Source organism: Bubalus kerabau, chromosome 1, assembly GCF_029407905.1.
Source record: "Bubalus kerabau isolate K-KA32 ecotype Philippines breed swamp buffalo chromosome 1, PCC_UOA_SB_1v2, whole genome shotgun sequence".
Lineage (NCBI taxonomy): Eukaryota > Metazoa > Chordata > Mammalia > Artiodactyla > Bovidae > Bubalus > Bubalus kerabau.
Genome location: NC_073624.1, coordinates 44,650,204 through 44,788,075, shown reverse-complemented (window position 1 = coordinate 44,788,075; position 137,872 = coordinate 44,650,204). Strand labels below are relative to the sequence as shown.

At 38.5% G+C, this 137,872-nt stretch overlaps 3 protein-coding genes and 2 pseudogenes across 14 annotated transcripts; 4 read left to right on the top strand and 1 right to left on the bottom strand.

The window, feature by feature from the left end:
• The first annotated feature begins 4,913 nt into the window (after positions 1-4,913).
• Positions 4,914-5,845, top strand: LOC129641454 (protein archease-like). The gene has a single exon (XM_055566172.1). It carries the CDS (start codon positions 4,940-4,942, stop codon positions 5,441-5,443), a length of 504 nt encoding a protein of 167 aa, XP_055422147.1. The 5' UTR covers positions 4,914-4,939; the 3' UTR covers positions 5,444-5,845.
• Positions 5,846-7,190: 1,345 nt separating this feature from the next.
• LOC129642647 (protein SET-like) lies at positions 7,191-14,969 on the top strand (annotated as a pseudogene).
• Positions 14,970-50,416: 35,447 nt separating this feature from the next.
• YARS2 (tyrosyl-tRNA synthetase 2) lies at positions 50,417-62,780 on the top strand. Its single transcript, XM_055573828.1, has 5 exons — positions 50,417-51,296; positions 52,302-52,469; positions 59,403-59,558; positions 59,871-60,041; positions 60,647-62,780. Exons 1-5 carry the CDS (start codon positions 50,515-50,517, stop codon positions 60,804-60,806), a joined length of 1,437 nt encoding a protein of 478 aa, XP_055429803.1. The 5' UTR covers positions 50,417-50,514; the 3' UTR covers positions 60,807-62,780.
• Positions 62,781-63,105: 325 nt separating this feature from the next.
• DNM1L (dynamin 1 like) lies at positions 63,106-127,753 on the bottom strand. 12 transcript variants are annotated; one of them, XM_055573809.1, is made up of 22 exons: positions 127,516-127,753; positions 98,483-98,630; positions 94,849-94,887; positions 94,125-94,163; positions 93,093-93,139; positions 92,602-92,673; positions 91,268-91,354; positions 82,844-83,006; positions 82,331-82,451; positions 79,673-79,804; positions 78,274-78,480; positions 74,837-74,957; positions 74,459-74,614; positions 74,138-74,227; positions 70,968-71,060; positions 67,920-67,976; positions 67,190-67,267; positions 66,842-66,874; positions 64,650-64,826; positions 64,372-64,481; positions 64,083-64,242; positions 63,106-63,821 (listed from the first exon to the last, which is right to left on the bottom strand). In XM_055573809.1, the coding sequence occupies exons 1-22, from the start codon at positions 127,615-127,617 to the stop codon at positions 63,765-63,767; spliced, it is 2,289 nt and encodes a 762-aa protein (XP_055429784.1). In that variant the 5' UTR covers positions 127,618-127,753; the 3' UTR covers positions 63,106-63,764. The 12 variants fall into 12 exon arrangements, with proteins under 12 accessions (XP_055429784.1, XP_055429698.1, XP_055429729.1 ...); XM_055573723.1 differs by lacking the exon at positions 66,842-66,874 and having other exon boundaries at positions 127,516-127,742; XM_055573754.1 differs by lacking the exon at positions 67,190-67,267 and having other exon boundaries at positions 127,516-127,742.
• Positions 108,832-109,375, top strand: LOC129646916 (ADP-ribosylation factor 1-like; annotated as a pseudogene).
• Positions 127,754-137,872: the final 10,119 nt, after the last annotated feature.

Genomic DNA, 137,872 nt, shown 5'->3' with positions numbered 1-137,872 from the left:
TGTCAGGTTTAGGCTCAGATTTGGTTATTTAGTGATTCATTGCAGTCATCAAGAACTCAGATTCCTTCCATCTGCCTGCTGGGTCATTGTCACTGTATTAGATTTTGTCTCTAGGTTGATTTCTTCATTTTGACAAAATGGTTTCAGCAATTCCAAACACCTCATCTTCACAGAACCATGTTTAAAGGCCAGAAAAGCAAACATTCCTTTCTTGCATTCTTTTTTTTTAAATAAAGAAAAATTTCCCAGAAGTTTCCATCAGACATCACTCATACTGTCCAGTGTTAGATCACACATCCATTCCTAACTCAATTCATGGTAAGAAAAATGAAACTACAATTCGTTTACTAAACCAATCATATTTCACCAAAGGCAGGGGCTACCTTCCATAAGACTCATGAATGGTGACTACTTGAACAAAATCAGTGTTTTATTGAGCAAGGAAAAAGGGGGCTGCAGAATAGTCAACCAACATTGCCTGCCCTATGTAGAGACACTCAAAAAGAATTCAACAATTTTAGCAAACTGATTTCATCTGACTTTCAAGATAACTGTTCTTTCAAATGCTACAGATTATCAACTATGGCTGTTCATTGTATTCAGAACAAAGTTCATGAAAATTTATGGTTAAAGAAGGATAGGTGAGCTAAGAACTGCAGTTAAACCAATAATCATGATTTCAAGGAGAACAAGAAAAGATGATGTGTAATTAAACTACAGGGATGGAATAAAGTCATTTCAGAAACTACTGCGCCTCTTTTTTCATTCCTTACTTTTCTTGACAGCTGCCATTCCTCACCTTTAACTGCTAATTATGAAACACAAGTTGTACCTTAATTGAGCAGATTACCTTGGAAGAAAGTTGGCTTGAGCATCAGCTGTTTGGATCATCTCCAGTTACTTCAATGAGACATTAGTTTAGCTGAGTAGAGAATTGGGTTTCGATTCTGACTTCTCAATGACTGTGACTCTGGAGAGTTACTTTAACTTTCTGAATGTCAATTTTAACCTCATTGATAAAATGGAGTTGAAACTTACTGATTGTAAGATTGTTGAGGAAATAAACTAACATGATGTTTCCAAATGTCTGGCTCCTACTTAATAAAACAGTGATTGTTGTTGTTCAGTTACTAAGTTGTGTCTAACTCTTTGCAACCCCATGGACTGTAGCACGCCAGGCTCCTCTGTCCTCCATGATCTCCCAGAGTTTGCTTAAATTCATGTCTATTGATTCAGTGATACTATCTAAACATCTCATCCTCTGTCGCCCTCTTCTCCTGCCTTTAGTCTTTCTCAGCATAAAGGTCTTTTCTAATGAGTTGGCTCTTTGCATCCAGTGGCCAAAGTATTGGAGCTTCAGCATCAGTCCTTGCAATGAGTATTCAGGGTTGAATTCCTTTAGGATTGACTGGTTTGACCTCCTTGGAGTCCAAGCAACTCTCAAGAGTCTTCTCTAGCACCACAATTCCAAAGCATCAGTTCTTCAGCACTCAACCTTCTTTATGGTCCAGCTCTCACATTCTTACAGGACTACTGGAAAAAACATAGCTTTGACTATATGGATCTTTGATGGCAAAGTGATGTCTCTGCTTTTTAATATGCTGACAAAATAGGTTTGTCATAGCTTTCCTTCCAAGGAGCAAGTGACTTTTAATTTCATGGCTCCATTCACTATCCAGAGTGATTTTAGAGCCCAAGAAATAAAATCTGTCATTGCTTCTACTTTTTCCCCTTCTTTCTATCCATGCCATGAAGTGATGGGACCAGATGCCATGATCTTAGTTTTTTGAATGTTGAGTTTTAAGCCAGCTTTTTCACTCTTCTTTCATCTTCATCAAGAGGCTCTTTAGTTCCTCTTCACTTTCTGCCATTAGAGTGGTATCATCTGCATATTTGAGGTTGTTAATGTTTCAGCAGTCTTCTGATTCCAGCTTGTGATTCATCCAGCCCAGCATTTCGCATGAGGTACTCTGCATAGAAGTTAAATAAGCAGGGTGACAGTATACAGCCTTGTTGTTCACCTATCCCAATTTGGAACCAGTTTGTTGTTCCATGTCCAATTCTAACTGTTGCTTCTTGACTCGCGTACAGTTTGCTCAGGAGACGTATAAGATGGCCTAGTATTCCTATCTCTTTAAGAATTTTCCAGTTTTTTGTGATCCACACAGTCAAATACTTTAGCAAAATCAATGAGCAGAAGTAGATGTTTTTCTGAAATTCCCTTGCTTTCTCCATGTATGATCCAGCAAATGTTGGCAGTTTGATCTCTGGTTCCTTTGCCTTTTCTAAACCTATCTTGTACATATGGAAGTTCTCAGTTCACGTACTGTTGAAGCCTAAGTTGAAGGATTTTGAGCATTACCTTACTAGCACAAATGAGCTACCTTACTAGTTGAAATGAGCACAACTGCGCAGTAGTTTGAATATTCTTTCTCATTGCCCTTCTTTGAGACTGGAGTGAAAACTGACCTTTTCTAGTTCTGTACAGTATTTATGTATTTGGGAATACCAGACCACCTTTCATGTCTCCTAAGAAACATGTATATTTTTATACATATATAAAACATATATATTTATATGTCTGCTTAGTCGCTCAGTTGTGTCGGACTCTTTACAACCCCATGGACTGTAGCCCACCAGCCTCCTTTGACCATGGAATTCTCCAGGCAAGAATACAGGAGTGGGTTGCCATGCCTTTCTCCAGGGGATCTTCCCAACCCAGGGATTGAACCCAGGTCTCCATCATTGCAGGCAGATTCTTTACCCTCTGAGCCACTAGAGAAGCCCATATTTAAATATATTTAGTTATAAATATTTATAATTATAATATAAATTTTGTATTATAAAATTATAATGTAAATAATTATTATAAATTATTTTATAATAAATAATTATTATTTAAATAATAATGAATAATTTTTAAAATAAGAGGTACAAACTTCCAGTTTTAAAGAAAATAAGGCATGGGCATAAAATGCACAGTGTGGGAAATATTGGCAATAGCTATTTAATATCTTCAGTGACACTGTAACTAGACTTATTTTGGTGATCATTTTGAAATGCTTTCCTGGTGCTCAGATGGTAAAACGTCTGCCTGCAATGCAGGCGACCCAGGTTCGATCCCTGGCTTGGGAAGATCCCCTGGAGAAGGAAATGACAACCCACTCCTGTATTCTTGCCTGGAAAATTCCATGGACAGAGGAGCCTTGTAGGCTACAGTCCATGGGGTCGCAAAGAGTCAGACATGACTGAGTGACTTCACTTCACTTTACTTGAAATGTATAGAAATACCGAATCATTATATTGTGTATTAAGAACTAACATAATATTGTAAGTCAATTATATTTCAAAAACAAACATAGAAAAAGAGATCAGATTTGTGATTACCAGAGGCAGGGGTGGGAGAAAGGGGAATTGAATGAAGGCAGTCAAAGGTACAAACTTCCAGATACAAGATAAATAAGTACTAAGGTTGGTGCCTGCAGCCATGAAATTAAAAGATGCTTACTCCTTGGAAGGAAAGTTACGACTGACCTAGACAGCATATTGAAAAGCAGAGACATTACTTTGCCAACAGAAGTCTGTCTAGACAAGGCTATGGTTTTTCCAGTGGTCATGTATGGATGTGAGAGTTGGACTGTGAAGAAAGCTAAGCACCGAAGAATTGATGCTTTTGAACTGTAGTGTTGGAGAAGACTCTTGAGAGTCCCTTGGACTGCAAGGAGATCCAACCAGTCCATTCTGAAGGAGGTCAGCCCTGGGATTTCTTTGGAAGGAATGATGCTAAAGCTGAAACTCCAGTACTTTGGCCACCTGATGCGAAGAGTTGACTCATTGGAAAAGACTCTGATGCTGGGAGGGATTGGGGGCAGGAGGAGAAGGGGACGACAGAGGACAAGATGGCTGGATGGCATCACTGACTTGATGGACGTGAGTCTGAGTGAACTTCGGGAGTTAGTGATGGACAGGGAGGCCTGGCGCGCTGCGATTCATGGGGTCGCAAAGAGACACAACTGAGCGACTAAACTGAAACTGAAGGTTATAATTTATAACATAAATAGAGTTAACATTGCCAAATGTCATATATTAAAATTGCTAAGAGAATAAGCCCTAGTTCTCATCACAATAAATTTTTTTTCTATTTTTCTATTTTATTCTATTTTGTACCTCTATGGGATGATGGATGTTCACTAAACTTATGTATAAAACTTATGTATAAAATTATGTATATCACTTCATGATATACATAAATCAAATTAGTATACCTTAACTTCGGAGAAGGCAATGGCACCCCACTCCAGTATTCTTGCCTGGAAAACCCCATGGATGAAGGAGCCTGGTAGGCTGCAGTCCATGGGATCACTGAGGGTCGAACACAACTGAGCGACTTCACTTTCACTTTTCACTTTCATGCATTGGAGAAGGAAATGGCAACCCACTCCAGTGTTCTTGCCTGGAGAATCCCAGGGATGGGGGAGCCTGGTGGGCTGCCGCCTATGGGGTAGCACAAAGTCGGACACGACTGAAGTGACTTAGCAGTCAGCAGTTAGCATACCTTAACTTATACTGTATGTCAATTATATTTCAATAAAACTGGAAAAATAAGAAACCACTATGCAATGTCACCTCATGGCTGTTAGAATGGCTGTGAGTACTAAGTCACTTTAGTTGTGTCTGACTCTGTGCAACCTATGGACTGTAGGCCACCAGGCTTCTCTGTCCATGGGATTCTCCAGGCAAGAATACTGGAGTGGGTTGCCATGCCCTTCTCCAGTTAAAATGGCCATCACCAAATGTGTGAATGTGGAGAAAAGGGAACCCGGTACACTGTCGATGAGAATGTAAATTGATACAGCTCATATATAAAACAGTATTGGGGATCCTCAAGACATTAAAAATAGAACTACTGGAAGTTGAGTTTGGGTCCAAACCCGCAATCATGGTGCAGGAAGCGGAAGATGTAAGAGATTACAATTTGACTGAGGAGCAGAAGGCTATCAAGGCCAAGTATCCTCCAGTCAGTCGGAAGTACGAGTATTTGGATCATACAGCCGATGTCCAGTTACATGCTTGGGGAGACACTCTGGAGGAAGCTTTTGAACAATGTGCAATGGCCATGTTTGGTTACATGACAGATACTGGGACTGTGGAGCCCCTGCAAACAATAGAAGTAGAAACCCAAGGCGATGACTTACAATCTCTTCTGTTTCACTTTCTGGATGAGTGGCTTTATAAATTCAGTGCTGATGAATTCTTCATACCCCAGGAAGTCAAAGTACTTAATATCGACCAAAGAAATTTCAAAATACGGTCAATTGGGTGGGGAGAAGAATTCTCATTGTCCAAGCACCCTCAGGGAACTGAAGTCAAAGCAATAACCTACTCAGCAATGCAGGTCTATAATGAAGAGAAGCCAGAAGTTTTTGTGATCATTGACATTTAAGATACCAAAAAAAAAAAAAAAAGATTACTATGAAGAACTGTTTTTTTCTCTTCCTTTTGACAATATACCATGATATAAACTCTACATGGAGAATTTATATATGGAGTTTTGCAGAACAGAAATTTTTGACTTAAAGTGTGACTTTCAGAAATGGAAAATCAAGGTACAGCCTTGGTCTTTGTTACCCAAACAGTCAAATTTTAAATAAGTCTCTAAGTGGCAAGCATGGCTCCTCCTTCATTGATTCCCCTTTGTAGCAGCAGGTGCTTTACACCTTTCCAACGGAATGCAAGTCCTCCAGCCTGGTCCCAAGAATGATCATTGACATAAGAGCAGCCCGAGAGACTCTGAAGCCCCTGTACTCTTACTGACTGCACCTTGGAGAAAACGTAATTTGAGAAATCCTACAACCAGTATTTTGCTTTTCTTCCAAAGTGGTTAACACATATATTTCCTATATGTACATTAAAAGAGGTTGTGTTTTGGATTGCTATGGGACAGAGCCCAAAAAAAAAAAAAAAAAAATAGAACTACTGTATGCCAGCAATTCTACTTCTGAGAATATATCCAAAGAAAATGAAAATACTAGCTCAAAAAGTTATCTGCTGCCCCATATTCATGGCAGCATTATTTACAATAACCAAGACAGATAAGCAACCTAATTCATCATTGGATGAATTGATAAGCCATGATACATATAGATACTATACACATATACTATGAAATATTATTCATCCATGAAAATGAGGAAATCCTATCATTTGCAACAACATGGATAGATGGTAAAGGTATTATACTGAGTGAAATAAGTCAGACAAAGAAAAAAAGTGCATGATCTCATTTGTGTGTGGAATCTTTTTTAAAAACAAGCAAACTCATAGAAAAAGAAACCAGAATTATGGTTACCTTAGGTAGAGGTTCAAGGGACAGAAAGTGTAGGAAGGTGGTAGAAAGGTATAAACTTTCAGTTATAAATAAATATTGTGGATATAATGTATAACATGATGACTATAGTTAACACTTCTGTGTGATATATAGAAAAGTTAAGAGTATATTCTATGAGTTTTCACCAAAAAAATAAATTTTTTCCTTTCTTTTTTTTCTTTTCTTTGTATTGTATGCTTATGAGAAAATGGATATTTGCTGAATATATTTCACAATATATTTCACAATATATGTAAATCAAACCATGATTCTGTATGTCTAAAACTTAAATAGTGATCAATTATTTCTCAATAAAACTGGAGAAAAGTAGAATCATTATAAGAAATGGCAGAAGGTAGCCTTAATAATGGTCCTCAGACTTGAAAGGTTTTTGCCAGAAACAGTAACAAATGATCTAGTATTTTTCTTGGGTTCAGAAAAAGAAAACTCCCCTTGTGAATGCTCAGTGTTAGCAAATAAACCCATTACATTTCCTTATGACCCTTTGTACAACATATTCTGATGTCATCGGTAGTTTTCTTGGTCTGTACATTAACTGATGTTTATTGGCCTTCTCAATGTAAAAATTTCACAATGAAAAGATGATTTATAATTTGCTTCCCTCTTCATACTGCATTATGAAATACAAAGATAATGATAAGGAACATGCGTATGTGAGCTCCATGCTGAAAGTTTGCATTTTCTTAGCCAGGAAGACCCCTATTAAAGGCCATTTCTAGGACTAAAAAGAGAATTCAGGCTGAGACCTCCCCTAGGATATCTCTCTTAATTTATGACAGGATTGACTGAGCCACACCCCGACATGGCACTTGAGAAAACTTTTAATCATTTTAATCAGGATCAATTATTCAGTGTAAGTAGGGAATAGATTTAAGGGACTAGATCTGATAGACAGAGTATGTGATGAACTGTGGACGGAGGTTCGTGACATTATACAGGAGACAGGGGATCAAGACCATTCCCCAAAAAAAGAAATGCAAAAAAGCAAAATGGCTCTCTGAGGAGGCCTTAAAAATAGCTATGAAAAGAAGAGAAGTGTAAAGAAAAGGAGAAAAGGAAAGATATACCCATTGGAATGCAGAGTTCCAAAGAATAGCAAGGAGAGATAAGAAAGCCTTCCTCAGCGATCAGTGCAAAGAAATAGAGGAAAACAATAGAATGGAAAAGACTAGAGATCTCTCCAAGAAAATTAGAGATACCAAGGGAACATTTCATGCAAAGATGGGCTCAATAAAGGACAGAAATGGTATGGACCTAACCGAAGCAGAAGATATTAAGAAGAGGTGGCAAGAATACACAGAAGAACTGTACAAAAAAGATCTTCACAACCCAGATGATCATGATGGTGTGATCACACACCTAGAGCCAGACATCCTGGAATGTGAAGTCAAGTGGGCCCTAGGAAGCATCACAACAAAGAAAGCTAGTGGAGGTGATGGAATTCCAGTTGAGCTATTTCAAATCCTGAAAAATGATGCTGAGAAAGTGCTGCATTCAATATGCCAGCAAATTTGGAAAACTGGAAAAGGTCAGTTTTCATTGCAACCCTAAAGAAGGCAAGACACTGGTGTATAGAACAGTCTTATGGACTCTGTGGGAGAGGGAGAGGGTGGGAAGATTTGGGAGAATGGCATTGAAACATGTAAAATATCATGTATGAAACGAGTTGCCAGTCCAGGTTCAATGCACGATACTGGATGCTTGGGGCTAGTGCACTGGGACGACCCAGAGGGATGGTATGGGGAGGGAGGAGGGAGGAGGGTTCAGGATGGGGAACACATGTATACCTGTGGCGGATTCATTTTGATATTTGGCAAAACTAATACAAATTTGTAAAGTTTAAAAAAAAAAAAAAGAAAGCTATGGTACATATAAAAAAAAGAAAGAAAGAAAGAAAGGCAATGCCAAAGAATGTTCAAACTACTGCACAATTGCACTCACCTCACATGCCAGTAAAGTGATACTCAAAATTCTCCAAGCCAGGCTTCAACAATACATGAACCATGAACTTCCAGATGTTCAAGCTGGTTTTAGAAAGGGCAGAGGAACCAGAGATCAAATTGCCAATATCCGCTGGATCATTGAAAAAGCATTAAGTGAAGTCGCTCAGTCGTGTCCGACTCTGCTACCCCGTGGAGTATAGTCCACCAGGCTCCTCTGTCCATGGGATTTTCCAGGCAAGAATACTGGAGTGGGTTGCCATTTCCTTCTCCAGGAGATCTTCCCAAGCCAGTGATCAAATCCAGGTCTCCCGCATTGCAGGCAGATGCTTTAACCTCTGAGCCACCAGGGAAGCCCTGGGGAAAAGCAAGAGAGTTACAGAAAAACATCTACTTCTGCTTTATTGATTATGCCAAAGTCTTTGACTCTGGATCATCACGAACTGTGGAAAATTCTGAAAGAGATGGGAATACCAGACCACATGACCTGCCTCTTGAGAAACCTGTATGCAGGTCAAGAAACAACAGTTAGAACTGGACATGGAACAGACTGGTTCCAAATAAGAAAAGGAGTATGTCAAGGCTGTATATTGTCACCCTGCTTATTTAACTTATATGCAGAGTACATCATGAGAAATGTTGGGTGGGAGGAAGTACAAGCTGAAATCAAGATTGCTGGGAGACATATCAATAACCTGAGATATGCAGATGACACCACCCTTATGGCAGAAAGTGAAGAGGAACTAAAAAGCCTCTTGATGAAAGTGAAAGAGGAGAGTGAAAAAGTTGGCTTAATGCTCAACATTCAGAAAACGAAGATCATGGCATCTGGTCCCATCACTTCATGGGAAATAGATGGGCAACAGTGGAAACAGTGTCAGACTTTATTTTGGGGGGCTCCAAAATCACTGCAGATGGTGACTGCAGCCATGAAATTAAAAGACGCTTACTCCTTGGAAGGAAAGTTATGGCCAACCAAGATAGCATATTCAAAAGTAAAGATATTACTTTGCCAACAACGGTCCATCTAGTCAAGGCTATGGTTTTTCCAGTGGTCATGTATGGATGTGAGAGTTGGACTGTGAAGAAAGCTTAGTGCCAAAGAATTGATGCTTTTGAACTGTGGTATTGGAGAAGACTCTTGAGAGTCCCTTGGACTGCAAGGAGATCCAACCAGCCTATCCTAAAGGAGATCAGTCCTGAGTGTTCATTGGAAGAACTGATGTTGAATCTGAAACTCCAATACTTTGGCCACCTGATGTGAAGAGCTGACTCATTTGAAAAGACCCTGATTCTGGGAAACATTGAAGGTGGGTGAGAAGGTGATGACAGAGGATGAGATGGTTGGATGGCATCATCGACTCAATGGACATGAGTTTGGGTTAACTACGGGAGTTGGTGATAGACAGGGAGGCCTGGCATGCTGTAGTCCATGGGGTTGCAAACAGTCAGACACTACTGAGCAACTGAACCGAACTGAACTGATGAAGAGAAAGAGTCATATTAGAAGAGAAGAAAAAGGAATGCTTCCTCTTCATCTCCTTAGAGGCATATAAGTTATCAAGACTGTCACAGCCCTCACTGATTGGAAGGAGAAAGCAGGCTCTGGTCAAAAGTGGCTGCATAAACTAATAAAGTGCATAAAATAATAGCCTGTATTTTACCAAAAGTGTATTGCATATTACTGCTTCCAGTCTTGTCAATAAAACCTCAGAAAGTAGACTCTATTCTCACTTTATTACAGATAAGAAAGGCAAAACTCAAAATGGCTAAGTAACTTGCTCAAAGTCACAGCCAGAAAGAATTTAAGCTGAGATTCAAGACCATGTTTGTCTTCTTACCTGCACTATATAGCTCCCCTGATTCAAAAGAACTCTAATTAGAACTCTGCCAGGAAAGCTGCTAGAACAGGATGCAGGCTGCCGAGGTCAGCATGCACCAGCTCTTCTGGAAAAGAAGCACATGGTTACCTTGACTTCCAACAGCAAAAGCAGAGATTCAAAAGCAAGTGTTAAGCTACTCCTCATCTGAGGCCCCTGCAAAATTCAAACCCTGGGTAAGTAGGTCAGAGTGAAGAATTAAAGCCCCTAAGACTAGGATCATAGATAAGAGGTCAGCAGGAAGCAGCCTATTGTGGAGTGCAAGATGCAGGCTGACACAAGGCTTAAGCCAACTCTGAAAAAACAGGAGTAGAAGTGAGTTTAGACCTGTTTGGATCAGCATCACAGACTCTTTAAAAAAAGTAGAGGGTACCCACTGAGAAGTAACATTCATCAGGGTTGACTCATTATCCCAAGAACAGGGTCTTTCTATCCTCTGCTGTCACTTTAAATTGCTATTATATGTGGGTGAATACAGCTAAGTCCGTGTGTTCAGCAACAAATCAAGGTTCTCTGTATGCCCTTTAGAGAAGACTTGGTCTTCTGCAGAGCCATCTTAGTTCTAATAGAACTAATGTAATCATAAAAGAGATGACATTTATAATAATCTTCACCATTTGGGTAAAGGTACAAATACTGCAAACCCCATTGTAAGAGCACCAACTTTCTTGCCCCGTAATTGCAACTACAATCTATTCCTTAGTCTTCCTATATTTTCAATTCAGAGCTCTGGACATATTGTTGCCATCTTCTCTGCCAATAGGACTTCATTTACACCCTAAATGCTTTCAACTTGAGACAATGCTGAACTGTATGTTTGCTAAGTACATTGACTTCATTTGAGGCATTAACAAGAATATGTTTTTATCCAAAGATGCACACCTGGAAGAACAAAGTTTTGTTTCTCATCTGAACAAACAAGTCCAGTGAAAATGACTTATTTTTGCTTTTGGGGTTGTAAAACCTAACATTACCCTTCTATCTTAAAGTGAATGTTACTTTGAAGCCAGAGCCATTGCAGTTTAGGGTGGAGTTTAGATGGATAGCTTATCTCTGTTATCTCACTGTGCCCACATCAGGACAAGGAAGCAATAAACCCAGAAACTTATTTGTCAAACATGAGCTGATTTAATTTATTATTGAAAATAGTCATAATGCTTTAGTCTTAAAGATTGTATATTTCACATTTCCATCACATATACTGCTTTATGTGATTTTACAAAGGTAAATTGGATCAACAAATGAATATATGTGTTCTCAAACAACTATAAAGCACTGTACGCAGTATTGTAAAGGACACATTATTCACTCTCACATTCCTGGAAAAAATTGCCAATACCTATAAAAGTTAAAATTACATATCCCCTGATTAGCAATTGAATTTCTAGGAATTCATACTACAGATGCATTTGTGCTATGTAAAATAGCATGTGTAAGATGATTCATGCAGCAGAATTTATACTGTCTAAAGATTAATGCTATTGATCATCAGCAAGTATTGGTTAAACAAATTAAACAACAGACAAGCCATGAAAGCAACCTAATTGTCCATCAATATGATACAATATTATTCAGCCATTTTTTAAAAAGGGACTTCCCTAATGGTCCAGTGGTTAAGACTCTGAGCTTCCACTTCAAGGGGCACAGGTTTGATTCCTGGTTGGGAAAGTAAGATCCCACATGCTTTGTGGCATGATCAAATAAATTAATAAAATTATGCTAAAAAAATGAATAAAATCTTGATATTTGTGGTAACAGCAACATGGGTGAACCTAGAGGGCATTACACTAAGTAAAATGAGTCAGAGAAAGATGAATTCCATATCATCTCACTTATATGTTGAATTAAAAACAAAACCAAGCTCATAGATACAGAGAGCAGGTTGGTAGTTGCCAGAGGCACACTTGAGGGTGGGCAAAATGGATGAAGTGGGTTAAAAAGTACAAACTTCCAGTTATAAAATAAATGTCAGGACTTCTTGGCTGTCCAGTGGTTAAGACCCCATGCTTCCACTGAAGAGGAATCATGGTTCAATCACCAGGTTCAATCCCTGGTCAGGGAACTAAGATCCGGCATGACACACAGCACAGCCAAATAAAAAATAATAATAATAAATAAGTCATGAGAATGTAATGTTCCTCGTGTGGCTGCAGTTAGTAATACTGTAATGGATGTGTTACAGTTGCTAAGAAAGTAGATCATAAGAGCTCTCATCACACAAAAAAAGACCTTTGTAACTATGGTGTGTCCTTAGTCACTCAGTCATGTCCAACTCTTTGCAACTCCATGGGCTGTAGCCTGCGAGGCTCCTCTGTCCATGGAGATTCTCCAGGCAAGAATACTAGCATGGATTGCCATAGCCTCCTTCAGGGTTCTTCCCAACTCAGGGATTAAACCCAGGTCTCCCGCATTGCAGGATTCTTTACCATCTGAACCACCAGGGAAACCCTGTAACTATGGTGATGGATGCTAACTTATTGTGGTAATCATTCCACAAGTTATACAAATATAAAAACATCATGTTGTACACCTGAAACTAATATAAAGTTATATATCAATTATATTTCAACTAAAAAAGAAAACAAATTAGGTTACAGCTTTTCCTTAGACTATGAAAAAAGAATAATGGTGTTGCTCTTTCTGTACTGACTAGCAACTTTGCCAAGATACAATGTTAAATGAAAAAAGAAAGATGAAGAACAGTCATTATCAGTGTTATATACAGTATATTTGAAAAGATGTGAAAGAAACTGATAACAATGGTTGTCTTTTGGAAGAAAACTGGACCTATCTAAATGCCTCAAATTTGACTATTAGGTTTTTACATTGATCCTAAGAAATAATGGCCACGTGGGTGAGATCACAGGCCTCATTATGCAGTGAAGAGTTACCCTTCTAGTTCTTAGAGCTCCTCATATGTGTCTCTTCGCTTGGGTGGATTCTTGGCTTTTCTTGTCGCACAGACCCCGAACACCATTCTTCACTTCCACCCCAAGTGAAAAAACTGAAGAAATTGAGACTGACTCCTGCCTCCAAGCCAAAGGAAACATCTGCTTTTCTGAACTTGCCTAAGGAAGGAAAAGAACAGCAAGAAGCAATTGAACATACTGATGAAGAAAATAAAACAGACCTTATGAACAAGCCAGTGAGGAGATTTTCAAAGCAGAACAGAAATATAACAACTTCTGCCAAACATTTTTTCAGAAGAGGTCAAAATTGATTGCCAAAATACAAAATTTTAGGGTGACAACATTTTTAACCATCCACAAGTATCTGTACTGTTTGGGGAGGAGGACAAAGAGACACTGTGCTATTTGACAAGAGCTGAAGTGGCAGAATTTGAAGATATTACATCAGGTTATGGAATAGATTTTTATTTTGATGAAAACCCTTACCTTGAAAATAAAGTTCTATTCAAAGAATTTCATCTGAATGAGAGTGGTGATCCATCTTCAAAGTCCACTGAAACCAAACAGCAATCCAGAAAGAATCTGATGAAATGTTCAAGTCAAACGCAGAAAAAAGCCAGCAGGAAGAGACAGCATGAGAAACCAGGGAGTTTCTTCACCTGATTTACTGTTCATTCTGATGTAGGTGCAGATGAGTTAGGAGAGGTCACCAAAGATGATATTTGGCCAATCTCCATTACAGTAATACTTGATTCCTGACAAGGATGATGAAAAGGGGAAAGGAGAAGAAAAAGGAGATGATAACGAAGAGGAAGGATTGGAAGATATTGTTGAAGTGGATGAGGATAAACATGAAGATGAAGATGATGGTGAGTGGGAGGAAGGAAAGGAAGCGGAAGGAGAAGACAAATGGAATTCCAGTAGTAGTAGTCACTCAGTCATGTCCAACTCCTTGTGACCCCACAGATTGCAGCCCGCCAGGTTCCTCTGTCCATGGAGTTCTCCAGGCAAGAATACTAGAGTGGATTGCCATTCCCTTCTCCAGGGGATCTTCTGACCCAGAGGTCAAACCCAGGTCTCCTGCACTGCAAGCAGATTCTTTAATGTCTGAGCTGCAAGGAAGCCCTTCCTTATTTAATTTTCTTCAGTCTGTGGAAGCAAGTTGCAACCTTTTTTTTTTTCCCTCCTCTTGTGCTTGGTTGCTCTGTTTTTAAGGTCTCTTTTCTCCTTTATACCATGGTTCACAACTTATTTTGGGGAGTAGATATCTTGAGCAGAACTCAGTTGAAAGAAACTTTTTACCCTCTTTCTGTTCCAAATTCATTTTAATCCCTTCCAGTCTCAATAAAAACTTTATGTGATCAACACCACCATGTTCTGTGAGAAAACAGAAAAATCTTCTGCTCCCTCAGTTCTGTTGGAAGCTGGAGGGTGCTAGCTCCTATGTAGTAGTGTACAGAGTTCTAGCTTTTTTACTCCTTTCTCTGAATATTGGACTCAGAGATTACACTGTGTATCTATGTGAATATGGACAGTTAGCATTTACCAACATGTATCTATTTTTCTCTTGTTTAAAACAAAAAATATTTTTTAAATGGGGTTATAGAGGTCAGCAAAGTATGGTTTTGAAATGATTGGGTGAGTTAAGTAGACATTTTCATTACATGGCTTCTTCTCTGGCATGTTTAATTATAAGGTTTAATGGACATCTTTGCAGTGTAAGATAACACTTTTTATTTTTTTATTTTTTTATTTTTTTTTTTTTACCCAGCCTCACCGAGGCGTTGAGAGGCGCGGGGACCGGACCGGACCGGGTCTGACTACCTCAGGCCAGGCGGGAAACTCAAGATAACACTTTTTAAATAAAATTTTATCTTAATGAAAAAATATAAAAATAGCTACCTTTCTAGGGTAAAGTAATAAATGTCTTATTTCTATTCATGTCTCTTTTATATAAATATTTTACATGTGGGAAATACCAAGTTATTTTCCAATATTCCAGCCAATTAGCAATTATCCAAGACTTTGAGTGGCTTCCAGCTCCTTTCCATCTTGGGCTGAATTCAGGTGATGTCTAAAAGAAATCATTCTTGCTTGCATGTATATCTTGTCAATTTTTCCAGGAACAATATTTTGTAAAATTAGTGTAAGTGTGGGAATTTTCTGGCTGTTCAGTGGTTAAAACTCTGTGCTTTTACTGCTGAGGGTCCAGGTCCAATCCCTGGTTGGGGAACAAAGATCCTGTAAGCCATGTAGCACAGCCAAAAGAAAAAAGAAAAAAATCAATGTAAATGCATGTCTTTAAATAAATATTAAAAGGTGATGGAAAATAGATTCCCTGAGAGAAAACAAGACTGAGAATAAGAAGAGTGAGCAAAAGAACAAAAGTCAAAGGAAAAAAAAAGAAATCAAGGATTAAGTTAGTTAAGGCTTGAAGTAAGAAGGGTTACATGTATGCAGTGAGAAACTAAAAAGTCATTTTTTTTTTTTAATCTTAAGAAACAGTGTCATTCTGAGGGTGATTTGGGATCCAGCAGCTGCAGAGAAAAGATCAAAAGGACAAGAATCTCTTAACATTTTATCCCCAAAGGAAGAGCCATCTTCAATACCTGAGAGACCACAAAAGAAATTAGGTAGAAAATCATAGATTATATTCTAATAGTTCCTCTCAAATTACATGATTCATTCAATCAAGAATATTTATGGAGGCATTTCTAATCCTACAAAGATGGAATAACTGTTAGCAGACTTGTCCTTTCACTGTAAACAACTGGAAAATTAAACAAAAATATGTGAAACACCTGGTTTTAGACCTGAGACAATAGACATTCCAGAACTTTGATCACCGAGAGAAAGAATAAAATGAGTGATCGCTATGATCACCTCAACTTTCTGCCTGGAGGCATTTTCCAATCCATAGCATAGGGAGGAAGGATCCAACCAGAGAGAGCAGTTGCCAACAAGTAAAGGGAGAAAATTATTCAGAAAGTTTGAAAATGTCATCATCAGTCAAGCAGTGAGAAAATAGAAATGTATAAAATTTTGTGAATCATTTTGCTGTTATTTAACAAGTTATAGCATAAACAAATACATATATACATAGATGTATTGCAATAACAATATCATTTTTACTCATGTGAATTCTAAGATGCTTTCTGGAATGCAAGGTAAAAGCATAGATTATACCCTCAGGTCATGTGGTTTTCATGCATGCAAATGTCAATCATTATGCATGTTGTGAAAAATTGTTCTAAAAGATTATTTTAATGAATACAGAATATATCATCTTATCATATATAGTAACAGTGATGTCTAAGAACAGGGCTTTGATTAGGTCATGAGGACCGGTCACCTGCTTTGAGAATCCAAAGAAAGAGTGTGAAAGTCAGACACAGTAGTAATAGCAACAATGATAACAATAGGAATAACATAACTGTCATTTATCAACTTTCATTATGTATACAGCACTTACACAAGGTGGCATTTAATCTCCATGACAGTCCTGTGAGGCATATTATCATCACTATTAATATTTTACAGTAAGGAAACTAAGACTCCTAAAGGTTAAATGACTTTCCTATGGTAATTGAAGAAAATTTGATGCCAAACCTGATTCCAGAGATTATATTCTTATCCATTACACAGACTGTCTATCAAGTCATGATAGGATGGCTGCCTAGGGAGTGTGAAACTAGAACCATGAGAGTGAAATAAATCAAATGAGAATTGAGTTGTCAGTCAAGACTCAGTGCAGGAAACAAATAACTCCAGAAAATTTATGGCAAGGGATTCAATAAGGAATCATTACTGTTGGAAGGAACAAAGGAGTAGGAGTGTAGGGGCTGCCACTGGAATTTCTGTGGTCTGGTAATAAGGAAGATCAGAAAGCTAGAGCCAGAAAACCATAGCTGCTTCTACTATTTCTATAATTCCCTCATAACACCCATGAAGCTGGACACTAGACGCCAGAACACAGTCTGGCTCCTTATAGTCACCCTTTCAAACTCTTGACACATTTCCATGACTTGCTTGCCAGGAGAAATAGCATCAGAAAGACATGTTCAAAGACTATGCAATAGGGAAAGGATAATCTCTTTAAAAAATGGTATTGGGAAAACCAGACAGCCACATGCAAGAGCTAAAATGGAGGGGGTGAAGTCAAAATGGTGGAGTGTTACGGTGTGAAGTTCATGTCTCCTCACAACTAGGGCACCTACTTGACATTGGTGGGGGATAGATATGGACACCTAAGAGAATGAGAGGAATGCCCAAGCTACTATGTAGAATGTGGGGGTGGGGGCGAGCAGGGAGTAGGGAGAGATGGAGGCAGGAAGGAACAGGTACCCTTGAGAGGGAACTAGGAGAGAGAAGGGGGGTCCCACTACTGGAGGAGTCCACTCACCATGAGGAGAGCAACAGGGACAGGAAGGGACCCTCAGGGCATTGGGGGATGGAAGGGGAATGTGGCCAACATTTCTCCTGTCCACTTGAGCCCCAGAGAGCCTACTGGGTTCCAAGCCTGGTCCTCCACCCTCTGATGCTCCCTCCAATGCCCCCTTCAGGTCCTGGGAGCATGGGAGGGAGGAGGAGGAGAGGAAAAGTAGAGGTAAATGGGGTGACAGGGAGGGACCCTTAGGGATAGGAGGATCAAAGGGGAACACAGCCAGTGTTTCCCCAATCCACTTGGGTCCCAGCAAGCCTGCAGCGGTCCTGGTCCTGATCCTCCACACTTGGAGATGCGAGGCTGCACCCTGCCCCCCACCCCTAGGGCCCTTTCCAGACCCCTGGGTCCAGAACCTAGGCCCCACCCCCACCAAACATGAGCCCCACCTAATCCATACCCACACCTAAACTCCAGCCCCACCACCACCAAGGCCTTTTCCAGAGTTTTGGGGGGTTTTATTTTTTGCCATTGTGGTTCTGTTTTATCTTGATGTTATTTTGTTTCATTTCTATTTTTATTTTTTCTAATATATCTGCTATTTTTCTAATTTTATTTTTTATTCTTTGTTATTATTCTCCATTTTTTTTTCCTTTGTGGTGTCATACAGTTTGCAGGATCTTGGTTCAAAGGCCAAGGGTCAGGCCTGAGCTCCTGTAGTGGGAGCATCAACCTGAAACCACTAGACTAACAAAGAACCTCAGACCCCCAAAAATGTTTATCAGAGTGAGGTCTCCCAGAGATCCTCATCTCCGCACCAACACCTGGCTCTGCCCAACTGTCTGCAAAGTCTAGTGCTGAAAGCCTCAGGCCATATAACCAGTAAGACAGGAACATGGTCCCACCCATCAAAAGAATGAAACAACAACAAAAATATGTTACACATGAAGAAGGAAAGTAAAAATGTACAAGACTAAATAAATGGAAAGGAAATACACAATCTACCTGAAAGTGAATTCAGGATAATTATAATAAAGATGATCCAAAATCTCAGAAATAGAATGGAGTAACAGATCAAAAAAATATATGAAATATTTAACAAAGACCTAGAAGGACTAAAGAACAAACAGATGAACAACACAAAAATTGAAATAAAAAAGAAAAATACACTAGAAGGAATCAATAACAGAATAGCTGAGGCAAAAGAATGAATAAGTGAGCTGGAAGATAGAATGATGGAAATAACTGCCAAGGAGCAGAATAAGGGGGAAAATTTTGAAAAGAATTGAGGACAGTCTCAGATACTCTGGGACAACATTAAATGCACCAATATTTGAATTATATGGGTCCCAGAAGAAGAAGAGAAAGAAAAAGGGTGTAATAAAATATTTAAGAGATTATAGTTGAAAACTTCCCTAACATGGGAAAGGAACATTCACACAAGTTCAAGAAGGACAGAGAGTTCCATACAAGATAAACCCTAGGAGAAAAACACACATATTAATCAAACAAACAAAACTTAAATTCAAAGAAAAAATATTAAGAGCAGCAAGGGAAAGCATACAAGGGAATCCCCATCAAGTTATCAATTGATTTTTCAGCAGAAACTCTGCAGGCCAGAAGGCAGTGGCATGATGTATTTAAAGTGATGAAAGGGAAAAAAAAAAAAAACTACAATCAAGATTATTCTATAAAGCAAGGATCTCTTCCAGATTTGGCAGAGAAATCAAAAGTTTTACAGAATAAGTGAGCTGGAAACTAAGAGAATTCAGCACTACCAAAACAGCTTAACAACAATGCTAGGGACACTTACAGACTGAATATGAGGATAGGGAAAAAGAAACTACAACAGTCTCCTGAAATCTCACCTCAGGAAACAATAAAAATCTCAAATAAACTGTCTAGCCTTACACCTAAAGCAACTAGAGAAACAAGACTAAAGACAACTGAAAATCAGTAGAAGGAAAGAAATCATAAAGATCTGAAGAGAAAGAAATGAAGAAAACAATAGCAAAGATCAATAAAATTAAAAGTTGGTTGTTTGAGAAGATAAAACTGATAAGTCTCATCAATTTTGGTGAGCCAGACTCATCAAGAGAAAAAAAGGAGAACTCATATCAATAAAATTGATTTGGAGAAATTACAACTGATGCTGCAGAAATACAAAGGATCATAAAAGACTACTACAGACAACTATGAGTATTACGCTGGTGGCTCAGATGGTAAAGAAGCTGCCTGCAATGCAGGAGACCTAGGTTCAATCCCTGGGTCATTTCCTGGAGAAGGAAATGGCAACCCACTCCAGTATTCTTGCCTGGAAAATTCCACAGACAGAGGAGCCTGGTGGGGTACAGTCCACAGGGTTGCAAAGAGTAGGACACGACTGAACAACTGTCACTTTCATTTTCACAAGCAACTACATGCTAACAAAATGGACAACTTGGAGGGATGGAAAAATTCTTAGAAACATACAACTTTCCAAGACTGAATCAGGAAGAGTTAGAAAATATAAACAGGCCAATCACAAGTAATGAAGTTGAAACTGTAATTAAAAATCTTTCAACAAGCAAAAGTCCAGGACTACACAGATTCACAGGCAAATTCTATCAAGTAGTTAGAAAAGAGCTAACATCCATCCTTCTTAAACTCTTATAAAAAATTGCAGAGGGAAAAACACTCCCAAATTCATTCTACAAGGCTACCTGATATGAAAACCAGACAAACATCACACATACACACAAAAGACAACTACAGGCCAATATCACTCAAACACAGATGCAACAATTGTCAACAAAGTACAAACAAACAGAATCCAACAACACGTTAAAAGGATCATATATGATGATTAAGTGGGATTTATCTCAGGGATGCAAGGATTCTTCAATACATGAAAATCAACCAATGTGATACACCATATTAACAAACTGAAGAATAAAAACCATGTGATCATCTCAATAGATGCTGAAAAAAGTTTTGACAAAATTCAACACCTGTTTATGATTAAAAGCTCACCAGAAATTGGGCATAGAGGGAACCTATCTCAACATAATAAAGGACAAATATGACAAACCCACAACATCATTATCAATAGTGAAAAACTATAAGCATATCCTCTAAGATCGGGAATAAGACAAGGGTGTCCACTCTTGCCACTATTATTCAACATAGTTTTGGAAGTCCTAGCATGGCAATCAGGGAAGAAAAAGAAATAAAAAGAATGCAAATTGGAAAAGAAGTAAAACTGTCTGTGTGCATTTATGATACTATACATAGAAAATCCTAAAGATGACACGAGAAAACTGCTAGAGTTAATCAATGAATTTGGTAAAGTTGCAGGATACAAAATTAATGCACAGAAGGTTCTTGCATTCCTATACACTAACAATGAAAAATTAGAAAGAGAAATTAAGAAAGCAACCCCATATACCATCACAACTAAAAGAATGAAATATCTAGGAATAAACCTACCTAAGAGGGCAAAAGACCTGTACTCAGAAAATTACAAAATATTGATGAAAGAAATCAATGATGACACAAATAGATGGAGAAATATACCATATTCTTGGATTGGAAGAACCAATACTGTGAAAATGACTATGCCACCCAAAACAATCTACAAATTCAGTGCAATCTTTATCAAATTACCAATGGCATGCTTCACAGAATTAAAACAAAAAATTTTACAATTGGTATGGAAACAAAAGACCCCAAATAGGCAGAGCAATCTCGAGAAAGAAAAATTGAGCTAGAGGAATCAGGCTCCCCAGGTTCAGCCTATACTACAATGCTACAGTAATCATGACAGAGTGGCACTGTCACAAAAAACAGAAATATCGATCAATGGTACAGGATAGAAAGCCCAAAGATAAACCCACACACACCGATGGTCACCTAATCTATGACAAAGGAGGCAAGAATATACCATGGAGAAAATTCAGTTTCTTCAGTAAGAGGTGCTGGGGAAACTGCACAGCTATATGTAAAAGAATGAAATTAGAACACACCCTAACACCATACAGAAAAATAAATTCAAAATGGATTACAGACCTAAATGTAAGACTGAACACTACAGTACTCTTAGAGAAAACACACAGAATACTCTTTGACATAAATCATAGCAAGATCTTTTTAGATCCAACTCCTAAAGAAAATAAAAATAAACAAGTGGGGCCTAATTAAACTTAAAAGAATTTGCACAGCAAAGGAAAGCATAAAGAAGATGAAAAAACAATCCTCAGAATAGAAGAAAATATTTGCAAACAAAACAACTGACAAAAGATTAATCTCCAAAATATACAAACAGCACATGAGGCTCAATATAAAAAAACCAAAAAACCCAATCAAAAAATGGGTGAAAGATCTAAATAGACATCTCTCCAAAGAAGATGTAAAGATGGCCAAAAGACACAGGGAGAGATATTGATCATTCATTATTAGAGAAATGCCAATCTAAACTACAATGAGTTATCACCCCACATCAATTAGAATGGCCATAACTGAAAAATCTACGAACAATGAATGCTGGAGAGGATGTGGAGAAAAAGGAACATTCTTGCACTGTTGCTGGGAATGTAAATTGATACAGCCACTGGAGAGAACAGTATGGAAGTTCCTTAAAAAACTAAAAATTATCATATAACCCACCAATCCCATTTCTGGCCAAATCCCCTTAGAAAACCATAATTCTAAATGACACATGTACCCCAATGTTCATTGCAGTACTCTTTACAGTAGCCAGGACATGGAAACAATCTAAACATCCAATGATAGATGCATGGATAAAGAAAATGTGGTACATATATACAACAGAGTATTACTCAGCCATATAAAGGAATGAATTTGAGTCACTTGTAGAGATGTGGTGGGACCTAGAGCCTGTCATACAAAGTGAAGTAAGTCAGAAAGAGAAAAACAAATGTTAACGCATATGAGGAATTTAGAAAAACGGTACAGATGAACCTATTTCCAGGACACAAATAAAGATTCAGATGTCAAAAATGGACATGTGGGCACAGGGCAGAAGAGGAGCATGGGACAAACTAGGAGATTAGGATTGATATATATATATACCTTGTGTAAAATAGATGGCTAATGAGAACCTGCTCTAAAGCACAAGGAGCTCAGCTTGGTGCTGGGATGACCTAGAGGAGTCTGATGAGGGGGTGGGGTGAGAGGGAGGTCCAAGAGGAAGATATATACATACAGCTGATTCAGTTCGTTGTACAACAGAAACTAACACAACATTATAAAGCAATTATGTCCCAGTTTTTTTTTAAAAAAAGAACTAAAGTGGACACTCTCTTATACCATACAGAAAATCAACTTTAAATGGATTAAAACGCTATAAGAATAAGAGTCACATGTCCTCCTATCTGTTAAATTCTCATAACCTATTACAGGGTTTAATACATATTTCTTGAAGGAAAAACTACTTAAAAATGTTTTTTGTTGTCAGAAAAATCTGCATTCAAGTACTGGTGTCTCATCGTCTCTCAACTAAAAACAAAAATGAAATTTCTCTCAAAAATGTTGGTGAGAATTAAATAATATAGATAAAGCACTTACCACAAGACCTAACACACAGCATTCAATAATGTTTGAATAGAATTCTCCAGGCCAGAATACTGGAGTGGAGTGGGTAACCACTCCCTTTTCCAGAGGATCTTCCTGACCCTGTGGCTAAGTGAGAATTACTAAAGTTCTCTGCTTTTTCTGTTTTTGTTTTTAGATGCTAAGTCATGTCTGACTCATTGCAACCCCATGGACTGTAGCCCACCAGTCTCCTCTGTCCGTGGGATTTTCCAGGCAAGAATACTGGAGTAGGTTGCCATTTCCTCCTCCAGGGGAGGAGCTATCTCTTGTTTTGTTGGAAAGGGGTGTTTTCTATGACCAGGGTATTGTCTTGACAAATCTCTGTTAGCTTCATTTTGTATTCCAAGGCCAAACTAGGCTGTTATCCTGGGTATCTTTTGACTTCCTACTGTTGCATTCCAATCCCCTACAATGAAAAGGACATCTCTTTTTTTCTTCTTTTTTTTCTTTTTTTTTTTTTTTTTTTTGGTGTTAGTTCTAGAACTTACTGCAGGTCTTCATAGAACTGGTCAACTTCAGCTTCTTCAACATCAGTAGTTGGACAACAGACTTGAACTACTGTGATGTTGAATTGTTTGCTTGGAAACAAACTGAGACCACTCTGTCATTTTTGAGATTGCACCCAAGCACTGCATTGTGGACTCTTTTGTTGACTATGAGGGATTCTTGCCCACAGTAGTAGATATGACAGATTCCATAAATATACACACATTTATACACTCACACACTCTTAGAAGAATGATTTTTCTCCACACAATACTAATTAATTTTTTAGAAGAGTAGCTTCTGATTCCTCTATTTTGTTTTTAGTTGCAGGGCATCTCTGTGTTAAACACATTATATAAAGAGCAATCTAGCACCAATGATTGGAAAGCTGTCTGATTTTCATTTTTGAATGATTTAACTGAGCCATGAAGGAAACCCTTAACATTTAGTTAGAATTTCTTAATATATATTGTGGAGGATTTTTAGATATTAATTTATTCTCTTTATCCTTTTCATAGATCACAGCCTTGTTGTAGTGAAATGGCTTCCATAATTCAATGAAGATATGAGCCATGCAGAGTCACTCAAGACAAATGGGTCATAGTGAAGAGTTCTCACAAAACATGGTACACTGCAGGGGGAAATTGCAACCCAATCCAGTATTCTTGCCTGGAGAACCTCATGAATAGCAGGAAAAAACAAAAATATATGACATTGGAAGATGGGCTCCCTAGGTCAGAAGGTATCCAATATGCTAAAGGAAAGAGCAGAAGGCAATTACTAAAAGCTCCATAAGAATGAAGCGCTAGGCCAAAGTGGGAACAAACGCTCAGCTGTGGGTGCGCCTGGGGATGAAAGTAAAGTCCAACACCGTAAAGAAAACTATTGTATAGGAACCTAGAATATTAGGTCCATGAATCAAGGTAAATTGAACATGGTCAAGCAGAAGATAGCAAAAGTGAACATCGACATCTTATGAATCAGTGAACTCAAATGGACGGGAATTGGAGATTTTAAAAAGCACAGACATTACTTTGCCAACAAAGGTCCATCTAGTCAAAGCTATGGTTTTTCCAGTGGTCATGTATGGATATGAAAGTTGGACTATAAAGAAAGCTGAGAGCCGAAGAATTGATGCTTTTGAACTGCGGTGTTGGAGAAGACTCTTGAGAGTCCCTTGGACTGCCAGGAGATCCAACCAGTCCATTCTAAAGGAAATCATTGGAAGGACTGATGCTGAAGCTCAAACTCCAATACTTTGGCCACCTGATGTGAAGAACTGACTCATTGGAAAAGACCCTGATGCTGGGAAAGATTGAAGGCAGGAGGAGAAGGGGACAACAGAGGATGAGATGGTTGGATAGTATCACCGACTCAAGGGACATGAGTCTGAGTAAGCTCTGGGAGTTGATGATAGAAGGAAAGCCTGGCGTGCTGCAGTCCATGGGACCACAAAGAGTCAGACATGACTGAGCGAACTTAACTGTACTGAAACGACCAAAAGACTAGCAGGAAAAAAATTTTCCACAACTAAAGACAGAAAGAAGGAATCACAAGACAGTTAGGAAGGGCAGAGACATGGTATAGTTCAGACCCACACCCCCAGGGTAGCTGACCTACAAATGAGAGGATAATCACAATTTCACAGGTTATCCCTAAGGAGTGAGGGGTCCAAACTCCATATCAAGCTCCCTATCCTTGGGGATTTGCATTAGGAAGATGAGCCCCTGTTCCCTTGAAAGCTGGCTTTGAAGCCAGGGTTTGGAGCTTATAGCTCTATAAAACAGAAGTGAAGTGAAGTGAAACTGAAAGTCGCTCAGTCGTGTCTGACTCTTTTCGACCCCATGGACTGTCCATGGAATTCTCCAGACTAGAATACTGGAGTGGGTAGACTTTCCCTTCTGCAGGGGATCTTCCCAACCCAGGGATCAAACCCAGGTCTCCCACATTGCAGGCGGATTCTTTACTAGTTGAGCCACAAGGGAAGCCCAAGAATACTGGAGTGGGTAGCCTATCCCTTCTCCAGTGGATCTTCCTGACCCTGAATCGAACCAGGGGTCTCCTGCATTGCAGGCGGATTCTTTACCAACTGAGCTATGAGGGAAGCCCCCTAGAAACAGAAACTCCACTCTTACTGCGCAGGTGCAAAAACTTGCTTGAGATTCCCACATACTCAAGACCCAGCACAAAGGTAATAATTTGAAAAAAGATTAGATGATAGTTGACTAGATGATGCACAGGAACATATCAGCAAACTGGAAGACAGAATTTGGACCTCATCCAAGTTGATGAGAAAAAATTAAAGTTTTATGTGTTTTTTTTTAATGAGGGCAGTTTAAGAGACCTCTGAGACAAGACCAAACATACTAACATTTACATCATAGGGGTCCCAGAAGGAGAAGAGAGAAAAGGGCAGAGAACTTACTTGAAGAAATATTAACTGAAAATTTTCCTAACCAGGGAAAAGAAACAGACATCTAGATCCAAGAAGCACAGAAAGTCTCATTTACAAGACAATACCATTTATAATTGTATCAAAAGAATAAAATACTTAGGAATAAATCACATATGACATTAAGAAAAGAAATTGAAGATGACACAAACAAATGGAAAGATATACCATACTCGTGGATTGGAATAATTATTATTGTTAAAATGATCACACTATTTAAAGCAATCTACAAATTCAATGCTATTCCTATCAAAGTACCAATGGCATTTTTCATAAAACTAGAAAAAATAATCCTAAAATGTGTATGGAAACACAAAAGACCCCCAATAATCAAAACAATCTTGAGATAGAACAAGAAAGCCAGAGGTATCATGCTCAATGACTTAAAACTACTCTACAAAGCTACAGTAATCAAAATAGTATGGTACTGTCACTAGTGTTTTTACAGACGCATAGATCAATGCAACAGAAAAGACAGCCCAAAAATGAACCCACATTTAGACGGGCAATTAACCTACATTAAAGGAGGTAAGCCTATACAACAAGAAACAGTTTCTACAATAAATGGGATTGGGAAAACTGAACAGCTATGTGCAAAAGAATCAAATTGACTACTCTCTCCCACCATGCAGAAAAACAAACTTTAAATGGATTAAAGATTTAATGTAAGACCTAGAAGAAAACATAGGCTGTAAGCTCCTTGACACTGGTCTGTGATGATTTTTTGGAAATGTCTCTTCATTTTGTTTCAAGGGAAACAAAAGTACAAATAAACAAATGGGATTATATCAAACGTAAAAGCTCTTGTACAGTGGAGGAAACTACCAAAAAAAAAAAAAACAAACAAACAAAAAAAACAAAAAGAAAAAGATTGCCTGCTGAATGGGAGAAGATATTTGCAAATTGATAAGGGATTAATCTGATCTGATAAGGGATTAACATCCAAAATATACAAAGGACTCATACAACTCAACATCAAAAAAAAAAAAAAAAACTTGATGAAAACTGGGAAAAGGACATGAATAGACATTTTTCAAAAAAAAAAAAATACAGATGGCCAATAAACACATAGAAAGATGCTCAACATCACTAATCATTAAGGAAATGCAAAACATGAGATATCACCTCACACCAGTCGAAATGCTTATTATCCAAATGACAAGAAATAACAAGTGCTGGCGAGCCTGTGAAGAAAAATGAATCGTTGTACACTGTTGGTGGGAATATAAATTGGTGCAATCACTATGGAAAACAATATGGAAGTTCAAGCTGGTTTTAGAAAAGGCAGAGGAACTAGAGATTAAATTGCCAACATCTGCTGGATCATGGAAAAAGCAAGAGAGTTCCAGAAAAACATCTATTTCTGCTTTATTGACTATGCCAAAGCCTTTGACTGTGTGGATCACAATAAACTGTGGAAAATTCTGAAAGAGATGGGAATACCAGACCACCTGATCTGCCTTTGTATGCAGAAATTTGTATGCAGGTCAGGAAGGAACAGTTAGAACTGGACATGGAACAACAGACTGGTTCCAAATAGGAAAAGGAGTTCGTCAAGGCTGTATATCGTCACCCTGTTTATTTAACTTATATGCAGAGTACATCATGAGAAACGCTGGACAGGAAGAAACACAAGCTGGACAGGGGGAGGAGCTAAGATGGCGGAGGAGTAGGACTGGGAGAACACTTTCTCCCCCACAAATTCATCAAAAGAACATTTAAACGCCAAGTAAATTCCACAAAACAACTTCTGAATGCCAGCAGAGGACATCAGGCACCCAGAAAAGCAACCCAAGTCTTCGAAAGGAGATGTTTTATCAATGCTGCTGTATAGAAGGAGAAGTTTTGAAACTACTGTAAAAATAAGACCAATAACTGGAAGCAGGAGGCTTAAGTACAAACCCTGACTCCAGGGAACTCCTGACTCCAGGGATCATTAATTGACAGGAGCTCATCAAATGCCTCCATACATACACTGAAACCAAGCACCACACAAGAACCAACAAGTTCCAGGGCAAGACATACCAAGCAAATTCTCCAGCAACACAGGAACACAGCCCTGAACTCCAAGATACAGGCTGCCCAAAGTCACCCCAAAACCATAGAGATCTCATAACTCATTACTGGACACTCCATTGCACTCCAGAGAGAAGAAATCCAGATCCACCCACCAGAACACCGACACAAGCTTCCCTAACCAAGAAACCTTGACAAGCCACCTGTACAAACCCACACATAGCGAGGAAACACCACAATAAAGACAACTCCACAAACTGCCAGAATACAGAAAGGACACCCCAAACTCAGCAATTTAAACAAGATGAAGAGACAGAGGAATACCCAGCAGATAAAGGAACAGGATAAATGCCCACCAAACCAAACAAGAGAGGAAGAGATAGGGAATCTACCTGATAAAGAATTCCGAATAATGATAGTGAAATTGATCCAAAATCTTGAAATCAAAATGGAATCACAGATAAACAGCCTGGAGACAAGGATTGAGAAGATGCAAGAAAGGTTTAACAAGGACCTAGAAGAAATAAAAAAGAGTCAATATATAATGAATAATGCAATAAATGAAATCAAAAACACTCTGGAAGCAACAAATAGTAGAATAACAGAGGCAGATGATAGGATTAGTGAATTAGAAGATAGAATGGTAGAAATAAATGAATCAGAGAGGACAAAAGAAAAACGAATTAAAAGAAATGAGGACAATCTCAGAGACCTCCAGGACAATATTAAACGCTACAACATTCGAATCATAGGGGTCCCAGAAGAAGAAGACAAAAAGAAAGACCATGAGAAAATACTTGAGGAGATAATAGTTGAAAACTTCCCTAAAATGGGGAAGGAAATAATCACCCAAGTCCAAGAAACCCAGAGAGTCCCAAACAGGATAAACCCAAGGTGAAACACCCCAAGACACATATTAATCAAATTAACAAAGATCAAACACAAAGAACAAATATTAAAAGCAGCAAGGGAAAAACAACAAATAACACACAAGGGAATACCCATAAGGATAACAGCTGATCTTTCAATAGAAACTCTTCAAGCCAGGAGGGAATGGCAAGACATACTTAAAGTGATGAAAGAAAATAACCTACAGTCCAGATTATTGTACCCAGCAAGGATTTCATTCAAATATGAAGGAGAAATCAAAAGCTTTACAGACAAGCAAAAGCTGAGAGAATTCAGCACCACCAAACCAGCTCTCCAACAAATACTAAAGGATATTCTCTAGACAGGAAACACAAAAATGGTGTCTAAATTCGAACCCAAAACAATAAAGTAAATGGCAACGGCATCATACTTATCAATAATTACTTTAAACATAAATGGGTTGAATGCCCCAACGAAAAGACAAAGATTGGCTGAATGGATACAAAAACAAGACCCCTGCATATGTTGTCTACAAGAGACCCACCTCAAAACAGGGGACACATACAGACTGAAAGTGAAGGGCTGGAAAAAGATTTTCCATGCAAATAGGGACCAAAAGAAAGCAGGAGTAGCAATACTCATATCAGATAAAATAGACTTTAAAACAAAGGCTGGGAAAAGAGACAAAGATGGTCACTACATAATGATCAAAGGATCAATCCAAGAAGAAGATATAACAATTATAAATATATATGCACCCAACATAGGAGCACCGTAGTATGTAAGACAAATGCTAACAAGTATGAAAGGAGAAAATAACAATAACACAATAATAGTGGGAGACTTTAATACCCCACTCACACCTATGGATAGATCAACTAAACAGAAAATTAACAAGGAAACACAAACTTTAAATGATACAATAGACCAGTTAGACCTAATTGATATCTATAGGACATTTCATCCCAAAACAATGAATTTTACCTTTTTCTCAAGCGCACATGGAACCTTCTCCAGAATAGATCACATCCTGGGCCATAAATCTAGTCTTGGTAAATTCAAAAAAAATGAAATCATTCCAAGCATCTTTTCTGACCACAATGCAGTAAGATTATATCTCAATTACAGGAGCAAAACTATTAAAAATTCCAACATATGGAGGCTGAACAACACGCTGCTGAATAACCAACAAATCACAGAAGAAATCAAAAAAGAAATCAAAATTTGCATAGAAACGAATGAAAATGAAACACAACAACCCAAAACCTGTGGGACACTGTAAAAGCAGTCCTAAGGGGAAAGTTCATAGCAATACAGGCATATCTCAAGAAACAAGAAAAAAGTCAAATAAATAACCTAATTCTACACCTAAAGCAACTAGAAAAGGAAGAAATGAAGAACCCCAGGGTTAGTAGAAGGAAAGAAATCTTAAAAATTAGAGCAGAAATAAATGTAAAAGAAACAAAAGAGACCATAGCAAAAATCAACAAAGCCGAAAGCTGGTTCTTTGAAAAGATAAATGAAACTGACAAACCATTAGCCAGACTCATCAAGAAACAAAGGGAGAAAAATCAAATCAATAAAATTAGAAATGAAAATGGAGAGATCACAACAGACAACACAGAAATACAAAGGATCATAAGAGACTACTATCAAAAATTATATGCCAATAAAATGGACAACGTGGAAGAAATAGACAAATTCTTAGAAAAGTACAACTTTCCAAAACTCGACCAGGAAGAAATAGAAAATCTTAACAGACCCATCACAAGCATGGAAATTGAAACTGTAATCAAAAATATTCCAGCAAACAAAAGCCCAGGTCCAGACGGCTTCACAGCTGAATTCTACCAAAAATTTAGAGAAGAGCTGACACCTAACCTGCTCAAACTCTTCCAGAAAATTGCAGAGGAAGGTAAACTTCCAAACTCATTCTATGAGGCCACCATCACCCTAATACCAAAACCTGACAAAAATCCCACAAAAAAAGAAAACTACAGGCCAATATCACTGATGAACATAGATGCAAAAATCCTTAACAAAATTCTAGCAATCAGAATTCAACAACACATTAAAAAGATCATATACCATGACCAAATGGGCTTTATCCCAGGGATGCAAGGATTCTTCAATATCCGCATATCAATCAATGTAATACACCACATTAACAAATTGAAAAATAAAAACCATATGATTATCTCAATAGATGCAGAGAAAACCTTTGACAAAATTCAACATCCATTTATGATAAAAACTCTCCAGAAAGCAGGAATAGAAGGAACATACCTCAACATAATAAAAGCTATATATGACAAACCCACAGCAAACATTATCCTCAATGGTGAAAAATTGAAAGCATTTCCTCTAAAGTCAGGAACAAGACAAGGGTGCCCACTTTCACCACTACTATTCAACATAGTTTTGGAAGTTTTGGCCACAGCAATCAGAGCAGAAAAAGAAATAAAAGGAATCCAAATTGGAAAAGAAGAAGTAAAACTTTCACTGTTTGCCGATGACATGATCCTCTACATAGAAAACCTTAAAGACGCCGCCAGAAAATTACTAGAACTAATCAATGATTATAGTAAAGTTTCAGGATATGAAATCAACACACTGAAATCCCTTGCATTCCTATACACTAATAATGAAAAAACAGAAAGAGAAATTAAGGAAACAATTCCATTCACCATTGCAACGGAAAGAATAAAATACTTAGGAATATATCTACCTAAAGAAACTAAAGACCTATATATAGAAAACTATAAAACACTGGTGAAAGAAATCAAAGAGGACACTAATAGATGGAGAAATATACCATGTTCATGGATTGGAAGAATCAATATAGTGAAAATGAGTATACTACCCAAAGCAATTTATAGATTCAATGCAATCCCTATCAAGCTACCAACGGTATTCTTCACAGAGCTCGAACAAATAATTTCCCAATTTGTATGGAACTACAAAAAACCTCGAATAGCCAAAGCGATCTTGAGAAAGAAGAATGGAACTGGAGGAATCAACCTACCTGACTTCAGGCTCTACTACAAAGCCACAGTCATCAAGACAGTATGGTACTGGCACAAAGACAGAAATATAGATCAATGGAACAAAATAGAAAGCCCAGAGATAAATCCATGCACATATGGACACCTTATCTTTGACAAAGGAGGCAAAAATATACAATGGATTAAAGACGATCTCTTTAACAAGTGGTGCTGGGAAATCTGGTCAACCACTTGTAAAAGAATGAAACTAGAGCACTTTCTAACACCATACACAAAAATAAACTCAAAATGGATTAAAGATTTAACGTCAGACCAGAAACTATAAAACTCCTAGAGGAGAACATAGGTAAAACACTCTCCGACATACATCACAGCAGGATCCTCTATGACCCACCTCCCAGAATATTGGAAATAAAAACAAAAATAAACAAATGGGACCTAATTAAACTTAAAAGCTTCTGCACAACAAAGGAAACTATAAGCAAGGTGAAAAGACAGCCTTCAGAATGGGAGAAAATAATAGCAAATGAAGCAACTGACAAACAACTAATCTCAAAAATATACAAGCAACTCCTGCAGCTCAATTCCAGAAAAATAAATGACCCAATCAAAAAATGGGCCAAAGAACTAAATAGACATTTCTCCAAAGAAGACATACAGATGGCTAACAAACACATGAAAAGATGCTCAACATCACCCATTATCAGAGAAATGCAAATCAAAACCACTATGAGGTACCATTTCACACCAGTCAGAATGGCTATGATCCAAAAGTCTACAAGCAGTAAATGCTGGAGAGGGTGTGGAGAAAAGGGAACCCTCTTACACTGTTGGTGGGAATGCAAACTAGTACAGCCACTATGGAGAACAGTGTGGAGATTCCTTAAAAAATTGGAAATAGAACTGCCGTACAACCCAGCAACCCCACTGCTGGGCATACATACTGAGGAAACCAGAATTGAAAGAGACACGTGTACCCCAGTGTTCATCGCAGCACTGGAAGCAACCTAGATGTCCATCAGCAGACGAATGGATAAGAAAGCTGTGGTACATATACACAATGGAGTATTACTCAGCCATTAAAAAGAATACATTTGAATCAGTTCTAATGAGGTGGATTAAACTGGAGCCTATTATACAGAGTGAAGTAAGCCGGAAAGAAAACACCAATACAGTATACTAATGCATATATATGGAATTTAGAAAGATGGTAACAATAACCCTGTATACAAGACAGCCAAAGAGACATTGATGTACAGAACAGTCTTTTGGACTCTGTGGGAGAGGGAGAGGGTGGGATGATTTGGGAGTATGGCATTGAAATACGTATAATATCATATATGGAACGAATCGCCAGTCCAGGTTCGATGCACGATACTGGATGCTTGGGGCTGGTGCACTGGGACGACCCAGAGGGATGATATGGGGAGGGAGGAGGGAGGAGGGTTCAGGATGGGGTATACATGTATACCTGTGGCAGATTCATTTCGATATTTGGCAAAACCAATACAATATTGAGAAGTTTAAAAATAAAATAAAATTTTAAAAATAAAAAAAAAAGAAACACAAGCTGGAATCAAGATTGCTGGGAGAAATATCAATAACCTCAGATATGCAGATGACACCACCCTTATGGCAGAAAGTGAAGAGGAACTAAAAAGCCTCTTGATGAAAGTGAAAGTGGAGAGTGAAAAATTTGGCTTAAAGCTCAACATTCAGAAAACAAAGATCATGGCATCCAGTCCCACCACTTCATGGAAAATAGATGGGGAAACAGTGGAAACAGTGTCAGACTTTATTTGGGGGGGCTCCAAAATCACTACAGATCATGACTGCAGCCATGAAATTAAAAGACGCTTACTCATTGGAAGGAAAGTTGTGACCAGCCTAGATAGCATATTCAAAAGCAGAGATATTACATTGCCAACAAAGGTCCGTCTAGTCAAGGCTATGGTTTTTCCTGTGGTCATGTATGGATGTGAGAGTTGGACTGTGAAGAAGGCTGAGCACCGAAGAATTGATGCTTTTGAACTGTGGTGTTGGAGAAGACTCTTGAGAGTCCCTTGGACTGCAAGGAGATCCAACCAGTCCATTCTGAAGGAGGTCAGCCCTGGGATTTCTTTGGAAGGAATGATGCTAAAGCTGAAACTCCAATACTTTGGCCACCTCATGCGAAGAGTTGACTCATTGGAAAAGACTCTGATGCTGGGGGGGATTGGGGGCAGGAGGAGAAGGGGACGACAGAGGATGAGATGGCTGGATGGCATCACTGACTTGATGGACGTGAGTCTGAGTGAACTCCGGGAGTTGGTGATGGACGGTGGCCTGGTATGCTGCGATTCATGGGGTCGCAAAGAGTCGGACACGACTGAGCGACTGATCTTATCTGATAATCCAGTAAATCAACCCTGAATATTCACTGGAAGGACTGATGCTGAAGCTGAAACTCCAAATACTTTGGCTGCCTGATGCAAAGAGCCAACTCACTGGAAAAGATCCTGATGCTGGGAAAATTTTAAGGCAAAAGGAGAAGGGGGCAACAGAGGATGAGATGGTTGAATGGCATCACCAAGCAAACTCTGGCAGATAATGAAGAGGGAAGCCTGGCATGCTGCAGTTCATGGGGTCACAAAGAGTCGGACACAATTTAGTGACTGAACAACATGATCGAGGAATTCTACTCCCAGGTTTTTTCTGGAAAAAAAAGAAAACACTCATTAAAAAAGATATATGCACCCCTAGGATCATTGCAACATTATTTACCATAGCATTATTTACCAAGATTTGGGAGCAATCATGAGAAACGAAGGGCTGGAAGAAGCACAAGCTGGAATCAAGATTGCTGGGAGAAATATCAATAACCTCAGATATGCAGAGGACATCACCCTTATGGCAGAAAGTGAAGAGGAACTAAAAAGCCTCTTGATGAAAGTGAAAGAGGAGAGTGAAAAAGCTGGCTTAAAATCAACATTCAGAAAATGAGGATCATGGCATCTGGTCCCATCACTTCATGGGAAATAGAAGGGGAAACAGTGGAAACAGTGTCAGACTGTATTTTTGGGGGCTCCAAAATCACGGCAGATGGTGACTGCAGCCATGAAATTAAAAGACGCTTACTCCTTGGAAGGAAAGTTGTGACCAACCTAGATAGCATATTCAAAAGCAGAGACATTACTTTGCCAACAAAGGTCCGTCTAGTCAAGGCTATGGTTTTTCCTGTGGTCATGTATGGATGTGAGAGTTGGACTGTGAAGAAGGCTGAGCACCGAGGAATTGATGCTTTTGAACTGTGGTGTTGGAGAAGACTCTTGAGAGTCCCTTGGACTGCAAGGAGATTCAACCGGTCCATTCTGAAGGAGATCAGCCACGACTGAGCGACTGAACTGAACTGAACTGAAAGTACACACTGAAATGGATATATCTTTCCTTTTCTCCTTTGCCTTTAGCTTTTCTTTTCTCAGCTATTTGTAAGGCCTCCTCAGATAACTATTCTGCCTTTTTGCATTTCTTTTTTTGAGGGATGGACTTGATCACTGCCTCCTGTACAATGTCACGAACCTCCATCCATAGTTCTTCAGGCACTCTCTCTATTAGACTTAATCCCTTGAATCTGTTTGTCACTTCCACTGTATAATCATAAAGGATTTGATTTAGATCATACCTAAATGGCCTAGTGATTTTCCCTACATCTTTTCATTTAAATCTGAATGTGGCAATAAGGAACTCATGATCTGAGCCACAGTCAGCTCCCTGTCTTGTTTCTGCTGACTGTATAGAGCGTCTCCATCTTTAGCTGCAAAGAATATATCAAACTGATTTTGGTATTGACCATCTGGTGATGTCCATGTGTAGAGTCTTCTCTTGTTTTGTTGGAAGAGGGTATCTGCTATGACCAGTGTGTTCTCTTGGCAAAACTCTATTAGCCTTTGCCTTGCTTCATTCTGTACTCCAAGGCCAAATTTGCCTGTTACTCCAGGTATCTCTTGACTGCCTACTTTTGGATTTCATTTCCCTCTGATGAAAAGAACATCTTCTTGGGGTTGTTAGTTCTAGAAGGTCTTCATAGAACCATTCAACTTCAGCTTCTTCAGCATTTCTGGTTGGGGCATAGACTTGGATTAGTGTGATATTGAATGGTTTGCATTGGAAATGAACAAAGACCATTCTGTCGTTTTTGAGATTGCACCCAACTACTCCATTTTGGACTCTTTTGTTGACTATGGGGGCTAGTCCATTTCTTCTAAGGGATTCTTGCCCATAGTAGTAGATATAATGGTGATCTGTGTTAAATTCACCCATTCCAGTCTATTTTAATGCACTGATTCCTAAAATGTCAATGTTCCTCTCATCATCTCTTGTTTAACCACTTCCAATTTACCTGGATTCATGGATCTAACATTCCAGGTTCCTATGAAATATTTTCCTTCACAGCATGAGACTTCACTTCCATCACCAGTCATATCCACAACTTTGTGTTGTTTTTGCTTTGGTTCCATCTCTTCATTATTTCTGGAGTTATTTCTCCACTGTTCTCCAGTAGCATATTGAGCACCTACTGGCCTGGGGAGTTGGTCTTTTAGTGTCCTATCTTTTTGCATTTTCATACTGTCCATGGGGTTATCAAGGCAAGGATACTGAAGTGGTTTGCCATTCCCTTCTCCAGTGGACCACGTTCTGTCAGACCTCTCCACCATGACCAGTCTGTCCTGGGTGGCCCTACATGGCATGGTTCATGGTTTCATTGAATTAGACAAGGCTGTGGTCCATGTGATCAGTTTGGATGTTCAAACTACCGCACAATTACACTCATCTCACACACTAGAAAAGTAATGCTCAAAATTCTCCAAGCCAGGCTTCAACAATACGTGAACCATGAACTTCCAGATGTTCAAGCTGGATTTAGAAAAGGCAGAGGAACCAGAGATAAAATTTCCAACATCCAGTGGAACATCATAAAAGCAAGAGAGTTACAGAAAAACATATACTTCTGCTTTATTGATTATGCCAAAGCCTTTGATTGTGGATCACAACAAACTGCAGAAAATTCTGTAAGAGATGGGAATACCAGACCACCTTACCTGCCTCCTGAGAAATCTGGCTGCAGGTCAAGAAGCAACAGTGAGAACTAGACATGGAACAACAGACTGGTCCAAACCAGGAAAGGAGTGCATCAAGGCTGTATATTCTCACCCTGTTTGTTTAACTTATATGCAGACTACATCATGAGAACTGCTGGGCTGGATGAAGCACAAGCTGGTTCAAGATTGCTGGGAGATATATCAATAACTTCATAAATCCAGATGACACCACCCTTATGGCAGAAAGTGAAAAGGAAATGAAGAGCCTCTTGGTGAAAGTGAAAGAGGGGAATGAAAATGCTGGCTTAAAACTCAACATTCAGAAAACTAAGATCATGGCATCTGGTCCTATGACTTCATGGCAAATAGACAGACAAACAATGGAAACAGTGACAAGACTTTATTTTCTTGGGTTCCAAAAGCACTGCAGATGGTGACTGCAACCATGAAATTAAAAGACATTTGATCCTTGGAAGAAAAGCTATGACCAACCTAGACAGCATATTAAAAACCACAGACATTACTTTGCCAATAAAGGTCTGTCTAATCAAAGCTATGGTTTTCCACTAGTCATGGATGGATGTGAGAGAGACCATAAAGAAAGCTGAGAGCCAAAGAATTGATGCTTTTGAACTGTGGTGTTGGAGAAGACTCTTGAGAGTCCCTTGGACTGCAAGGAGATCAAACCAGAAAATCCTAAACGAAATTAGTCCTGAATATTCATTGGAAGGACTGATGCTGAGGCTGAAACTCCAATACTTTGGCCACTTGATGGGAGGAACTAACTCACTGGAAATGACCCTGATGCTGGGAAAGATTGAAGGCAGGAGGAGAAGGGGACAACAGAGGATGAGATAGCTGGATGGCATCACCGACTCAATGGACACGAGTTTGACTGAGCTCTGGGAGTTGGTGATGGACAGGGAAGCCTGGCATGCTGCAGACCATGGGGTCACAAAGAGCCGAACACAACTGAGTGACTGAACTGAACTGCAAATTACACATTGAAAGATGAGTGGATAAAGAAACTGTGGTGTATATATATATATATATATATATATATACATATGGTGTATATATATGGTGTATATACATATATATACATATGGTGTATATATATATATATATGGAATTTTATTCAATCATAAAAAAGAATAAAATCTTGCTATTTACAACAACATAGATGGACCTAGAAATTATTATGCTTAGTGCAATAAATAAGACAGAGAAAGATTTCACCTTATGTGGAATCTAAAAAACAAGAGAACAAATATAACAAACAGAAAGAGACTCATATATACAGAGAACAAACAGGTAGTTAGCAAGAGGAGAGGCGAGTGGAGGATGATTGAAATAAGGTGGGGGAGATTAAGAGGAGCAAAATTCCAGTTACAAAATAAATGAGTTACAGGGATGAAATGTACAGTTTGGGAATTATAGTCAATAACCTTGTAATAACTTTGTTGGTGAGAAATGGTAACTATACTTATTGTGGTGATCATTTTGAATGTACAGACTATGAATCAGTTCAGTTCAGTTCAGTTTCTCAGTCGTGTCCAACTCGTTGCGACCCCATGAATCACAGCACGCCAGGCCTCCCTATCCATCACCAACTCCCGGAGTTCACTCAGATTCACATCCGTCAAGTCAATGATGCCATCCAGCCATCTCATCCTCTGTCATCCCCTTCTCCTCCTGCCCCCAATCTCCCCCAGCATCAGAGTCTTTGCCAATGAGTCAACTCTTCTCATGAGGTGGACAAAGTACTGGAGTTTCAGCTTTAGCATCATTCCTTCCAAAGAAATCCCAGGGCTGATCTCCTTCAAATGGACTGGTTGAATCTCCTTGCAGTCCAAGGGACTCTCAAGAGTCTTCTCCAACACCACAGTTCAAAAGCATCAATTCTTCGGTGCTCAGCCTTCTTCACAGTCCAACTCTCACATCCATACATGACCACAGGAAAAACCATAGCCTTGACTAGACAGACCTTTGTTGGCAACTCTCAAGAGTCTTCTCCAACACCACAGTTCAAAAGCATCAATTCTTCGGTGCTCAGCCTTCTTCACAGTCCAACTCTCACATCCATACATGACCACAGGAAAAACCATAGCCTTGACTAGACGGACCTTTGTTGGCAAAGTAATGTCTCTGCTTTTGAATATGCTATCTAGGTTGGTCATAACTTTCCTTCCAAGGAGTAAGCGTCTTTTAATTTCATGGCTGCAGTCACCATCTGCCGTGATTTTGGAGCCCCCAAAAATACAGTCTGACACTGTTTCCACTGTTTCCCCTTCTATTTCCCATGAAGTGATGGGAACAGATGCCTTGATCTTCATTTTTCTGAATGTTGAGCTTTAAGACAACTTTTTCACTCTCCTGTTTCACTTTCATCAAGAAGCTTTTTAGTTCCTCTTCACTTTCTGCCATAAGCGTGGTGTCATCTGCATATCTGAGGTTATTGATATTTCTCCCAGCAATCTTGATTCCAGCTTGTGCTTCTTTCAGCTCAGCATTTCTCATGATGTACTCTGCATATAAGTTAAATAAGCAGGCTGACAATATACAGCCTTGACATACTCCTTTTCCTATTTGGAACCAGTCTGTTGTTCCATGTCCAGTTCTAATTGTTGCTTCCTGACCTGCATACAGGTTTCTCAAGAGGCAGGTCAGGTGGCCTGGTATTCCCATCTTTTGAAGAATTTTCCACAGTTTATTGTGATCCACACAGTCAAAGGCTTTGGCATAGTAAATAAAGCAGAAATAGATGTTTTTCTGGAACTCTCTTGCTTTTTCCATGATCCAGCGGATGTTGGCAATTTGGTCTCTGGTTCCTCTGCCTTTTCTAAAACCAGCTTGAACATCTGGAAATTCACGGTTCACATATTTCTGAAGCCTGGCTTGGAGAATTTTGAGCATCACTTTACTAGCATGTGAGATGAGGGCAATTGTGCGGGAGTTTGAGCATTCTTTGGCATTGCCTTTCTTTGGGATTGGAATGAAAACTGACCTTTTCCAGTCCTGTGGCCACTGCTGAGTTTTCCAAATTTGCTGACATTCTGAATGCAGCACTTCACACCATCATCTTTCAGGATTTGAAATAGCTGAAATCACCTCCACTAGCTTTGTTCGTAGTGATGCTTTCTAAGGCCCACTTGACTTCAAATTCCAGGGTGTCTGGCTCTAGGTGAGTGAGCACACCATCGTGATTATCTGGGTCGTGAAGATATTTTTTGTACAGTTCTTCTGTGTATTCTTGCCACCTCTTCTTAATATCTTCTGCTTCTGTTAGGTCCATACCATTTCTGTCCTACCATTTCTTTCATTTCTGTACAGACTATGAATAGTACATAGTTATTGAATAACTATGCTGTGCACCAGGAACTAACATAATGTTATAGGTCAGTTCAATTCAGTCGTTCAGTCATGTCCAATTCTTTGTGATCCCATGAACTGCAGAGAGCCAGGACTCCCTGTCCATCACCAACTCCTGGAGTTTACCCAAACTCATGTCCATTGAGTCAGTGATGCCATCCAACCATCTCATCCTCTGTTGTCCCATTCTCCTCCTGCCTTCAATCTTTTGCAGCATCAAGGTCATTTCTAATGAGTTAGTTCTTCCCATCAGGTGGCCAAAGTTTGGAGTTTCAGCTTCAGCATCAGTCCTTCCAATGAACACCCAGGACTGATCTCCTTTAGAATGGACTGGTTGGATCTCCTAGCAGTTCAAGGGACTCTCAAGAGTCTTCTCCAACACCACAGTTCAAAAGCATCAGTTCTTCGGCACTCAGCTTTCTTTATAGTCCAACTCTCACATCCATACATGACTACTGGAAAAACCATAGCCTTGACTAGACGGTCCTTTGTTGGCAAAGTAATGTCTCTGCTTTTTAATATGCTGTCTAGGTTGGTCATAACTTTCCTTCCAAGGAGCAAACATCTTTTAATTTCATGGCTACAATCACCATCTGAAGTGATTTTGGAGCCCAGAAAAATAGAGTCAGCCACTGTTTCCCCATCTATTTGCCATGAAGTGATGGGACCAGATGCCATGATCTTAGTTTTCTGAATGTTGAGCTTTAAGACAACTTTTTCACTGTCCTCTTTCACTTTCATCAAGAGGCTCTTTAGCTCTTCTTTCTGCCATAAGGGTGGTGTCATCTGCATATCTGAGGTTATTGATATTTCTCCCAGCAATCTTGATTCCAGCTGTGCTTCTTCCAGCCCCACATTTCTCATAACATACTCTGCGTATAAGTTAAATAAGCAGGGGGGCAATATACAGCCTTGACATACTCCTTTTCCTATTTGGAACCAGTCTGTTGTTCCATGTCCAGTTCTAACTGTTGCTTCTTGACCTGCATACAGGTTTCTCAAGAGGCAGGTCAGGTGGCCTGGTATTCCCATCTTTTGAAGAATTTTCCACAGTATATTGTGATCCACACAGTCAAAGGCTTTGGCATAGTCAATAAAGCAGAGATAGATGTTTTTCTGGAACTCTCTTGTTTTTTCGATGATCCAGTGGATGTTGGCAATTTGATCTCTGGTTCCTCTGCCTTTACTAAAATCAGCTTGAACATCTGGAACATCATAGTTCACATATTGCTGAAGCCTGGCTTGGAGAATTTTGAGCATCACTTTACTAGTGTGTGAGATGAGTGCAATTGTGCAGTAGTTTGAGCATTCTTTGGCATTGCCTTTCTTTGGAATTGGAATGAAAACTGACCTTTTCCAGTCCTGTGGCCACTGCTGAGTTTTCCAAATTTGCTGACATTCTGAATGCAGCACTTCACACCATCATCTTTCAGGATTTGAAATAGCTGAACTGGAATTTCATCACCTCCACTAGCTTTGTTTGTAGTGATGCTTCCCAAGGCCCACTTGACTTCAAATTCCAGGATGTCTGGCTCTAGGTGAGTGATCACACCATTGTGATCATATGGGTTGTGAAGATCGTTTTGTACAGTTCTTCTATATATTCTTGCCACCTCTTCTTAATATCTTCTGCTTCTGTTAGGTCCATACCATTTCTGTCCTTTATTGAGCCCATCTTTACATGAAATGTTCCCTTGGTATCTCTAATTTTCTTGAAGAGATCTCTGGTCTTTTCCATTCTGTTGTTTTCCTCTATTTCTTTGCATTGATTGCTAAGGAAGGCTTTCTTATCTCCCCTTGTTATGCTTTGGAACTCTGCATTCAAATGGGTATATCTTTCATTTTCTCTTTTGTTTTTCACTTCTCTTCTTTCACAGCTATTTGTAATACCTCCTCAATTGTATGTCAAAAAAAAAAAATATTGGAAGGAAAGAGAGACAGAATTAAGCTGAGACAAGAGGTCTCTAAACTGAGGCTTATGGTCACCTACTTACAGGGTGCATTCTCAAGTGCATAGTATAAAATAACTATAGAGTTCACAGGGTAGGTGTCTCAATGTATATGTATTTGGTCACAATCTGATACCAATAAAAGTGTCCCTGATTCCCACTACCTTAAATCTTCCTTAAACTCCATGCTTGGAGTAAAGTTTCATAAAATGCATAATGGGAAGAGAGGTCTGGGTACCTAACATTTCCTCTGTTTTCAGGGAAAACAGCTCTGACCATATAGAGGAGTCATTCTCATTTGCTCATTGTCTGTTAGTAAGACCAGTTTGGTCTGTCAGTCATGGACAGCTCTGAATGAGATCACTGGATACTAAAAGTAAACATTTTTGTAAATGTGATTCATGTTTCATTGGTTAACTGTCCCTTCATAAATCTTCATTTTTCAAAGTTATCATAAAACAGTTAGACTCTAATTACAGCTTATGTAGGGGGTTTCCCAGGTGGCTCAGTGCTAAAGAATCCACCTGCAATGCAGGAGATATGAATTTGATCCTCTAGGTCAGAAGATACCCTGGAGAAAGAAATGGCAATGCACTCCAGTATTCTTACCTGGGAAATCCCATGGACAGAGGAGACTGGTGGGCTATAGTCCATGCCATCATAAAGAGTCAGACATGATTTAGCGACTAAGCATGAATGCACTCACATTGACTTAAACTGGCTTCTATCACTGAAGTAAACCAGTAAGAAAGAAGACAGATGAATCTCCTCTTTAGTGAAGCAGCTTAAATAATGAAAATAAAATTTAGAAATAGTAAATGAGAACTTTAACTAATCTAATCTAAAAAGGTCTCTCAGAATTTTAGAGCTGAATGGGATTTTAGTGATGATCTAATCCAGTCCCTTTATCTGTAAAATGATGACACTATGGCACATGTGCTAAGTGGTTTACCTAAGGAATACAACTAGTGGAGATTGGGTAGTGAGACTACTACCCAAGTCTATGACTCCTAGTCCCTGTACTACAAATTAGAACCACATTTTGTTGTAGTTGTGAGCATGAAGGAAGTGATGTTTAACTTTTCTGTTTGAGGCAAGTAAATGTAAAATATTTGCCCTCATTATAGAATAGTTAGAAAATGTTTACAGTCTTGCTTCTCATTAGGTAATTGACCATAATGCTTACAATAGAAGCAATAAAGCCTATACCATACTGAAGACTCTGAAAAGAAAACAAACAAACAAACAATAGATTGAATCAAAATGCAAATGCTCTACAAAATGTAGACTGATTTCTTATTGTTTTACTTCTTCTCCAACGGAGAAAAAAATTCAGTTGATCGTGATGGAAAGACAATGATGAGTTGATTTTACTCATTTGTACACTATGTAGGAGAGATCAGAAAATTACTAAGGTAAACTGAGAAACAGGAAAATTCTAAAATTATCTTGCCTGAAGACTTTCTTTTTTGCATAAGCTCATCAAAATACAATCATAACTGGTATCTCCAAGATTCCGTTTCTAGGAACCAAACTCATTTTGCTCACCACATTGTCAAACAAATAAGCAGCTCCTATGGCCACCTCATGCGAAGAATTGACTCATTGGAAAAGACTCTGATACTGGGAGAGATTGGAGACAGGAGGAAAAGGGGACGACAAAGGATGCGATGGCTGGAGGGCATCACCGACTCGATGGACGTGAGTTTGAGTGAACTCCAGAAGTTGGTGATGGACAGGGAGGCCTGGCGTGCTGCAGTTCATGGGGTCACAAAGAGTCAGACACAACTGAGCAACTGAACTGAACTGAACTGAACTGATGGCTTACTAATCAAGCCTGAAGAAGCAAAATATTGATGTGAACATTTGGTGATAGCACCAGCTACCACCAAACTCACAGCAGAAAAGAAGGGTGGTGGGGAAAGAGTTTCCTGAGGGGGAAAAAAATTTAATGCAGCAATTGTGAAGGAAGACATCATTGCAGATAGAAAAGGGAAGAAAAGTTTGAATTCGTCAGCCCCAAGTCCCTTTAACTTTATGCCTTTTATCACCAGTCTTCCACTGGGGATGTCCTTCTCTTGTCATATTATCCATAATGCTTCTCTCTCGCAGCCCCATCCTAACCCAAATGCTCCTGAAACAACCTGGGAGTCATTCCCTCTCCTTAGTGGAGGACAAAGGAGCCTGGCATGCTATAGTCCATGGGGGTCGCAAAGAGTTGGACACAACGAACAACAACGACAACATTCTCTGTCTCTCTGTGCTCCAAGATTCATGGCTGGAAAAGGATTCTGGGTCAGATAAAGGGTGTTTCTGAAGAAAAGCACTGCTCAGAGAAATGTAACTCCATAAGCAATTTTATCTCCATTAGAGCAGGGAACCTCCTTTGGTTCATGAATATGTCTAAGCCATTAGAACAGTGAGTACTTTTAATAAAAATTTATTAAGTGAATGAACTAACTTCTTAGTCCTTAACCCACTAAAATAGTGGGAAATTGCTTTTCCATCATCACTGGGCTCCCTTCTTCCTCCTTCCAGGTTTTTGTCAAAATTTGACCATCCTTCATGATTCCCAGGAGATAATAATTATTACCTATTCTGATCACACTAGCCAACCTTGTTGGCCAAGCCCACAGTGGCTCTCTGAGGCGTCCAGTCAGTGCTGAGGCACTACCCTGCCAGGAACCTCAGGCCTGAAGGTACATCAAGACCATCTCTTTGAGGTCAAGAAGAAATGCACAGTTCCTCTTGTAAACAGGGCCAACCAGCTGGGCTCTCCCACCCAGGATGGACGCCCTCCTTAATATGAAGATTTCTATCTGTTTCTCTAAGTTTATTTCCTTAAATAATAGCCTGTCTCTAGGTTTCTAACCTGTCCTACAGGTTAATCCACTGACTATAAAAGTAGCATAAAACAAAGAATGAACAGTTGTTTGTGTCCTTCTTTAAACTCAAGTACAGAAAGAAACTTCACATTCAGTAACAGGTTCTTCGGTTTTGTTTTTTGGTCTAATATCCTTCTTCAATGAACAGCGTAAAGAAACTAATCTCTTCTGGAAAATGTTTGGATGTTAAGACAACCACCAACTCAAAAAGCATCAGAGCTACTTCAATAAAAGGATATAGACGAGCTTTCAAGGCACTTGACCTACATAAATTTGTACTTTTAATTAAATTTAATGGCCTTTTTGTGAGGACAATGAGCATTATTAATTTCATATTTTAATATATTTTAAGAGACATGGAAACTTGGATAGTAAAAACATCTTTCTCTTATCCCACTAATGCAAAGAAACTTTGTGGAAGGAATTCGTTTGGAATGAAAGGGGAAGGATTGGCGTGTAGGTAAGGGTGGGCAGAGAGGGAGGGTTCTTTAGGATTTATGGTGTTTCAAGATTAGCAACAGTGAAGCCATGAGAAAGGATGAAATTATGAGGCAGATTGATTCATTAATTAGAAATACCATGGAAATAATTTATTTGGAAGGAAGACCATCACCAAATACTTTACAATTTCTATTTCTTATTCCTAATCACTGCTTTGCATCCTGTGTTACCACGTATGTTCCAGAACAAACCTATACTTCTAGTCTCCAGGAGAAAAAAGGAAACACAAATAAGAAGAACATTTTATAGTGATTTTAATGACCAGAACTCTCAGACTCCTTTCTGCCATCATTTTCCTGTAACCTCTGGATTAGTTCATATTTCAGCCCCAAGCAGGTCTCTGCTGTAATTTGCACCATGCTACAGACATACACTTCAGAAGCATGTAGGAGTGCCTAACTTTAAGGGCTTCCCCTTAAAGTTAGTGGCACTAGTGGTAATGCACCTGCCAATGCAGGAGACCTAAGAGATATGGGTTCAATCCCTAAGTCAGAAAGATCCTCAGGAGGAGGGATCTCAACTCATTCCAGTATTCTTGCCTGGAGAATCCCTCAGACAGAGGTGCCTGGTGGGCTATAGTCCACAGGGTAGCAAAGAGTCGAACACAACTGAAGTGACTTAGCACGCACGCATGCCTAACTTTAAACTGTGGGCATAACTTGTGAGAGACTAGTTAAACATGATTAATCTGTATTATTTCTGTGTTTTTTAAATGCTCTTATATTTATAATTGTTTACATTTTTAAAATCAAACCATATAAAACAAAGATTCTTTCAAAATGAATATTTATATGGCATTTTGTTTCAGGAAAGGGTAATTGTGAAATAGATGTCCCACTAATCCAAAGTCAGCTAACCTAAAGTTACCACAGTTGAGATAAACCATATTTTCTAAAATATTTTTTTAACACTGTTCATTCACTTTCAAAACTAATAAAAACAGCAAGAAATAACTTGTGCACCTTTACTTATCCCAAGCTCAAGTTCCAGTTTCATAGAACTTTAGTCATGTATATAACTCCAAGACTAGAAAGTCCCACCTTCCTCAATTGCATCCATCTTTGGACAAAGTTTCACTTTTCCTATTACACCAAGACAAATTATAAAAGGAAATAACCTGCTGTCATTGAGCCACTGTCAAGTCTCACATAGGACCTGTTCTGATACTACCTTCTGTACCAGATTTCACTACATGTTTATAAAACACAACTAAATTTAAAAATACAAAACTCAAATCTATAAAGGCCCAATAATAAATTAGATAATAAATTCTAACCTCCAATAAGATTTTTCTGTTTCTCACCGTCTACAAAAGTTCTCCTTTAAGCATGTCATCAAGTAAGGTGAAACAGGAACATACTTCTCTAAGAAGTATGATTTCTTGAAGTGACTAATTAAACCATAACATGAAGTCATACTTCCTCATATAAAATTACTAACATACCTGTAAAAGTCACCTGTCATATTAACCAGAAACCTCAAGAATGAAAGACACTCCTTTGAAAATGTTCAAATCTTCCTGTGTGTTAGGTACTAAAAATCCTAAAAATATACTATGACATGTGCTCAGGAAAATGTCCTGCTACACATACTGAAATATATATCCCTGATCAAAGTGGTATGAATTAAGAATGTAGCGAAATTGGTTATGATGGCAAATATTAAGATATGTTGAATAACAACATGAAAGCTAGAACACACCCTGCTTGTTTTCTTCAGCAGCAGATGGAACTGCAAATATTTTTTAAACCTGGTATCTTTTAAACTGAGGCAGAAAGATAATGATAGACATTCAATGATTCAATGCACTTTAAAATATCACTGTAATTGACAGAATGAATGTATAGATACAAAACCTAGGCTGGTTTTTCCAAATAAACTTTTTTTAAAGAAATGTTTTTCTCTTCAAATGTTCGTTTTCTTGAGGAAAATATTGCTGTGTCTTCATTTTCATTATCAAGATTCAATTTGGCCCTTGCTAATATTAAATAGAAACATTCAGTTTATGTGCTTTGGGGAAGAAAATAATGGGATTTGGGGTTATGTTACATAGCCTGATGAAACCCTATCAAAATTACTCTTTAAAATTTCTCATGAAATTTGAAATTTCTCATGAAACTCACTTCACTGATAATTACATACATACATAAACAAATTTTTTAAAATAAGATATCATTTTGTTAAATGACTTTATAACGTCAAGAACTGGAAAAGGTCCTCTAAGAACGGTTTGGAGCATGGCCACATGCCTGTATCAGGAGCAAGGCACTTCATCTCCCAGCTGCTGAGAGTATTGGTTGCTGATGGCTCATATCTGAGTCCTCTTCTGCATCTCACTCTCTGCCAAAGGTTTGCCCAGGGGCATCCCACCTTTAAGGAATGGTCAAAAACAGGGTACAAAAACACGTCCCCTTGCCTATATTCAGGTTGACACTGAAAGGAAACCCCAGATCCAGAGCCCCTATGGGGGTTGCCTGTGGCCTCCACTGCAATGTATTCACAAATCAACTTCTCCCTCTGCCTCCATCTTTCCAGTACAGATGTTGTTCCCAGTAATAATGCACATAAATCTCCCATTGGAGTCTCTTTCCCAGGTAACTCGATTTAAGACAGTTGACATTGAAAGTGGTGCCAGAAATAAGATGCTAAAATGGAGTTTGGGAATTCCCTGTTGGCCGTGTTTAAGAGTCCACCTGACAGAGAAGGGGACACAGGTTCAGAACCACATGCCACAGAGCAGCTAAGGCCACAAGCCACAGATACTTTAGAGACCAAGTACTGCAACTACTGCGCCCTGCTCCTGCAACTAATGAAGCCTGGCACGCTCTAAAGCTCTGCAACAAGAGAAGCCACTGCAATGAGAAACCCTCGTGCCATAACGAAGTGTAGTGCCTACTTGCAGCAACTAGAGAAAGCCCCTGTGCTCTGTGTTCAATTGCTTAGTCATGTCCCACTCTACAACCCCATGGACTTCAGCCCATCAGGCTCCTCTGTCCGTGGGATTTTCCAGGCAAGAAAGCTGGAGTGGGATGCCATTTCTTCTTCCAGGGAATCTTCCTGACTCAGGAGTCAAACTGGCATTTCCTGCATCAGCAGGCAGACTCTACCACTAAGCCACCTAGGAATCCCCAGAGAAACACCATACACAGCAATAAAGACTCAATGCAGCCAAAAATAATAAATAAATAAAAATTTTAAAAAAATAAGTGGCAGTTTTGGACTTGGATCCCTGCCAGCCAGCTGCCAGTGAGAGGCCCATTCCTAGCCCAGAGAGGACTGATAGCACCTGATTACTGTGGCAATGTGATTACTAATTTGAATTTCATATGGCTCAGTGGTAAAGAATCTGCCTGCAATGCAGCAAAAGCGGGTTTCATCCCTGGGTCTGGAGGATCCCCTGGAGGAGAAAATGGCAACCCATTCCAATCCCACGGACAGAGGAGATTGGCGGGCTACAGTTCATGGGGGTTGTAACGAGTCTGACACGACTGAGCACTCAGATGCCAAAGCTGTGCCCCACTTCAGATCAGATCAGTCGCTCAGTCGTGTCCGACTCTTTGCGACCCCATGAATCGCAGCACGCCAGGCCTCCCTGTCCAACACCAACTCCCGGAGTTCACTCAGACTCACATCCATCGAGTCAGTGATGCCATCCAGCCATCTCATCCTCTGTCGTCCCCTTCTCCTCCTGCCCCCAATCCCTCCCAGCATCAGAGTCTTTTCCAATGAGTCAACTCTTCGCATCAGGTGGCCAAAGTACTGGAGTTTCAGCTTTAGCATCATTCCTTCCAAAGAAATCCCAGGGCTGACCTCCTTCAGAATGGACTGGTTGGATCTCCTTGCAGTCCAAGGGACTCTCAAGAGTCTTCTCCAACACCACAGTTCAAAAGCATCAATTCTTCGGCGCTCAGCCTTCTTCACAGTCCAGCTCTCACATCCATACATGACCACAGGAAAAACCATAGCCTTGACTAGACGGACCTTTGTTGGCAAAGTAATATCTCTGCTTTTCAATATGCTATCTAGGTTGGTCATCACTTTCCTTCCAAGGAGTAAGCGTCTTTTAATTTCATGGCTGCAGTCACCATCTGTAGTGATTTTGGAGCCCAGAAAAATAAAGTCTGTGCCCCACTTGGTTACCTGTAATTGAAGTAAACGAATTAAACAGGGCCTTTTGCATTTAATTCAGTGGGGTCGCAAGAGTCGGACACGACTGAGCGACTGAACTGAACTGAACTGATAGCTTAGACGAGACTGCCACCTCCTGGAGAAGCTAATAAATACTGGTGACTGAAGTGTTCCCATCCTTTTGGGAATCAGCATTAGGAAACTGATTGCATCTCCAAGCCACCTCAGTATTTCTCCATGAGGTTAAACCAATTCCTAACCTCTCACAACCTCTGTGAAAAAATTTTTGCATAGGACCAAGATTTCAAAGCATCACGACTTTTCTTAGGTGACAAGAAAACGGTAATTTAAGTTTAAACAAAAAATAATATTTTAGAACTCTTAAGTCTTAATTCTTAATGCTCACATCAGCTTTCTGAAGTAGGAACTATTATAAACACATCCACGTTACCAAGGAGGAAAGTAAGTTCGACGGAACTTACGGTTACCCGACTTTTGGCCGAAACCCCACCCAGGAAGTCAGAACTCCAAGGCTGAGGTATCAGTAACTAAGTAACCGCTCCGCCTCAGCTGGGCATGCGCAGAAACACACCGACAAATTCTGTAGGAATTTCAAGAGGCGGGAACTGAGGGGTGTGGTGGGCCTCTAAGGTCCCAGCATTCCTTTCGTGCCGCCGCCAAGATGGCGGCGCCCATGTTGCGGTGCATTTCTCGGAGCCAGTGGCTTGGTACCCAAGGCCTGTCAGGAGTCTTGCCCTTGGGGCTGCGTGAGGCCCACTCGGCCGCTCAAGGGTTGCTGGCGGTGCAGAAGGCTCGGGGTCTGTTCAAGGAATTCTTCCCCGAGAAGGGTACAAAGACAGAGCTCCCAGAGCTCTTCGACCGCGGCACGGGAGGGAAATTTCCCCAGACCATCTACTGCGGCTTCGACCCCACGGCCGACTCGCTTCATGTCGGGCATCTGCTGGCGCTTTTGGGCCTTTTTCATTTCCAGCGAGCGGGCCACAACGTGATCGCGCTGGTGGGAGGTGCCACGGCGCGCCTGGGAGACCCAAGCGGTCGTACCAAGGAGCGCGAGGCGCTGGATGCGGAGAGCGTGCAAAGGAACGCCCGTGCCCTGAGTCAAGGGCTAAAGGCCCTGGCTGCTAATCACCAGCAGCTCTTTGCAAATGGGCGGACCTGGGGCAGCTTCACCGTGCTGGACAATTCGGCGTGGTACCAGAAGCAGGACCTGGTGGACTTCCTAGCGGCAGTGGGTGGCCACTTCCGCATGGGAACGCTGCTAAGCAGGCTGAGTGTGCAGACTCGGCTCAAGAGCTCCGGAGGCATGAGTTTGGCCGAGTTTTTATACCAGGTGCTCCAGGCCTATGATTTCTACTACCTGTTCCAGCATTATGGATGCCGTGTCCAGCTGGGTGGATCAGATCAGCTGGGCAATATCATGTCTGGATACGAGTTCATCCACAAGTAAGCGCCTGTAGGCCGGGAGAAATCTCAGGTCAAATAAGTTACACACAAATAGCCTGTAATGCACTGTCAGTATTGTGGAGTGACGCCCTTTGTTTCAGCTCTTTTATTTCCCCTAAGAGTCTAATGGGGTTAATTTTATGTCACTGGCTAATGAGAACTAAAGTGCTGAATTAATGATATTCGGTATGGGATATATTCTAGAGCTCTGAAGGAAATAGACCCCACTAGTCAGACACTACTGAACAACTTCACTTTCACTTTTCACTTTCATGCATTGGAGAAGGAAATGGCAACCCACTCCAGTGTTCTTGCCTGGAAAATCCCAGGGACGGGGGAGCCTGGTGGGCTGCCGTCTATGGGGTCGCACAGAGTCGGACACGACTGAAGCGACTTACCAGCAGCAGCAGCCAGGATTCAGATTGTATGTTTGCTGCTTCTAAGAAGCTTTTCTGTGTTTCTAATTTGAAAGACTGTTTGTAACCTGACCGTGACTGGACCGCCTTGAATAGTTTCTGCTTTTGCTCTGCACCTTCCTTGAAGCTAAGTGTTAGTCATTGGTTGGCATCGAGAAAAAATTTTTTCAACACCAAATATTTGTGAATAATATATCTTTAATGGCATTTTCTAGAGGGAGATGAAATACAGAGCCAGCTCATATGCTACTCATTTTAAAAATCCTTTAAAATACCTCTTTTAGTGTCTCTACCTGACCACACCTTTACCTAGTTTTCTCTTCTCTTCCCACCCAACCTTTAAAAATTTCTAGGCCCCAATTATGTGGCATTTCCCCTTGGCTTGCCCAGAGTCACTGGTTCAGTTGCAGTTCAGAATGACAAATGTCAAAATAGGGTGCTGTGAAAGCAGAAAGATGGACAAGAATCCTGGTTTAGAAGATTAAGGAAGGTTTCTTAGAACAAAAAACCACACTGAAATCAGAATAATTAGCAGAACCTGCCACCACTTGAGCTTGAAGCACATAATAAAGTTATTCTTTATTCATAGGTTGACTGGAGAAGATGTGTTTGGAATCTCTGTTCCTCTAATTACAAGTACAACTGGAGCGAAACTGGGCAAGTCTGCTGGCAATGCTGTTTGGCTAAACAGAGATAAGACATCACCATTTGAATTGTATCAGTTTTTTCTCAGGCAACAAGATGATTTGGTAGAAAGGTGAGTTCTTAATAATTGTGTGCTGAGAAAAATTAAGTTCATTAACCTCATGATACAATTTTAGTCATTGACTCTGCACCCTTCATCCCTTCATAGTTTTTTGGGTTTTTTGTTTATTTTAACATAGATTCTATTTAAGGCAGTACATCACTGTAACACTGTAGTTAAACACTGTTGGTTAAAGCAGAAAACTACTGTGGGTGCTAAAAAGGTTAGAGCCAAGTTTGTGATCTACATCTAGCAGGATTATTGCGTGCATATTCTAGTTTTTTACTCCTTTCATCATAAACTTGACTTTTATTTTACCATTGTCTCTAAAGCTCCTTTTCTTTAACATAAAAGAAGATCCTTTTTTTAAGTGATTTTTCTCATTGTTTCATAATATGTCAAACTCTTGGAAGAATATAAATTAATGAGAAATACACCTGCAACAAAGAAAATGAATTTTTCCCAAAAAATGCCATCTGACATAATGATCATCAAAAATAATTTAGGAATAATTCTTTAATTTTTTTAAATATCTAAGACTTTACTACAGAACATGAGAAACCACTATTGAGTAGGAAAACAAAGTTCTCTCAGAGCATATCTTAAGGATTGCCAGAGGGGACCAACAGTGAGATTTGGGTGAGTGTATAATAGTTGGTATATAGGATGTGAAGGCCCAAGAAGTGAGAATTAAGCAAAATGAGCAAGAGTTTGGTCCATTTTGGGGACCAGTTACCTGAGAGTAATTTCAGGAGTATCTCTTTAAGGAGGTTGATGGTGCTTAGTGAGGCCAGATGCCTGGGGCTATAACCTAGATGGAAATTCCAAAAAATATTATGTTGGAAAGCCCATTGTTTAGTCTCTGGAGAGGTAAAGTGGGTCAGAGTCAGTAATGCCTGGCAATCCAAAGGGAACAAAAATAAATTTACTGAGGCAAGAGATTTGCATCATCCAGAGAAGTCCCATGACTGTGGAGGCGTATCTGGAGGCCCCAGGAGAAAAAGGAAGTGTTCAGTGAAATTAACTGCCAGTGGGAACATGGTTGGTCTCCCCTGGGAATATGTCCCCATCTGAATATCCTCCATTGGTTTGGGAACAGAGACTACAATCATCTGTTACAACTTTGGCTGTTGCCAAGAAGATGATGGTGAGTCTGCTCACTAGAGCCCAAGCTGTTAAGGCCTGAATTCCTTAGTGACCCAAGGAATTGAGAGCCCATTTTTTTGAGCTGGTAGGGTGTGTGCTGGGTATAGTGTGGTGGGCTCAGTACTGCAACAGTCTGCAGTACTGTTGAAATGGCTTCCAGCATAGAGCAGGTGGTGCTAGTATTCTTGCCAGGAGAATCCCTTAGACAGAGGAAAGTGGTGGGCTACAGTCCATAGGGTTGCAAAGAGTCAGACATGACTGAAATGACTTAGCACGCACACACAGAGCAGGTAGTTTGAACAGAAACATGAGTAGCAATGATAGGAACTAGGGACTCCTTCCAGGTTTGGGCCAAATGGGCTTGTCTTATATGAGAAAATTGTCCCTTAGCCATTGGCCAGACCAAACCACGAGGTCATTAGCAGTAGCCCAGGAGTCTATGAAAATGTAGATCTGCCAACATTCTCTTTTTTTGGCTTACTAAGGGCTTCCCTGGCGGCTCAGCTGGTAAAGAATGCACCTGCAATGCAGGAGACCTGGGTTCGATCCCTGTGTTGGGAAGATCCCCTGGAGAAGGGAACAGCTCCAGTCTTCAGGCTTGGAGAATTCCATGGACTGCATAGTCCATGGGGTTGCAAAGAGCTGAACATGACTGAGCGACTTACACTTTCAAGGGCTAAGTGAACAGCTACAAGTTCTGCCAGTTGGGCTGAGTCAGGACTGCCTTCTTCAGCTAGAGAGGCCCCTGAGACCAGGGGAAATGCTGCAGTCCTCCAGCTAGCTGCAGTGCATACATACAGTGGTGGTGCTGTCATTGGTTAAGAATATGGACTCCCTGTCCATCTCAGACAGTTGGTCCCAAGGGACTCTCCAAGCCACTCTCACCACTACCAACTCCAAAAGGCTCTTAGGCAAGAAGCTGATCATGAGGGAAGCTCCATTCTCCTGTAATTTTTAAAGGCCTTGATATCCAGGTTAGCCCTCTCCTGAAGGTACCATTTTAATTTTACCAAGGAGGCATCTCTAACCCAGGGCATTAGGTGGTTGTATTGGTTAGGGGCTGTTTAGGGCCTCAGTTTCTAAAAGATCCTGGTAGAATCCTTTGGGGTTAGCCACTTAATCCAAAATCCATAGGAAATCAAGTAGACTTATATTTGGTCCAGAGACTCCAAGGAGACATAATCAGATATGGTCAAGTACTGACTTGGAATGTGGAGCCAGATGGGACTAAAGGTAAGGCTCATTGGCCTGCCTGCTGGGCAGCTTCCCAAATGTATTGTTGGGCTCGCCCCAGTGAAAGGTGGTGCCTTGCATGTGACTGTGGCAAAGAATTGGTAAGAGGTGAGAGATGTGTTGCCTCCAGAACATGAAAAGGGCTAGTACACGTTGTACCTGAGTGTACTGGCGGCTTAATGATGAGTGATTTCCTCCATGTCTAGGAACCCTGTCAGTGGTCTCCAGTGCCCTTTGAATGGTTTTGACAGACCCAGTAAAATGCACAAGCATTACCCCATGATTAGACAGAGCACCTTGTAAAATGAATTCTCTGGACTTAGGGTCAAAGAGACTCAAGGTTAGAATGAAGAGGGGGTCATTTAAGTCCCTCTGGTCATAGAAATGATAAACCAATTGGACCATGCCAGTTTTGCACAGCAGGAGACAGGCCTTTAGCAGTAATCACCGTGGTGGAAGGACGGGCCCAGTCAGGCAATAAATGTCCAGATGAGGCAAGGGAGGGCCCTGGTACGAATACTGGTGGGTCTAGGATCATCTGCCTTCCTTTCTTCTCCCTCTTCATCCTCACTGGAAGCCTATAACCCTGTCAGCCTTTCCAGTGGTGGCAGGGGTATCTTATGAGGCATGTTGGTTTATTCTGTCCCATAAGGGGAAATCTGAGGGGACTCAAGATCTTTGGTTTCTTAGAGGAAGGAAACATATATCCTGGACAGATAGATCTCTGAGAAGGTTATAGATTTTAGGATCTTTAGATACCAGCCAGCTGATGCATTTCAGCAGCCATGAGTAACAATTTAGGTTCTAAAAACCTGCAATTGCCAATCAACTTCCTTTTCTTCCTTATGCACAGAATTTCAGTTAAGGTGTAATGTCTGATCTGTTTTTACTTCCTGATTCTCATAATCTTACATGTCGTCAGCAGCAAGTTTGTGGAAGACATCCTCATGAGCCTTCTTCATAGGTGGCTGCCTCCCTTTTCAGGGTGTCGCAGTCATCCTCCCCAGGACTGGGCTCTCCCTCCAATGGCAGGTTACCACAGGGTCTTTGGGAAAGCCCTCAGCCTCTGGAGCATAACACTAGAGCCTTGGCATATAGGTACACAGCAGCAATAAGCAACACCCAGGAAACCTCCATAGGGGTTCTGATTTATCAAGGAGCTGCTGTACCTCCTCAGGGGTCTTACAAGGCATTGGCACAAGATGTTCTGAGCATTTATATTTATCCATTGTTCAACATCACACCAGATACTGAACCCATGGTATCCCATCGGGTTTAGGGGACAGAGGAACAGCACGCCTCAGCTGTATTTCCTTTTCTTTGCTCTGCTCTTTTTCTGTTGTTGGGTTGTTCCATTTATCCAGGTTAGGAAGTGTAGTCCCAGTATGACTCACTCACAGGGCAGGTCTCTTTCCTCCTCACATATGTGAGTATCCTTTTCTTTGCCTTGCACTCAGAGCCTCAGGTTGGGCAGTGATAATAGCCTTGGGATCCACTCCACTCTCTTTAGGTCTCCTTACCCTGAGATGTGAAGGACCTTCATGTACATTAGTAGTCAATCAAAGCTTTTATAATTGGTGGTCTGATCACCTCACTAGAGGATATGACTTTGATTGTTGATCACAATACTGCAGATATTGTTGAATTGTGGCAGCAGTGACATTTTGGGATGAATACTGAGGTAACATGAGGCAATATGCAAAAGACATAATAGCATTATGGACCTCCAGCATACATTGCTACCCTTGCAAATATGTTATCCATCTGGGTTAGCCAGCTAGTAAACTAGTCAAAGCTAAACGGCAGTCATGCAGTCCTGCCAACTATGCCTTTGCCAGTTATGTGGGCCTCAACCTGTCGGTAGTGTTACCGTCAGCTAGAAATGCCTGGTAGGGGGTAGGGGGTGGCCCTCACCTGGGCCCATACTACTTGTGGGAGCCCCCACAGACATTTCCTTGCTGCTACTGCTAAGTCACTTCAGTCATGTCTGACTCTGTGTGACCCCATAGACGGCAGCCCACCAGGCTCCTCCGTCCCTGGGATTCTCTAGGCAAGAACACTGGAGTGGGTTGCCATTTCCTTCTCCAATGCATGAAAGTGAAAGTGAAGGTGAAGTTGCTCAGTCGTGTCCGACTCCTAGCGACCCCATGGACTGTAGCCTACCAGGCTCCTCCACCCATGGGATTTTCCAGGCAAGAGTACTGGAGTGGGATGCCACTGCCTTCTCCTTGGCCAGAGCCAAACTTGTGACTAGACTAGACTTGTGGTCCTTATGACTATAAGACACGCCTCAGCAACAATCATCAGGGAACCTTAAAAAATAAAATGTATTACTTAGTTTCCAAAGGGCACAGGCACACAGTGAGTCAAGGATAGAAAGGCAGGGAGGACCCACCCAGGGCTCTGCCTTTATTGGGGTGACTAGGATTCTGCAGGTTCACTCTTCACTGGCTAATTTAAAACAGGGAAAACAGGGAGTGGGAAGGCTGGAGAGGGGTCATTCAGGCAGTCAGTTATCTCAGTTACCCAGGGTTTTCTAAAGGGGATTTTCATCAGTGGGGGTAGCCTGGTTCCTTACCTAGTTGGTGGGTGAATTCTGGGAGTTAGTGATGGACAGGGAGGCCTGGCGTGCTGTGGTTCAGGGGGTTGCAAAGTCGGACACGACTGAGCGACTGAACTGAACTGATGACATACAATTGGCAGTTGTTTATTTGAGATCAGCCTTTGAAATGGATACTTTGGCATTAAGCAGTGAGAAGTTTAATGTCAAGCACTTACATTATACATATAGAACCACTTGGAAAAATATGTGGCTGTACCTACTCAGTAGAATACATTTATGACTTGTGTTAATACCAGCAGTCCCTCTCCTGGGCACATCCCTGACAGATTAGTGCACCAAGAGAAATACATGGGAATAGTCGTAGCAGCACCATTAACTACTGTCCAGGAGTAGGAACAACACAAAATATCCACACCAAAATAAATACATTGTGAACTATCTTTAATGTGGAATGCTGTATTCAGCAGCTGCACACACAGCAACATGGGTGCATTGCCAGCATCATGACAAGCCAGTGAGTGAAGTCACTCAGTCGTGTCCGACTCTTTGCGACCTCGTGGACTGTAGCCTACCAGGCTCTTCTGTCCATGGGATTTTCCAGGCAAGAGTACTGGAGTGGGTTGCCATTTCTTTCTCCAGAGGATCTTCCTGACCCAGGGATCAAACCCAGGTCTCCCACATTGTAGGCAAACACTTTACCATCTGAGCCACCAAGGAAATCTGATTTGCCAGAGTAATGATTCTGTTTATATAAAGTCTAAAAAAAGGCAAAACTAAGTGACGCTGTTTAGGGAGGCACACTGAGATGGTAAAAATATAAATAAGGTAGTGATTACCATCAAAGTCGGGAGAGTGGTTACCTTGAAGGGTGAGGGGACGTGATACAATTGTGCTTCCTTGGCTAGGAGCACTGTTGTGTATCTGTTATTGTTGTTCAGTTGCAAAGTCGTGTCTGACTCTGCAGCCCTCTGAATGTAGCACGCCAGGCTTTCCTGCCCTTCACTATCTCCTGGAGTTTGCTCAGACTTATGTCCATTGAGTCAGTGATGCCATCCTACCATCTCATCCTCTGTTGCCTCCTTCTCCTCCTGCCCTCAATCTTTCCCAACATCAGGGTCTTTTCCAGTGAGTTTGCTCTTTGCATCAGGTATTGGAGCCTCAGCATCAGTCCTTCCAATGAATATTCAGTGTTTTCCTTTAGGATTGACTGATTTGATCTCCTTTCTGTCCAAGGGACTCTCAAGAGTCTTCTCCAGCACAATTTTAAAGTTATCAATTCTTCTGTGCTTAGCCTTCTTTATGGTCCAACTCTTAACAGCCATACATGACTACTGGAAAAACCACAGCTTTGACTATACAGATTTTTGTGGGCAAGTGACGTCTTTGCTTTTTAATACGCTATCTAGGTTTAATACACTATCATAGCTTTTCTTCCAAGGAGCAAGTGTCTTTTAAACTTCATGGCTGCAGTCACCATCTGCAGTGATTTTGGAGCCCAAGAAAATAGTTTATCACTGTTTCCATTGTTTCTACATCTATCTGATGGGACCAGATGCCATGATCTTCATTTTTTGAAAGCTGAGTTTTAAGCCAGCTTCTTCATTCTCCTTTTTCACCCTCATCAAGCTCTTTAGTTCCTCTTCACTTTCTGCCATTAGGGTGGTATCATCTGCATAGCTGAGGTTGTTATTTCTCCCAGCAATCTTGATTCCAGCTTGTGAGTCATCCAGCTGAGCATTTTTGATGATGTCTCTGGAGCAAGAAGAATATATATGATGGGGATGGGGTCATCTATATCTAGACTATTGCTTTTAAAAAGGAAGTATCTGAAACAAAGATGGCAAAATTGAATCTTCAATCGGGGTGATGTTGTATTTTTGGTGTTGTCATATTTTTGGTACATTTCTGCATGTTTATTCCATAGTCTAAAATAGAGGAGGGAGACAAAAACTAGGTATGTTATATAACTCTAACAGGCTTTTTTTGTTTTTTTCACCCCAAAGATACCTGAAGCTCTTCACTTTTCTGCCTCTTCCAGAGATTGACCACATCATGCAGCTGCATGTCACAGAGCCAGAAAAGCGGGGTCCTCAGAAGCGACTTGCTGCGGAAGTAACAAAGCTTGTTCATGGACAAGAAGGGCTGGCGTCTGCTAAAAGGTGACCTTGTAGAATAAAGATCACTTGATTAATTAGTTAAGAGACTGCAGAACATTTGGAGCCACGGTTTTAGAGTTACCTTTTACCACTAACAAGGACTGTCAGTGTTAACCAGTTTAAAATACTAGCCTTCATTTACTAGGAAAAAAGATTGTCCTGAATTAAGCTTATAAATTATACAAGATAAATGTTGCTGTTTGAAAAACTTCCCATCTGGAATATAATGGGTACTTCATAATTGGTTATTGGGTAGTAGAACACATGTCTGTATAAGCTGTCAACGTGATGTGGTTCTCAAAACATGTTTTCCAGGTGTACACAAGCCCTTTATCACAGCAGCATAGATGCGCTGGAAGTCATGTCTGATCAAGAGTTAAAAGAATTGTTTAAAGAAGCTTCATTTTCTGAATTAGTTCTTGACCCTGGAACAAGTGTCCTAGATACGTGCCGCAAAGCAAATGCCATTCCAGATGGTCCCCGAGGGTAAGGTTATTTAACTTTTAGGTTCAAAGTTATATTTCACAGCATGTTTCCAGAGATGGTGTTTTCCTGATAATGGCATCTCATTCCTTATAGATGTTAGGTTAGTCTGAGAATAAAGTGAAAACTGAGAGTACTTATTGCTGAAAATAACTTAAATTTTCTGTACAGTATTACTGTACTGTCTTATGAAGTCTAACCTGGTAAGTTTTTTCTCCAGCATTAGAGAATTGGTTTAAGGGGCCACAATTGTATAAATACGCTGGGATCAGTTGGCTCAGGGATAGTCAGTTTGAGAAGATCACAAGATCAGAGGCCCTAAGTATACAGATTCACACAGCCTCTCTCATACTCAGTCTGTATCATCTTATTTGAGGGGCATAGTGGGGTTGCTCAGCCTGTTTTAAAATTTTAGTTGAATTTATTCCATCTGTTCCTTTAGAAGAACTAAAGGGGAGGCAGAATCTAGCAAATATGAAGATAACAATTCAGTGCTAAATGGTTTCAATTAGCCTTTGAAATTTAAATGAAATAATGATATATGTGTATTGTTGGGAGTGGTCAACAATGATTAGATTTATTTAGTTACTAAACATTTCTATTTTTAGGTATCGGATGATTACAGAAGGTGGAGTCAGTATAAATCACAGACAAGTAACAAATCCTGAGAGTGTTTTAGTTGTTGGACAACATATTCTTAAGAATGGACTTTCATTACTTAAAATAGGAAAAAGGAACTTCTACATTATAAAATGGCTTCGGCTATGATGAAAAACCCTTCTGGTGTTGAAACATCTATCATTCATTATCAAGATATACAAACTTATATCTTCACTTATGCAACTCAAAGACTGGAGTATATTCTAGACCTCAGTGTGAGTAATTTCATTGTTCATACAGGTTCATACATTGTTCATACAGGTTGGTTAAGTTTGTGGAATATTTTATTTCCTAATCCTTAAATATTAAAGACTAACACAGAAAAGCATGATTTCTAGGTTTAATCTCTTTTAATAATTATGCTTCATGAAAAACTAAATGCTAAGTTTCCTATCCTGTCCTTGCTCTTGTATCAGGTAAATATATCATTGGATTTTTTTTGTTGTTGTTCAGGAAGCAAATTCTATAAAAAAGGAGAAAAGTTAGAGGAAGCCATAGACAGCATTAGAATTACAGTACAAATCATTTCTTTTTGAAGAAAAATCAGTATGTGACTTTTCAGAAAGTTTATAATTCAGTGTTCCAGTCACCTGTGTTTCCATGAAATTAAATTTACTCATTAGCCTTGTTTTAACTCAGTAAAAAAGGTAGCAATATCTTATAAATTTATCAACTTTTAAATTAGTCTTTAAGTTTCAACTTCTGTCCCCAAGCAGATTACAGCTTGAGATGAACCAAAAAGTTAAGTAACCAACAAGATAAAATAGAGGCAACAAGATAAAATAGTGGCTACACTAAAATATCCAAACATATGAGAATATCAAAAAATATTCCAGGAAGGGAAGTTTTCAGGTCAAATTTAAAGGATCTGGAATCAAGATTTAGTCAAATTAAGCTCTACATTCTTTAGGCAAGTTGATTCTCCAGAACTGTTTGCAACATCTAAAAAATCAGATCATTGATTTTTCTTGATTTCCTTAATTTCATTTGATCACTTGAAGATCAAGTAAAACACACACATACACACAAAATGGTTAACAATCAGATTTGTTCTAGAAAATCTTACAGGCAGCAAAGCATGGCTTTCGAGTTCAAATTCTAGCTATTTACTACCTGGACTATTTGGAGCAAGTCATCTTCATTTGCAAAAAACTGGAGATGTATTATAATAAAACCTCAGTCAATTATAAAAATCTAAAAAGAAAAGTCATTAAACGTTTATATAGTATAAGCTATATTGCTATGTTCCAAAGTAGATTTGCATGTACTCTTCTGGGAGTACAGTTAGGAAGAATTCACTTATTGACAAGCTTTTTAATGTCACTTCATACTAGCAACTTTATTTACAAAGTAAGAACATACAGGTATCCATTGTAAGTCAGAGATCATCTCTACATTTCAGAACTTCACTCGGTTTGAGGGCCAACAAAAGGAGGTTTCCTCTTTCTGTACCTATCTTGCCTGTTTTTCTTTGTACATGGTGTGTAGTACTAAAAAGTGCATTACCATAGCAGGTAATATTTTCAATTTGAAGTTTGCTGGAAAAAGGTGCATTGTAAGGTTCTGTCCCCCTTTACAAATTAACAAAGTTAGACTAGAATGGTAATCATCTGATCTATCTCAAATACGTGAATTATGGATGGCTATAATTTCAAAACTGATGTTTAATAATGGCAGAGTGATTTTAAAGTATGCTAATAAACATTTTGGAAGCATGTATTCTATAAGATGGTACTGCAAACAGATTCATAGTCCTGTATCACCAGACTGAATCTGTTATGTTTGAGACCAGTTTGCTGATCCTGTTGTTTCTCAGTACAGTATCATTAGCTAAAGGTAACACACATTCATATGTTCCTGCCAGTATTTCTTCATAAATGTCATAACATAAAAATAAATTTAATATCTGCAATATATAATTCATCTTAAAATTATGTAATTCACATCAAGAATAATCTGGGGAATTTTGGTAAAATGTGTTCATGTTCTAAACCTCACTCCCAACCCTCTGAGAGCATTTAGGAGTATGTGTCTGTCAGCATGTTTTTCTGTGAATAATAAAGCCCCATCATTATTTTTGTACTTTTATTCTAATCTACTTTGTTGGTGTGAAGCAAAAGTAATAACTATTACCAACTAATCCTTAGAGAAACTTAGAGAAAGAAGATACACTTAAAATCAGTACAGTATTTGGTTCTAAGACCCTCCTCCAGGTGAATCTTGAAGTGTGGTCTGTGGGCTCCAATTTACAGATGGATTACTGGATTACTACTATTATATTTGAAAGCCAAGGAGAATTTACTAGTTCTTCTAAAAACTAAAGGAAATGGTCATGACCAAGTCTTGCTAGATAATCAAGGCTAGATGGTTGTTCTTAATGCAGTAAAACATAATTCATGCTTCCAAGTTTAAGTAATATCAAAGGTATTTTAATTTTTAATGCACCAGGGGAAAGTGGACCCAGAAGTGGAAGGACGGTAGCTACATATTATGCACATCACATCACTGTCAGTGTTACAGATCCTCTCATGTGTTCAGCTTTCTTACAGACACATCAAAGGTTGCAGAGAAGCTCAATAAAACTAAATCAAAAGATAATTAGAACAGTGACTATGTGAGAAACTTGTCAACCCATCTCTTTCAAAGCTAGGTTGGTTTATATAGTGCATGCATCATAGTCATTATGAAATGGTGTCTTGGTGCATTCTTCTCGAAGGGCTGTGGCAGCAGCTTTAAGACTACTAGCAGATCACACAGGTCATCTTGTTCACAGACAAACTGCTTGTACAACTAGAACTATTAATGGTTCCTTTTAAGTTCAAATGAAACTGTCACAAGACAGACTTGATGTATTTTATATATACTAGGAAATTTTAGAAATAGCCATTTATTATTTGGATTAAATGTGTGATTTGTTCTGGAATACAGAGTACAATTTTCATTTTATAGCCAGTCTTCACATGAGCAGATTCATATCACTGCAAGACACAGGAGTTCATAAATAAAATTCTACTCAAGTAGGCAGGACTAACAAGTCAACAAAATCTCAGGATTACATAGTTCTCTTCACCAAAGATGAGTCTCTCGGATTTCAGCAATAATTTGACTGGCTCCTTGTAATGCCTGCATTAAAGAAGATGATAAAAATTATAAATGTTTAAATTATAATACCAAAGAATCTGAATTAATATGGGATAATCTCTCCACTTTATATGTGGTTGATTCATATCTTCTCTGAAATTTGAATCGAATCAAGTGCCAACAGAGTAATATTTAGCCATCATACAAAGACTATATATGTATATATATCTCCAATCATTTTAAATAATAAATGTTTATACCTACAACCCAAATAAGAACATTTTTTAAAAATTCCCAGTTTACCTTTAGCATATCAGCTGCTTCTTTCCTACGCTGTGCCATGTCCTCGGATTCAGTCAGAAGATCATCCAGTAAGGATGATTTATATAGCTGTCCTACTAACTCACTCTGAAGAGTATCTTTCACATGATTAACCAAAAAATGCATTACTGCCTTTGGCACACTGCAAAACAATCAAATAATCCATTTATTTGAGAATAAAAACCTAAATTTTAAAAAATACATATATTTTCGAAACGATTCAGAAATTATCCAGCAGTATTCTAGTCTGATTTATATACATAATACTAACCTGTCTTGAATATTCTTTCTGACAATAAGAAAATATGATTTGATGAGTCGTTCAATAACTTCACAGTCTCGCTGTTCACGGGCAGATAGTTTTCGTGCAACAGGAACTGGCTAAATTGGGTGAGGGGAGAACAAATTTACTGTTGTGCCATTTTGAAATGACAACACGTAACAGTATGTTTTTGAGATACCAGTTCCTTCTGTCTTTTAAAATGCTTTCTTGGTAACTTGGTTCTTTGTCCTCAATCATTCTACAGCTTACCAAATTCTACAGCTTACCACATCCAGCAAATTCACAGCATGGCCTTTTTGTGGACTGGCTGGCATAACTGGAATTGGTTTTGATTTTTCCTCAGCTAGTAACTCCTCAGCTTTTGAAGTTTTCAGCATTCCTCTCCAGTTGCCTGTTGTTGGTTCTTGAACAGCATCTCCAACCCCACCACCTCCAGATGCAACCTGAAAAAAACATGTTCCAAACCTGTACCAACCATATCAAACTGGCATTATCTAAACAAAGTTAATTTTTCTTGATAGGCAAAGTTAATTTTTTTGATAGGCGTCAAGGAGAATACCCATCTAGTACCCATCTGGAGTTTAATCTATTTAGAGATAGCAGGATCAGAAAGAGATGGTGACTCCCATGTGCATCTGGAACCCTGAGCTGTCTAAGTAAGAGGTCCTGTTCTAAATTGCTGGCAAGGCCTTGGCCAGGATATCTTAAATTCCTCTTTTATTACTTGCTAACTTTTCAAAGTTTTTCCTCCTCTCCAACCTCTAACACTAGAGATTGTGGAGAAAATATGAGCTAGCCTTTAAAACAAGACTGACCATTAAAAGCACAAGGAAAGCCCTTCAAAGTAATTTTAAACACTGTTGAACTGTGATCTCTCTGAAAGTTCAACATGTCTCCAAAAGTTAAGACTTTATATATTTCTCAAGTCAGTTTATGTTCTTATAGTCACAGGATAAAAGTAGGAATCCTTTAATTAACAGAAAAAAGAACACACTCATGATTCTATGAGTTTGCATGCATGTTTGTGTGTGTGTGTTAAGTCATGTCCAACTCTTTGTGACCCCATGGACTGTTGCCCACCAGGCTCCTCTGTCCGTGGGATTCTCTAGGCAAGAATACTGGAGTGGGTTGCCATTTCCTTCTCCAGGGGATCTTCCCGACCCAGGGATCAAATCCCATGTCTCCTGCGTTGGCAGGTGGATTATCACTGAGCCACCTGAAAGGCCCAATAATGACATTAAGCTGCCTAAAATGTTGAATATGACAAACACATCATCAGTTCCCTCAATGTTTATACCCGTGAGAAAGGATCTGCTAAAAGAAATCTAGTGTTGTCATTAATCACAAGTGCTTTTGCACCTTCTTTTTTAGGATATCTGTTAGTCTTGATTTATAAAAGAAAAATGACTGTTTAAGGTAACAGGGAACACTAATTTATCAATATTTAAGACATGTTTTTAGATAGTCTTTAAGATTTTACAATCTAAAATGAAGATAAAATGGCATTCAGAATTATAGAAATAAAAATGACTTTATATAAGTTTAATAGTGTTATAGCAATTGTTAAATGTTTTTTGTATCATTCTGATTCAAAACACTGCCCAAACTTTGTCTCTAAAATATGTATTAAAGATGATGTTTATCAATATATAGGTGGAATATTTATATACTACTTTTTAAATGAGTAACTGTATTTCTAAATGCCTGTTAACTATACATGAGTGATAGACCTACATATGAAGTCTTAAGGAGAGTGAGCAAATTCAAGGTGAAGCCATGAATAAAATAAAAAGCAGTGATTTAAACGGTTCTCTTAAGATCTTAGTACAGTGGGCTGAGAGAAGATAAGACATTTAATTATAAGGTTTTATCTGAGGTTCAGAATCTTAAACCTGGACAATAAATAAGAGCTGAATGGCAAAAATAAAAATAAGAATGGGTCTGAATAATTTACAGATTATTTTATCAAGAACTGGCAACAGTCTCAAACTCTCAGTCCCCCTGTATGCTCTGAATTTGCTTAAGCTGTTGAGGCACATGTTAAGCTACATATTTAGGGTGACAAGTGCATAAGAAAGAAGTGACAAGTGCATAAGAAAGCATAAGAAAGAAGCCTAAGAGGACTATCTATTAGCACTGGACAGATCTGAGAACCTTTAAAGAGGAAAAGTCCAAAAGTACAATTTTCATCTCCAGAATTTTAATTTCCTACCAAAATATTAAATTCAACACTCTTCTTGAAGGTAATGGAAAACAGTGGGAAAGGGTGTTATTATTTTAAACAATGTTAAAACTAGAATTAATACCATCTTAGAAGTTAGTTGAATAAGAGAAACAATAAACATAAAGACAATGAGAGATAGATGCCACTGTTACAAACAAGTTCTTCAATGGTTTTGAAGACAAGTGTTTCTGAAAACCAGGGGTACCAACATTTTCATTGTGAAGCAAGACTCACATTTTTAGTTTCTCTTCTGCTCTCCTGAATTAACTGTTAAAAGATATGTTAAAACATGCAGTTTAACAACCAAAATTTAAATACCAATGGCTTGAAATTCAAAAAGTGCAGGATAATTTCCTCTTTAAATTCTTTTTCTGTCTGCATCTTCATATTGCAAGCAAAAGCATGTTAACAAATGTATGTTATGAAGTATACACTGTTAAAAGATTTAAAATTTCTATTAGACTAAAATTTGGTCTTAGCACAATATCCCATATTAATATTCTGCTATTCAGTGGATTGTTTCCAGATGATTATGTTGCACCAAATTAGGCATGCAGGCTTAGATTAAGAATCAGAACAGACCTTGCCATCAGCCTCAGCAGAAGCAGCAGGGGAGGGCTCCTGGGAGGCAGGTGCCAAAGCACTTGGAACTTTAGAAGACTAAAGGCAAAAAATTCAGGGAAAAAGAAATCAAGGATGCCAAAAATGCATTCAGAAACATTCTATAGATACGAATTTTCCCCATGAAAAACAAAAATGGGACATATTGTTTATTGTGCTTCTTTCCTGGACTGCCGTCACTGTTGTCACCTTTGTTTAAGACTTTGTTCAGATGAATTCCTAAGAAAAGTTCAAATCCAAAAGCTTCATTTTGATTTTTACAAGATGATAAGATCTTTTCTGGTAAAGAATTCAAGGTAACAGATTTTTACACAAAAACTAATACATGCAACTATTACAGGAGGCTAAACCTGGTACGCACATACTGCCATCTTCCCTCTCCAAAAAAACCCCTTGTTAGAATAAAGTCATTAGTCATTTCAACTAATTTTACAAAGTTCACAATCACTGAATTCTTCAAAAAGCCTTGATACTTAAAATCCACCTTTTAGCATTTATTCCAATGTATTAAAAATATTTTATCTTTAAATTACTCAAAGCCTGTTCTGAAACTTGCATACCTTTACTCAAATATGCCAATGAAGTATTAAAGTGAGAAGAAAAAATTACTCCCAGAACTCAGTAATATTCTGAGGCTCACCAGTCCATCTCTGCATATTTGTTGGGAATACGCTTTAAAAACATTTTTTACCTTGTCTCGTGATACAGCTGAAGGCAATTCTCTTGCTAGCCTGTTTCTCCTTTGTTCCTATGAAACACAAGCAAGCAAAAGATTCATGATTATCAGAACATAAGAGATGTAAGCTACTAAAAAAAATGTTCAGCTTAATTGAAAAGTATGGAATAACTAACAGTGTATCCTCCCACTGTTGAGACTCATGCCATAATTATATTTTAAAACAAACAAGAAATCATTTAACCCAATGCTTCTCAATCTTTTTTTCTGCCCCAACATACCTGAAGGATAAATACAACATCAGTAATGGTGGCTTCCTGTACCAAGGATTCTCAAGGGAGGGGCAGTGGACCAGCATCGTCTCTGCCTTTCCCACTCAGTTAAGAATCACTGATTTAAACTATTCCCACATAAAAGTACATAAGCCTTCAACATACCATATAGAATCTGAAGTACACAGATCACAGAAAACTTAAGCAAAGCCTTTAAAAATCACTCTAACCTGCTGACATTTCTGTTACTTTCACACAATTCTCACAAAACAGTAAGAAATACCTATAAGAATGTTCTGCTTTCTTAGTGTTAGAAACTGACAGTCTGTTCTACAACCTGGGTAGTTTAACAGACTGATCACCTGCCACTCTTCTAAAATTTGTTGATATCATCAATGTAATTCTGGTACCAAACTAAAGAAACTGTAAATTCAAACCAATAGTACCTACTGTATGTCAAGCACCATAACAGGTGCAAGACTATGAAAATATAGAAGGACGATGGTGTTAATACGGCTCATAAGCAGCATCAAATACAGCAGAAAAGCATTTAAGTTAAATGCACTCAAAATGCTCCTGAGTAGAAAGCATTTCATGAACTCAGACTTGCAAAAAAGGTGTACGTTAACAAAGCTTCACAATGATGTTTTTGGGTAAGAAAATTTTGTAACAAATTATACTATTTCACTATAAAAAAAGCACTGTTTATAATAGCCAGGACATGGAAGCAATCTAGATGTCCATCAGCAGATGAATGGATAAGAAAGCTATGGTACATATACACAATGGAGTATTACTCAGCCATTAAAAAGAATGCATTTGAATCAGTTCTAATGAGGTGGATGAAACTGGAGCCTATTATACAGTGAAGTAAGCCAGAAAGAAAAACACCAATACAGTATACTAACACATATATATGGAATTTAGAAAGATGGTAACAATAACCCTGTATATGAGACAGCAAAAGAGACACTGATGTATAGAACAGTCTTATGGACTCTGTGGGAGAGGGAGAGGGTGGGATGATTTGGGAGAATGGCATTGAAACATGTATAATATCATGTATGAAATGAGTTGCCAGTCCAGGTTCGATGCACGATACTGGATGCTTGGGGCTGGTGCACTGGGACGACCCAGAGGGATGGTATGGGGAGGGAGGAGGGAGGAGGGTTCAGGATGGGGAACACATGTATACCTGTGGCAGATTCATTTTGATATTTGGCAAAACCAATACAATATTGTAAAGTTTAAAAATAAAATTAAAAAAAATAATAATAAAGGAAAAAATAAAAAATACAGCAAATTATAAAAATATATGGATTTTCAACAATTTTCAGAATTACAAATTAGCATTTAAATGTACATTTTGAAGAAGGACACAAAGCAAAAGGCAGAGGAATCAAGAGACCAGAAATTTTCAAGCTAGTCTATTACCAACCATTACCAACCAGTTATGACCTTAGCTGGCCCCAGAGAGCTGGCTTACTTGCTTTGTTAACAAGTTACTAACTCTCAGCTCCGGTTTCCTAGTCTATTAACATTACCTTTATAAGGGTGCTCTAAAGATTAAATGAGAGTATCTATGTGTTTGTTCTCTGACACATAGTCATTAAAATCAGGGACATTCACTTGTAAGAAAAATACTGATCTGAAATCATATCATAAATGACCTTGTCAGTATTAGAAAAACTGTTTCAGGCACAAATTTTCCTTGAAGGTTTCCGTGTTACAAGAACTAACTCCTATCTTAGAGTGTCTACATGCCAATTTTTAACATGATAACTGTTTTATAATCCACTTTAAGTGTTTTAAAGTGCCTTACTTATATGTGTTTTGGAATTTTTTCTGGCCATGCTACCCACCTTGCAAGACCTTAGTTCTCCAATCAGAGATTGAAGCTGGGCCACAGCAATTTTCTGGAATTTTTTCTGACAATAGGAGTTACCTCAACTATGCAACTAAAAAACAGTTCCCTGTACCTGTTAAAGAGAAGGTGCTTTTTCCCCTCTAACAGTGTCCAGCAAAATAAGCAGTAAAGTAATAGCTGTTATCAGCTGTGGGTCTTGGGTTCTTCATCTTTTTAACTAAAAGGTCCCTTGCAGTTCCCAAATTCCATGTTTACAATTTTCTCTCCACCCATGTGCATAAGAGAAAATTTGCTACAGAAGAGAGACAGGTCTTCCTGGACTATGAAACAGCAGAAAATTTTACTGTTTTGTATAAAAATGGCAAAGAACAAAATGCATCCAGATAAATCATTCTATCCATCAGCCTTGGCTCCTTCTGAGTTCTTATGCAACCTACAACATTAACCTCAAATGGAAAAAAGAAAGGATCCATGAAATGCAGCAACCACAGTAGTGGTGAAACAGTACTGTTTTTCTAAATACACTTTAATTTAGCTAATTCTTGGATTGTTTGCTTCAAAGCTTTCAGAATCAAGTAAAAACAAGTTTAAACATCCACTGTTTTACATACTTCAGTCTAATAAACTGCAACAACAGTTAACTGAAATGGAACCAGGCAGTCCTTCAAATACAAATACTAGATCAATGAGCCCCAGATCCTCTCTGAGTTACAGTTTCATAAGCAGAAAATAAGAACAACGCCTCCAGGTGGTTTTGAGGATTAAATTTAAGAAAACAATGTAATGCCCTCAGCATAATTCTTGGAATGTGACAATAATAAGGTACATAAATGTCTTATACTTATTCCTTGCTCAGTAAATTTGATATAATTGATCTAAAACAGATTTTCTCTCTCAAAAAACACAAATTCAAATTGTATTTACCTCTATATTGTTGTTCATTAACCCACAAGCATCAGCAAAGTCTGGATGTTTTGTGTTGATATAAGCCAATTCAATTGCCACTAAGTTATGGACCTAGAAAAAAATAAAATTAGGCTATATACAATATTATGCCAACCTAATTTTAATTTAGGAAACATATAAACTTATTTAACAGATAAATTCTGAAAGACCGTACAGGAAACATGCCTAAATAAATATTTGATAATTATATTCCAACTGATAAATCTTATACCAAATAATAATTTGCTCTCTCTTTTAAATTATTTATATTTCAGCATCTAAGACTGCATTTCTGACATTGAAGCAGATAGAAGTATACTGTTAGGGGGGAAAAAGTTATCTACTTAATGCGTATCTAACTTCCAAACAACTTTCCTAAATAAAAACCTTAGATCATCCACTATTCCATGTCAAAAGTTCGGGTTCAATAATAAAACATTACAGAATCAGATATAAGGTAAAGATGTTAACTTTACTTGGGTAAAGGATACATTTAAAGGCCTTAGCTAACCTAATTGATTAGCCTTAATTATGAAGCACCTAGTTTAAATATATGTAGTTCAAAACCCTAATTGGGACAATAATCAAAAAGGAAAGTTGGAATTAATTATACTCTAGCATTATAGAGAGATTAAACTAAGTCCTTCATTTCACTGTCCTGACAAATCTCAGGTATCAGAACAGCACTAAAAGATCAAAACCAGTGAAAATGATTTATTTCAATGAAATTCTGATGACTCTGGTATCAGTGGGTAGAGTCCAAGATCAGGCTAATCATGTTCTCACTCATCTCAATTCGTGCTTATGCTTGCCAGGGAAACAGCTAAGCAGCAGCACTTACATCCTATACTCCAAGGACGGTTTTGTACTTGTAAAGTACATGCAAGTAAATGTCCACTGGGGCTCACCACCCTGAGCCAAGGACCCAAATGCACTTTTAGAGATCAGAAAGGAAAAAAAGAAACAGTCAACAATTAGAGGCAATAGGGACAATTTCAAATGCTTATCTCATATTTACGCCAATTTCAGGATTTTATTTTTAAGGACAGCAGCCATGATATTATGACATTAGGTCATCAAACAAGCAAGCTGTACAAACAGCCAAATTATCCTAACATACATCAAAGTTAAAAAATAACTTGCTATATAAAGGCTCAGTTTACCAGGCTGAAGATTAAAACCAACTTTCCATTAGATCAGTGCTGCTATATCTATTTGTGCTCAGTCGTATCCAACTCTGTGTATGTGAAGTAAGTCGAGCTACAAAATGGAAAAAATTTAATGGCTAGGCTTAAAAAAAATCCTTGTCTATTATGTTACATATGATGAGTGCACTGTATTAGAAAAAAGTATTATTTAGTTTACATCCAGTCAAGAAAGTTTTTTAAGGTGGTAGTATTTTAATAGATCGATGTAACCCCTAACATTAGTGATTCTATGTAATTGCCAGGATGTGACTTGGGAGACATCTTATTAAAGGTATCCTAATAATACCTAAAGGTAGCTGAAATTAAAAATTATGGACAGGAAACTAATTATTATTGAGTGTCTACTTATGTTTTGGACACTCTACTGTGAGAAATTTGCAAATGGCATCTCTTTGAACCTTCCCAACATACCTATTATATTAGTCTGTTTTACAATCAGGAAACTTACTAAGTGATACATTTACCAAAGTCACATGGCTGGTGAAAGCAGAGCCAGATTCAAATGAAGATCTTAGTCCAAAACCTTTATAAAATAGGAAGCACTGAAACTGTCATGAGGTCAGGGTTCTTCTACTCCCAGTTCATCCACAGACTAGGTGTAATGTGGGTTTAAATGATTCCTAACATCTTTGGTCTCAAACTGTTTATAATGAAAATGTTACTAATTGTTGTCTTTATACTTGTCTGCTTCTAATCACACGTCTTTCTCCCTCACCCCTACTGTTGTTGTTGTTTTGTTTTTTTTTAATTCCCATTATCTCTTTTCAAGGCAAGCGTTATAAAAGTGTTGTATTTGTGGATGGCTACTCTCCAATTTAGTTTCTTGTCCATGGATAAAATACACAGTTGTTTACAACACATGTATTTTTACCTGTTACTTAAGAGTACTGCTTTTGACTGTGGTTAATGGTAATAATGTGGCCTACCTTATTCAAACATTGCTTACTTAAAAGTCACACAGTTTGACTCTTGGCTGAATTACTTAATATGTGACCTTGGGTAAATTAATCTCCCTGGGCCTTACTTTGTTATAAAATGAGATAATACCTATTGCATGGAATTGTTTTGAGAATTAAATAAAACAGATCACGTCAAGCATTATAGACAGTTCCTGGTGCCATCATCATCAATTTTAGGCTATCACTGTCCTCCTCCTCACCATCCAAAGTACTTAGTACCATAGTTTACTTTAGTTGAAACAGTTTTGTTAATTTTTCCAACCTTAGGAGCCAGCTAGATATTAACAACAAGAAGAATGTATCTGATTCATTCAGTGATGAATATGCTTTCCTTCAAAAGAAGTACCCATCTCGGCTAATAGAAGTGGAACAAAATATCTTGTCCAGACTTCAAACAGGTAACATTTTTTACCTTTTGGAAACTTAGATGTTTTTGGTTTGCCAATAGGTATCTGAGACTTTTGATTACATTTTTAATCCTTACATTTTTATAATGTGCTTGTCTATAAAATTTCACTTTTTGTTTCTTGTACAGTAGGTTCTTATAATGTATTTATTTTTATTGAGCTGTACCCAGTCATGTCTGACTCATTGCAGCCCCATGGACTGTAGCCTGCCAGGCTTCTCTGTCCATAGGATTTCCAGGCAAGAATATTGGAGTGGGTTGCCATTCTTACTTCAGGGGATCTTCCCAACCCAGGGATCAAACCTGTGTCTCTTGGGTCTACCTGCATTGGCAGGCATATTCTTTACCACTGCGCTACCTGGGAAGTCCATATATATAATAAAGCTAACCTGAATACAATGACTAAAATATAAGGAAAAATGCTTTTTATACCAGAACTACTGAAGTTTCCTTTGAAATAAGACTGAAATTCATTTTTATTTTTGATACACTGGGAAACATTATGCCTAAATTCATGAAGTATACAAAATGATTTTATTAACAGTGACTACAATGCTTTATGAAATAATAGCTCACCATTTCATTTGTAACAGGCAACCGTTTACGAAGAAGACAAGTCACTACTTCAACTATGGCATCATGAAGTTTAGGGAACCGCAACAACTCCTATAAATGATGGAAGTAAGAAACAGTCTGTTTGGTTTGAAGGAAAATTAATCACTGAAATACTAAACCAGATTTGGAAGCTATATTTAACTATACTATTTCAAATATCACTTTTAGATAAGGAACTAAAATTTTAACTTTAAGCCCATCTTCTATATTTCCTCCTGCCCCTTGAAACCATCAGCTCATGCCTTTTACTACCTAATAGAAACCTGTTACATTTCTCAGTACCTGTGTACTGTAATTGCTACAGTGCTGAATGATCCTTTGCATTTCTTCATGAACCAGTTCCACACAACGGAGGCTGGGCTCTTCCAGACGTTTGATCTGCCGTTTGACCAATAACTCAAATGAAACTTCAGGCACAAACAAAGCAGGACGAGGACCCTAAAAACATAAAATTATGAGCTCTTATAGCTACATATAATTTTGGTTCTTCCCTAAGGTTAAAATAAATCACATTTTTTGGTATTTTTTCATGAAAAGTACTTCCTAATTTCAAGAATAAGAGCAAAATAACAAACTGTACCATTCATTAAAAAATATATATGGATTAAAAAATAATCTTTAACCTCATTTCAAAACATTCTAGAAGTTAACCATACTCACAGTTGCATTTCTAATGGCAGTCAAAATGTCAATAGTGTTAAGGCCACCAAGAGGGTCAACAGATTCTAAGGTTCGCCCAAAAGTCTCATGGAAAATATAACATATTCGAGCACCACCACATCTGAAAGTCAATGAAATATATGATTTCTAGTATTACTAAAAGGAAAGACACTACAAACTAGAAGTCTTTCTGTAAGCATTAAGATGACGGACAACTACATTTAGACCATTTCCATGTATTCTCAACTGTATTATGAACCAATTACTCTAATCTTTTTAATGGGGAGTCATTTCACAAAAGGCATTCATATATGCATGCACACGTGCACACACAGAGTAAACTGTACTGTCAGAAAACATCAGTTAACTAAGAACAACTAAACATTTTTCTCTGCTGTAGTTTTCAACTAGACCACGCACTCCTTAAGGATATTTTCCAGTGGTCATGTATGGATGTTAGAGTTGGACTATAAGGAAAGCTGAGCGCAGAATTGATGCTTTTGAACTATGGTGTTGCAGAAGACTCTTGAGAGTCCCTTGGACTGCAAGGAGATCCAACCAGTCCATCTAAAGGAGATTAGTCCGGGGTGTTCACTGGAAGGACTGATGTTGAAGCTGAAACTCCAATACTTTGGCCACCTGATGCAAAGAGCTGACTCATTTGAAAAGACGCTGATGCTGGGAAAGATTGAGGGCAGGAGGAGAAGGGGACGACAGAGGATGAGATGGTTGGATAGCATCACCAACACAATGGACATGGGTTTGGGTGAACTCGGGGAGTTGGTGATGGACAGGGAGGCCTGGAGTGCTGCGGTTCATGGGGTCGCAAAGAGTCAGACACAACTGAGCGACTGAACTAATTTCTATTTATTCACAATCTAGAGTAGAGATCAGCGAACTTTTTCTATGAAAGGCCAGTTAAATACTTTTAGACTTTTCAGGCCTTTGTCACAACTCGCCAATTCTGCCATTGAGCACAAAAGCAACCACAGACTGTATGTAAACAAATAAGCATAGCTATGTTCCTGTAAACTTACACATACTAAAATTTGAACTTTACATATACACTACATAAAAAATTCTTTCAATTTTTTTTCAACCATTTAAAAAATGTAAAAATGATTCTTAGTCAATGGGCTTATCCCTGCTTTAAACAAATTAAATCTCTAGGCCTACATACTGGATTCCTTGTGTTTCCTATCTTAATGACTAGAAATCCTGGTATTGTCTTTTATTTTTTTCATTCAAGTCCAGTTGAAACTTTACAAATATGATATATCCCCCCACATCATTCGTTCTTCTCTATTTTACCATCACTATTCACTACTTTCTTAGAGTAGCCTAGGTAGAAGGTACCAGCCTAACATTATACTAAGTGAAATAACCCAGACAGAAAAGGACAAATATTGTATGAGTCTCCTTATATGAAATAACTAGAATAGGGAAATTCACATAGACAGAAAGTAAGTCAGAGGTTACCATGGGCTAGGAGAAGAGAGGAAGACAGGTATCACTGTTTACTTGATACAGAGTTTCTGTTTGGGATGATGAAAAAATCTTGGAAATAGATACTATTTGATGGTTGTACAATATTGTGAATATACTTAATAGTATGTATTATACTTTAAAATAGTTAAAATTACCAGTAACTAGTCTCTCTGCCTCCAACCTTTACATTCTCCAAATAGTTTCCATAATGACCAGAATTACCCTTCTAAAGTGGGGAACTCCTGTGACCAAAAATGTTTTCATTTTTTTATAGTAGGAAGCTCTTCAAATTCTGACATATTACACTTTCCACAGTCTTGTTCTTATTAGACATCTTTCCTGCCTTACTTCCTGTTATATCCCATCACTGTACCTGCCATTCTCCAAATTCCCCCTGAACTATTCTTTGCTATTCCAAAGCCTAAAATACCCTTCTACTTACTGCTTACGGCCTTCCCCATATTCTATTCACAGCCCAACCCAAATGCATTCTTAACTATGGAGCTCTCCAGTCCTTGAAAGAGATATAAATGGTCTCTCTTCAATGTTCTAATGAGGCTTGATTAGATAATTACAAAGATATAAATATTCTATGGAGTTAACTCACACAGAAGGCTACCAGGGTCACATAAAGTACACAGAACTGTACACCCACACACACACATGAAGTGTAATTTGTGAAATCTGAATAAACTTTGTGGATTGTACCAATGTCCATTTTCTTGCTTTGTTATTGTACTACAGATATGCAGGATGTCAGTGCTGGGGGAGGTGGGGTGAAGGGTGAATGGGACCTCTCTGTACATTTATCTGTAACTTGCTAGAAATCTAGTTATTTTTCAAAATTAAAAGTCTTTTTAAAGGTGAGAGTTCAGAGAAATATATTCTTATATATTGCTACTAGTAAAACAATACAATCTACTACTAATATCCCAGGTGGCACTAGTAGTAAAGAACCTGCCTGCCAGTGCAAGAGGATGTTAGAGACCTCCTAACATGTTGGAGGACATTAGAGATCTAGGTTTGATCCCTGGGTCAGGATGATCTCTTGGAGGTAGGCATGGCAACCCACTCCAGTATTGTTGCCTGGAGAATCCCCTGGACAGAGGAGCCTGGTGGACTACAGTCCAGAGTTGCAAAGAGCAAGACACGACTGAAGCGACTTAGCACACACTACTAATATAGCAATGATAAAAGACTTTGAGGATGTGATATATCTTTTGATCTAGTAATTCTACTTCTAGAAATTTACCCTAAGAATTTACTTGGATACATGCTCCAAAGATAGTCCATCACAACATTGTATATATTTGTGTATAACTGAAAGCAAACTATCAAGAGTAGGGGACTCATTGAACAAGTCTAAAAAGTAAACTACTATGTAAATCTTAAGGTTGAAAATACAAACATGCAATTTCTACTAGTTGTTTGTGACAAGTTGATTTAAAGAAATGATTCTGTAGCATCTGATTTTTAAAGATGTGTATTATAGGCATTTATATGTTTTATAAATACATAGAAAAATGTCTAGATTAATGCCAAAGTAACGGATTATTTCTGGATGATGGAATTAAAAGGAATTTTATCCTTACACTTTACTCTTTTTACTTATCTGCATTTTTTTATTTTTTTCATGAACAATGTTGTTGTCCATATTAAAGAAACAAACTTTTTTAAATTAGAAAATGTTATACTTATCAATTAAAGTCTTGTTTTTTAAAAAAACCTGAAACTTTACCATGTTTTACATATTTTTACATATTTTATAAAGCATTTTACATACCTATCAGATATTGTTCATAATTTCTACAAAATGATATTCCTGTTTTACAGATAATAAATCATAATCAGATAATCTCAAAGTCACTGTAACAAAAGATCTTTATCTTTCTTCTTTATCTAACCTAGCAATCCAGGTAGCCAAATCCATAGAGAAATTTCTTACTTACAGCTCTGAAGTTTCAATATATTTTGCAGTTCCTTCAATAGTATTACAATATTCTGTGGCAAATTTGGTAATAAGCTGGAGTAAAGTAGCACTTTTATCATCCACAGGTTCACCATAGCTATTTAGAAGAGACTGATATTGAGCAGCTAGAACATTTATTCTCGTTTTCAACTCTGGTAAGCAATCTCTGATGTGATGCATCAGTAACCTAACAAAGGTTAGAAAGGAAGAATTTTAAAGTAAAATTGTGTATTTTGAAGATCCAAGCAGCTCAAATTTTAAAAATGCAAATAATGGGGAACCCTGTCAAACAACTTGTCTTGGCAGGAAATAATGCAGTTTTAGACTAGACATAAATATTTAGTCTGAAAAAAAAATGACACGAAGGAAACTGTCTTGTTAAAATACCTTTTAAATTTGCCTTCAATCCAATAAATGGTAACAACTGATAGAGAAATATAAATTAAAAAAATTTTTTCTCTATTACTACAATTACCTTAAAGAAAGTAAGCTACACAATCTAATTATACCTACATTATTTTGGTTTCTGACTTATCTTTTACAATAGGTACTCAGCACAGTGAAAATCAATCTTGTTAAGATCCCTGTCCATCCACCTTTAATTTATTTAGGGAATAAGCAAAGACACAGACACGATTTAGCAACTGAATGACAACAATAGAGGGAAATAGCTTTCACTTAAGTTGTTTATAAATCATCTAGAAAGCTCTTCTAATCCCTTGAATGATCTAATACCATCAGTGGGTATTAAGAATTCAAGGTATACAGCTTACATCCTTTTTATGAACAGGACTAGAAGACATCCTAATTAGGACATGATTATGTGAAAATTATAAATTTTAATTCAGTTCCTGAAATACAAAATGGAACTGAAGTCAACTGCCATCTATTTCTATCATTAAGTACAATGACTGTAAATAATTTCATGATTAATGTATTTTAAAAATCACTTGCACATTCCTAGAATACATGATGATTTAATCCCGACTACCTCAATAAAAGAGTTTCCCAGGTGGCACGCTAGTGGTAAAGAAACCACCTGCCAACGCAAGAGATGGAAGAGACACAAGTTTGATCCCTGGGTTGGGAAGAACACATGGAGTAAGGAATGGCAACCCCCTCCAATATTCCTGCTGGGAAAATTCCTGGACAGAGGAGCCCAGCAGGCTACAGTCCATGGGGCTGCAATGAGTCAGACATACCTGAACATACCTCAATAAAAATAAATACATTATAAGAACCTACTGTACAAGAAACAAAAAGTGAAATTTTATAGACAAGCACATTATAAAAATTTAAGGAACTGATCATCAAAGGTCTCAGATACCTACTGGCAAACCAAAAACATCTCATTTTCCAAAAGGTAAAAAAAATGTTACCTGTTTAAAGTCCGGGCAAGATACTTTGTTCCATTTCTATTAGCCAGAGATGGGTATTTCTTTTGAAGGAAAGCATATTCATCGCGGATTGAATCAGTTACACTCTTCTTATTGTTAATATCTAGCTGACTCCTAAGGTTGAAAAAATAACAAAACTGTTTCAACTAAAGTAAACTGTGGTACTAAGTACTTTGGCAACACCTGCTGGATCATGGAAAAAAGCAAAAAGCTCCAGAAAAACATCTGTTTCTGCTTTATTGACTATTCCAAAGCCTTTGACTGTGTGGATCACCACAAACTGTGGAGAATTCTTAAACAGATGGGAATATCAGACCACCTGACCTCTTGAGAAATCTATATGCAGGTCAGGAAGCAACCATCAGAACTGGACGTGGAACAACAAACTGGATCCAGATAGGAAAAGGAGTATGTCAAGGCTGTATATTGTCACCCTGATTATTCAACTTATATGCAGAGTACATCATGAGAAACGGGCTGGATGAAGCACAAGCTGGAATCAAGATTGCCAGGAGAAATATCAATAACCTCAGATATGCAGATGACACCACTCCTATGGCAGAAAGCGAAGAATTAAAGAGCCTCTTAATGAAAGTGAAAGAGGAGAGTAAAAAAGCTGGCTCAACATTCAGAAAACTAAGATCATGGCATCCAGTCCCATCACTTCATGGCAAATAGATGGGGAAACAGTGGAAACAGTGTCTGACTTTGTTTTTTTGAGCTCCAAAATCACTGCAGATGGTGACTACAGACATGAAATTAAAAGACGCTTACTCCTTGGAAGAAAGTTATGACCAGCCTGGACAGCATATTAAAAAGCAAAGACATTACTTTGCCAACAAAGGTCCGTCTAGTCAAGGCTATGGTTTTTCCAGTAGTCATGTATGGATATGAGTGTTGGACTATAAAGAAAGCTGAGCACCGAAGAATTGATGCTTTTCAACTGTGGTGTTGGAGAAGACTCTTGAGAGTTCCTTGGACTGCAAGGAGATCCAACCAGTCCATCTAAAGGAGATCAGTCCTGAGTGTTCATTGGAAGGACTGATGCAGAAGCTGCAACTCCAATACTTTGGCCACCTGATGCGAAGAGCTGATTCATTTGAAAAGACCCTGATGTTGGAAAAGATTGAAGGCAGGAAGAGAAGGGACGACAGAGGATGAGATGGTTGGATGGCATCACTGACTCAATGGACATGAGTTTGGGTAAACTCTTGGAGTTGGTGATGGACAGGAAGGCCTGGCGTGCTGCAGTCTATGGGGTCGCAAAGAGTTGGACATGACTGAGCAACTGAACTGGACTGAAGTAGTTCGGATGGTGAGGAGGATGACAGTGATAGCCTAAAATTGATGATGATGGCACCAGGAACTGTCTATAATGCTTGACGTGATCTGTTTTATTTAATTCTCAAAACAATTCCATGCAATAGGTATTGTCTCATTTTATAACAAAGTAAGGAAGGCCCAGAGAGATTAATTTACCCAAGGTCACATATTAAGTAATTCAGCCAAGATTCAACCTGTGTAACTTTTAAGTAAGCAATGTTTGAATAACGTAGGCTACATTATTACCATTAACCACAGTCAAAAGCAGTACTCTTAAGTAACAGGTAAAAATACATGTGTCTTAATCAACTGTGTATTTTATCCATGGACAAGAAACTAAATTGGAGAGTAGCCATCCACAAATACAACACTTTTATAACACTTGCTTGCCTTGAAAAGAGATAATGGGAATTAAAAAAAACAACAACAACAACAGTAGGGGTGAGGGAGAAAGACATGTGATTAGAAGCAGACAAGTATAAAGACATCAATTAGTAACATTTTCATTTTAAAAAGTTTGAGACCAAAGATGTTAGGAATCATTTAAACCCACATTACACCTAGTCTGTGGATGAACTGGGAGTAGAACCCTGACCTCATGACAGTTTCAGTGCTTCCTATTTTATAAAGGTTTTGGACTAAGATCTTCATTTGAATCTGGCTCTGCTTTCACCAGCCATGTGACTGGTAAATGTATCACTTAGTAAGTTTCCTGATTGTAAAACAGACTAATATAATAGCTCTCAGGTAGGCTGGGAAGGTTCAGAGAGATACCATTTGCAAATTTCTCACAGTAGAGTGTCCAAAACATAAGTAGACACTCAATAGTAATCAGTTTCCTGTTCATAATTTTTAATTTCAGTTACCTTTAGGTATTATTAGGATACCTTTAATAAAATGTCTCCCAAGTCACATCCTGGCAATTGCATAGAATCATTAATGCTAGGGGTTACATCAATCTATTAAAATACTACCACCTTAAAAAACTCTTTCTTGACTGGATGTAAACTAAATAATACTTTTTTCTAATACAGTGTGCTCATCATACATAACATAATAGACAGGGATTTTTTTTTTAAGCCTAGCCATTTAATTTTTTCCATTTTGTGGCACTGCTTACTTCATAAACATTTTCTGTTTAAAACTATCTACAGGGGGTTTTAGTGAATCTCTTTTCTTCCTTTAGAGCAATGAATTCTTTAACAATACCAAGATTATAGTAAAAGGGGAAAATATAGGGACAGTATCACATTTCAGACTCAATCAAAAACTTTAGGTTTGCTTTGAAATGAGAACGCTGTGATCTTGATTGCTCACCTGTTAACTACTCCAATTATTCCCAGTTTGACCGGTATAACCCTTCCCATCAATACATCCATGGCATCAGTACCTGCATCCATGAGATCAAGTTTGGTGATTACAGCTAGGGTTCTGCGACCTGGTAAATGCAAAAATGAAAAGAAATGACCCATTAAATTAAGCTTTTAAGTATTAATAAAGGAAAATCCTACTATATAATCCCACCTAATGTTACCTCTGCCATCATTTTGGTAATGTTTTTCTAACCTTTGCTTACAAATACTTTTCTAAACTAATTTTAATCATGTTTAATTTTAAAACTTTTTCACATATAATTTTTATTAGCTATTTTTGCCTAGCCTGTATAGCAATTTATCCATTTCCATCAAAATTTCTATTTGATACTGTAAGTAAAATAGAAAAGCATTATTAGCTAGAGATACTCCTTTTAAAAATTATAAACTCCTCTCTTGAGGGCAGATTCACCTCTGTTAACCAAACATCTCATTCAAAATTAATATCCATCCTTACCATCTGGATCTACCTCTCTTGAAATTTTAAGTGCCTCTGATGTTGCCATATCTGTATTAGCAGCAGTGACAGCGAGGATAATGGAATTTGGATTACTGATGAACCGAAGAATGAGCTCTCTGATTTGAAGCTCAATATCTTTAGGTTGATCACCTACAGGCACCTGAACAAAACAGAGATAATCAAGGACAGGTAATAAAAATCAACTCAGCTTTTTTCCCCCATTTAATGCACAGAATATAGGTGTTACTCCATTTACAGATAATTAAAATGAATTTATATACTTCAATGTACATACAAATTTGGTAATATGTATAAGTCTCAAAATGTAACTCCTGCAAATATTAAACATCTGCCATGTTAAGGATTGGTCAGTGTTAACTGTCTAGAGACAAATTCATTCATTCACTCAATTAGCAAATATTTATTGACAACCTACTATATTTCAGGTACTATTCCATATATCAGATTATATCACAGTAGTGAATAAGACAAAGACCAAATTTCCTGCCTTCACTGAGTTTTAGTGATACGAAAGAGGTAATAAACACTTCTATACATAGTATCTAGGTGGTGGTAAGACTATGGAAAAAATAAAGAACAAGAGGCTAAGGAATACTTAGGTTAAAGCTTATACTTTAAAGTATTATTTTAAATTGGATTATGCTTTTAAATTGAGTAATCAGGGAGACCTCACCCAGACAATGACATGTAAGAGAATGACTGCAAACTGAAAGAGATAAGGGAGAGGTACAGGCAGCTATCTGGAGGATGAACACTTGAACACAATGGCAGAAGACTGACTGGAGCAAAAGGAATTAGAAGAGTAATAAGAGAGAGGTCAAGTAGATACTTTAGATCTCTTTAAGAACATAAGCTTTTACTCTGAGTGAAATAGGAAGACTCTAGAAAGATTCTGAGCCAAAGAATGACACAGTCTTATTTTCACTTTAACAGTATCACTCTGGCTGCTTAGTTAATAAATTATGAGGAAGATGTTTTAGGAGACTATGGTGGTAATCCAGCTGAGATGACAGTGGCTAGCTCAGGATGGTAGCTATAAATTTGTAAGACATGACAGAGTTCCAGATATACAGGCACACTTTGTTTTATTTCATTTTTCAGATTTTTCATTTTTTACATATTGAAGGTTTGTGTCAACAAGAAAGTCTATTGGAGCCAATTTTTCCAATAGCATTTGCTCACTCTGTGCCTCTGTATCACATTTTAGTAGTTCTTGAAATATTTCAAACCCTCCACCATCAGAAAGATAACATCCAACTCACTGAAGGTTCAGATGGTTAGCATTTTTTTTAGAAATAAAGTATTTTTTTAACTAAGGTATGTACATTGCTTTATTAGACATAATGCTGTTACACACCTAACAGACTACAGTTGATCCTTGAATAACACAGGGTTAAGGAGCACTGACCCATTCACATACCTGAAAATCTGCTTTTGACTCCCCAAAAACTTAACTACAAATATCCTCTTGTTGACTAGAAGCCTTATACCAACATAGGCAATATATATATATTTTATATGTATTATATACTGTATTCTTACAATAAAGAAAATGTTGGTAAGAAAATTGTAAGGAAAATACATTTACAGTATGTACTCTGTCAATACTTAAGTTTATGTCATCTGTTTACAAGATATCTCATCTATCAGTACCTACATCAATACCGTCTTATGATACAAAACACTATTAGTTGTTATACATTACTGACACTAAATACAAAAAATGAAAAGATAATGTGAAAGAGAAATTCATATTTATTTAAAGATATAACAATTCATGCATTGATAATGAAGTAGCAATAAGATTGCTTTATGATAGCCTAGTATAATTGAAATGATTGCTTCACAGTAGCCTAGAATATGCAGCAAAGAATGAATCATTATAAAATGTTTATAGATTCCAATGTTGAAATCATATTCATAATACCACACAGAAACCAATTACCTGTGATGATAGGCTGATATGCAGTTTCTCCAATTATAAGTGAAGGCATACTGTAGAGTAATATAATTCTTTGAAAGCAAAGTTACAAAACAGTAAAAAAAAAAACAAAAAACACCTAACATTATTTTATATTAAAATATCACTCCATTATGCCTATGTAGGGCTTTCCTGGTGGTTCAGACAGTAAAGAATCCACCTGCAATGCAGGAGACCTGGTTTGATCCCTGGGTTTGGACGCCTGGTGAAGGGCATGGCAACCCACTCTAGCATTCTTGCCTGGAGAATCCCCATGGAGAGAGGAGCCTCGCAGGCTACAGTCCATGGGGTTGCAAAGAGTCAGATGCAACTGAGCGACTAAGCACATGCCTATGTAAGGATACGCTATTCACTTCAATACAAGTCTTGTACATAATGTTCTACATAATGAGTACTTAGGCAATGATGACACAGATGACATAAAAACACAGTTCTTCCCATATAGTTACTACATGTCACAAGAAGACACATACAACAGAACTCATGATTATTTGCTACTTGTTAAGTGGAAGTGGATCACCCTCGTCTTCAAATCAAGTAGATAAAAGAAGAGGAGGAGCTGGTCTTGCTGTCTCACAAGTAGCAGAGGCAGAAGTGGAGGAGGCCGAAGGGGAGGCAGGAGAGGTAGGCACAATCAGTGTAACTTGATGGAAATACATCATTTCTATCTGATACTTTTTTTTCACTCCAAAAATGTTTCTGTATGGTTCCATTCCTTCTTCAACCAAATCAAAAGTAGTCTTGAATAACTGTAACTTTTCTCACAAAGTGCCTAATGTTGTTATGTTTTCTGGTACAGTTTCTTTTAAATCTTCTTTCCCATCATCTGGGATTCTCAGGTGGCTTAGCATTAAAGAATCTGCTTGCAATGCAGGAGACACTGGTTCGATCCCTCAGTGAGGAAGATGCACTGGAGGAGGGAATGGAAACCCACTCCAGTATCCTTGCCTGAAGTATCCTATGGACAAAGGAGCCTGGTAGGCTACAGTCTATAAGGTCACAAAGAGTGGGACACAACTGAAGTGACTGACCACACATGCACCCCCCTCATCTGGCACTGTTTCAGAAGCACTCATCTCCATCAAGTTGCCCTCTGTTAATTCCTCTTATGTAGTGTCTGCTTTAGCTCTTGGATTTCTATGAGATCCATATCTTGAAAGCCTTCCCCCATCTAACCCACTTTTTCTTTTTTGGTCATCTCCACAGTCGCTTTTATGATTTCCTTGATTGGTTCTGCTGTAAATCCTGAAGTCATACATAGCATCTGGACACAGTTTTCTCCAGCAGGAATTTATTATTTCAGGCTTCATGGCTTTCGTGGCTTTTTCAATAACATCTTCAATAGTGTAATCCTTTCCAGATTTTCATGATGTTCTATCAGTGTTCTCTTCCACAGGAATGACAATCCTTTCTATACAGTTCCATATGTAATGAGCCTTAAAGGTCCGTATGACCCCTGATTAGAGGGTGAATAAGGGACACTGTGTTTGGGGGCAAGTAGACCACTTCAACACCTGTACCCTGGAGCACTGTCTAATACCAAAAGAACTTTCATTCAGTCCATTACTAGAAAGATACCTCCTGCCTTCAGGGACAAAGTACTGATGGAACCAATCCAGAAAAAGGGTTATCTGTGTCCAGGCCTTCTTGTTGAGCAACCAAAAGACTGGCAGCTGGTGTTTAATCTTTTGCCTTCAAGGATCGAGTGTTAACAGCTTTATAGATAACGGCAGTCCCAATCATAAACCCCCTGCATTTGCACGGAATAGCAGAGCTGGCCTATCCCTTCCTTCCTTGAATTCTGGTGTTCACTTCTCTTCCTTACTAATAAATGTCCTTTGTGGCATTTTTTTCCAGAATAGGGCACTTTCATCAGCATTAACATTAAAAACCTATTCAGGCAGATATCCTTTCTCCTTAATGATTTTCTTAATAGCATCTGAGACCTCATCTTCTGCCTCCTATTAACTTGACTTTTTTTAAGCAAAACTTTCTAATGTTATCAAACTATCCTTTGCTGGCAATATATAATCCAGCTTTAGATCATTCACCTTCCTGTTGCTTTAAGTTGTCATATACTGAATATGTTTTTTCTCAAATCATGTTAGTCTACAAATATGCCTTTCCTATAGAAATCCTATACCCAGATAAAAGCTGAAATTTCAATAAAAAGGCATTTAACATAAAGTGCAAGGTTTTCATGCCTCCTGGCATAGCTGCAGCATTGCCTTCATGAATTCCTTTTTCAGAATGCTTCTTAAGCTGGATTTATTCATCTTTAAATGGTGGGCAACCACAGCTGCAGGCCTCAATCTACAGACAGAGTACATTAAGCATTTTAACTTCTTGTAATGTCATGACTTCTCTCTGTTTGTTGGAAGCACTTCCAACATCACTAGTGGCACTTCATATGGGTCTCATGGTGTTATTCAGGGTTTACAGTATTACACTAAACACAATGAAAAAATGCAAGAACCTCAATTCAATTCAGTTCAGTTCAGTTCACTCAGTGACGTCTGACTTGTGACCCCATGGACTGCAGCACCCCAGGCTTCCCTGTCCATTACCAACTCCCAGAGCTTGCTGAAACTTATGTCCTTCGAGTCAGTGATAGTATCCAATGATCATACCCTCTGTTGTCCCCTTCTCCTCCTGCCTTCAATCTTTCCAGCATCAGGGTCTTTTCCAAGGAGTCAGTTCTTTGCATCAGGTGGCCAAATTATTAGAGTTTCAGCTTCAGCATCAGCATTCATTTCAATGAATATTCAGGACTGATTTCCTTTAGGATTGACTGATTTGATCCCCTGGGACTCTCAAGAGTCCTCTACAACACCACAGTTCAAAATAATCACTTCTTCGGTGCTCAGCTTTCTTTATAGTCCAACTCTCACATCCATACATGACTACTGGAAAAATCATAGCTTTGACTAAACGGACCTTTGTCGGCACAGTAATGTCTCTGCTTTTTATATGCTGTCTAGGTTGGTCATAGATTTTCTTCCAAGGAACAAGAATTTTTTAATTTCATGGCTGCAGTCACTATCTGCAGTGATTCTGGAGCCCAGGAAAATAAAGTCTGTCACTGTTTCCATTGTTTCCTCATCTATCTGCCATGAAGTGATGGGACTGGAAGCCACGATCTTAGTTTTTCGAATGTTGAGTTTTAAGCCAGTGTTTGCACTCCCTTCTCACTTTCATCAAGAGACTCTTCAGTTTCTCTTCGCTTTCTACCATAAGGGTGGTGTCATCTGCATATCTGAGGTTATTGGTATTTCTCCCGGCAATCTTTACTCCAGCTTGTGCTTCTTCCAGCCCAGCATTTCTCATGATGTACTCTGCATATGAGTTAAGTAAGCAGGGTGACTGTATACAGCCTTGACATCCTCCTTTCCCGATTTTGAACCAGTCCATTGTTCCATGTCTGGTTCTCACTGTTGCTTCTTGACCTGCACACAAATGTCTCAGGAGGCAGGTCAGGTGGTCTGGTATTCCCAACTCTTTCAGAATTTTCCACAGATTATTGTGATCCACACAGTCAAAGGCTTTGGCATAGTCAATAAAGCAGATGTTTTTTTGGAACTCTTGCTTTTTTCTGTTATCCAAAGGATGTTAGCAATTTGATCTCTGGCTCCTCTGCCTTTCCTAAAACCAGCTTGAACATCTGGAAGTTCACGGTTTACGTGTTGTTGAAGCCTGGCTTGGAGAATTTTGAGCATTACTTTACTAGCATGTGAGATGACTACAATTGTGCAGTAGTTTGAGCTTTCTTTGACATTGCCTTTCTTTGGGATTGGAATGGAAACTGACTTTTTCCAGTCCTGTGGCCACTGCTGAGTTTTCCAAATTCACTGGCCTATTGAGTGCAGCACAATATCACAGCATCACAGCATCATCTTTTAGGATTTCAAATAGCTCAACTGGAATTCCATCACCTCCAGTAGCTTTGTTCTCAGTGATGCTTCTTCTTCCTAAGGCCCACTTGACTTCAGACTCCAGGATATCTGGCTCTAGGCGAGCATTTTATAGTATTATATTAAACATGATAAAAAAACATGCAAGAACCTCAAGAGATCACATTTTACTGTGATATGCAATTTACTGGAGCGATGAACTACTCAAAAATGATTTGTGTCACACAACATTTTGGGATACTCAACAACACTTGAGCTCAGTGCAACAGGAATAGAAAGTGGCTGTGAAATTATTACATTAGTACAGTATGTACTACAGCCAATCTTATGCAGTTATGATTAAATACTGCATCTTCACATTTGTTTACATTTCTACTTAAAGTACAATGTACAGTGTGTAGATTTTGATAAATTTTAACTTTTTACACTAGATTTGTTTATTAATTTTTATTAATCTTTTTCAGTTGTTCTAGGCTATGCAGGTATCTGCAAGTTTTTTCAAATTGTTACAAATCTTCAAAAAATTTTCCAATATATTTACTAAAAAAAAATTCACAGATCACATATAAGTAGACCCATGTAGTTCAAACCCTCGTTCAAGGGTTAATTGTATAGTATAAACATAACTTTTATATGCACTGGATAAACAAAAAAATTTGTATATTTCTTTTACTGTGATACTTACTTCACTGCAATATTCACTTACTGGGATGGTCTGGAACCATATTTGAAATTTCACAATGTATGCCCATATTTTAAGTTAAGAAAAGCTAACAGGATGTGCTAACAGGTATTGACTATGCCAAAGCCTTTGACTGTGTGGATCACAATAAACTGTGGAAAATTCTTCAAGAGATGGGAATATCACACCACCTGACCTGCCTCTTGAGAAACCTATATGCAGGTCAGGAAGCAACAGTTAGAACTGGACATGGAACAACAGACTGGTTCCAAATAGGAAAAGGAGTACGTCAAGGATGTATATTGTCACCCTGCTTCTTTAACTTATATGCTGAGTACATCATGAGAAATGCTGGGCTGGAAGAAGCACAAGCTGGAATCAAGATTGCCGGGAGAAATATCAATAACCTCAGATATGCAGATGACACCACGCTTATGGCAGAAAGTGAAGAGGAACTAAAAAGCCTCTTGATGAAAGTGAAAGTGGAGAGTGAAAAAGTTGGCTTAAAGCTCAACATTCAGAAAACGAAGATCATGGCATCCGGTCCCATCACTTCATGGGAAGTAATGGGGAAAGAGTGGCAACAGTGGAAACAGTGTCAGATTTTATTTTTGGCGGCTCCAAAATCACTGCAGATGGTGATTGCGGCCATGAAATTAAAAGACGCTTATTCCTTGGAAGGAAAGTTATGACCAACCTAGATAGGATATTCAAAAGCAGAGACATTACTTTGCCAACAAAGGTCCATCTAGTCAAGGCTATGGTTTTTCTGGTGGTCATGTATGGATGTGAGAGTTGGACTGTGAAGAAAGCTGAGCACCGAAGAATTGATGCCTTTGAACTGTGGTGTTGGAGAAGACTCTTGAGAGTCCCTTGGACTGCAAGGAGATCCAACCAGTCCATTCTGAAGATCAACCCTGGGATTTCTTTGGAAGGAATGATGCTAAAGCTGAAACTCCAGTACTTTGGCCACCTCATGCTAAGAGATGACTCATTGGAAAAGACTCTGATGCTGGGAGGGATTGGGGGCAGGAGAAGGGGACGACAGAGGATGAGATGGCTGGATGGCATCACTGACTCGATGGACATGAGTTTGGGTGAACTCCGGGAGTTGGTGATGGACAGGGAGGCCTGGCGTGCTGCGATTCATGGGGTCGCAAAGAGTCGGACACGACTGAGCAACTGAACTGAACTGAATGGAAAGTAGGGTGTAGGATAAGAAATGTCAAAGGACTACAAACTTTTTGGCTAAGCAACTGGTACAACAGAGTTGCCATTTATTGAGATGGGGAGACTATAGAAAGACCAAATCAGGTTGAGGGACAGATCAGGCATTTGGTATTAGACACATCATGTTTTAAAGTTGGACATGTATATGTCAAGTAGACATACAAGATGAATATATAAGTCTGGAAATATCTGAATGTTGTCAGCATACAGATACTCATATTTATAAGTCATAAGACTGGATGAAATCATCAAGAGATTAAGTGTACCCCCTTGACAAGAGGTCCAAAAATTGAGCTATGGGATACTCACTGTTTAGACATTGAGAAGATAAGTAATCAGCAAAAGAGACTGAGAAGGAGTGGCTGGTAAGATCAGAAATAATCCTCTAGAGTGTGGTGTCCTGGAAGCTGAGTAAAGAAAAGTGTTTCAAGGAGAAAGTAGGGCTCTACTATGTCAAATGTTGCTAAAAGATCAAGATAATTGGGAAAAAAAAAAAAAAGGCTGATCATTCCATATGAGGTTAAGGAAAAACTATGTTGTTTGTTCAAGTAAAAACAAATATGACCACATCCACGATGAGTAACAACTAGTTTTACCTTGGTCATTCCTGGCAAATCCACAAGTGTCAGATTGACAACATTGGGTGAAAAAATCTTAAGATGAATTGGTTCAGGGCTTACTCCCTAAAAATAAATTTTAAAATATTATATTAAAATCACATGAAAATGTCAATGAAATAAAAATGCTAAAGTAAAACCTCATTTCAAGTATTATACATTAGATGCTTTTAAATGTTAACCCATAATCTCTAAAACATTTCAATAATCAAAACCTAATGAAACATATAGAAAATAAGGCAGCCTGCCATAGGTTATAATCCTATCCAACCTTATACTATTAATATACACAATTTATTACCTGTTATTTCACATTCTTTTCTCCTGATTCTCAGCAGATAACATTTCTTAAATATGTTTAATAGATTCAGTGCTGAACAAAAGAACAATGTATCACTATCCAAATTTATGAGGTTCTTGAATTCAGAGTGAGACATAAGTAACAAGTAATCCAAATCAGGGAAATAGGGCAGCAGTAACTAAAAGGTAACCTACCCAGAGTTCAATAATAAATCTTAGTCAATCACTCTAACAGAGACAAATATTTTGAATAGGCATAAAGAAATGAACATGGCTCCAAAAATGCCTTTGGGTCAGGAAAACCTTTCCAACACAGTACCCAGCAGATAAAAGGACTCAATAAATATATTTTTTTAAATATTAGTACTCAGCTCAGGCCCAGTTGTGCAATTAAATGTATCCATTCAAGAAAGGAGGTAACAACACAAAGGGAAGGGAACAGAAAGGTAGTAAGAATAAAGAAAGAAGACACAGAAAATAGTAGCATTTAAAGAAGGCAGTGACAGTACCTCCTTTAAATATGCCTCCTTTACCATATAATGGTATCTGAGACCTCTAATTTAAATTCTCAGAATCTTAGAAAACAATTCAGTTGTTAACATTACTTTTCATTTTCACTGAAAAAAAAAAACAAAAAAACCTTGCTTTCCCTCTCTTTGCTTTCATAAGTAAATCTCAATTTACTCAGGTAAGAAAAAGAGCTCTTCAAAATAAATGTATCTTGTAAGTTATATATTGCTTCTTGAGTTACAGTACAATCAATTCACCAGAAAAAAATAACACTGTAGGAAGTATTAAATAGAAAAGCTATATAATAAAGTGATATATACAAGATCAAGAATAAACATCTAAATGAAATACCTGTTTGTATATGAAAGCTCTAAGAAACAAAAGTGGTTTTATATGAAGTTTTAATATATTTGAGAAAATACTCCATTAGTTTAAAAGACCAGAATACTCTTAATGATAAATTTACTGACGGTTATACTTTCCAGCTCTAAAAAGATGCCTACCTTATTATTTCCTGAAATCCTTTCTGTTTCATTTTCAATTTCTTGTCGAATTTCATCAAAATCTGTGTAAAGCTAAAAATTATTGAAACAAAAAAAAAGTATTCAAAATAAGACTTAAAAAGTTCCTAAGAGGGCTTTGATAAATTTCACGGATGTCTATGGATCTGCTTCAGAGAATTAATAAACAAATTCTAATATACACAAACATCATTCTGAGCCAAAGAGTCAGTTTATATGAGTTTTCAAAGCTGCTTGAGCCTACAACAGTTAAGTCTCCAAACCAGAGAGAATAAGGCTCAATTTAAAATGTTTTCTAAATAAACTACTATGGTTAGAAATGTTACTAAGATAAGTTTTATTTTATAAGAACAACTGCTTCAAGATAACAGTGCTACATTGCCAATCATAAGAAAACTAAATTATCAGTTACCTGTACCAAAAAAAAAAAGTTTTCAACATGTTACTTCTTCAACATATTTTTGTATGATTACCTTATTTTTGGTGTGAAGAAATTTACCCCATTCTTCTGCTTCAACCCCTGGAAAAAGAGAAACTTCACTTATTGAAAACTATGGAAATTAGTTAGGAATTCAAAAAGACAGTACAATATTATTTGTTCCTACTTTGCCACTAACTATAAGCTAACATATTTGAAATCTAGATTTTAACTAATAAAACTGTTCACCTCTCCTCATATTATAATAAAATATGTTTTTTTTTTGGTATCTAAAACTTTTTATTTGAGCAAGTAGATATAATGGGTATTTTAAAAAGACCTTAACCATATATTAAATGACTCACTACAATTATATAAAATGAATAACTCCTTCTAATCCATTATGTGTTTAGTTAAAATTGTTCCTTCCAAGAATCCTCCATATATAGTTCAATAGTCCCTGGTTCTGTATTTAGTATAATTTAGAACAATGGCCAATTAAGTATTAGATTATATTTAATTATTCATTTTCATCCAATCTGGGACCTGTCGTTTTTTCTTTTGAACTTTTTATTTTGTATCAGAGTACAGCCGGTTAACAATGTTGTGATGTTTTCAGGTGCAGAGAAAAGGGACTCAGCCATACATATACTGTATACTTTATTTTTAAATATCTTACATATAAAAGCAATTTTATCTGATGAAAATACTCAAGCTAGTGGCTAAAAGAAGAACACTTATGAATCATACTGAATAATAATGCAAAAAGCATATATTGTAGACTTACATACATAATTTAAGGTAAAAATTTGCAATATGTCAACAAAATAGCTAACTTTTTGTTCTGTTTTCTCATTTTTCATTTTAATTCAGTTTACTGTTGGCAACCCATAAATTCACAATTTGCTGTTACTTTAAAGAGCTCTCAGTAACATGAAGGTATTCTGTATGCATTTTCAAGGTGATTTTTTCCTCTAGGAACAAGATTATGTTTTGCCTTGGAATTGAAGGTAGGAAAGAAGTGAAATGGCAAGGGGTGGGAGGCTGGGGGAACCTGGCATGTATACTGTATGGAATTGCTACTCGCCAGTGGTTTCCAATAATAGGTCTGTTCCTCTTGCACTTGCTGAAAAAAGGAAAAAATTATTCATTTTAGGTACTGTTTTGAGTGGCCTAAGACTTGGAGAGCAAGTTTTGCTCTAATTTTTCCAGACAAGCTAGAATGTAGAAAAATTAACTTCACCTTCTCCAAGCACAGCTATTCTGCTTTTGTCAAATTCACAGTTTTAAATGTCTTAATGATTAACACATATCAGCCACCTGTTATCAAAATAAAAATGACTGTAAGATATTCAAATAATACAGAGGAAAAGGTGGAGCAGTTTCTTTGGTGGATAACAGTAACAAAACTGGATCCTTTTTGCACATAAAATGCTCACCTACTTGAAGCTTAGTACCTTCTTCCAAGAAGTCTCATTGGAGGATTGGAATAATCTAAGTGAACAGAACTCAGAGGCAAGTACTATATACCAAAGGGTTTTTTTTTTTAATTTACATTATCATATAGAAGAGGTCTGGCTTCACAAGCATGTTTTTTAAAATAAAAATAAAATAAATTACATTCACCAAAAAAAGCCTGCATTGTGATGCAATGCCAAAAAGTAACAAGAACCACTAACACCTGCAATCAGTCAATGTGGATAAGCAAATAAAAATGGAAGGAAAAAAATGCACAGCCTGTAAGAGTACAAAAAGCACACATGCAGGCATAAAAGGAAAAGAAGGGCCAAAAACAAATGGATAAAGGAAACCTTTAGAAAGGTGTCTTGAGTTTTTCCATGTAGCAGGGTCTGTAGTCAAAGAGAAATAGCACAGAGTGAGAAGTTTAGTGCTTATCCCTAATATTTCAAACCTTTCTAAAAAATCAAATGTGCAAGAACCTGAACACATTTCAAATGCACATTCCAAATGCATTCAGTTATTCCAAATTTACAACTGTAAATTTTCCATTGCAATTAGTTACAATTAGAGGGATGTATATATTTTAAATGGCATAAATGAAGTATATTGAGTGTCATAATTTATTTTTATTTTCCATTACATTAATTTTATCACCTCTGGTTTCTAATTGTAATATAAGTGGATTGAAACTAATTTACTATTCAGAAATTTGCTATCTGATAACTACAGGAAAAGATAAACCACCTAATAAAAAAAAACTACAAAACATATCAAATACATCTTGAAAGTAATAAAACCTTGAAAGTAAATATTAAAGTATTTACCCTAATTGCTAAGACTGAACTTAATAGGGGTTTATTTTTTTTTTTAATATATAATAAATTTAACAATAGTTTTGGTATTCAGTCAGCATGCCACCTTTGGATTTAGTCTAAAAGGAGATCTGAGGACATACATGAAAGGTATTCATGAAGTTCAAACTAAACCACTTGAAAACAGTTTTTGTTTTTAATAAGATTTTATCAGAAAATTCTTTTACATTGGCAGAAGTGGGGAGCAAGATGAGAAATACTATAAATCTATATACTGACACCTAAATTATATTATGTAGTTGGCAGAATGATCTCATGTTAAATAAATTTTCCTGATAATTAAATTATACATGGTAAATATGTAAATATTTTGTAAGAGTTTAGCCAGTTTTGATGGACCTATCCATGTTATGTTAGAATCCACTGCTCTTAAACTTACCTATTAATGGTAACTTTGGTCTTTGTTACATAATAAAGTCATTTATGTATAGACTACAAATCCCTATACAAAATGGTTAGAGACTAATTTTTTCTTTTTTGAAATTCTCCTGTTTTCCTCCCCTTTCTCCTCTATGGTTGCCAGGCTGCCAACTAGTTCATACTTTTCTGGCTATCTCTTGCTTCATTGTTTCTAATTTCCTCTAGAATAGAGTGATTTGTGTTAAGGTAGAATTGTTTATCCTGAGGAAAAACAGGCTTTAATGATAAGTTAAAGAACTATCCTATTAATAAGATACATGATATTTAGTACTCAAAATTTACAAAATCTATTTTGTGTTCTGGGTGGCTAAGTTGTCATTTTAAGTATTATGTTTTTTAATATAAAAAATAAGCACTAAGCTTGAGGGGAAAAAAATATATATATATATAGGTAAAGATATGCAGATTTACTGACCCACCACCACCAATAAGAGACGTCAACAAAACAAAGTGAACAATACAAACAGATAACAAGAACTGACACCTCTATAGTTGTGAAATGTACACCCTTTCTAGAAATACTGCCCACGTACTCTGAGAGAAAAGATATCATCTGCCCTCTCCAAGGTGACTGAAGAAAATTAAGAGTTGAAAGAAACAGACATCATCATACAGTTTCCTGAAGTTTTAGTTTAAGGTATTTGGTAAATTTGATGATATTAACAAGATTGAAATTTTTGAATAATTATTCTATACATTTGAAATTGGACCACAAATTAGCCCAAAATGATTAAATTCAAGGTTCAGAATTTCAATAATAAAGAAATATTACAGAAATGCAAAGTGATAAATAACATACCAAGAAGCTAGCTAATATAATCAAATGACTTTTACATATCCTCTGACATCCTATCCAAAAATATTACTTGTAACATCTACAACTTCATTAATCTGCTTTAGTGATTAACTTTCTATAGTCCTTGTAGATGCTCATGACATGTCTTTTTTAAAATCCCTTTAAAATAAAAATCAAGCTATCACCACCCAGAAAGTGAAGGAAACGATCAGATGCAGAAATTAAAGTAACTTCACTGCATCAAACTAATGAAACTGCTGGAGAAGGACATGGCAACCCAGTCAGTACTCTTGCCTGGAAAATCCCATGGACGGAGGACCCTGGTAGGCTGCAGTCCATGGGGTCGCAAAGAGTCGGATACCACTGAGCAACTTCACTTTCACTTTTCACTTTCATGCATTGGAGAAGGAAATAGCAACCCACTCCAGTATTCTTGCCTGGAAAACTCCAGGGACAGAGGAGCCTGGTGGGCTGCCATCTATGGGTCGCACAGAGTCGGACACAACTGAACCGACTTAGCGGCAGCAGCAGCAGCAATGAAACTGCATTTAAAACAGATCTCTGGCAGAATGAGAAACAATCGTGTTACTCTGCTGCAAATGTAATTTAATAACTAGAACATTTTACAGACTTTTCTAAGTAAGACAGATGGCTTCCCTGATGGCTCAGACGGTAAAAGAAGCTGCCCACAATATGGGAGATGAGGGTTCAACCCCTGGGTTGGGAAGATTCCCTGGAGAAGGGAATGGCAACCCACTTCAGTATTCTTGCCTGGAGAATTCCACAGACAGAGGAGCCTGGTGGGCTACAGTCCATGGGGTCACAAAAAGTTGGACATGACACAACTAATGCACAAATAAGACCGAGTCTGAGCCAAACACTGAAGATCAAATATATTACTCTCATCGAACTTTCCAAACTTCACTAATGGAAATGTACAGTATATAATAGGGCACATATTTAATAAACAAATTTAAATATGTTGATAAAGAGAGCATTTCTTAAAATATTTTCAGTGTAACCAAAGAAGAAAGGATGATGCATGTCTTCTAATCCTGATACTCCACATTTACTATTTGGGTGAAGGAGGAATCTAAAGAACCAAAGTAATACGTGCTATACATAAGTCTTAGCAAAATAAGTATAGTAAAACTAATAATAATAATTAGGAACTTTCTTGGCAGTCCAGTGGTTAAAAAGACTCCATGCTTCCACTGCAGGGGACACAGGTTGGATCCCTAGTCAGGGAACTAAATAAGATTGCACATGCTGTGCAGTGTGGCAAAAATAATAATAATTTTTTTTTCAAAAAATTATTTCTACAAATAGTATTTATCTTGGATCAAAGGGCCAAAGAGACCAAAGATTCAAAATTCACAGGCACATGGCGAGACAGAAAAGTGAAGGTGAGATAGCACTGTTATGCTGAAAAGCGGAATCATTTTATTTAAATAAAATCTTAAATAATCTAAAATAAACTTAAATAATCTAAAATAAACTAGAATCTAAAATATTTAAATTCTAAAACAAAGTGAAAAAAACATTGCTTTAAACACTAGGAAAAAAGTTTAAAACATTCCAAAAGACACAAAAACTTTTAAAAATAATTGATTCTTGTTTACTAAGTATCTCACTAGATCCTCCACTAAATAGTGTTAACAGGTTTACTGAACTACATTACCAAAGAGATTCTTTCAAAAAAGTTGACTCACAGTCCTCAAAAACAAAAAAGAAAATTACTCCCTTTTTACATGAGAAAAGACATATATCACTTTCTTTACAGGACTTCTGACTTCGCTATAGCCACTAATTTCTGTCTAATTAACTCATATCTTTTTAAGATTGACCAAAAATGAAGGAATTTTAAATAGTTTTTATTCCAATTCTAAAATTTACCATTTTCTTCTCCTGTTGTCTTTCGTTTATCTTCAGGTGAAACATGGACTAGCTGCAGAATGAGAGGTCTCCGGGTGACAATACCAGTGCCTCTGGGAAGCAGGTCCCTCCCCACTAGGCTTTCTAGCACTGAGCTCTTTCCACTGCTCTGAAAATGGAATACACAAGAGCAAAATGAGTTTCTTAACAGATTTTTTTGCAACTCAGTAAGACTATACTATATAATTTTTAAAAATTATTGCAAAGTCTTTTAAAATGAAATAAAATTAGTTGTATTTTCGATTATATGATCTTTATTTCTTTAAAATAGAAAGGTACAAAAAGAATATAAACACTAGTACAAAATAAAATCTGTAATTCAAAAAAACAGAATATAAAAGTTCCACTTGCCCATAATTTTCCTACCTTTTCTGATACTCTCCCAACCATATAATATTGGTGTGTGTATGTATATATATATGTGTGTGTGTGTATAAAGTATTTTCAAAACCCATATAATATTGGTATACATAAATTATGCCCATAACATGGAGATATTTTACTCTAAATGAGGTAGTATTATGTGTCTTTTTCTCTAACTCACTTTTATTTTTATTGTAACAATCAGGGATATCATTCCATATCAATAAATTAACTTATGTGCTTAATAGTTAAATAGTATTCTGCATGTAAAACCAAACTGATGTGCTTAATAGTTAAATAGTATTCTGCATGTAAAACCTAACTGATGGACATGTAAATGGGCCTTGCTACAATGTTGCAATGAACATGATTTGTACATACACCCATACTCACTTATTCTTTCCTTAGACTTATTTATTTAGTTCATTAAGTGAAACCGCTGTGATTAAAGAACATACAGATTTTATACTTTCACAGATACTGCCAGACTGACTACACACTACAAGATAGGAGGCACCACGCTGTGCTTTATATTCAATCTGCTACATCCACATCAGCACTGGGCATTACCACTTTTTTGAATCTTAACTACTTTTTTTGGATAAACACTGACAGTTCATTTATATTTGCATTTCTTTATTATTCAGCCAAGTATCACTTTCTTTAAGGCCCTTTTGTGTATCTCCTTTGGTGATCTGCTTGTTCAAATGTTGGTATATTATGTTTCTCATTAAAGATCTTTATCCATATAAGTATATATCTTTTGTCATGTTGAATACTCTCCCTTAACTTTTTATTTTGAAAATTTCAAAGCCACAAGAGTTGCAAGAATAGTTAACAGTGAATATTCATGTATCTTAACAAAGATACCCTATATCTTAACCAATTATTAACATTTTGACATATTTGCTTTATATCTCTTCTTACACATGCACATGCTTTTTTCTTTTGCTGTCTCTTTTGTGTTAGTTAATATGTCATGACATTTCATTCCTAAATATTGTGGCATAGCTCTAATAAAACAGCATTCTTCTATATAATCACACTACAATGATCTCACTGAGGAAATTAAACCAACACAATACTAATGAACAATAAATTATCTCCATTGTCTCTATTATACATTTTTATAATACATAAATTTGAAAAAATTGCTATTTTTTCAATTTGGCAATTCATATGTTTTTCTGTAACAGTATTTTTCTGTACTGTATTTTTTCTTAATCAAAACCAGTACATCTTCTAATTTCTTACTCTCTACAAAGGCAAAAACCCTAAGCTCATCTACTGTATCAGAAAGGGTTTTCAGGAAACAGATGGCCCACTCAAATTAGATTAATTTAAGGACAGTTTATTTACAAGCAGACTATTTACAAAGTTTTGGATGAGGGGGATCACAAGAGATAGTGGAATAACCCAGGCTAGTAGCAACACAGCAGCTCCTATCACCCACAAGCTCCAAGAGAAGGATGAGGATTTTCAGGGAAAGCCAGCACCTACACATAGGAAGTCGAGTCAGGAGAGAATATACCCAGACTTTAGTCCCCTCCTTTTCCCAAGTCCTGTCGAGGCTCCCCATTTCCAAATCCAATCAGAAGGAAGAAAACGTTAAGGGCCCATTTCTGTTGTCCAGAAAGGTCCCCTATGATGGAGAACAGTTATGTTGAGTGTATAAAGTGGGTCAAATTTAAACTATGATGGTTTTTGATGGCTAAGTCAAAAATCTCTCCTGGTAAATGTCACATTGCACTTGAAAATGTGTGTGTCATTTTCAACTATCTTTTGATACTGATCTCTAACATAATTCCACAATGATAAGGGAACAGACTCTGTATGATTTCAATACCTTTGTTGTTTAGTCACTAAGTCATTTCTGACTCTGTGACCCAATGTACTGCAGTACACCAGGCTTCCCTGTCCTTCACTATCTCTATTCAATACCTTTAGACCACAAATTTTTTGCACCTTGTTTTATGTTCCTGGATATGTTTCAGTGTCTCCTAGTTTACAGTCTATGGGAACTTGAATAGGAATTTGCGTTGTGACAAAACTATATAAATCTTTATTATGTTGAATTGGTTCACCATGATTTTCAGGTCTACTATATCCTTCTACTTCTCTGTATATTCATTCTATTAATTTTTGAGAGTCTGACATTGAAACTCCAACTAAAAATCTTAATGTAGTTACTTAAACTGTTCACTTCTTTCTAATATTTTACCTTTATGTTCTTTTTTCTGACCAAATTTCCCAGTTGACTATTGATTGACATTGATTTTTTGCATCAAATCTGTATTTTATTGATTTCACTTTGTAATTATTATTTATTTTTAATACTGTTAATTTCTTCTGTCAGTGTGCACAAAACACCTCCCAGTTTCAGCTGGTATTCTTAAAAGGTCCTCCAGACTTTCCAGTGATTGGCTATTTTTGGATTCTCAGTCATTTGATATTCCATGGCTTTCTCTTCTTCTTAAGTAGAAATTAATACACAGGTCTTGGAGCTTTTAGTGGTCTACTCCCAAACCACTAGTACATGAGGGTTTGTAGAGAGAAACAAGGTCAACTAATTTTCTCATCAATGTTCATGGATCTGGAGTTTTCCTATATGTTCTGTTTTTATGGTGAAGTCATACAAGATTAAGAAACTATTCTACCATTGCTGTCATCCTCCCAGAATCCCCAAACACAAAAAATTGTTTATGTCTCTGTGGGAAAAATGAACATTCATCTGGGTGGTTAATATTTTATTTATTTAACTGGGAGGTAGACACAATGGTGTCCTAATATTCTTTGTATCTTTTTTATGTTTTCAGTATTTTGAAACAATTTTTTAATCCTTCAAATGTGGCACATGATTTTACACTGATGAGGAAATTGAAGAAGTTACATTTCCACCTCCCTCCCATACTTAAGCAGATATTTGGTACAGCCACACACAGCTTGGATATAAGTCACAGACTAGTCCCTTTGTCCAGTATGTCCTTCTGTGCAAGTGATCTATACTAGCTTAAGTGCCCAACTCTGCTAGAAAGTACAAAGTATTAGCCAAGCTACAACAGATATCTGGAAGCAATTCACGTAATATTCCAATTTTATTTCACAATATCATAGATGGGAAATAAAAGAATTTTTTAAATTTTTTTGTTCTTATTGTCCAGATATTTATGCTTCACTACATTTGATGAATGGTTATAGTAGAAATGGATACAGAATTTTATAATCACAATTAATTCCCCCAGGAACTCTAAATTTTAAAGATTTATCCATGTCATCTAATATTATTTACTGATGCAGATTGAAAGTATGATGCCAATCTGAGTCTCTTTCCCTTTCAGGAAATCTTTTTTTTTCCTCCTTTCTTCTATTTTGACACTTGGGAGAATTCTAGGGTTTTGTAAAAGTTTAGATTTCAGAAATTTACCCAGGTTATGTCAATCCTTTCAATATTTGTGCCCAGCAACTGAAATATGAAGATGTGGTGAACTTTGGCTTACTGTTTGATTATTCTTTGTCCCTCTGTTCCAAGTGTTCTTTCTCAATTAACTATGACAAGGATTTTGGCTCTCTTAGCTCTCACCAACAAGTCTCTTATCTCTAATTAATTTCATAATATATGATTTTGATTTGTCTTTTAATAGAATTTCTAAAGTTATTTTTCTATTTCATAAATTAGGTTCTCAACAATATCAATGTGACTGTTGTTCCCCATCACCCACTATGCCATTTTATTCTTCCTTCTTAAATATATCACAAAAAATACTTCTTAAATGTCTCTCCTAAATTCTGTATCAAACTCATTTTGTTACTCTGATTATCTACCTTAGTCTCCTCCTTTGCGGCTACTGCTTTTCAATGTTTAAATCTACCAAATTTTAAACATTGCCAACTTTTTTTTTTTTTTTTTCAGTTCAGTTCAGTTGCTCAGTCGTGTCCGACTCTTTGCAACCCCATGGACTGCCGCAAGCCAGGCCTCCTTGTCCATCACCAACTCCTGGAGCTTACTCAAACTCATGTCCATTGAGTCGGTGATGCCATCCAACCATCTCATCCTCCATTGTCCCCTTCTCCTCCTGCCTTCAATTTTTCCCAGCATCAAGGTTTTTTCCAAAGAGTCAGTTCTTCATGTCAGGTGGCCAAAGTACTGGAGTTTCAGATTCAGCATCAGTCCTTCCAATGAATATTCAGGACTGATTTCCATTAGGATGGACTGCTTGGATCGCCTTGCAGTCCAAGGAACTCTCAAGAGTCTTCTCCAACACCACAGTTCAAAAGCATCAATTCTTCAGCGCTCAGCTTTCTTTATAGTCCAACTCTCACATCCATACATGACTACTAGAAAAACCACAGCTTTGACTAGACGGGCCTTTGTTGGCAAAGTAATGTCTCTGCTTTTTAATATGCTATCTGGGTTGGTCATAACTTTCCTTCCAAGGAGCAAGTGTCTTTTAATTTCATGGCTGAAATCACCATCTGCACTGATTTTGGAGCCCAAGATAATAAAGTCTGTCACTGTTTCCACTATTTCCCCATTTGTTTGCCATGAAGTGATGGGACCAGATGCCATGATCTTAGTTTTCTGAATGTTTGTTTTAACCCAACTTTTTCACTCTCCTCTTTCACTTTCATCAAGAGGCTCTTTAGTTCTTCACTTTCTATATGTTGTATATAGCAATTCAAGACAGCAACATGGGAGGATCCTGAACTCACCTCCTATCATGGGCACACTGAATTTACAGCCACAGATAGAACAATCCCCTCTGAAAGAAACTACAAAATTAGATGAGCAACTCCTACATATCAGGCAAATGACAAAAACCCACACTGAAACAGGCTGGAGAGGCTGAGACACAGTCTCACCATAAACCTCACCCAGGGGTAGTGACCCACAACTGTGAGGGAACTCACAACATTCAGCTTCTCTGTGAGGAGCAAAGGGTTTGGGCCCTGCTTCTGGCAGCCCCAGCTCCTAAGAGCTGCACCTGCAAGACAGGCCACCAAAACATCTAGCTTTAAAGCAAACAGGGCTTGCATTCATGAGAACAAGGCAGAGTGAACTAAGAGTTCTTGAAGAGACTGTACAGGTCCACTGTGGCTAACCTCCCAGGTTACAGTACAGAGAGAGCAGAAAAAAAAACCCATGTCCCAGTTTCCCTCTGAAAAAGGTATTTTTGCATGTACTTCAAAAGCTGCTCCCTGAGCCTCCAGCTTCTAACTGAGCTGAACCTAAATACTAAGAACCTCCTCTAAGGATACTGATGGATCTTAGACAACCTAAACTAATGGGACCCACTAAGAATAAGGTAGGCTATTTGGACAATCACAAAGGTTCTAGAGACAACAAAGATCTAGGGCAAGGTTGAACAATAAGATTCATCTCCTACACAAGGCCACTCTTCAAGACTTGGAGAGGTTGCTGTTTATTCTAATGCACCAAAACCACCACAGAGACTCAAGGAAAACAAAGAAACAGAGGAGTATGTTCCAAACAAAAGAACAAGATAAAATGTCAGGAAAATAGCCTTAATGAGATGGAGATCAGTGATATAGCTGATCAAGTTCAAATTAACAGTAATAAAAATGCTAAAATAGCTAACATGAACAAAGAGAGATTTTCAACAGAAAGAAAATACAAGAGTGTACCAAACAGAGTTCAACAACAGACTACATGAAGCAGAAGAATCAGTAAACTTGAACAAAGAGCACTGGAACTCATCTGCTGCTGCTGCTAAGTTGCTTTAGTCGTGTCCGACTCTGTGCGACCCCATAGATGGCAGCCCACCAGGCTCCGCTGTCCCTGGGATTCTCCAAGCAAGAATACTGGAGTGGGTTGCCATTTCCTTCTCCAATGCATGAAAATGCAAAGTGAAAGTGAAGTTGCTCAGTCGTGTCCAACTCTAATCAGCAGCAAAAAGACAATTTAAGGGACTTATAGGGCAACATTAAGAGGACCAACATTCACATTATAGGAGATTCAGAAGAAAAAGAGAGAAAGGGGCAAAAAACTTGAAAAAATAATGGCTGATAACCACTGCAACTAAACTGGGGAAGATAAGAGACATTCAGATCCAAAAAGTTCAGCGAGTTTGTATAAGATGAACTGAAAGAGACCCAAAACATTTATAATTAAAATGTCAAAAGTTAAAGACAAGGAAAGAATTTTTAAAATAGCAGTACAAAACAATTTATTATGTATAAGGAAAATCTCCCACAAAATCAGTATATTTTTGAATAGAAACACTGCAGGTCAGAAGGGAGTGAGTGGCACAACATATTCAAAGTGCTGAAAGAAAATAACTGCCAACCAAGAAATCTCTACCCAGCAAAGCTGTCTTTCATTATGGAAGAAGAGGTAAGAGTTTCCAGACAAGGAAAAGTTGAAGGAGTTCATCACCACTAGACTGGCCTTAAATGTTAAAGGGATTCCTGCAAGTTGAAACAAAAGGGAGTGAATTAGTAACAGGGAAACAAAGTATGAATTTCACTGATAAAAATAAATACATAGTAAAATTCAGAATAATCTAATGTAAAGATGGTAGGTTAATCACTTGTATATCTAGCGTAAAAGACAAAAGAAATAAAAACAATTAGCAAGGGAGGGGAGTAAAGCTTTATATAAGAGTTTTAGAATAGAATACACTATACTGATGTTATCAATTTAAAATAGACTATATTATCAATTTAAAACAAACTTATAAATAAGTTTTAAATAAGCTTCTTGGTAACCACAAATCAAAAACGTTTAGTAGAAATGTAAAAGATAAAGAAAAGGAATCTAAACATATCACTATAGAAAAATCATCAAATCACATAGGATGAGAATAAGAAAAGGAAAAAAGAAAAGGAATTATAAACGTCAGAAAACAATTAACAAAATGTCAATAAGTACATTATCTATCAAAAATTACTTTCAATGAAAAAAAAGTTACCTTAAATGTTAAATGGGCTAAATTCTCCAAACAAAAGAGTGCCTAAAGGCATTTAAAAAAAAAAAGGGACCCATCTATACACAGCCTATAAGAGACTCACTTCAGATGTAAGATAACACATACACTGAAAGTGAAAGGATGGAAAGAGATATTCACATTCAAATGGAAACCAAAGAAAGCTGGGGTGGCCATACTTATATCAGACAAAATAGACTTTAACACATGATTCACTGGGGGATTTTTGTAGAAACTAAAGTCCGTGGCCCATGATTTGTTATGTAAGAGAATACTGAGACATTTCCATTTGAGTAAATATCACCAAATTTTATTGTACTTCATGTACTAATTTGAAGCCTGAGAAACGCTGGACTGGAAGAAACACAAGCTGGAATCAAGATTGCCGAGAGAAATATCAACATCCTCAGATATGCAGATGACACCACCCTTATGGCAGAAAGTGAAGAGGAACTAAAAAGCCTCCTGATGAAGGTGAAAGAGGAGGGTGAAAAAGTTGGATTAAAGCTCAGTATTCAGAAAACGAAGATCATGGCATCCAGTCCCATCACTTCATGGGAAATAGATGGGGAAACAGTGGAAACAGGGTCAGACTATTTTGGGGGGCTCCAAAATCACTGCAGATGGTGACTGCAGCCATGAAATTAAAAGACACTTACTCCTTGGAAGAAAAGTTATGACCAACCTAGATAGCATATTCAAAAGCAGAGACATTACTTTGCCAACAAAGGTTCGTCTAGTCAAGGCTATGGTTTTTCCTGTGGTCATGTATGGATGTGAGAGTTGGACTGTGAAGAAGGCTGAGCGCCAAAGAATTGACGCTTTTGAACTGTGGTGTTGGAGAAGACTCTTGAGAGTCCCTTGGACTGCAAGGAGATCCAACCAGTCCGTTCTGAAGATCAGCCCTGGGATTTCTTTGGAAGGAATGATGCTAAAGCTGAAACTCCAGTACTTTGGCCACTTCGTGCGAAGAGTTGACTCATTGGAAAAGACTCTGATCCTGGGAGGGATTGGGGGCAGGAGGAGAAGGGAACGACAGAGGATGAGATGGCTGGATGGCATCACTGACTCGATGGACGTGAGTCTGGGTGAACTCAGGGAGTTGGTGATGGACAGGAAGGCCTGGTGTACTCCTATTCATGGGGTCACAAAGAGTCAGACATGACTGAGCGACTGAACTGAACTGAACTGAAGTGCCTCACTAAAGCATTTTAGTATTTCATTAGTGTGATAGGCAGTATCAGATCAGATCAGATCAGATCAGTCACTCAGTCGTGTCCAACTCTTTGTGACCCCATGAATCGCAGCACGCCAGGCCTCCCTGTCAATCACCAACTCCCGGAGTTCACCCAGACTCACGTCCATCGAGTCAGTGATGCCATCCAGCCATCTCATCCTCTGTCGTTCCCTTCTCCTCCTGCCCCCAATCCCTCCCAGCATCAGAGTCTTTTCCAATGAGTCAACTCTTCGCACGAAGTGGCCAAAGGACTGGAGTTTCAGCTTTAGCATCATTCCCTCCAAAGAAATCCCAGGGCTGATCTCCTTCACAATGGACTGGTTGGATCTCCTTGCAGTCCAAGGGACTCTCAAGAGTCTTCTCTAACACCATAGTTCAAAAGCATCAATTCTTCGGTGCTCAGCCTTCTTCACAGTCCAACTCTCACATCCATACATGACCACAGGAAAAACCATAGCCTTAACCAGACGAACCTTTGTTGGCAAAGTAATGTCTCTGCTTTTGAATATGCTATCTAGGTTGGTCATAACTTTTCTTCCAAGGAGTAAGCGTCTTTTAATTTCATGGCTGCAATCACCATCTGTAGTGATTTTGGAGCCCAGAAAAATAAAGTCTGACACTGTTTCCACTGTTTCCCCATCTATTTCCCATGAAGTGGTGGGACGGGATGCCATGATCTTCGTTTTCTTAATGTTGAGCTTTAAGCCAACTTTTTCACTCTCCACTTTCACTTTCATCAAGAGGCTTTTAGTTCCTCTTCACTTTCTGCCGTAAGCGTGGTGTCATCTGCATATCTGAGGTTATTGATATTTCTCCCAGCAATCTTGATTCCAGCTTGTGTTTCTTCCAGTCCAGCGTTTCTCATGATGTACTCTGCATATAAGTTAAATAAACAGGGTGACAATATACAGCCTTGATGAACTCCTTTTCCTATTTGGAACCAGTCTGTTGTTCCATGTCCAGTTCTAACTGTTGCTTCCTGACCTGCATTCAGGTTTCTCAAGAGGCAGATCAGGTGGTCTGGTATTCCCATCTCTTTCAGAATTTTCCACAGTTTATTGTGATCCACACAGTCAAAGGCTTTGGCATAGTCAATAAAGCAGAAATAGATGTTTTTCTGGAACTCTCTTGCTTTTTCTATGATCCAGCGGATGTTGGCAACTTGATCTCTGGTTCCTCTGCCTTTTCTAAAACCAGCTTGATAGGCAGTATAGCAGGCACATATAGCAGGCACCTCTGTGCAGGGGAACAGAACACCCAGTACAAATACACCATGGTTCACTGCATCTTGCCCTGGAAGAGCAGACTCTACACTTTCTGGCGGCATTTTTTTTCCCCAGTCCTTAGGTATTATTTCCTCTAGAATACATTCTTTTATTTTACCTGGTAGTTGACAAGGTGGATCTTTGTGGGAGGCTCTTTTAGAAATGCCACAAGGGGCTTCCCTGGTGGCACAGTGGATTAGTATCCGTCTGCCAATGCAGGGGACATGGATTCTATCCCTGGCCTGGGAAGATCCCACATGCTGAGACCAGCTAAGTCCCTGTACCACAACTACTCAGCCCACGCTCTCAAGCCCATGAGCCACAACTACTAAGCCTGTGTGCCACACCAACTGACACCCATGCACTAGAGCCTGTGCTGAGCAACAAGAAAAGCCAGCACAAAGAGAAGCCCATGTGAGTGAAGCCAACACCTCCAAGCAGCAGCTGCCCTGTGGCCGAGGAGGGTTTCTCTGGCCAGTGTTGCTCCCACCGGTCTACAGCATGGGGAATATCTTTGCAAACCTATTCAAGGGCCTTTTTGGCAAAAAAGAAATGTGTGTTCTCATGGTGGGCCTAGATGCTGCCGGAAAGACCACCATCCTGTACAAACTAAAGCTGGTTTAAATGGTGACCACCATTCCCACTAATAGGCTGCAATGTGGAGACAGTGGAATACAAGAACATCAGCTTCACTGCGTGGGACATGGGGGGCCAGGACAAGACCTGGCCTCGGTGGTACCACTACTTCCAAATCACACCACGTCTCATCTTTGTGGTCGACAGCAGTGACACAGAGCATGTGAATGAGGTCCACAAGGAGCTGATGAGGATGCTAGCAGAAGACAAGCTCAGGGACACTGTTCTGCTCATGTTTGCTAACAAACAGGACCTTCCCAATGCCATGAATGCAGCCAAAATCACAGACATGCTAGGTCTGCACACTCTGCGCCACAGGAATTGGTACATTCAGGCCACCTGTGCCTCCAGTGGGGATGGGTCTGAGGGACTGGACTGGCTGTCCAATCAGCTCCAGAACCAGAAATGAGCTATAGTCTTCTCTCCTCCACTCTTACTCCCTCCTCCCCTCTCACTCCCTCCTTCTACCCTCGTTTTACTCTCACGTGGCAAACGTGCCCTTATGATGTGAGTTCCAGAAGCTGTCTCCATGGTTGGTCACAGTGTGCTTCACCATGCTGTAAATGTGCAGCTGCAGCCTGCAACTGGGTTTTTATTTAATGTAAATAGTTCTTGTTTCCAATGAGCCAGTTTCTGGTACTCCTGTTCAGTATTGTGTGGTAGTCACTTAAGTCCTGTCCGACTCTTTGCAACCCCATGGACTATAGCCCACCAGGCTCCTCTGTCCATGGAATTCTCCAGGCAAGAATACTGGAGGGGGTTGCCATTTCCTTTTTCAGGGATCTTCCTGACCCAGGGATCAAACTCAGGTCTCCTGCATTGCAGGCAGATTCTCTACCATCTGAACTACAGGGAAGTCCCCCTATGCGATATTACTCAGCCTTTTTTTTTTTTTTTGTAAAAGGAAAATCAATCCACTGTTTAGTACGGAAAAGGGATTTTAAGCACACAGGTCATCCAAGAGTTGCTGTGTCAGACCAGTCAGATGTGCCTCCTTTGGGCTTTAGATCTGTGTTAAGATGCATTTTGGTGGTTGATTTTTAACCCAAAGTCAGTGCATTTTTTTTAAACAGTTACAAATACAAGACAAGGAGAACACTTGAACACACAGAAGGGAGAAATATGCCTAGTGTAGGTTCTGCAGTAATGGCCTGAATCCAGTCTACTGGCAGTCTCTTTCCCATTGGGAACGTGAAACGGGGCAGAACCAGCCATGATTCATTCTGCACAGTCACAATACGGTCCCTGTGATTTGCTCTGTCTTGGGTCATCCCACACCCCATAGTTTTTGTGCTTGCATTTGGGCTTACATGGCCACCCAGGAAATGGGGTGAAGGCTGTAGCCACCACTCTCAGAATCCTTGGAAGAACCCCGGTCTTTTCTTGGGTCAGCATGGACACTTTGGATGGAACACCCTAGCTGGAGCAGGAGTCCCTGAAGTCCCCTTGCTTGCCCGATCTGAGGCCCCTGTCTACACATGCTTTCACTCCCTCAGCCTAAGAGTCAGATCTGCCATCAAAAATGATAACCTCTACTTTTTTCCTTTATATTTTCATAAAACACTGAAGAAGCTGGAGCTATTAAACTTTATCTTGGGGAAAACCTCAGAACTGGCTTATTTGGTGTCATTGAACTTCTTACTGCTTTCAATACACAATTAATAATCAAAACAAAAAACTAAAAAAAAAAATAGCAGCAGCAGCCCAGGCACCCCAACAAAGAGCAGCCCCTGCTCACCACAACTAGAGAAAGCCCACGCAGAGCAACAAGACCTTGTACAACCAAAAATAAATAAATAAATAACAAATTAAAGAAAATAAAATTACATTAAAAAAAATGCCACAAGAAGGACCAAGTGTAAGACTACCACTACATTCACCAGAATGGTCAGTTACCCACTCTCTAGCTACTACTAACAAAAATTGCTTGCAAGTGATTTCATCCTATAGCATTAAGTCTACAATAAATTTTAAACACATTGAATAAACTGCAATTACTCAAATAGAAACCCACTTTTTATGCCATTTTCAAGTTTTCTGGAGAATATTGAAGTTTACCAGATATTGAGCAGAACAATCAACTCCTTTCATATATTTATTATACTCTAACCCTGACGCTGGGAGGGATTGGGGGCAGGAGGAGAAGGGAACGACAGAGGATGAGATGGCTGGATGGCATCACCAACTCGATGGACATGAGTCTGAGTGAACTCCAGGAGTTGGTGATGGACAGGGAGGCCTGGTGTGCTGTGATTCATGGGGTCTCAGAGTCAGACACGACTGAGCGACTGAACTGAACTGAACTGAACTTACAGTGGGCTTAGTTATCTGATAGTCAGTTCTTCTTTTCCTGTAAATGTTACGGAGGTGTCATGAACAGTCATCACCATGTGGACTAGCCTTCTGTCTTTCTATAGAAGAATCATTTCTCTCTTCCATAAGAATGTCTTTTCTCCCCTCTGTAGATTTTTAGATCTCTTCTTTAATTTGCTTGGTAGATTCTCTCTTGTAAGTCCCATAAACTCTGTCTTTATTTTTCAACAATATTCCAGATGTGGACACACTACTGTACTAATTGTCTTGGTAAATACAGTGCTGTAGGACCAGTAATATTGTTTCTTGCAGATTCTTTCCTTCATGTGTGTAAATCTTAAGGTTGCATATATATCCAGTTTTACTTTTGCTAATCACCCTGACCAAAATTCCTTATTTTCTAAGTTTTCTGGGATTACAGGCTTTTGAATCTGAATTGTCCTCTCAACTTTATCATTGCCTCATCAAGTTGTAGCTCTTGTTCCAGTATATAGATCTAATAAAATTTTGGAAGAAAATAATCCAAGAGGTTTAACTTTTGAAATTGTCTTCAGGAAGTGGAGTTTCTGAGTTATTCTTCAAGTGAAGAATGTCATTATTTGTTCAAACCTTCTTCTCGTCAAAATCTTTGGAAAGACAGGTGCCTCAAGTAAGGCATCAGCTGATCAATATTCTTTGCAGTGTGACTTATTTGTCCCATCAAAATTATTAATTCAAGTAACTTCTTTGTGTTACTATTGGTTACATCAGTCCATTTTATATGATTTTTCAATCTGTTGGTGATACAAGTTTGTCTGAGAAACCACCAACTTGAAAGTCATTACCAAAAATTAATTGTTATTTCACTAACACTTTGCAGGTTATCATATTCCATAGCTACACCTAACACATCTATAAAGTCTAATTTTTGTGAAATGTTGTCTTCAATCCACTCTTCTGTAGAAGCAAAGGCGCATTCCCCAGCACCATGAGTTTCATTTTCACTTTCCATATCAGAATCAATCACTGAGGTTTTCTGTTTTGTTTTAGTCTAATATTCACACCGGTGATGCCATCCAACCATCTCATTCTGTGTCACCCTCTTCTGCCTTCAATCTTTCCCATCATAGAGTATTTTCCAATGAGTCAGCATTACCGATTCAATGGACACTACTTGGGCCAATTCCAGGAGATGGTGAGGGACAGGAAAGCATGGTGTGCTGCAGTCCATGGGGTTGCACAGAGTCAGACACGACTTGGCAAGTGAACAACAACAACAAATATTCACATGGTCTGAATCAGAACTATATTCTGAAGAACTATCATCTTCTGAGACACTAGTATATATGTCACTCAGACTATCAAGGAGTACCTGCACAAATTCACAGAAAAATTCTTCACTCAAGATTTCATGACACATCAGTTTAGAAAATTTTATGGTAATAAACCTGCATGTATAATATACACAAGGTTGGGACAAAAACCTAATGGAGCAAAATGTGAATGATAATAATCATATGCTGCATAATGAAGCCTTAATCAATTTTAAACTCCAACAGCTTCCCAAGGTGATGTTAATTATATCACTCTCTAAAAAACATATGATACATCTCTGGTCAATAATGTTCAGGAAACAAAAGACATATTAACACATCTCCAGTCAATAATGTGTTAAGACAAAGACTATATTAAGAGAAAAAAAGGAATTATGTTATGATAAAGGAGTCAATCCAAAAGAGGATATAACATTTGCAAATATTTGTGCTTGCAATATAAGAGCACAAAATACATAAAGTAAGTATTAACAGGCATATAAGGAGAAAGACAGCAATACAGTAAGAATAGTTCATACTAATTAAAATCAAAAATCAATCAACACTGGTTTGAAATGACATGTTAGACCATATGGACTATGCTGCTGCTACTGCTAAGTCGCTTCAGTCGTGTCCGACTCTCTGCGACCCCATAGACGGCAGCCCACCAGGCCTCCCGGTCCCCGGGATTCTCCAGGCAAGAACACTGGAGTGGGTTGCCATTTCCTCCTCCAATGCATGAAAGTGAAAAGTGAAAGTGAAGTCGCTCAGTCGTGTCCAACTCTTCTCGACCCCATGGACTGCAGCCTACCAGGCTCCTCCATCCATGGGATTTTCCAGGCAAGAGTAATGGAGTGGGGTGCCATCACCTTCTCCATATGGACTATACACATATAGAAAACAACAGAATACACATTCTTCTCAAGCACATAAGGAATATTCTTCAGGATAGGCCACAGGCCAAGTCTTAAAAATAAATTTTTAAAAACTGAAATTATATAAAGCATCTTTCCCAATGATCATGGTATAAAACTAGAAATCAATTTTAAGAAGAAAATTGAAAATACACAAATTGTGGAGATTAAACAATATGCTACTGAACAACTGTACTGGGCTTCCCTTGTGGCTCAGCTGGGAAAGAATTCACCTGCAACGCAGGAGACCTGGGTTGGGAAGATTCCTGGAGAAGGGAAAGGCGGCTGCTCCTGCTGCTGCTAAGTCGCTTCAGTCGTATCCGACTCTATGGGACCCCAGAGACGGCAGCCCACCAGGCTCCCCCGTCCCTGGGATTCTCCAGGCAAGAACACTGGAGTGGGTTGCCATTTCCTTCTCCAAGGCTACCCACTCCAATATTCTGGCCTGGAGAATTCCATGGACACAGTCCATGGGGTCGCAAAGAGTTGGACACAACTGAACTACTTTTACTTCACTTCACTACTGAACAGCTAACAGATGAAGAAAGTCAAGAGAAATCAAAGAATATGTTGAGACAAATGAAAATAGAAATATGGATACCAGACCTCTTAGAATGCAGCAAAAGCAGTTTTTAGAGGGTAGTTCACAGCAGTAAATATCTGTTATTTAGAAGCAATAAGGATCTCTAATTAAAAAGTCTAATTTTACACCTCAAGGAACTATTAAAAAACAAAGCCCAAAGTTAGTAGTAAAGGGAAGGATTTATCAAAGATCAAATCAGATAATGAAATAGGGACTAACAAAAAAAAAAAAAAAGAAAAGAAAAACTAACAGCCAGCTCTTTAAAATGATAAACAAAATGGACACACATTTAGCTAGCCTCACCAAGGAAAAGAGAGAGGACTCAAATAAATGAGAAATGAAAGAGAGGTCACAATGAATATCACAGAGATATAAGATCATGAGAGACTAGTATAAACAATTACACATGAAAAAGTTGAACATTCCAGAAGAAACAGAAAAATTCCTATCAAAAAAACTAACAAGATTGATTCATAAAGAAAAAGAAAACCTAAACGTATCAATTACTAGTAAGGAGACTGTATCAATAATTAAAACCACCCAACAAAAGTCTAGGTGCTGAGAGCTTCACCGGTGAATCCAAACAATCAAAGAATTAACACTCCTCCTTCTCAAACTAGAGCCAGACATCCTGGAATGTGAAGTCAAGTGGGCCTTAGAAAGCATCACTATGAACAAAGCTAGTGGAGGTGATGGAATTCCAGTTGAGCTATTTCAAATTCTGAAAGATGATGCTGTGAAAGTGCTGCACTCAATATGCCAGCACATTTGGAAAACTCAGCAGTGGCCACAGGACTGGAAAAGGTCAGTTTTCATTCCAATCCCAAAGAAAGGCAATGCCAAAGAATGCTCAAACTACCGCACAATTGTACTCATCTCACATGCTAGTAAAGTAATGCTCAAAATTCTCCAAGCCAGGCTTCAGCAATACGTGAACCATGAACTTCCAGATGTTCAACCAGAGATCAAATTGCCAGCATCTGTTGGATCATGGAAAAAGCAAAAGAGTTCCAAAAAAACATCTATTTCTGCTTTATTGACTATGCCAAAGCTATATTTGACTGTGTCATTGTGATCACAATAAACTGTGGAAAATTCTTAAAGAGATGGGAATACCAGACCACCTGATCTGCCTCTTGAGAAACCTGAATGCAGGTCAGGAAGCAACAGTTAGAAATGGACATGGAACAACAGACTGGTTCCAAATTGGGAAAGGAGTATGTCAAGGCTGTATATTGTCACCCTGCTTATTTAACTTATATGCAGAGTACATCATGAGAAATGCTGGGCTGGAGGAAGCACAAGCTGGAATCAAGATTGCCAGGAGAAATATCAATAACCTCAGATATGCAGATGACACCACCCTTATGGCAGATAGTGAAAAAGAACTAAAGAGCCTCTTGAATGTTGTTGGAAGGAAAGTTATTACCAACCTAGACAGCATATTAAAAAGCAGAGACATTACTTTGTCAACAAAGGTCTGTCTAGTCAAGGCTATAGTTTTTCCAGTGGTCATGTATGGATGTGAGAGTTTAACTGTGAGGAAAGGTGAGGGCTGAAGAATTGATGCTTTTGAACTGTGGTGTTGGAGAAGACTCTTGAGAGTCCCTTGGACTGCAAGGAGATCCAACCAGTCCATCCCAAAGATCAGTCCTGGGTGTTCATTGGAAGGACTGATGCAGAAGCTGAAACTCCAATACTTTGGCCACTGACGCAAAGAGCTGACTCATTTGAAAACTCCTGATGCTGGGAAATATTGAAGGCAGGAGGAGAAGGGGACGACAGAGGATGAGATGGTTGGATGGCATCACCGACTCAATGGACATGAGTTTGGGTAAACTCCGGGAGTTGGTGATGGACAGGGAGGCCTGGCATGCTGCGGTTCATGGGGTCGCAAAGAGTTGTTGGACATGACTGAGCGACTGAACTGAATTTCCCAAACCCTTCCAAGAAAGAAGAGGAGGGAATAATTCAAAATTCATTTTACAAGGCCAGCATTACCTGATACCAAAACCAAGGCAGGACCACCACAAGAGAAGAAAATTGCAGGCCTTTATCCCACAGAAACAGAGATGCAAAAATCCTCAACAAAATTACAGCAAACGGAATTCTGTAATTCATTCAAAGGATCATATACCATAATCAATGGGATTTATTCCAGGGATGCAAGGATGGCTCTGTTACACACAACGCATTAACAAAATGAAGGATAAAAATCAGATGACTATCTCAATACATGCAAGAAATACATTTGACCAAATTCAATATCTATCCATGATTAAAAAAAAAAAAAAACTCAACAAAGTGAATAAAAGAGGGAGCATACCTCAACTTAATAAAGGCCATATATGATAAGCTCACAACTAACATACTCGATGGTAAAATGCTAAAAGCTTTCCCTCTAAGATTAGAAACAAGACAAGGGTGCCTACTCCTGACACTTCTACTCAACAAAGTATTGGAAGTTTCAGCCAGACCATTAGGTAAGAAAAAGGCATCTAAGTCAGAAAGTAAAGTAAAACTGTTACTATTTGCCATGATATTTATGTAGAAAAGCCTAAAGACTCCACAAAGAATTGTTAGAACTAATCAATGAATTCTGTAAAGTTGAAGGATACAAAGTCAATATGCAAAATAGGTTTTGTTTCTATACCATAATAATGAACTATCAGAAAGAGAAATTAAGAAAACAATCCCATTTACAATTGCTTCAAAAGAATAAAATACCTAAGAATAAACTTAACCAAGAAGTTTATTTAAAAGACCTGTACATTAAAAACTATAGAACACTGATTAAATAATTGAAGATACAAATAGAAAGATATTCTGTGCTCATGGATTAAAAGAATCAAGATTGCTAAAATATCCATACTACCCAAAGTAATCTACAAATTCAATACAATCCCTATCAAAATTCCAATAACATTTTTCAAAGAAACAGAGTAAATAATCCTAAAATTTATAAATAGGATAGCCAAAGCAATCGTGACAAAGAACAAAACTAGAGGAGAGGCATCATAACATGCTTCCTGATTTCCAACTATGTTTAAAAGTTATAATAATCTGGGAGTTCCCAGGCAGCCTAGTGATTAGGATTCTGAGCTTTCACCACCATGGCCCTGGTTCAATCCCCCTGGTCAAGGAGCAACTGAGATCCCTCAAGTCACAATATCTTTTATGGCCATAAAAGATACCACCTCATACCTGTTAGAAAGGCTATTACCAAAAAGGGAAGAAATAAATGTTGTGCAAGATGTAGAAGAAAGGAAACCCTCATATGCTGTTGGTGGGAATGTAAATTGGTGCAGCCACTGTTTTAAAAACAGACACACAGATAAATGGAACAGAGAGGTCAGAAATAAACGTAACACATACGTGAACAATTAATTTACAAAGACAGCAAGAATATATAATGGGGAAAGGATAGTCTCTTCAATAAATGGCGTTGGAAAACACGACAGCCACATGCAAAAGCATGAAACTGGATTACTATCTTGCACTAAACAAACAAACAAAAATCAGCTGAAAAATGGGTTAAAGACTTGAATATAAGTCCTGAAAATGTAAAACTCCTAGAAGAAAAAACATAGGCTATAAGTTCCTTGACACTGGTATGGGTGATGATTTTTTTGGATTTGACACCAAATCAAAGCCAACTAAAACAAAAATAAACAAGGAGGAGTACAAAAAAACTAAAAAGCTTGTGCACTGCAAAGGAAACCATCAAAAAAGTGGAAAAGGAACCTATGGAATGGGAAAGTATATTTTCAAACCACTTAACCAATAAGAGGCTAACATACAAAATATACAAAGAACTCAGACAACTCAATAACAAACAACAAAAGAAACACACACACACATACACACAAATAACCTGATTTAAAAATGAACTTTGGGGGATTCCCTGGCAGTCAAATGATTAAGACTCCAGGCTTACACTGCCAAGGGCCAGGTCCCATTCCTGGTGGGGGAACTAAGATCCCACAAGCCACATGACATGAACAAAAATAAATAAAAATGAACTTAGAAGCCAAGTAGACATTTTTCCAAAGAAGACATACAAATGGACAATAAGGACATGAAAAAAGGCTCAACATCACTAATCAGTGTCTTGTGTGTGCTTAGTAGTGTCTGACTCTCTATGACCTCATGGGCAGCAACACTGGCTGCTGCTGCTGCTAAGTCGCTTCAGTCGTGTCCAACTCTGTGCGACCCCAGAGATGGCAGCCCACCAGGCTCCCCCGTCCCTGGGATTCTCCAGGCAAGAGTACTGGAGTGGGGTGCCATTGACTTCTCCATAAATTGGTGCAGCCACTATTTTAAAAAACAGTATGGAAATTCCTCTAGAAATTAAAAATAGAGCTATGATCCAGCAATTCTATTTCTGGGTATTTATCTAAAGGAAACAAAAACACTGAACTGAGAAGATATATGCATCACCCTGTTCACTGCAGCACTACTTCAAATAGCCAAGAAATGGAAATAACCTAAATGCCCACAAGTGTATGAGCAGATAAAATAAATGTGTGTATGTATACACACACACACACACAGAAATATCATTTAGCCATTAAAAAAAAGGAAATCCTGCTATTTGCAACAACATGAATGAACTTTGCTAAGTAAAATAAGTCAGAGAAAAAGCAAACAGCGCATGATCTCATTTGTATGTGGAATCTAAAACATAAACAAACAAGTCATAGAAAACAGACCAGTGGTTGCCAGAGATGGGGGGGGGGGGGGGTGAAATCGGTAAATGTGATCAAAAGGTACAAACTTCCAGTTAAAAATCAATCATGGGGATGTTAAGTACAACACAGTGATTATAGGTAATAATATACTATAGTGTATATTTATAAAGTGTGAAAGTTACTAAGTGAAAGAAAGTGTTAGCTGCTCAGTTGTGTTGACTCTCTGCGATCCCCTGGACTGTAGCTCGCCAGGCTTCTCTGTCCATGGGATCCTCCAGGCAAGAATACTGGAGTGGGTTGCCATTCCCTTCTCCAGGGAATGGAGAAAATCTTAATAGGAAATCTTAATAGTTCTCATCATAAGAAAGAATTATAACTGTGTGGTGACATGTTAACTAGACTTATTGGAGTGATTGTTTCCCAATGTATACACATGTCAGATCATTATGTTACACAACTGAAATTAATATAATGTTTACATGTCAATCATATCACAATTTTTAAAAATTTATGTGTCAACACACATACACAGAACAAAACATGTCTGTGCACTCCCAATTTTTACCTCAGTATTCTAAATGCCGTCAGTTTCTTCAACAATTGGTTAGATCAGGGCTTGTTTCCCCCTGGTGATATAAACACTCCCAAGTCTGCACTCTTTCCTCCACAAAGGTAAGCAGCTATAGGAGCTTCAAAGTGGCAAAAGCCACAGCCAGCTTGCTGTGAAAATAGGGCTCACTTGGAACTGCAGTGTCTTCTGTTCTTTACATCTGATACTCCCAAAACTGACTCAATATCCTATACTTAAGGGCTAAAAATTTGTGTATATGGTCTCAGTGTAATTTTTAGTTTCTTCCAAACTGCACTGTATTGAGATTTATAATGTCCTGGATTTATATTTTGAGATGGACCCTTAACATTTTGTCATAGCTTTAGCTCTTTCTGATAACTATCATCAACTGGGAACAGGAAGTTGTATTCTTTTCATGCAACTGAAAATAGAATTGTTGTAAATATTCATTCATGCCACATTAAGCAAAACTGATTTAGTTTTTAACTTGTAAGTTTTTACTTTTCATTGCAGACCTCTTGTTTATTTTGATATTAATATAACAGATAAAAATGTACATTTACTAAGTTTTTAACTTTTTATTTTGAAGTAGTTTTAGTTTTACAGAAGGTTTCCTTAATATTTTTCATGTTTATTTTTAGAGTTCTTTTTAAATTTTTTATTTTGGGCTGCACTGGGTCTTGGTTGCTGCATGCAAGCTTTCTCTAGTTGCAGCCAGCAGGGGCTACTCTCCAGTTGCAGTGTGCAGGCTTCTTATTGCAGTGGCTTCTCTTGTTGCAGACCACAGACTCCAAGGCACAGGCTTCAGCAGTTGCAGCTTGCAGGCTCAGTTGCGGCACATGGGCTTAGCTGCCCCAAGGCATATGGAATCTTCCCAGCCCAGGGATCAAACTAAAGTTCTTTGATTGGCAGGCGGATTGTTAAGCACTGAACCACCAGTCAAGTCCTGTCTCATTTATTTTAAATAAAATATTTCTGAGTATCCTTAGAAATATTAACTTTTTGGGTATTTAAATAAATAAACTAATATGTTTTTACCACAAAGCTCAAACACTCCACCTATTGAGAAAACGGGCTTCCCCAGTGTACTTCAGACAGTAAAGAATTCACCTGCAATGCAGAAGACCCAGGTTCGATCCCTAGGTCAGGAAGATCCCCTGGAGAAGGGAATGACTACCACTTCAGTATTCTTGTCTGGAGAATTCCATGGACAGAAGAGCCTGGAGGGCTACAGTCCATGACGTCGCAAAAAGTCGGACACAACTGAGTGACTAAGCACACAGCACACACACACACTGGCAAAATATAAATCTAAAATTTAAACCACTTCAATTATCCCAGATCCAAACTTGCTAAAATGCTAAAGACCTTAGGGAGCAGTTTTTTTCCTGGTTATAAAATACAGACCCAGTGCTGTCTGGAACATAAATGCAAGAGTGAAATATAGATATCTGAAAAGCAAGAGTAATATTCAGAAAAATCCCTACTTTTTTCATAAAAGCAGGAAAACTTGGGGAATGTGGCATGGATCTACATATTAAAGAACTCAGTGAAACTCCACCATGTAGGATAAACACAAAGAGATCCACATGGGGACAAATTATAGTCAAACTGGTGAAAGACAAATATTGAAAGCACCAAGAGAGAAGCAGAGAATCAACTCAAATACAGGGGATCCTCAATAAGATTAATAATACAATAAATTTATCACTAGACATCTTGGATGCCAGAGGTAACAGTATGACATTTAAAGATGTGAGACAAAAAATCCATCAACCAAGAATTTAAGATCTAATTTAATACTTTGAGGGCAATACTCCCCAAAGTAATGCAGATTCAACACAACCCCTATCAAAATCCAAACAATCTTGTCTGCAGAAATGGAAATACCAGTTCTAAAACTTCTATGGAATGAATGGCAAGGGACTCCTCACTGCAAAACAATCTTGGGAAAAAAAAAAGAACAAAGTTGGGAGGCTCATACTTTCTGTTTTCAAAATATACTACAAAGTTACAGTAATCAAAACTGTGTGTGATACTGACTTAAGAGGAGACCTAAAGACCAACAGAAAATAATTGAGAGTCCAGAAATAAGCCTCTACATCTATAGTCAATTGATTTTCAACAATAGTGCGGAGCCCTAAAGTGGGAAAGGATAGTCTCCAACAAATAATAGTCCTGGATCAACTGGACAGGCACATGGAAAGGAATGAAGGTGAACCCATCAGATCAGAACAGATAAGTCGCTCAGTCGTGTCTGACTCTTTGCGACCCCATGAATCGCAGCACACCAGGGCTCCCTGTCCATCACGAACTCCCTCAGTTCACCCAGACTCACGTCCATCGAGTCAGTGATGCCATCCAGCCATCTCATCCTCTGTCATCCCCTTCTCCTCCTGCCCCCAATCCCTCCCAGCATCAGAGTCTTTTCCAATGAATCAACTCTTCACATGGGGTGGCCAAGGTACTGGAGTTTCAGCTTTAGCATCATTCCTTCCAAAGAAATCCCAGGGCTGATCTCCTTCAGAATGGACTGGTTGGATCTCCCTGCAGTCCAAGGGACTCTCAAGAGTCTTCTCCAACACCACAGTTCAAAAGCATCAATTCTTTGGCGCTCAGCCTTCTTCACAGTGCAACTCTCACATCCATACATGACCACAGGAAAAACCATAGCCTTGACTAGACGAACCTTTGTTGGCAAAGTAATGTCTCTGCTTTTGAATATGCTATCTAGGTTGGTCATAACTTTCCTTCCAAGGAGTAAGCATCTTTTTTTTTTTTTTTAACTTTATTTTATTTTTAAACTTTACAATATTGTATTGGTTTTGCCAAATATCAAAATGAATCCGCCACAGGTATACATGTGTTCCCCATCCTGAACCCTCCTCCCTCTTCCCTCCCCATACCATCCCTCTGGGTTGTCCCAGTGCACCAGCCCCAAGCATCCTGTATCGTGCATCAAACCTGGACTGGCGACTCGTTTCATATATGATATTATACGTATTTCAATGCCATTCTCCCAAATCATCCCACCCTCTCCCTCTCCCACAGAGTCCAAAAGACTGTTCTATACATCAGTGTCTCTTTTGTTGTCTCGTATACAGGGTTATTGTTACCATCTTTCTAAATTCCATATATATGCTTTAGTATACTGTATTGGTGTTTTTCTTTCTGGCTTACTTCACTCTGCATAATCGGCTCCAGTTTCATCCACCTCATTAGAACTGATTCAAATGTATTCTTTTTAATGACTGAGTAATACTCCATTGTGCATATGTACCACAGCTTTCTTATCCATTCGTCTGCTGATGGACATCTAGGTTGCTTCCATGTCCTGGCTATTATAAACAGTGCTGTGATGAAGATTGGGGTACACGTGTCTCTTTCAATTCTGGTTTCCTCAGCGTGTATGCCCAGCAGTGGGATTGCTGGATCATAAGGCAGTTCTATTTCCAGTTTTTTAAGGAATCTCCACACTGTTCTCCATAGTGGCTGTACTAGTTTGCATTCCCACCAACAGTGTAAGAGGGTTCCCTTTTCTCCACACCGTCTCCAGCATTTATTGCTTATAGACTTTTGGATCGCAGCCATTCTGACTGGCAGTAAGCGTCTTTTAATTTCATGGCTGCAGTCACCATCTGTAGTGGTGAACCGCATACTTCATACCAAACACAAAAATTTACTCAAAATGGATCAAAACCTAAATGTAAGAGTTGAAACTATAAAACACTTAAAAAAATAGATAAGTTAGACTTTATCAAAATTGAAAACTTATGTGCCTCAAAAGAATGATCATGAAAGTAAAAAGATAACCTTCAGAATGGGAGAAAATATGTGCAAATCATATACTGATAATGATCTTGTATCCAAAATACATAAAGAACTCTGGTAACTCAACAATAAGAAGACAAATAATCCCAACAAGCACCTAAAAAGATATATATTTCATTAGTCACTAGGGAAATACAAATTGAAACCACAATGAGATACGACTTCACATTCTCATCAGAATAGTAAAAAGACACAATAACAAGTTTTGACAAGGATGTAAACAAGTTGGGACCCTGGTAGTTTGCTACCGTAAATAATCTGGGGCTTCCCTGGTGGCTCAGATGGTTAAGACTCTGCCTGCAATGCAGGAGACCCAGGTTCAATCCCTGGATTGGGAAGATCGACTAGAGAAGGGAATGGCAACCCACTGCAGTATTCTTGCCTGGAGAATTCCATGGACAGAGGAGCCTGGTGGGCTAAGAGTCAGACACGATGAGTGACTAACACACACACACAGACAGTGTAGAAACAGTTTGGTGGCTCCTCAGAAACTTAAAATATAGAATTACCATATGACCTCATTTTATTTGTAGATATATACCAAAAAGAACTAAAAACAGGCATTCAAATATTTGTACACAAATATTCATAGCAGCACCATTCACAACAACCAAAAGATAGAAACAATCCAAATATCCATGAATAGATAAATGATAACAAATATGGTAAATACACACAATAGAAGATTAGTCACCAATTAAAAGGAAGCACTGGTACATGCTACAATGTGAATGTATCATGTTATACTAAGTGAAAGAAGCCAAACTTAAATGGCCACATATTGTATGATTCTCTTTCTACAAAATTTCCAGAAAAAGTAACTCTATTAAGAAGGGAAAAAAAAATGGTGGCTGCCAGGGACTCAGGGGAAAGAGAATTACAAAATGACTGCTTAATGGATACGACGTTTTCTTTTGGAGTGATGAAAATATTTTGGACCTAGACAGAGGTGGTGGTTGCATAACATTATGAATGTACTAAATGCCACTGAATTGTACACTTTAAAATAGCTAATTTTTATGCTATATACATTTCACCTCAATGATTTAAGAAACATTTTTTTAAAGTAATCAGCACAGAGATCTGATCTTTTAAGGTTTATACAGATAAACTAGGGAAAAAGAAAAGGAAAGGGAAAAACATGAGTTTACTTAAGAGTACTCACAATATTTTAGGAATTAAACACTGAAGGAATGAAACTAAGATCAATATTTGCCACCAAATTAGTAAACTTAGTGAAGCCATCATCTCTACAGTTCAGTTCAGTTGCTCAGTCATGTCCGACTCTTTGCGACCCCATGAACCGCAGCACGCCAGGCTTCCCTGTCCATCACCAACTACCGGAGTTCACCCAAACTCATGTCCACTGAGTCGGTGATGCCATCCAACCATCTCATCCTCTGTCGTCCCCTTCTCCTCCTGCCTTCAATCTTTCCCAGCAACAGGGTCTTTTCCAATGAGTCAGCTCTTCGCATGAGGTGGCCAAAGTATTGGAGTTTCAGCTTCAACATCAGTCCTTCCAATGAACACCCAGGACTGATCTCCTTTAGGATGGACTGGTTGGATCTCCTTGCAGTCCAAGGGACTCTCCAGAGTCTTCTCCATGGGAGAATGGCATTGAAATATGTATAATATCATATATGAAATGAGTCGCCAGTCCAGGTTCGATGCACGATACTGGATGCTTGGGGCTGGTGCACTGGGACGACCCAGAGGGATGGTATGGGGAGGGAAGAGGGCGGAGGGTTCAGGATGGGGAACACATGTATACCTGTGGCAGATTCATTTTGATATATGGCAAAACCAATACAATATTGTAAAGTTAAATAAAATAAAAATTAAAAAAAATAAATAAAACCAAAAAAAAAAAAAGAGAGTCTTCTCCAACACCACAGTTCAAAAGCTTCAATTCTTTGGCGCTCAGCTTTCTTCATAGTCCAACTCTCACATCCATACATAACCACTGGAAAAACCATAGCCTTGACTAGACGGACCTTTGTTGGCAAAGTAATGTCTTTGCCATGTAGGTAAAGTGTAAGACAGAGACATTACTGCCACTGCAAAGTTTACCACTCGAACTAAGCATTTACTACATCTGTAACTCACTCACTGTACACTACTCCATTAAATGTGAATGTGAGGTGCTGTATATATGCTGCTGCTGCTGCTGCTACTGCTAAGTCGCTTCAGTCATTAAATGGCTTAGATGACAAGTAATGGTGTACTTATATTCAAATCAAGAAAAGTTTTTTTCCAACATATTGAGGAAAATATGAGAAAAAAAATACATTGCTTCTATTCTTCTGTAGTTCTTCTATAACTGATTAATAAAGGATTGAATTTCAGTTATTAAGGGCATGAATGGAGATAACCCCCATTAAATCAAGCCTAAAAACTGAATAGTTTTTTAGACTTCTGCATTAATCCTAAACATTAACATGCAAATATGGCATACACATATATAGCATATAACTATCACTATTAGGATGGTTTTTGCAGACATATGTTAATAATGACTTTCACAATGCTGAGATCTTTACTTTTCTACCCTGTTCCCTCCCTAATTTTGCCAACAGATTTACCACTGAAATAAATTCTATTTCATGTAAGGAAAATCTTTCTTGATTTTAAACTATTTATGCTAACACACTATAGCTCTGACTCTTTTACTGCTTCATGCTTAAAAAGCATTGAGACCCTATTAAAAGTATATGGAAAGTTTCTGATCTACAGCTAGGAAACACAAATTACTATCAAAGAAGATTTAATTTCTTCTCCTCTATTTTTATTTACAAAATAGATTGATTTTGATGATAAAAGCCCAAGTGTTTAAAAAATATTATCCAGTAACTCATTCAAAGTATTTATCTTTGAAGCATCTACTACATACACAGAGACTGTACCAAGAGCTAGGAATAGGAACACAGCAGTAAACAAAATAAACTAAAAAAAAATATTCTCATAATTTACTATGTTAATAAACCAGAGTATCTAGCCATTACAAACATTTACAAGTACCATAATATGTGAAGGCAGAATTGAGCACATATTGGTATAGGATCTATACCAATCCTATAATCAACCAAGGAAATGTGTTTCTGAAATAATTTCTAAAAAGCCCCTCTCGCCCACCCTAGACAGGATGTCTATGGTTTCCAGGGTTACTACTGTCTGGAAATACTCTATTTTGAGTTCCCTCTCAAAATATTTATACCCTGTACTCTATATTCGGAGAAGGCAATGGCACCCCATTCCAGTACTCTTGCCTCGAGAATCCCATGGACGGAGGAGCCTGGTGGGCTGCAGTCCATGGGGTCGCTAAGAGTCGGACACGACTGAGCGACTTCACTTTCACTTTTCACTTTCATGCATTGGAGAAGAAAATGGCAACCCACTCCAGTATTCTTGCCTGGAGAATCCCATGGACAGAGGAGCCCGGTGGGCTGCCGTCTATGGGGTCGCACAGAGTTGGACACGACTGAAGCGACTTAGCAGCAGCAGCAGCGATGAACCTGATGGAAAGTGAGGAAAACGTCCCCTTTCCAACAGAAAACATCATTTTAAAAAGCCTGTGGTTGATTCTCTTCAACCAAGAAAAGCAGCAGGCAGAGAAAATGAAATGTGTACTTCTCTGTCATACTAAGTTACTTCTTCAACATTTCCACATGTAAAAATGTATTACCTACAAGAGATGTCAACATGAAAAGATCAGAGAACCTTGATGCCCAATTTAGATGGAAGTCAAAAACCATAGCCTACGCAGAAAAATTGACTATCTCTTCCTTATATCCACAAACTCCAAGTACAAGTTGGTCTGGGTTTTTTGTTTGTTTGTTTTTAACTGCTTCGGTGTTTTCGAAACGGGAATCACACGGCAGGAAAACACTCAGGTGCACCCAAGTAGGGGCCCTCCTGGGCCCCGACACCGAAGTTCCAATACTAATTTCGCAGCCCCTGAGCAAGGCAAGGAGGGAAACAAACACCCCGCCGCCCTGAAACCAACCTAGAAGGGGCTACCCGGCCCCGCGTGCCCCACGCGTCCCCCAGGTGCCCTTGGAAGCAGCGGCCCGCGGGCGAAGCCGCGCCCGGTCCCCGCGGACTCCAGTTCCGCCCGCCCGTCCCTCCCCCACCCCGCCCCCGGGACCCGCGGGACCGCCGCGCCGGCTCCGCCCCTCGCCTCCCCGCCAGGCCCCGGACAACCAGCCCGGGTGCAACGCAGCCCCAGGCGCCCAGGCGCGGCAGCGCCCTCCTCCCACAGGCCGCGAAGGCCGGTCGGGGAGCAAGCGCTGCCGCAGCCTCATCCAGGCCTGCGCCCCAGGCTCCGGCCTGGACGGAAGCCGCCCTCCTTTCTCACCTGCGTTCCCACCACCACGATCTGAGGCAGCTGGATGATGTCGGCGCCCACCGTGTTGAAAACGTCCTGGAGTTTGTTAATAACAGGAATTAGCGCCTCCATAACTCGTAACACACAAGACCCCAGCCGTGCCGGCCGCGGCAATGAATGGGGCCGGGGCCCAGAGTCAGCCTCCTTCCTCCTCTCCCCCGCCCTCTCCTCGGGAGCCGGCACCCATTGGACCCCGCCCGCTACCTGCCCCCTCCCGACGGGCCATGCGCCAAGACGGAGGCGCAGGAAAACAGACGCTGCCGGGAGTTGTAGTTCTGGCGAGGCGGACCGCCGGGCCTACAGCTTCCGAAAGGCTGTACCGCGCAGGCGGGTCGCCAACGTGGAGGGAAGGATGCTTGGGATTGGGCTGCTGTCAAAAGAATAGGGAGCGAGGCCCAGAGAGTCAGAAGGAAGAGATACATTTATACTTGTCCGCGAGGCAAAGTAAGTGTGAAAATGTCGGATAGGAATATGTGTTAAATATAGCGGAGTCTGTTAATTATCCAGGACGTCATTTCCTGAAAAGGACACTGTCAAGTAGAGCTGGTTGGAAAGGCTTAAAGAATCGTAGCCTCAGACACCCCAGCCAAGTACAAATGGTATGCAGGCTGATACTAGAAGATGCGAGGTGCTATTCTGCAACAAAAAATGCAAAACCAGCTCAGATTACAACACGAGGGCTCTCTAGAATGTTAAAATGTATTCAGAAAAAATATGAAAGTGCCAGATTTTCAAGAGAAGGGCTAGGGCTGGGCCCTCATTCTCTATATTCTGTACAAGTATGTATTCACTGTGGCCTGATTTCTGGCAAAGTGGAGAGCTGATAACTGCCTTACTAGCTGTTTGCTAAGTGTGCCTACTGTTTTATTCCTAAATGTTTTTCTTTTTTAGATGGAGAGTATCTCTCCTCTACTGTGAACCTCCAACGGTTTCCTCTCTCAAAATAAAAAAAAGGTGATATCTGAGCAAAGAGCCAAAGTAGGGGAGGAAAAAGACCCCTCCCCTACTTGACTTTTTCCATGGTGTATCTCCATGTAACATGGTACATACTGAACTTGTTGACTGTCTCTCTCTTCTAGATTACCCGCTTGTAGAGGCCAGGGATTTTTGACTGTTTAATTCACTGATGCATCCCTAACCCCTGGAAAGGGACAAACAAGATAGTCCCAAACTCATTATCCTCTGAGTTTGCAATCTAACAGAGGATGACACCGTAATAGACAAATGCGTGAAGTGCTATGACTGGGTTTATTATGGAGTCCTTTTTCTAATCCAAGATAGGAGTGAAAGTTCAAGCAAGACTTCCTAGAAATTACTAGGTACAATCTCCTTGAGAGTAAGGACCACCCCCTTGAAAGTAAGGACCACTGCACAACTTTACTGAGTACCATTCACCCGCACAGCCATACATATCATGTGCTAAGTCATTTCAGTTGTGTCCAGCCCTGCAACCCCATGGAGTGTAGCCCACCAGGCTTCTCTGTCCATGGGATTTTTCAAGCAAGAACACTGTAGTGGGTTGCCATGCCCTCCTCCAGGGTATCTTCCCGACCCAGGGATCGAACCCACATTTCTTATATCTCTTGCATTGGCTTTACTACTACTACTTCCTTACTACTTGCACCACCTGGGAAGCCCGCATACACGTTGGCTGTGGGGAATATGCTTGATTTGTTCAGCAAGACACATGAGAGATACTCAATAAATACTTCTGAACAAATGAATTAAATTTCATCTAAGCTAAGACCTGAAGGTCCACTAGTGGTGTTTTGGCATCAAGTTTTATGAACATTTCCTTCTATTTTTTTTTTTAATTTCAGAGTCAAAATGAGACAAACAACTTGAGAATTCCAAAAACAGAAAGCAGACCAAAGATAGTATTTATTTTCTACCAAAGATAGTATTATATAACAGTCAGATGTTACCCACTTTGTTTCTCAGCACTCTGTTGATGGAGCTTTTGGTCTCTTCTTTATCTCTGAGCAGTCTATATTTTGTCTGAGATGAAAAGACAGACAAAAGGAGAAGGTAGGCTCACAGTGAAGCTCCATGGGCATAACCAGTAACTGCTTCATAGGGGCAAGGTGCCCTGGGCAACAACTATGCAACTGCTTTTCCTTTATTTGTGGCCTCAAAGGACATAGTCTTTTTTATTTGTTAATGGAAAAATTTAAAGAGCAGGCATATATATATATGTATAATATATAATATAATATAATATGAAGTAATATTATAATATATCCATGGGGTCGCAAAGAGTCGGACACGACTGAGCTACTGAACTGAACTGAACGGGGAAATTGTCAGTCAGGTGGCTCAGAAGCTAACAGTTGAATCTGCTAAATAGTGAAATACTGACAGACCATTAGAGGGCAGTGTGACAATACAATTAAGAATTAAGAGTAGCCGAGTCTAATTTCTTCACCCTATACTGTTTTCTTCCCTTTGCTCCACGCCCATATACCAGTGGAACTTATCACCTCCTTTAATCCTCCCACCTTCAGAACATGTGGCATATTTTATTAACTGTTTGAAATAATAGGCTGATTTTACCTCACAACAATGCCAACAACAAAATGTTACTTGTTTGGCATCCCTGTTCTTAAACACCTACCCTATCTCTGGGAATTTCTCATTAGCCTCTTTATATCTGTACTTCAGGTTCCCAAAATGTCATTTGGCATTCATAGAAACTCCTCAAACCTCCTATCTCCTCTGTTTTTCAGGACTCTTTTTCACCTTTCCTGCTGCTGCTGCTGCTAAGTCACTTCAGTCATGTCTGACTCTGTGCGACCCCATAGATGGCAGCCCACCAGGCTCCTCCGTCCCCGAGATTCTTCAGGCAAGGATACTGGAGTGTGTTGCCATTTCCTTCTCCAGTGCATGCATGCATGCTGTCGCTTCAGTCGTGTCTGATTCTATGTGACCCTATGTACAGCAGCCCACCAGGCTTCTCTGTCCACAGGATTCGTTAGGCAAGAATACTGGAGTGGGTTGCCATTTCCTTCTCCATTCATCTTTCCTACACCAACTCAAAGCCCACACTTTACGGTGAAGAAAAATTTAGCTTTTCAGCCATTGGTTAGCTGCCTTTGCATATCCAAGGGCTCACTGGTACACTGTGGTAAACAAAAGGGACAAAAGCCAGGATTTCTTCTGTCACCAGCCCAGTCTAGGAGAGACTTTGAACATCTCTCCTTTCTAATTCCCAGCCAGTCCATCTAACCAGTACTGGGCAGCATGAGTCAATTTGAGTTTTAAGAACTAGTTTTCTGGGACTTCCCTGGGTTTGGTTAAAAAACCACCTTCCAGTGCAGGGGACATGGGTTCGATCCCTGGTCAGGGAACGAAGATCCCACATGCTGCAGGGCAACTAAGCCCGTGAACCACAACTACTGAGCGTGCGTGCAGCAACTAGGACTTGACGCAGCCAATACATAAATAAATATTTTTTTTAAAAAGAAACAATTTTCTAGAAATGCTGTATAACTGGGATGGATGTATCACATAAGTGACACAGCAAAATTAGTGAATAACATAGTGTATCATAAAGTTCTAAGTATATTATATATAATATATATAAAGTTTTATCCATTAGTTGACTTTTTGTTTCTTTTTGATGGCTTTTATTTATTCTCTTTCCTCTTCAATTACTGAATATTTGACCAAATGAATAAATAGACATATGTCTGTATGAATGAATAAATATATGTTTTCCATATTAAATTTGCTTTATTTGAGCTAGTCAAGAAGAACTTGTTGTTTTACTTAATACAGCATGAGGGAAGAAGTTCTGAATTAATCATTCTATTTAAGAATGATGTGACCTTACTCCCAATCCCAATCTATGAAATAGGAATAATAACATAACTACTAAAGATGTGACCTACTACCAAAATGAAAGTAAGTTTTTAAGCAGCTTTAGCAGTACTAGGAAGCTAATGCAAAGGTAGAAAATGATATACCTCAAAATCCTGACAGCAGTCTTTAATGTGTGCCACTATTCACACCATTGGAAAAACCAAACCAAACAAACCAAAATTAAAATAGAGAATTAATATAAATAATTAAATTAAAGCTATATTTAACACTAAAGCTACGAAGGTGAATAAAATACATTCTGCAAAATTGTTCAAATCTCATTCTCTCCTCTGAGGAAGAAAATCAGCAAGTAACTAGAATTAATATGGAAGTCAGCACTAGATGAAAGGATTAATAGGAGTTGACCTGACAAAGACAAAGGGAAACAACTTCCAAACCAGACAGAGGGAACAACTTGTGCCAAAGTGAAGAGAAAGGAAAGGACATGAGGCATTCTGGATGGTTTAAACAGCTTAGGGTGACTTAGTATAGGGTGAGGCCTGTGAGGGAATAGTGAGTGGCAAGGTGAACTCATGAGAGTGAGGAGTGAGAGATGTCTCCTGAGGGTAATGAAGAAAATCAGAAGGGTGACCAAAGAGAGAGACATGATGTCATGAATTTTACAAAGATCACCTCCATCCCACTGAATTGGGATGGGGGAAGGGAGAACAGGAAACCTGATAGGGGGTATTGTGGTAATCAAGTCAGAGATGATGGTAGTATATCCTGGGGTGGTAATGACGGAGTGTGTGTTTGTGTGTGTGTGTGTGTCAGTCACTCAGTTGTGTCCGACTCATTGTGACACCATGGATGGTAACCTGCCAGGCTACTCTGTTCTGGAATTCTCCAGGCAAGAATGATTGAGACACCTGGACAAATTTAGAATAGATGCACTTGTTCAGAGAATATAAAGAAGATGGGTAAAATGGGTAATAGGAATATTTAAGAGGAAACAGAAGAAGGATGTTAAAGAAATAAGCCATAAAATGGTGACCAAAAAGATAAAAGGAAAACAATAGCTTGTTCAAAATATATTTCAACCTCTTTCTTGTGGGCCTTTTCTCTTTTTCTTCTGCTTCAGAAACGAAAAAGCTAAAAGCTTCATATCCAAATATATTTGCAACAAAGCACTCCAGATATTTTTGTTCCCCAAAACAGGCTCAAAGGCTTAAATTCTGAACTAAACTGTGAAAGGATGGAGGAGGTGTGCAACACATACATTTTACTTGTGCAGATCATGGACATGAGATACAGTCCTGGAGTTGATGGTTCTGATGATGTTTTCCTGATTCTCAGATAGTGGCTGAAGTGAAGACATCCTGAGAGCCAGCTCCTGATTGTAGTAAAAGTGAAGTGAAGTGAAGTCTCTCAGTCGTGTCCGACTCTTTGCGACCCCATGGACTGTAGCCTACCAGGCTCCTCCGTCCATGGGATTTTCCAGGCAATAGTATTGGGGTGGATTACCATATAGTAAACATATCAGTAATCCTAGGAGTCCCAGTGATTCTGGGAGTATTTCCTAGATGTCTAGCCTACAGCCTGTTTTTTCAGTCAGAAAAAAACAGAGTAAATATTAAGCATCTAATTCCAGGTACTAAATCCCTTTCTGCTTAAATTTGATAGAGGATTGTATTTGTTTTCTAGGGCTATTGTGGCAAAGTACCACAAACTAGTTTCTTTAAAACACAGAAGTTTATTACCTCATATTTCTACAAGCTAAAAGTTCAAAGTCAAGACCTCAGCAGGATGGGCTTCCTTTAAGGACTGTGAAGGAGAATCCGTTCCATGCCTCTCCCCTAACTTTTAGTGACCACAAACATTTCTTTCTTGTGACAGCATAACTCCAATCTCTGCCTCCTTCTTCACATGGCAGTCTGCTCCCTGCATGTGTTCACATCAACTCACTTCTGTGCTTATCTGTCTCTGGGTCCAAATGTCCTCCTCACTCTAATGACCTCGTTTTACTAGAGACGGAAGAAGGATTTTTTTAGTTTGGTGTTTTTTTTGTTTGTTTGTTTTGTTTTTTTATGTAGACCATTTTAAAAGTCTTTACTGAGTTTGTTACACTACTGTTTCTGTGTTTTGTTTTGTTTTGTTGGCTGCAAGGTATGTGGGATCTTAGTTCTCCCAGCAGGGATCGAACCTGCGACAAAGTCTTAAGCCCTGGACCACCAGAGATGTCCCAGGAGAAAGCTTTTTACTTGAAGGCATTTTTAAACTTGATTACTTCTGTAAATACACTATTTCCACATAAAATCATATTCTGAGGCCCTGGTGGAATATATATCAATCCATAACAAGGAGTATGACAGGAACATTTTGTATTCTTTATATGTTCAAAATGGTCTCTGAGGAGGCCTTGCAAATAGCTAAGAAGAGAAGCTAAAGGCAAAAGAAAAAAGGAAAGATGCACCCATCGGAATGCAGTGTTCCAAAGAATAGCAAGGAGAGATAAGAAAGCCTTCCTACGTGAACAATGCAAAGAAATAGAGGAAAACAATAGAATGGGAAAGATTAGAGAACTCTTCAAGAAAATTAGAGATACCAAGGAAACATTTCATGAAAAGATGGGCACAATAATGGACAGAAACGGTATGGACCTAAGACAAGCAGAAGATATTAAGAAGATGTAGAAAGAATACACAGAAGAACTATACAAAAACGATTTTAATGACCAGCTAACCCTGATGGTGTGATCACTCACCTAGAGCCAGACACCTTGCAGTGTGAAGTCAAGTGGGCCTTAGGAAGCATCACTACAAACAAAGCTAGTGGAGGTGATAGAATTCCAGCTGAGCTATTTCAAATCCTGAAAGATGATGCTGTGAAAGTGCTGCACTCAATATGTCAGCAAATTTGGAAAACTCAGCAGTGGCCACAGGACTAGAAAAGGTCAGTTTTCATTCCAATCCCAAAGAAAGGCAATGCCAAAGAATGCTCAACCTACCATATAATTGCACTCATTTCACATGCTAGCAAAGTAATGCTCAAAATTCTAGAAGCCAGCCTTCAACAGTACGTGAACCGTGAACTTCCAGATGTTCAAGCTGGATTTAGAAAAGGCAGAGGAACCAGAGATCAAATTGCCAACATCTGTTGGATCACTGAAAAAGCAAGAAAGTTCTAGAAAAACATCTACTTCTGCTTCATTGACTATGCCAAAGCCTTTGACTGTGTGGATCACAATAAACTGTGGAAAATTCTGAAAGAGATGGGAATACCAGACCACCTGACCTGCCTCTTGAGAAATCTGTATGCAGGTCAGGAAGCAACAGTTAGAACTGGACATGGAACAGCAGACTGGTTCCAAATTGGGAAAGGAGTATGTCAAGGCTGTATATTGTCACCCTGATTATTTAACTTATATGCAGAGTACATCATGAGAAATGCTGGGCTGGATGAAGCACAAGCTGGGTTCAGATTGCTGGGAGAAATATCTTAATATTTCAGTTCTTCGGTGCTCAGCCTTCTTTATGGTGAAACTCTCATATCCATACATGACTACTGGAAAAACCATGGCTTTGACTAGACACACCTTTGTCAGCAAAGTAATGTCTCTGCTTTTTAATACACTGTCTAGGTTTGTCATAGCTTTTCTTCCAAGGAGCAAGTGTCTTTTAATTTCATGGCTGCAGTCACCATCTGGAGAGATTTTGGAACCCAAGAAAATAAAGTCTGGCCTTATTTCCATTGTTTCCCCATCTATTTTCCATGAAGTAATGGGACTGGATGCCATAATCTTTGTTTTTTGAATGTTGAGTTTTAAACCAGCGTTTTCATTCTCCTCTTTCATCTTTATCTTTAGACTCTTTAGTTCCTCTTTGCTGTCATCTGCATATCTGAGGTTATTGATATTTCTCCCAGCAATCTGAACCCAGCTTGTGCTTCATCCAGCCCAGCATTTCTCATGATGTACTCTGCATATAAGTTAAATAATCAGGGTGACAATATACAGCCTTGACATACTCCTTTCCCAATTTGGAACCAGTCTGCTGTTCCATGTCCAGTTCTAACTGTTGCTTCCTGACCTGCATACAGATTTCTCAAGAGGCAGGTCAGGTGGTCTGGTATTCCCATCTCTTTCAGAATTTTCCACAGTTTATTGTGATCCACACAGTCAAAGGCTTTGGCATAGTCAATGAAGCAGAAGTAGATGTTTTTCTAGAACTTTCTTGCTTTTTCAGTGATCCAACAGATGTTGGCAATTTGATCTCTGGTTCCTCTGCCTTTTCTAAATCCAGCTTGAACATCTGGAAGTTCACGGTTCACGTACTGTTGAAGGCTGGCTTCTAGAATTTTGAGCATTACTTTGCTAGCATGTGAAATGAGTGCAATTATATGGTAGGTTGAGCATTCTTTGGCATTGCCTTTCTTTGGGATTGGAATGAAAACTGACCTTTTCTAGTCCTGTGGCCACTGCTGAGTTTTCCAAATTTGCTGACATATTGAGTGCAGCACTTTCACAGCATCATCTTTCAGGATTTGAAATAGCTCAGCTGGAATTCTATCACCTCCACTAGCTTTGTTTGTAGTGATGCTTCCTAAGGCCCACTTGACTTCACACTGCAAGGTGTCTGGCTCTAGGTGAGTGATCACACCATCAGGGTTAGCTGGTCATTAAAATCGTTTTTGTATAGTTCTTCTGTGTATTCTTTCTACATCTTCTTAATATCTTCTGCTTGTCTTAGGTCCATACCGTTTCTGTCCATTATTGTGCCCATCTTTTCATGAAATGTTTCCTTGGTATCTCTAATTTTCTTGAAGAGTTCTCTAGTCTTTCCCATTCTATTGTTTTCCTCTATTTCTTTGCATTGTTCACGTAGGAAGGCTTTCTTATCTCTCCTTGCTATTCTTTGGAACTCTGCATTCAGATGGGTATATCTCTCCTTTTCTCCTTTTTCTTTAGCTTCTCTTCTTTTCTCAGCTCTTTGTAAGAAATCCTCAGACAACCATATAGTTCTACACATATAATTCTAGTTTTTCACTTATAGTAAGTAAAGTTCCATTTATTACAGTGTTTCTTACTTAGTGCTATGTCTTCTATACCAGCACATAAAAATCTCAAAATATTCTTCCCAATGGCTTCACAGTAATTTCTTATAAGGATTATGATAATTCATTTAACAGTTTTTATCTTGGTAATTGATAGGTCACTTGGAATTTCTTAATTTATTATGGACAATGCTGTAGAAAATATCTTTATACATGTGTATATTCATAGTTTTGTTAATATTTCAGCAAAGTAGATTCCTAGAAGTGAAATTGCTAAGTCAAATGTAATGCATGTTTAAATCTGAATAGATATCGTGTGCTAGTTTATATTCTAATGAAGTCATATAGAAGTACCCATTTCCTCATGCCCACCTTTGAATAGTATCAATAATTTTACTTTTGCTAATATAATAAGATTAAAAGCAAACATTTTTATTTATATTATTAGTAAATTTTTGCATGTTTGTCCTTATTTCTTTTTTATGAGTTACATATTCACAGTCTTTGCCCATTTTCCATTGCACTATTATTTTAAAAGAGTTATTTTTAAGAGTCATTTATATTTATGATGGCAAATAAACTTTATTATATGTTTTTCAAATATTTTCTCTCAATATGCGCTTTGTCTTTTAATTCTGTTAATGGTATTCTTAACTCTATGGAAGTGAAGTTACAGGGTCAAGTTTGGCGCATTTTCAGGTAGATGGTACAGAATATGTGTGTTGGGGGTTAGAAATTAGACTCCAGGCATGACAGGTGGGCAGGGCAAAAATAGCCACTACAAATACCTTCTAGGTACCTAAGTGCAACACTTAGAATGCCTTATCTGACAATCAGCCAAACTTATTTGCCTGACTAAAATCTTTGAATCTTGAAGAGGAGATTTTATATGCTTTTCAGCACTAATGCTGAGCCCACCAGCTTACCTTATTGATTCTCACAGGATCCACTGATGCTCAGGGACTGTGGCTAAGAGACTGGAACCTTCTGAATGAAAAGGAAGGGAGAGCAGACTGGTCTACAGCACCAAATTGAGGAAGCATTTGAGTAACATTTGAAAAAATGGAAGTGACTATGTGTATTCAAACATACAATACATTAAACTTGCATATGATATCAAATATAGGCTTTCAAAAAGGCAAGGAGATTCATGGGAACAATGAATAATAAAATGTAAACAATAAGAGTCTTACAACACTAAAACCTAAGGGAACACTAGCAATTTTCATGATTTTAAATTTTAGTCCACTTCAGTATTTTACAAATAAGGAAACAAAGGTTCAGAGAATATGATGAGCTCAGGTTTGCAGCTCTAGTTACTAGTAGAGACAGGATTAGAACTCAGTTTTCTTGACCCTCAATTTGACAAAACTTCCTTAATTTAGGAGTTCCTTGTATCTCTGGATAAACAACAACCAAAAAGCCCATACATTTAAAATGTGACTTTTAGTAGAATTAAAATATGATAAATTAG

Excerpts from the sequence above, each read along its gene's own strand:
- LOC129641454 (XM_055566172.1), top strand. The coding sequence starts at position 4,940 with ATGGTGCAGGAAGCGGAAGATGTAAGAGATTACAATTTGACTGAGGAG.
- YARS2 (XM_055573828.1), top strand. The coding sequence starts at position 50,515 with ATGGCGGCGCCCATGTTGCGGTGCATTTCTCGGAGCCAGTGGCTTGGT. Across the intron at positions 51,297-52,301 it reads GGATACGAGTTCATCCACAA|GTTGACTGGAGAAGATGTGT; the intron begins GTAAGCGCCTGT and ends CTTTATTCATAG. Across the intron at positions 60,042-60,646 it reads ATTCCAGATGGTCCCCGAGG|GTATCGGATGATTACAGAAG; the intron begins GTAAGGTTATTT and ends TTCTATTTTTAG.
- DNM1L (XM_055573809.1), bottom strand. The coding sequence starts at position 127,617 with ATGGAGGCGCTAATTCCTGTTATTAACAAACTCCAGGACGTTTTCAAC. Across the intron at positions 74,958-78,273 it reads TATATTGAAACTTCAGAGCT|ATGTGGTGGTGCTCGAATAT; the intron begins GTAAGTAAGAAA and ends ATTGACTTTCAG. Across the intron at positions 63,822-64,082 it reads AAGCAGCTGATATGCTAAAG|GCATTACAAGGAGCCAGTCA; the intron begins GTAAACTGGGAA and ends TCTTTAATGCAG.